Source organism: Melospiza georgiana, chromosome 4 (genome assembly GCF_028018845.1).
Source record: "Melospiza georgiana isolate bMelGeo1 chromosome 4, bMelGeo1.pri, whole genome shotgun sequence".
Taxonomy (NCBI): domain Eukaryota; kingdom Metazoa; phylum Chordata; class Aves; order Passeriformes; family Passerellidae; genus Melospiza; species Melospiza georgiana.
Genome location: NC_080433.1, coordinates 55,842,146 through 55,986,324, shown reverse-complemented (window position 1 = coordinate 55,986,324; position 144,179 = coordinate 55,842,146). Strand labels below are relative to the sequence as shown.

General features: G+C 36.8%; 1 protein-coding gene across 2 annotated transcripts; it reads right to left on the bottom strand.

The window, feature by feature from the left end:
• Positions 1 to 76,289: 76,289 nt before the first annotated feature.
• Positions 76,290 to 126,646, bottom strand: MDFIC (MyoD family inhibitor domain containing). Of its 2 annotated transcripts, none has more exons than XM_058022405.1 (5): positions 126,559 to 126,646; positions 126,007 to 126,162; positions 114,647 to 114,778; positions 92,173 to 92,448; positions 76,290 to 79,806 (listed from the first exon to the last, which is right to left on the bottom strand). In XM_058022405.1, the coding sequence occupies exons 2-5, from the start codon at positions 126,095 to 126,097 to the stop codon at positions 79,559 to 79,561; spliced, it is 747 nt and encodes a 248-aa protein (XP_057878388.1). In that variant the 5' UTR covers positions 126,098 to 126,162; positions 126,559 to 126,646; the 3' UTR covers positions 76,290 to 79,558. The 2 variants fall into 2 exon arrangements, with proteins under 2 accessions (XP_057878388.1, XP_057878389.1); XM_058022406.1 differs by lacking the exon at positions 126,559 to 126,646 and adding an exon at positions 126,382 to 126,401.
• Between the last annotated feature and the right edge of the window lie 17,533 nt (positions 126,647 to 144,179).

The window sequence follows — 144,179 nt, the reverse complement described above, 5'->3', positions numbered from 1 at the left end:
GCAAAAACAAACAAACAAACAAAAAGCCCCCAAATCAAACAAGCAATGTATGTGTGTGAGTATTTTGATTTCTCTTTAATTTATCCTGCACTGAGAAACACATATCTTTCAGTATTATTTTATTTTGAAGTCCTTATTAAAAAAAAAAGTATTGTCAACTTTGCAATAAATTATTTGAAACATATCAGAGCAAAATAGTTTAGAATTTTTTAGTTTATATCCCCTCTTTTAAACTCAAACCATTAAGTGAAAACAACATAAAACATGTGTTTAGCCTCCTGAAGTTTCCTTTTGTGCTAAGTATTTTGTTAGTAGGCTAATAAAAATTTAGAATAGCCAACATCATTCATATCTGTATTTTTGTCTTCTTTTGAGGTGATGCTGCTGGGTAGCATTTATCCTCCAAAAATAACTCATTGGAAGATATTTAGAATATTAAAAAATACAGTAAATAGTAATTATAAACACCCTACTGTTTTCATCCCTTATGAAAAATCAGATTAAGGTATTCACAGCAAAAATTAACAAGCAACCACAGTGTTGCATTCTGAAGCATGTTTAGAAAAAACAAAATTTCTTCACATACTGTACACAAAATGATGTATTAAAGACAAAAAAAAAATCATACCATCATATCTTACCATTAAACTATGATCTGCTCCCCTTTAAATCTTTTGTTATGCCAAATGTATAGGCTGAAGTGGTTTGTCTGATTTTCAAGAGCTGAATGTTACATCCTATACATGAATTAATTGTCAGGTCCATGCCATTTTTAAAGCACTGTTCAACAGGTGTTAATCTACCTGCTCATCACCCAGAAGGAAGCCTCCATTCCACAGAGGAAATTATTAGCCAGAAGCACATATTGGAAGGTCATCTCTTGACTTTTACTGAACAGCTCTGCTGACATAAAGGGTTAACAAGCAAAAATCAGTGTGATTCAAAGAGATTTGTCTTCAATAAATGAGCTACATCCTTCTCTTGTGAAAGATTTTGTAAGACAGCAATCCTATACAAATACCACTGGTTCTTTTTTATTAGCCAACAGTCTCTGTAACTAGCACAGTTTACAAAAGTAAAAGGATTTTATTGGACATCATATTTGCACAGTTATCAATAACTTCATACACAGCCCAAAAATTGAAACAGTGAAATGGGTGTGTGTAAATGGAGGAATTAAGGAGAAAAAAAAAAGAGGAAAAGTAGAGGGGAGGACAAGGGCTGTTTAAGCACCAAAAATCACAGTTCCAAGGAAAAATCTGCAGAGGTCTACATAAGCATTGACTGTGCAGTTCTTCAAAAGGGCTCTGAGATCTAAAAGACATAAATTTTGTTAATACTTCTTATATTTGGATAATATCTTCTTATTTTATCTGAACAGCAGTTGCACGTGCAATGCGTAGAGAATATACACCAGCAGCAAGAGAGTTTATATTTAACACAGTTTCCTGATATCTAATATTTTGTCAAACATTTTATAGGTTTTAGCTTAGGGATAAATTTGAAGCTGGCTTTTCCCCAGTGAAACCTGTAACAATAGAGAAATATATATTGGAGGAAAAGAGAAACTAGGATATCCAGAAAGCCTAACAGAAATCTAACATTTCATTTTATACTTAATAATTACTTTCTACAGATCCTTTTGACTGGGAAAGCTTTTATATCTCAAAGTTATACTGCTCTGCTATGATGCTGAAAATCTCCAGATTTTTCCTTGCTTCAGATTCTAAAGTATACATATGGTCTGTTTTCTGACATGAGATAGTAGTTTCAATTTCAAATAGTAACATCTCACCTGCCAATTCTTTATGTAAGATTTAATGGCTAAAAACACTTTAAGTCAACCTGTAAAACTCACTATGGAGCAGGAAACAGCTAATTTGTCCTTATACAAACAGAAACTTCATGTTTTGTTGTATAACTATGGCAACTTCTACAAATTACTCATCCAGGACTTTTGTTATGCTACGTTATGACTCAGACTTATTAGTGTTCACCTCCTTCAACTTCCAGTGCGGTATCATCTTTCTGAAATGGCTCTGAACTGCATTAAGAGGTCTGAATGTCCCTATCCAGCTGCCCATTAGAAGTTACAAACACACAAAAATCCTTTCTGGATGGGTGTGAGCACTGCCTATAAACTCCGAGTTTTAGCTCTGTGCACCCATACTGTTAGGTTGTGGTCTATGGCGTGGTGACAAGACCTATTTTATATTCAAAGTAGCGAAATTGCTATAGTATGTGACAAGGAGATAAGTACACCCACCTAGTTTGTTTCGAAGTGGAGCAGTTCTTCAGCTTGCATTAAGCCCTTGCAGATTTATCCCCGGTGGCTGGCTCTTTGCCAGGGCTTGGATTCTGTTCTGGTGTGCAGTGTGCTGAGTATTCCCAGGTGCTGGTATATTTTTATGCCTTAGTCCTTATTTACAGTTTTTCTAAGGGTTGCTTTGAAGTCTGAACAATCGCGATGCAGTGCACTACAAAGTTCTCTCCACATCCAGCAATCTTTTCATGTTGCCTTAAGTTAAGCCGTTTCTAAATGAGAAAATACAAGGATGAGCGCTAATAAATTGCAAAAGAAAAGAGCCTGTTTCTTGCATAAAATTAATAATTTCAGTGTACCAGAAGCTATGTGAGCAAGATATCACAGAACAAGATTAATAACTTAAAATAATCATTCACTCCATCTTCCTAAAACTCTTTCACAATGGCTACTAATACAGTACTACTTTCAACTTTATAGCTCCCCTTTCTACCAGCCCTACTATTATAACACTTGACAAGCTTGGCTGCCATGGTGTAATAAAGAGGGGTAAAATGGTGCATTAAAGGTCCCTGGTGCAAATCCTATTCAAAATTTTTTGGTCTGGAATAGGCAGCACAAAAAGGCAATACCGGGAATTTAAGGGTCATAAAGTAGTACAAGGCGCTCGGCTCTCCAAGTTTCAGTTAACTTTGTAAAAGCCAAAGCAACAACAGCAAAAGCTGTTCAACTTTCTTTTGGAGAGCAGGCGCTAGAGAATTGTAAGGGAGGGTGAGCAGGGAGGCGGCCGCATTATGCTGCGGCGTTAGCCAGCATCACTCAGATGTGACTCTCGGCAGCTGTCTGATGCAGAAACTGCTCAGTGCCTGGGCAAACAACATGTCATGGTAGCATGCTTCCCACCGTGAGGCAAACAGCACTCTGCGGAACAAGGAAATTCAGAATACAGCTCTGCAAAATCAATCCAATGTTTTAGGGGTTTAGTGCATTCACTCCTCAAAATTAAATTCTCATTTCTTACAGTTATTCTCACAGATTCTTTTCCTATTAAAATGTAAGTTTCTCAGTTTAGTGTATATTTATTTTTCAAAACTTTATTTGAAGAAAAAAAAATTAAAAATCTTTAGAATCATGTATTTGTGGCTCCAAAGTGCTTTAGTTTATAGAAAACATACCTTAGTCTACACAAGCTATGGGACTTTGGTCACCAGATATTAAATGTTTTTATACTTCAGCAAAATTCTGGTTCTGATAAATTTGAGAAGGCAGCTCTGGTTTACTGTCAAAGGACAGAAAAAGCTAAGGGTCTGTGCCCAGGTACAGGGTTTCCCAGTTATGGTCAAACCTGAAATCCTTAGCAGTCTTTGCCTTAGGTTTACCAGATGGGATAATTAATAACTGAACAGGGCTGTAAAAAGAAAAATTTTCTGTACAGTGTACATTTTTATATTTTGGGGGAGAAATGTACCAGTGAGTTAACCGAGGAAAAGAATACTGGTGAGAGTCAAAGCCCATTTAAGTTTCTGAAATGCTTCAGTTAACTTCTACAGTTTTCAGATGGGACATTACACAATTTCTAACAGGTTGTGATGCTGTATAAACTGAACAATACTTTCATCTGCCTCAAAAAGACATGGAGACTAAACCAGAGGAGAAATAACAGAGAAGAATATGCTCTATTTTACCATCACAGGAATACATGTATAACAGATAAACATCCTCCCTTAGACACTGGATCAAGAGCCAAGGGAGATCCTGCATACTTGAAGCCATCAACCACTTAAAACTGCTATTGTCAAAGCAATTTTTTACAGCAGACTGATTTGTATGCAGACCGTTTTAATAGCACAGAAAGAGTTTGGGACCATGTGTTAGAGTACACAAGTGATTTCCAAAAGACATTTGAAATGTAAAAATTCTGGAGGCTGCCTCCTTCCTTTCTCCCCTTCCCTGCAACATGCATACACATGCACACACGCACCATCAACTTCCACTGACATTTCTTCATTACTATGAAGAAGCTCGGGCTCTCTTGAGGGATTTTGCAAAGCACTGCTCCTCTTTTTAAGTAAGGCTACACTTACGTCTCTCAAAATGATTTCCATAAGTTTGTATTCCATCAAAACAAATGATTTCAGATCTTAAGGTGTTGAAGTAGTGTTAACAAGGTCCTCCTATGAAGATTTTAAGCTCTTTTGAATACAATTTTATTCTTTCTGGTGTCTTCTGCTTGTTAAATTTGCACAGGGCATTGGGACATTCTTTGGCATCAGAAGGTGCAGTTGGGGAATAAAATGTCCTCAAATCCACACTGCTGCACTGAAACCTTTGCTTCTTCAATCTAGGAAAAGGCTACACCCTGGGTTCAGTGTTATCAAATCATGATAACATCTGCAGGAGATGCTATCTTTCTATGAGAAGAGTAATGTTAAAATGCATTAAATTAAATTTATAGATAAAGTAAAACAAAATAATAAAATGCTAAAATGCTCCCCTCTGGTATCAAGCCCTATCAACTCCTTTAGGCTTCCACTCGGTCACCACAACCTTTAGGGTAGATAGAGTGATTTGTACTTTAAAAACTAGCATATTAAGACAGAACCCCATTTCCCTCTTAGCTGAGCACCTACACAGGGTTAATATTACACTAGATTAGGATTTTAGTGGGGATAAACAAGAACCTTTTTTTCCCTACTGTAACGCTACTAGAACCATGCAGTCCAGCTGTAAGCATCAAAAGAGGGACTCAAGAAACCTGACACTTTGCAATTCCATTTTGCTGCACTTTCAAGGTACAGTAGCAAAGGTAACAAAAGGATGTTTATTTCCTTTGTGTAACAGACAAAGGACGCTGCAGTAGCACTTACTGTTTAAGTTTCAAGATAAGGACAATACATCCACAGCAGTGACAAGAAAAAACAGAGATTCTGTGAATTGTAGGGTGGTCTGTACAAAAAAAATCAATATTGTGGTAATGTGTAGTAATTCAACATTTCTACAACAAACTACTGTTTCAACAATGGTATTAATTAAGAAAAATCTTAAAAATGTTTTGTGAATCTTTCTTATTCCACCTATAGTGACACTAAAAAATCTGGTTTATAGAAAAATAATCTTAATTATTTTTAGGTAGTACCATCGGAGGAAAGAAAAAATAGAAATGTGTTCATTTTCCCTTTATGTGGTGCTGTAAGACAGCAAAATATAGTGGGATGAATAGAAAAATGGAAATTGGGACTTGGAAGTTTTATTTCTTGCTCTTAAAATGATACACAGTTTGAACCTCAGCGACACACTAAACTCCCTGCCTCATCTTCACTGGTTGTATCAGGAGAATAAGGATGGTTTGCCAAAGTTCTGCAAAGCTTTGGGCACCAGATCTGTTGTGTTAGGCTCTCCATAGTGAGCCACAAGTCCTGCTCTTTCCTGGCTCCACAGAGCAGAGTCCCAGACTGAGCATCATCAGGCGGCATCTGCCCGGGTCTGTTGGTCCTCACATGCTTTCCTCATGGCATTTCCTTATTCCTTATTTGCTGTGCAAAGACAAGGTGTCCCAAAGCACCGTGTGGTGAACATGAAACTAGAAGTACATGTGTACCCCTGTTACTTTGCTTCTTTTTTTTTCTCTGAACTTAATGATTTTTATGCCAAATATTCTTTCAAATTTCCACCTTTTTCAGGGGTTTAAAATTCCACTTTTGCATATGGACAGAGCTTTTTTAAGTGTAGAATTTTGTAATGGAAACATACTTCTGTTTGGGGGACTAACTGTATTCCATTTAAACACATTTTCAGTCTCTCCTGAGGGAAAAATATCCTTTGTAAATAACAAGATAATTTAAGAGAGTTAAATGCAGAAGAACCTTAAATATATGGAGTACTCTCATTAAGAAGATTTAGAAAAGAGGTCTTCATGTCTAGATAACATAGTTTGAGCACTGGAGAATGTATATATATGAGTTACAAGGAATACAGATTGAAGCCGCCAAAGTTTCCTAGCATTAGGTGTTATTTCCTAAAATTAAGTTGAAATTTTGAAAGAAAGACACATGTTTTTGTGGTGGACTTAACAGTGCTAGGTTAGCAGTTGGACTTGATGTTCTTAAAGGTCTTTTCATACTTAAAGAATTCTATGAACCTGTGAATCTTCCCTCCCTTGGGCTTGACCATTTTGCAGAAAGAAAAGAGTAGCTGCAGCAGTACCATCCATATGACTACTCCAACATTCATTCACTCAACATGACTCCCTTTTTGATTTTTCTGCTGTCTCCACCACTTAATGAAGAGAGCACAATTCACAGTCTTATAAAAGATACTGAAATACTTCTACAAAAGGAACCTCAGTATCCTCCGAGTGTGCTATTGTGGTTCATTAGGAAAAATGTCATGGGATAACCACCCACTTCATGACAAATGCAATCAGTGTATCCCTGAGCCTCCATTCTCAAATATGCCCTAAATAGATCTATTTACACACAAGGCACAGGAACATCAAGCCACTGCCATGAACCAGGAAAATGATACTGAAAAAAATTACCCTGAACTTGCATGTTTTGTACTTCCCAGATCTAATATATTCTCACATCATTTTTACATGACTCAGACATATTTCTAGAGAGTGGCCTAGATGACTAAAATAGGTCTTAACTGCAATAGAAAACTAGAAAAGCTGCTAATGTTTGTGGACACACAAAAATCTGGGCTACTTACAAAAATTTCCTGAGTTAGACATGCTGGTCAGTCCTGTAAGATCATCTCAGAGAAGTGCCAAACTGTTACAAGTAAATGAAAATAGTAGCACTGTGTTATCAGATTTTGCATATATATTCTGTCTTTTCAGAACAAGTTATATTCCCGTATTAACTGGAATTGTAAATTACAAAGCTTCTTATAACATAAACTTCCTGAGCTTTCCCTCACTTACATTCACAGCTCCTCTACCACTTTTTGTCTAGGGATAATTTACATTATTTTAAATTAGATGATATTTTAGAACTGAAGACCATTTCTCATAATTAAAGTAATATTTAAATTGACACTAAATATTATGACCCACTCCCCATTTAACCTTGTATAGGCTCTGATGCTCTAAGTTTAGGTACTAAGTACTCCCCACGAGGGGAAGAAAGATATAAATGCCAATAGATTCAATTTCTGTGGTCCAGCTGGGTATTCTGACCACATTCCATGATGAAATACAGATGCTGATGGTTTCCTCTCCCTTCATCCTGACAGTGAATTGCGTCATGAAAATCTAAAGCTATGGAGAAGGAGGCTTTGGTTCACCCCAGCTGGCCCCACAGCCCAGACCCTGACCACAGCAGTTCTTGGGCTGTCATAGAGCTGACAGCCTTGGGGAGCTCCATCTTTCACTTTGTTCTCCAAATGCATCTCTAAAAAAAAGCAAAACCAAGATAAGTTTCCCTTTTTGCCAGCAGCAAATCTACTTGATAGATTCATTGGCAGGAGGAAGTCAAAAAGCCCTGCTACCATTATTTTAAAATGTACTGTAAAACATTCAAAGCTGTGTTGAACAGATGAAACCTCTTTGTAATTGGGTTGAAGAAATACTGTTGCTCAAGTGCTCAGTCCTTTAGACCACATAGCCATGCACACATTTAGTTCTTAGGCATGTGCTCCATTGCCATCCTGGATCCAGCCCTTTATTCCTCATTCAGGACAAAATTTGAAAATATATGCCCCCATGCAGGGTTATATAAAATTCAGCTCTATTTGGGAGGACTGAGGCAAGAGAAAGTCATTGCTGTCAAAAAAGCAACTAGAAAAGAACTGCCTTTGCATTATCCTGTACTGTCCACTTTGTATTTTAGACTGAAATATACTTATTTCTAAGATACTTTCAAACATATTCTTTTGGTTTCCTTTGATATGACTAGTGCAATCCAACGCAGCATTTCATATGGAATACAAATCCCTTGGTTGGGGTCTTAGTTTGGGTTTTTTACTTTATTTTCTAAAAATTAGGGAAGAAAATATGAAAAGAATAAAATGCTGATAGCCAAACCTGGTAGAAACATATGGACAGTTATGTTGTATTTTCACTTATGGCAGAAAAACAAGCAAACATGAGCAAGGCAACATAAAAAATTAACTCATTCACTCAAAAAACTGAAATAATCTTCTCAGTTGTGGAAATAATCTTCTCAGTTGTGATCAGTTGGGAACACGATTTTGTCTACTCATATATTGCATCTTAATGCTTAGAAAAAATTTCCAAATGCCTCCCTGTACTTCTGCTCAAGGTAACAGGTTTTACAAATCAACAAAAATCGTTCAGAAATGTGAGTGTAAGTTGTTCTATCTGTCCACACAGAACACCAAGAGTAATTTAAAGATAATTCATCTAGTCTTTGATCCTGGTGGAACCATGACCATAAAGCATAAGAAAGAGAAGTCCTGTGCAATTAGCTGTATGGGTACTTCTTGGAGTAGCAAACTGAACCCTGCAGATCAGAAATATCAGCAGGAACAAAGTCAGAGCAATTTGATGAGCACTTTGTAGGTACCACAGTGTAAAGATATAAAATCATGTACCATAGGAGCCAGCAGAGGGTGCTTCCATTTTAGGGCTGGAATAAGAGTGGGTCTCAGCCACAGGAGCAAAAAAAATCCTTTGCCTATCTTTCATCTGCTAAAATATTTCTCCCTAGTTCAGACACCTTTAATTTCTTTGTAAAAATGGGGGTTTGAAATATAAGGTGGTTGCAGAGTCAATCATACGCATATTTTAAAAAACACCACCTTTCCCAAATGTATGTGTGTTGTGTCATAAGGTAAAGATTGCATAGTTTGCATGTAACTTTTTTGGTTTTTAGCAGAAACAATTCCCCTCACTTAGAGCAAGGTAAGTTTTATCTAGGCTATGTTTTCATTGCAGCAGCTCCTGCTCTGAGAAGCAATATGAAGTGTCACTCACATTTTTTAAACTGCTGTTTGCCTTTGAACAGTTTTTTCAGATTTCCTCAGGATTTCTCTATAATGAATATAAGCTGTCTCTACATCACCACCAGATGACCAAATATGCTCACCAGCAAAAAAACCCCAGAGCAATAGGATTTCCAAAACAGCATATTGTCTAGTTCAAGGTGAGCTGCACAGATAAATACAATGACCTTAGACTCCCCAGTATGTGCCACTATTACCCCAGATTCCCTTCCCTAGGGAAGAACTATGTCTTTAATTAAAAACAAAAAAAAAGCAGTCAAAGTTAAAATTTGTAAAAGCAGCTTTTATTTAGCAGCCTAAGTGAAAATTTGCCTGGCAGTGCTGGCCCCGCTAGCCTGACTGCCCAGCTCAGAGCCTCACGTTGACAGGAATCACAGCCCTCAGAAGAGCAAACCACAAGTACTAGATAGGATTAAGGGCTGAGCCATGAAGCTAGCTTCAAGATTTTTTTGCTTTATTTTTATGTTTGATAGCACATTTAAATTAAATACTTGAAGGATTGAGTTTCAATAAATATGTTGCAAGAAAACGCATGGTGTAGTCCCATGGTTCTTTCACCCAGGAACATTTATCTTGAAAAGGTAGCACATTTCCTTGGACAGGAGCCATTCCTGGCAGCAGATCTCAGCACTCAGTAGGGAACCCATGTCTTTGAGTTCTGAACTAGCCCATACTGGAATTAAAACACAACACTAACAGCCAGAATCAGTTGTTCTTGGTGGGTAAATGTTTTATAACTGCATGGGGATATAAGAGCAGGGCTTCGAGTTTAATTCCTTTTTTACAAAATGCTGTGATTAACTGCATGGCTTCACTTATTGTTAAGGTAACAGATGGAAGTGCCACAGTGAAATATTTCCTTTTTATTTACAAACAATAGAAAGTCTTTCTACTGATAGGAATTAAAACATTACAGGAGCATTTGTTCCACAAGCTTAAATTCTTTCATGCTACCACATGCATTTTTCATGGAAAGTCAACATCTTTAACATTTTTGCACTGTCTGAATTTATCATCCATAACTTTTTTCTGATTCCTGTTCAAATGAATTTGCTTAAAGAATTATGTACCTACAGTATAATGAGCTAATTAACTAAAGAACAAAAGGTGCCTTCTGTTATATATGAGACATAACTAGGTCTCAGACAGAGGCAACACATTCTTTATTTTTAAAGGCAATCTGTATTGCTGATTTTGATGTCAGACACCCTGTATCATTTTGTACAGTGACACAAAAGGACTGATAAAACATTAAAATGAAAATTGGCTTTAAAAAAACCCATGCGCCACATCTTACCACCAGTATTATGAATTTTGAGAGGTTTGTAAAAGATGTGCACTTTGATCAATTGCAGGGTTTCTAAGAAAAAAATCACTTTTATGCTCTTTGACTGGCAAAAGCACTGAGCAATGGACAAAACTGACAGAGACAGAAGTTGCATAAACAAAATAAGTCAGGGATTTTATTAAATATTAATTCTATTAATTCACAGCAAAAATCTTTGTTTATTATTGTATATTAAAAATATATTTTCTTTATTCTAAATCATTTCTCCACAGACACAGTACAACTTGTCAATGCCTGTAAAGATCTTTTAGCTTGCTAGAAATGCCTCAAGCACAAAGAGCAGCAAAATATTTTTTACACTGTAGACTTAGATCTCACCACATTTAACAAAATATATTAAAATAATTATTTACAATGTGGTTAAAAGAGAATGGTAAAGAACACATTTACTTTTAACCAGCAGTAATTGTCATTGTACCATTGAAAGACTTCAAAATAATTTAAAAAATTGTGCAATGAAACTTGGCAGATTCTGTGAGCTGTTGTAAGAGCACATTACCTGTGCCCAGTGTTCACAAATCAGTATGTGAAGCAGAAGAATGCTGGAAGTGCACTTCTGCATGCACACAAAAGAAAAACTCTTATTCCAGGGTTCCTATAGGAATTACAATAAATGCATTGTCAGTATACAAGTTGTGTGGATTAGAGTTGCAGAAAATGACCATTCTAGAGTTGCAACAATGACCATTCTATCCATGGCTTTCTGGGTCCCTTACACACCCTCTGTGTGAGGCTCAGGGTTTTGGCTCCTCTGCTGTGCTATGGGTCAGCTCAGCCCAAAAAACTGTGATCAGCTGCACTGCAAAATCACAATAAGTCTTAGATGGTAACTGTTTGATTCTTCCTCTTCTAGGTGTCTCCAGAAATCAATAAAAAAGCTAAGCTTTCTACTTTAGCAACATTAATTTCTAGCCATGTATTTCTATTAAACCTAATCTCTATACTTGCAACATCCAACACCTGAATGGATCCCATGTATTCAATAGGATACCACCCTCATGGGATAGACTTTCTGCTATCCTTAATAAAAGCTCATATTTATGGTGCCTCCTGCCTATATTGTGACAGCAAAAGGCTTGAACGCCTCTTACATATAATTTCATAGTAATTCCCCTTCCTAAAGTTGTCTCGGAAAAGAGATCCAAGCATCATGCAGAGAGGTATTTGATTTTCAGGTATAAGCATATACTATAATGATTTTTTAAAAATGTAAAAAGGCAGCAATCCACCATTTTAATTTCTGATTTTACAGAATCTAAAATGGTGATTAATACATACCATTAGAACTAAGGAAGAGTTTCCTATCATCATTAATAACCACCTTCCTTCTCTGTGGACACTCATTCACTTGGGGCAATATGAGTACACACACAGAGAACCAGAAACTCCCTTCCCACTGTCATCTAAGTTTCACAAAAGTTCTTATCCAAAGGTCAGCTGCCAATCAGTATATACATATATACACACATAGGTCCTTGGTGGGAATAAATTCCAAGTGAGTTGGCTACAAGAGCATATAGGTACTATTACTTGAGGTAAAGAAGAATAAATCTTTCTTATTTGTTCTTTTGTCCTTCCTGGAGGATGGGATGTTCATATATCCTGTGTCTGTATGCCTCCACAATAAATGGTGGCATATAAAAGATAGAGATAAATTTTAATCAAAATATCTAAAAAACATTAAAATGCCTCTGCATAGCAGTCACCAACCTCTATTATACCTTGACTATCAGGTCTTCTAACAGGTCTTAAAATCAACTTAAACAGTAAAGGAGGAGGCTTTGCAGGGTAATTTCAAAGTTACGAATCCGTCTTGGAAATCACCAGCAACGTCTTCATCTTTATGAAATCATCTCTAGAAGGTTGTGTTTAGTTGAAACAACAATTATACAAGCCTCTGCTGCTGCTCCTTGTCCCTACAGAAAGAGCACAATAGAGTAACTGCTTCATGGCCTTCACTTACAAAGCTGGAACTGTTTTGAATGGAGAAGTTGTACAATCTTCAGAAGAGTGGAGAGGCTGAGAGTAACAGCTATGAACATTCCAAAGGCTGAAGAAACAAGAAAAGTGCAACTATGAGGGATCTTAGGCCATTGTTTAGGACAATTTACCTTAAAAAGTTTGATTTTCTGTCTTCAGAAGTTACAAAATTATTGGTAATTTTGCAAATAATTTCTAATTAAAAATCAGAAGCACTTTCCCTTTCTTGGTGAATCTGCAATGTAGTGAAGGCTTTTTGTAGCAGTGTTATAGTGTAGCCAGATTTTTTCAGGCAGATGTTTGAAAAAAAGTAAGAAGGTGGAGATTCAGTCCTCTTAGTTTGGGAGCACTTGTAGAGAGTAACATTTGCTCTTGGAACAAGAAAGGAGAAGCATTCAAAAAAATTTTAGAAAAATTAAAGTCTGTCAATATCTTGGCTCTTAGACCCTTATTACTCTCTCGATGATTTCTGCAGGGGACTGCTTCAAATAGTGAGAAGACATATATTCCCTTGAAAAAAATGAAAGTACAAGAAATGGTCTTTGTTGGTTTTGAATGGCCTGGTTTTTGGTAGCGGGGGGACACAGAGGTGCCTTCTGTGAGAAGCTGCTGGAAGCTTCCACCATGTCCAGCAGAGGCAATCCCTGATGGCTCTGAAGATGGACATGCTGCTGCTGGCCAAGGCTGGGCCAATGAGAGATTGTGGTAATGCCTCTGGGACAACATATTTAAGAAGGAAATCAAAACAAAGACCCACTGTTTGTTTCTAGTCAGAGAAGAGGAGGAAGTGGAACATGTGAGGGAAATGAACTGGTGACACCAAGGTCAGTGGAGAAGGAGGGACAGGAGATGCTCCAGGTGCCAGAGCCCAGATTCCTCTGCAGGCTGTGGTGAGACCATGGTAAAGCAGCTGTGCCTCTGCAGCTCAGGGGGGTCCATGGGGGATGCAGAGATGCACCCACAGCCCCTGGGGATCCATGAGGATGCAGAGATGCACCCACAGCCCATGGGGATCCATAAGGATGCAGAGATTCACAGGGGATGCAGAGATCCACCCACAGCCCATGGGGATCCACAGGGAAGGCAGAGATCCACCCACAGCCCATGGAGGAGGTGCCCATACTGGAGCAAGTGGATGCCTGGAGAAGGCTCTGATCCAGTGGGAGGCTTGGTGGGGAGAGGAGCCCTTGCTTCCATGCTGGAGCAGCCTGTCCTTGGAGGTGTGCACTCTGGGGAAGACTGACCCACACTGCAGCAGTTTTGGCAGGACTGCTGTTTGTGAGGGCGGACGGAGGCTGGAGAAGTTCATGGAGAACTGTGTCCCATGGGAGGGACCCCACGGTGTTACAGGGGAAGGACTGTTCTTCTGGGGCAGCAGAAGAAAGCCTCAGGTGATAAACTGACCAAACCCCTGTCTCCTTGCACTGTCAGTAGGATGGAAAGAGGGGCTGGGGGAAGATAAGGGGTTTTTAAGTGCCTCTTTTACTTCTCATTTTCTTCCTCTGAGTCTGTTAGTAATAAAGTCACTTTGCCACTTGAGGTTGAACCTGTTTTTCCCTTGAGGCGTTTCCTCCCAGTCCTTATCTCAACTCATGAGGCCATTGTTAATTTTTGTTCTCTCCTCTGCCCAGCTGTGGCAGGGCAGGGTGAGCGAGCGACATTCGTGGGTTACTGACATTAGGCCAGCGTCAAACCATGACATGGTTTCACTTGGTAAGCTTGCTATTCCTGCCCTAAAGAACATGCTTTCTGTGGAAATTTTTCCTGCTGCACAATCTTAAAAGAAAAACCAAAATAATATAATCATGTACATACAATACAATAGAATACATGCAATAATACCATCAATACAGTTCAAGAGTCGTAAATAACCCAATTAATAATTTTCCAGCTGTACGGACATGTCATAAAGAAAGGTTGATGCTTCTCTCACTTGATTACATTAGGAACACCTATACCAAGACATGGAACAGAAATATTCAAAGAGAATAAAATCAGAATCAGAAACTTTATTAATATGAGTTTAAAATTCTGTCATTTTTTGCATTGCCACACACTTCTGTTCAGGCCATAGGAAAGCATACATTTTTACAAGCAAAACTATCTGAAAAATTCTTCTTTCTTGAGGAAGATAAATAGCTGATAGCTTTTTATATTTATTACTGATTTCAGTATACAGATTTTCTGTTAAATTAACATAAATAAAATTACTTGAATCACAGTATAGCTTAATGAAAAACCTTTTTTATGCATGATGATATTAAAAAGCATCTCATTATGTATTGGCAGCAGATTCATATGCTTCAGCCACTGATATCATACCAATAATTTTAATAATCAGCAATGATTCTAACCCATTTAATGAATTGCTTAGTAGTAGATATAACAAAGTTTAATCCATGTAGCAACTACTTGAAAAATAAACCCAACAGTACTATAATTTGATATGACAGTCAGGACTGCATGTGTAAGATCATTAACACTTCACAGGTTATACCCTGAAGTAAATCTTACAAGAAGTTCACATAAATAAGGACAGATTTACACAATTATGTAGTTATGAATATCGCTGCATTTCTAACCATAAGTGAATTCTTCTCAATTTGCTGTTCATTTGACTTTGATATGCATAAAAACCGCAATCCAACAAAAAACAAGTCAACCCATTTTTCCTTTTTTCTTATTTGGTTTCAGGACATTTATATATCAGGTAGAGGTGTATGAACCCAGACAGTTTCATCTTGGAGAATTTTTGCTTGTGAAAGAATTCCGAAAAGTTTCGTTTGTTCCACTTAGGTTTGCATTTTTGCCTGTTGTTTTACTGAAATGCTACAAAAGACTTACAAGGAGTTAAAGAAGAGTAAAATTTGGCAAATATAAGACCCTCTCTGGAAATACAAAAAGAAAAAAAAAAGAAAAGGGAAAAGAGGAAACTGCTGAGAATAATAATAAAAAAATTTAGATAACCCCTATGGTGGTAACATCAATATTTTTGAATGTTTTTTAAAATAAAAAATGGAAAGACAAGGGAACTCTCGACTTTGTCAAAGAGCTTTTCATTGATATTTGAAACTGAACAACTCAAAAATGTTACACTAGCACACCATACTGATCTTGTAATTTACATTGTCTTGTAAAATTCCTCACCTCTGTGGAGCCACTGATGACATTGTTTGGTTTTTATCTGATAGGGAGAGAAGGGAATTGGAAAGGTATTATTTCAGGATATTATAAATAACTCTACATTAAACACATAGCCTTGAAAGATGGAGGAGGAGGAGGTTAAATTTGCAGTGATAATGACTTTGTCACACTCAGACTTTGAGAACTACTAGGTTTCTTCTCATTTTTTTTAGAAATACACATATACACACACAAATAGTATTTCATGCAACTGTTTTAATATTTGTGGTTATCACCATGCTGAACTATTTGACCCCACCATTTTATAATGCAGTTTTTCTTATGAAATATAAGAGCAACCGATTGCTCAGAACCATTATATGTGAAACTGTGAGAGACTGTATTTTTATTAATCAGAATTGAAAGTTATTTATTTTTTGCACTCCCTTTCAGAGAGCTCACATTTAGAGCACTTTGGAACAGTACACAAAGCCATTTCATTATTACTTCCAACATTTTGGAACCTTTTGTTTTACAGACAAACTTCGTGTTACTTCACTGCACAATACACTGAAGGCTAGTAATTACTGGGACATGTGGTAGGCGTTTATCACCACTAACATCACACAACCCACTCTATGATCAAGATAAAATAGGGCAAGTGGTTCAATTAAAGGCACATTCTTTGGTGCACAACAATAGAAGGCTTGTGACATGGCAAGATTAAGAAAAGACTCAAATATCTTTAAAACTACTTATTATCACCAGTTAAAATGTGCGTGTCTGACCTTTATGGTAATCAGTAATACTCCATTTGCACACTATAGAACTAAATAAGCTTTATTTTAGACACAAAGAGTTACTTGTGGTCGCCTGCAGTTAACTTAGCTGATCTCAGAGCTTGTGCTTGCAATGAATCAATGGCCATAATGATAGGCCATCATCTTTATCAACCCATTTATGGTGACAGGAAGAAAACAGGACTGTACATTTTCCTGACAAGTGGAGTAGTATTTAAATGTTGACTGCTACATACATCAGATTAACAAGGTTGCAAAGTTACTGAGAATCCCTTTCCCTGAGGTACAGATTCACCCTGTGGTGCTATAATACCATAAGGTATATCAAAGATAATTGCTTAGTTTATTATCCTGTTGTCTTTTATGTCAACCCTTAATTGTGAATTCAGAAGCCTCTTGATCTCTCTGTTCCTTATGGACCTGTTATTAACCCCAATCATTTTCATTAGGATTTATTACTATTTTTATTATTAAAGTGCAGATTTTTTAACAATTATGTTTCCAAATAACCCACAACTCCTTCATATTGCTTCAGTAAAAGAGAAATTGATGAGATATTCAGTCAGCATTGTAAATACCGGTCTCTCAAGCTCTTTTCCTTCCTCTGATAAAATTTTGCATATAAAAGTTCAGAATTTTTAACTCAGTTACTTCAATATTCAATTAAATATCTTGTAAACATACAAAGAATTTTGTGGTAAAATCAGATTATTGTAGTTCTATTTGACTTTATAGAATTATCCCAACAAGAAAGTGCAAAGGTGGCAATGTCACTGCTGTTATCTTCCCCCACAGTCCTGAAGTATGGTGGTCAAGCTTTCATATTTCTTGTGCTGCACTTCCAGAGAACAATTTAAGCAATATTCCCAAAAAATACCACATGAAACCTACAGAACCTAGAAACAGTTAAAAAACTATGGCCTGGCTAGTACAGATAAGTAGTCATTCATAATTCCTCCTAATGTATACAATATTAATCTGTATGTACCTAGAAAATCTGACTACTTCCTATACTTCAAAGTCATTGCCTTTGCTACGAGGCCTAGAAAGTGCTTCAGGATTCATTATGACATGTGGAATATATAAGCAATAAGGCATGACAGGGAGTGTGGTTATCATAAGATAATCACACCCCTGGGTCATTACAAAGCATGAGGTGCAGCCGAGCACCTCTCATTCCCCCTGGGGTGTGATTATATCATGATAAGCACACTTCATGCAGTTACCTTATTGCTTTTATAAAAAGTCTTTGTTGGGAAGAAAAACTGTATTTTTTACTTAAAGATGATAAAGTTGGCAGTTTACAGTCTTGAGCACTACTTTCTGCAAAGCTCAATGGTTTATATGTATTCATCTACTCCTTTTTAATGTGCATCTGCCAAAGCTGGTCCAAACTCATCAATCAAACGGAGTTTTCATAATTCAGTATGTGTTCGACTGATCCAGTTGGAAAAGAACAACTGCATGTCCCAGACAATCTCATGGTCATTGACTCTTCACTGGACACCTATTTCTTTTCTCAGAAATTAAAAATAAAAAGACAATGAAGTTGCTTAACTAACAGTTTAAATGATGATGTGAACATATACATTACAAGTAAGAGAGTTCAGCAAATGGAATACTTGAATCTGTAAAAGAAGAAAAAGTTTCTAACTTGTTTTTGCCCCTGGTAGATGTTATCCCACAAATTAAGGGTGACAACTTAATTTAGGGTCCTAGATAAACTACAAAATCCCACTGCTGTCATTCAGATTGTAGCCTAAGGGGTCTAATGTGATCTTTTGGATTTACAAACACCTGCCTTGGATTATGCCATATGTCTTCTGAGTGGCTCCAGGGGTGTATGCTCTGTCCAGTACTCAGCTCATTTCGTGGTTTAAGAATGCATAACTGAACACAGAAATATGAAGGTTTGCATCCATTTACAATTTATCAAGTGTGATGGCCATGTTCTGATTTTGGAGGCATTCAGTGATCTGGAAAGGGACATATGTATGGGCTGAATTTGGCCCTGGGCCATTTATGAATATAGGTAACACTTTTCACCTAACATGAGCAAGTCACAAATTCAACTGTTTAATTTAAATAGGTCATTATCACCACATCTTCCAGATTTAAGAGGCAGGGCTAGGAATACTGTCAGTATCCTGGATGAAAAGGAAAAATTCCACTAGCCCTCTATCTTCCAATATTTGGTTTGACACAGTGCTCTCACTACATAAAGATGCATAAAATTTTGCTTCTTCCAACGATTGTTTGAACTCTACCATTTTGCCTTTACATTTTAATCATATAGTGGTGCAATATTTTTTTTTCTCTGAAATGTTTATTGTTTGTATTTCAACTAGAAATTTCTTTCTTAATGCAGAATGGTATGCTAAAAGTATTATATATAAAAATATTTTATAAAAATATATGTATGTACATCTATTATATTAAAGTTATTCCCAAAAAATGTAAATTAAATCGAAATATGTATTTCTTATCCATTTCCTTAGAGGTCTATAGACTTATAACAAAGAAATAATCTAGTCTTTCAAAAAACAATGATACTTATTACAAGTTAATTTAAAAGACATAACAGAAAGTAGTTAAACAAGTATGGATGCAACAAGATAATCTTAAGCTAGTAATTTTTGTCCAGTTTTACAATTTTTTCAGATGAAGCTTTATATATAATAAATTTGAAGTGATTTTACAAACAACTTTGGAAGCAGGATGGGTTAAAGGTGAGAATTGTGTCTTCTCACTTCATTACAATTAAATGGAAGGAGTAAGATGTTGAAACAGTAAAGGAGAAGTAAACTTTAGCTGCTTTGTCCTTATATCTATTATTTTAAAAAATGCAGCTAGTAAAATTACTGTCTTATGGTTCCTAAAAGCATTTCTAGTATTTTCTACCACTAGAGGTACTAACATATAGATACTGACCTCTGTTAATACATTTGTGTTCAGAAAAGAAAATTTTGCTTCCAAACTCTTACTCCACATTTTAGATTAATTGTTCATTAATTAAATGTGAACCTGAGTATGCAAGGGATACCAACCTGAATCAGACTAATTTGGAGAAATGCTGTTTAGGAGTTTCCAGTGTATTTGAGGATACAGAAGAGGTTATGTATGCAGAGTTCATCTTAATTGTGCTAATGTCTAATTTGAGTTTTACTTGTAGATATAAGTATTTTAATATAGAACTATTGTGTATGGTACAAAGTACCTTGGTTTCACAGCTCAGTAAATTATTCATAACAGTATCATGAAGCTTGTGTTGATGAATTACAGGATAGAAAGGATGGAATGAAGAAAAAAGCAGGAGGTGGGAATTTGGGAAGAAACATGGTTTGTATTAATGAAGTACTATATAAAATAAATGCAGTACCAGTGAAATTTATTTATTAATGCACTTCTACATATTCAAGTTGTTCAAGTCCTTATCTGCAACGAGGACTTTCCATACAGGGATGAAAATCCTGATATTACACAACATAAGTGGAAGTACATGCAAGTAGCTCTCAATGGATAGGTGACTACCATCTTGGGAGAACTGGCTATTAGAATGCATTTGCCCAAAAGATTTTTCAGTACTTTTTACATAAAAGCATCACTGGATATTAGCATATTTAAACTCTGTTCATTCCCTGGACTGGTAACCATGGCTACACTTGCCCAGATTTTCCCTCCTCCTCTGCAGCTGGAGCCCAGAACAGCTGGGGGTAGGTAGGCTTGGAAGTGGCCAGCAATGGCTAGCCAGGGCAGCCTTACTCCGAGGAGTCCAGGGAAGGCTTGTCAACTAGAAATGATTTAGCATGAGCACAGGAAATATCTTACTGGACAACAGTTTGCCAAAAATTCCCTTCATTTATTGTAGCAACTGCTAGCCTGACACTTGTCAACACTACAGGCAAGAAACTCCGCTCTAGTCAGAAAGCCAGCCACCTGTCCCCAGGAAAACAGCCTCTATATTCCTAATGGCTAAAGTTTGGAACAAAATCTGAATCTGAAGAATTTATGTTCTTTCCAAGATTGGATTCTTTTCTGATGAGTGAGGTTCTGTGTTCCAGGGGTTTTTAGTTCTTTCAGGATTATCTGGATACATTTGTTAATTTGATAAATTTCCACACCCTACTGGATTTCTGTCAAACTTGTGACCTCGCGACACCGTTCCTTGGCTTAATCTGTATGTGAAGATATAATTCTGTTTACAAGATTTGGATTCACTGCCCCTCAATTTTGACCATCTTGCTTTGCAAGGCAAGAACAGACCATTACCATCTCTTTTTCTTTTATTTGAATCTAAAATGTTCTCTGTTATTCTCGTCTCTAAAGCAAAACACTAAATTGCCATTGCACAGGTTTAAGATGCCACTCTTGTTCCTTCGTGCTTTCCCCCACATCTCTCCAAGGGCAACAATGACCCCGCACAGTGCCTTGTACAAAATCATACCTTCATTTCATATCCTGACACTAGAAAGTTTTAAACTCTTTCTCCATCTTGTTAATATATGAATATTTAATTCCCTTTTTAACAACAATCATACACCAAGCAGATAAATTTCTTGAACTGCCCATAAAGTTTTCAAGGTTTCTGAAATGATAATATTTTTTGATTTTTGTTTGTCATGGTGTTTCCTATTATCTTCTTTAAATCGGTCCTCTTGAAATTCCTCACAAGTTTTACTAATGGTCTGCAAGGTTTGATTACTTGCTTTACTCTACCCCTGAGGCAATCACATCCTGATTCTATAGTTATCTTCTCTTCATTTATAATATATTTTCAAATTTAATTTATTAATAACTATATTACATAATACAGGACCACAGATTAATCCATGAACCATTGCTGGCCTTTCTTGGGGAAAAAAATTCTTCTTATTCCTTAAGTCTTGAAAGTCTTTTTTTGTAAAATAATTCTTGTCCATTATCCAACAACTACTTAGAGGCTATAATAGTCGACCTCGAGGAAGGTAAAAGCCTTTTTAAATACTGAATTTAGAATATAAAAATTTGTTCTCCTTTTGAAAAACATCTATGAATTTTGCTTTGTAAAACTTGCCCTACTAGAACCTACTTATTATCCTGCAGTGGCTTTGCTATTCTTTTCTACATTATGCCAACAAATTAGGTTCATGAAACTTTTGCTGGCCTATAATTATTTTTCTAAACACAAATATGACTTTTGATGCACTTCAAATTTTTGTCCCATAACTGCTTCCTAACAAGAAAAGAAGACAATATAAGTGCTAGCCATTTGGCCTGTTCATATTAAAACTCTCTACAGCTTTAAAAGATTCCTCCAGGTACAGGACATGGCATTTACACATATGACAGCTTCAGGTCTTCAAGGTATTAACAGGTGTTGCACTTTCTGTAAGTAGAGACAACAGGAACAAAGGTAGTTGGAATAAAATGGCTAGAATGAGAAAATACTAAGCAAAATAATAAGCAAATATAAGAATCATAAAAAAATAAACAAAGAAATAAAAAACACATAAGTAGATTCAGGTTACTGGTTCAAATGAAAAATACATGGCTAGGCCCCACTGTTGCCTACTTGGTCCCAGGGACAGAGTCCAGGTATTCTGCTTCACCAGCAGTGTATCTGAGAACAAAATATTTTTTTCTCCTCTCAGACACATAAAATATATTCAGATTAGAGTGGAATTGTAATTAGGATAAATATTTGATGTCCAAAGTGCTATCATGATAATATAGGTGGAGAAGACAGAGATTTGTACATAGGTAGTGTATTGTTGCAGTCTTACACATCTGCTGTGTTTTAAAAGATTAAACAAATAAGAAAGATGGACAGAAGCAGGCAATATGAAAGCAGCTTTACTTGAGCTGAGTTGTTAAAAGAGTCTTTCAGAAAATGGAAGCAGCAAACCAAATATTTACACCTCGGAAACGATGCAGTATTGCAATTTATTGGTAATGATGGAATTAGGCTCAGTAGAAACAAATTCCTGCTTTTTTACTGAGATCTCATCTATTTGGAACATCTGGGCTTATTATAGGGGATGATGTAGAAAACATCAAAAGGCCAGATAGGCTCCTGTAATGCTAGGGCTAATTTGATGTATCTTGCTTTAGTTTCAAAAGTGAGCACTGCTACTCTACCTCAACACTGGATCAGTCTAGCATTCCCTACATACTCAAATTTGCCACTTAAATTAATAACAGCTTCAACTAAATTTGAAGCAAAGGTTTAGTAAACAAATAAATGTTATTTTTTCCTGAATATAGATATATTATCAGAAACATATATCTGTGCTTAATCATGTCCACAATTATAAAATCTTATTAATGATTGTATGTAACACAATTACATAAGTGTTAATAGAATTAATTTTAAAGGCAAAAACCTTCAAAATAAAAGGGTATCGATTTCTCTTTTTACAGGGATTTACAGTACTCATCAACTTGTATAGTTCACATTAGCATCCAGTGACATTGCTTTGTCTGTGTATATTTCTAGCTGTCAACAGAATGTCCTGAGGCAATCGCATCCTGATTCTATAGCTATCTTCTATTCTTTTATAATACACAAGGGTCTAATTTTCCATCGGCAAAGCATGAAATCATGTAAGAATGCCACATAACCAGCATGTGCAAACAAGTAGCACTTTTTCTACACATAAAAATGCTTCATAAAATAACAAATAAATTAAATCTTCTTGTTCAAGTAAAGTGCTTGAAAACCTAGACCCTTTTTAGAAATTAGACTACTGTGCATAATTTGCCATACCACACTGTTTCTTTAAACATGTGCACCACCTTGCAGCATTATTTTCTGTGGTAAAAATCATTTCACTCGTGCTGATGCAGGAGCTTTCTTTTTCCTGGATAAATAATACAGTTGCAAATATCAGGCATATTAATTGAATTATTATAAATAATAATCAGCTAGGAAGTCAACAAAAGAAGTGCATTTGTAATTGATGATGCCAGCTTATTGTTCCAACAGTAGCAGCCTTGCCCTACTCCTTTGGAGATTTCTAAAAAGGGCTTTTAAACAGAATTCATGGGAGCAAAATGGGCACAGTGACTGCCATTTGCTACTTACAGCATATTTCTGTGGAGTTACCAGAGGAACCACTAAAGCTCGGCAGTTAAGTGATTTTAAAATGTACCAGAACATATGTGCCTATGTGGTAAGCAGACTCCAGCTCCCTGTCTGGAACTTATGCCTCGTTCTGCAACACCATCTGCCAACAGCAATGACCTCTGTATCAGCTTGCATTGGCAACACACTCAAATCACATTCAAGACATATGTCTTTCTTCTTAGAAGGACCATGTAAGCAAAGCTCAGTTCAGCCTCAATGTATTGACTACGACTGCCAAAATCATCATCTTCTTCTGTGCCTCTCATATTTCTACAACTTCAGGGGATTTTTAACACCCTTCTCTACATAATGTACAGTTTATTTAGCACATGGCTTTCAGATGTCTGGCTGCAAAGTAATTTATTGTAATTTAAGTCAAACATGTTTTGAATAAAGCAGCCAGTGTTTTTAATCTCTACTTCATCTAGCACAATGGAAGCTTTAAGGAAAAAATGGATTTTCCAGGAGGAAGAGAACCACATAGTCTCTACTCATGAAAAGAACTGACCTAGAATTTATGTATAAAACTTTCAATAAATTTGCCTTTGTCAAGTCCTCACCATTATAGCAATACCTTTGAGAAATGAGCCTGCATGTGATAAAGTCAGACAACATCCACCTGTTTTTCCAACACACTCTTTGTTTGTGGAAATATTTTCTAAACATTACAAAATAAAACAGGATTGATTTTATTTGCCTCTTAAGTGCAGGGGAAAGGAACAAGGGTGCTGGCTGCCAAGGCATAATGGACGTGACTGGAGATGAGTCACTGCAAGCAAACAGCCCTGAGCTTGCAGGGAAAGTCCTGAGCCCCTCCACAGCAGGGCAGCCCTGCCCACACTGGAACTAATGAGCTTGTGAGGCTGCTGGCCCGCACAGGTGCAAGGATTAGCTCTGAAATCAATCCTGCAGAGCAGGAGTACAGAGGCCTGGCATCTCCACAACCAAGACTATGTGCTCATTAATCAGGGACAGTTTTCAGCAAGTTTTCACTGTTGCTGGTCCACAGAGGCCGAGGAAAAAAAGACCATCTGCAACATATGAAAATCTGCCCCTGCAATGTTCCTCTCATTAAAAATGGAATTAAAGGATATAATTGTGTAGCGCACAAACACCCTTCAGAAAAGGAAACTCACCCCACAGAACTGAATTAATCTTGGATTTGAGTGTATTCACTTCAGCACTAGATCTTTTCTAGGCTATATGTGTGACTTTGTAGTCCACAGTGAGGGAGCATCTGTGTAAGCAGAAGCTGGGCAAAAGGTGAAGCCAGCCTGTGCCCCATACATGTGCTGTTGCTGTGAATCAAGACTCAGTTCAGCTGTGCCTCCAGAACTGAGGCAGAGGGATGCCTCTGTTTTGGCAATCATGCTGTCTGCATTGTAAAAAAAGCCAGAGTAGTATCCCCCTTCTTCCCACTAATACTACAGGAGCCAAAACAATGGAATGCTGAAAGGTTCAGCCACCCTGTCTGTGGGTTACCTACCTGAGATGCAGATAAATCTTCCAAGTGTGGTAAGGCATGGTGTCTGCTCCAAGCAAACTTTAACTTTCTGCAAGCCATATAAGTCTTCTCAGCAACAGCAACAAATTAAACGTTCCTTCACCCAGATCAACAGCAAGAAAATCAGAAAACTTGTGCTAGTTATACGATGGAAAAAGCAGTCAAAGACAATATAATCACCTATGCAATCCTGCCTCTACTACTTTTTTATGATTTAGCACCTGTTTCATTATCTTATGTGAGTATTTAGACTGTGTTGACAGGCTTGCATATTCAGAATATGCTCCTTTTCAGAAGCAAGGTTTTATCTATCTATCTATCTATCTATCTATCTATCTATCTATCTATCTATCTATCTATCTATCTATCTATCTATCTATCTATCTACCTGCCTGCCTGCCTACCTACCTACCTACCTACCTACCTACCTACCTACCTACCTACCTACCTACCTACCTGTATACCTACCTATCCCATTCTGCAACTAAATACATCACAATAACATACAATTTTTAGGGTTGGAAAAGACCTATAAGATCACCAAGTTCAACTGTTAACCTAAAACCTCAATCTTCACCACTAAACCATGCCTCCAAGTACCACATCTATATGTTTTTTGCAGACTTCCAGGGATGGTGATTCCACCAATCCCCTGAGGAGCTTGTTCTAATGCCTGGCCACCCTCTCAGTGAAGAAAATTGTGATCCTAAAAGCACATATTCAAATTTTACATTTCTCATTTAGCATACAATACAGATAATGACTCCACTGCCTGCAGATTTTCTGATTTACACCAGTGCTTGTGCTCCAATGGTGTCAAAGGACCAGTTGAGCTTTAGGGCAATAGGCCAAATGTATTTACTTCACATAATCTGTAGCCCATATGTTACACTGAAATTTTCCCTATTCTAAATTTTAGTATAAAATCTTTTCCATTAAAAGAAAAATATAATTTCTTTCATTTATAGTTATGAATAAACCTGCAATTGCTAACAGACTGTAAATGGATGCAATGCCTAAGGCTGGAAACAGATGGAAAACTGGGCTTGGGAAGGTGACAACACAACTTCTCTTATAAAGCTGTCCCAATGTTGACATTCAAACCTAATTATGTCTCTTTAAAACTTAGCACTATGTGTTTAGGTGAACATTCAAATGCACAAGGAAGAAAGTGGGAATTAAGCCCTCTGAAATCATAGTGGGAAGCAGAAGAGGTACAAGACTGGAAAAAAATTGTGGAAATTCTTGTGATTATGTAATGCATGATGAGGAAATAAGAAATTAATTATAAATTTTAAAAAGTTGGAAGAATGACAGGATTAGGAAATAGTAGAATGAGGACAAATGGTAGCCATAGATTTACATCTCAAAATAAGAAACTTAAAATAGTTTTGATAAGTTTTTAGTTTAAAACATTTTGTTTTAATTGTAGCTTCTTTTAAGAACATTCACTGAATCTATCCTAATTTTTTTAAATGCTGTTGGTTGGAATTGGCTATTTCTGTCATACTTTCAATAAACAGGCATCTGAAACAGTGGGGTGGAATAGACATGAAATTCTATGTGGTTTGGAGCCTTTATTCTGGCTGGCTGTGATGGGGTACCAGAGCCTGGATGCCTACTATCAGGTGAACAGGAGAACATCAGTTCCAGTGTTGTTTATCTCAAAAGAATAGAGAGCTGTGATCCCCAAGATACTCCACAAAGTGAATGAAAGCTCAGCAAAAGAGGGTTATCAGGAAGTTTGCTCTTGAGGTCAACTAAAACATGAAAGCTGGTGTGTCTTAGATTTGGTTGTGTAATACTGTGCAAATCTGTACCAAAAGCTGGGTGGAAGGTAAAGGTTGTGCACTTGCTGTGTACTTGCCTGTTGTATTGCTATCAGCCAGATCTTCCCATCTGTTCTTTCCTGCATGGGAAATTACTGGAAGAACCTTAAGAAGGATGCCTAACCACTTGGCTCACCCAGACCTTCCCAGGGCAAAGCTAGAGGCTGTGAAGGAATGCAGGTATTTCCTGCCTTGCTGCAAAGTGACTGCACATGGCCACGCACCCCTGAAACACTAAGGTACATGAGTGTTCTGTGCATGCCCTCTTCATTCACTTAACAGAGAATTTACCTCTGCTTTGCTATCTTCTTTCACCCTTTTCCTGCACTGTCATCTGCTGACACACAACTACACTTGTGATAGTCTTTGCACTTCCACAGGAGACACTGGGAGCACAAAACTAGTGTTGCTGGACCTTCTCCCTCCTCTTTTCTTCTCACAACTTTCTCTGTCTTTTTCTTTGGCTGCCAGATGCACTGTCCTGGCAGCAGGTCAGTACAGTGAGTGGCAAGGGAGGGAGATGAGGCTTTCTGCTCCATTAGTACCAAAAGTGGTCCCTGGCAGGAAGGAAAAACCATGGTAAAACTTTATTAGATCCAATTCTCCATATGTTTCTGTATCTGTATTTCAGATAGATACAGCTTGGGAGCAGAGGGGTAAAGAATGAGGAGCAAGTTTATAAACACAGTGCAAAATGCTTGACAGGAGTTAGCTGCCTCTCAGAAGAGCTCCTCAGCTGCCTCCTCAGTAAAGGCAGATTATTTGCTCACCTGAAGACAGCACATGGGGTACCAGAAAGGGAGAGGGAGTACAATGAGATTCAGAGAAGGGCTGAAAGATTATAGACTCACCTCTTCATCCCAGTACAACCTGCTCCCATCTCACCCTTTCCAGAGGCCCCATCACACACAGCTTGTGGTTTTGCAGAAGGAGAATTAACCTCTTCCCCTGTACATTTACTCAGACTCTGTCTACTCAAACCATTCACACAAAAAATTCTCAAGGATAAAATGTGCAGGCAGATGCAATTTTAAGAATTACTTAATTTCAGAGTTAGATCTGGCCAGAAAACAGATTACATGTCCCAGGAAAATGATGGCATTTAAGATATTTAAATGATTTTTAAAAACCAAAAAAAAAAAACTCAGTGAAAATTAAGGCAGAAGAAAAGAGCATTCAAATTTCCCTCTAAGTATCATTACAAGGAATATGTTGTAATATTTTGAAATAATTTGAAATAACTTTTTTTTAAATTTGTATCTATATCTTCAGAAAACCAGATTAAATTTTAAAACAAAACTGCTTGAAAATAAATAATTGCTTAATTGACAAAGAGAAAAAAGTAGCTCCACCACTTCAAAAACTTTACCTTACTCTCCCTTCCAGCCTGTATTCTTATAGGAAAATTATCTAAAATGTTTTATAACATGAAAGCATTTGTCCGTCTGTCTACAAGTCAACAGATATGTCTGTCTGTTTTTGTCTGTGTATTATGTTTTTATTTGGCCCACAACTTTTCTCAACATTTGTTTTCCTAATAAAAATGAATGTGAACTGAAATCCAAACTGGTTACTTACCACTAGTTTTGGGAGAATATTAAAAGGTTTCATTCAACTTCATGAATTATCAAGTCTCTTGAATATAACAGTTGAGGGCAATTCACAACTTCAAGCTTTTCAGGATTTTACATCAGAAAGGATATCACAATATATTTATAAACCAACAGTGATGGGTTTCACTTGCTCTGAGTAATAATGTAATCAAGAATGTTACTAAAGCCTAAGGAGAGCCTTTTCCCTAAAACCATCTCACATTCAAACTGCCTTAATGACTTTTTTATACTTGATTATTATTATTATTATTCCTGAAACAGTCTGAAATTGTATACCACCTCCTTTTCAAGATATATATCAAAAAACAGCACCACGCCACCTCCAAAGAGATTTATTAAATGCAGTGCTAAGCTGACAAGGCACCAACAATATAAGCAGATGTTCATTTCTCATCAGGCCTGCCCCATTCGAACCATTCATCCAGAGCCACTGCAGCACCAGTTTTTAAGACAGAACCTTTTAAAGATATATTATGCACTTTTCCTCAGAATGGGCTAAAACCTCGTTGCATGATTTTTTATTATATGCAAATGATCAGTATCTGATTAGGTCCTGAGGCAGCTTCACCTAGGTGTCCATGGGAATAGTAATGGGAGATGGGGAAGAATATTTCATAACTGAAGTATATTTTCCCTTGGGGGACACTACCATTTGATTTTGACATTTATTTGTCCTGTGCTGTTAAGGACAAAACTACAATTACACTTTTTTTTTCTACTGTGCAGTGGGCATAGTGTCAAAAAAATTAAATCAAAGGTAGTGTGTTCTCACAGAAAAAAAGGAAAAATAATAAGCTTTAAAACCAAGTTTAAAAAACATATTAGGTTAAGTCACACTAAGCTAGAACAGCCTAAGTGATTGAAAATATATATAATAGATATATTTTAAAAAATACAAATAGAAATAAAATTAATATGTAGCCCTGTACTTGCTTTTTCTTAATTTATTTTTAATATTATTAATATTCACATATTCAACATTTTAATTTATTAATATTTTCATTAACAGCTTTAAAAATAAGATGCATAAAAAGTAAATAGGTTGCTTGAGTTCATTTCTATTTTAATTCCTACTGTTTTCTCCACATTTAGAGAAAGTTGGTGTAAATTAATTTAATACAAGATTAAATGAATGATACACATGATGACTCTTGCATTTTGCATTTCAACTGTATACAAATCTATTTTTATTATGTACATTTTCATGCAACAAATAGTTATTCTTTATTTATTTCCACTGGAAAAAAATCACACAACGTGCAAAGAACTTTGTCCACATTTTATACAGAGTATGCCTGGAATTTACCAATATTAGAAACAATTTATAAGCTACCACTGCATGTTTTATTCCAAAGGTTCCAAAATTCATTGCACATAATTTCCACAAACTGATCTAATGTTTCCAGAAGAATTCTAGAATAAAAGTGTTAGAGAGCTAGTCAAAAAGTGACACTTCATCCTCAAATTAGTAATATGTTCTTATCTGCAAATCTCATCCAAATCTCAGTCCAAATTTAAACAGTCAAACATGTCTGAATTCCCACTGAATTTAAATGCAGTTAAACATGAAGAGTTCCTAACACATCTCTAGTACATGAAATTAACTTATATTTTATTGAACTCCATTAGTTGAAATAAATAGCAACAAACATGAAAAAAATAGATACCTCTTGGTAAAAATGTGAAAAAAAACCACATTAACAAAATTTAAGAAAATTTAAACCAGCATTTGGAGTAAAGATAGGCTGAGCTACAATCTCAACATGTCTGCAAAAAGCAGACACGGTCATTTGGATCTGAATGCAGGTACTACCTGATAGGAAAATAGGATGAGATGGAAACAAATACAATACATAAAAACCTGGAAGGTTTTTTTTTTTCCATTTCATTTAATTTGGCTTTGAATCTTTCACCCATTGCTGATTTAAACAGTGGTGTTTGATCAGCAGATCGGAGTGATGACTCCTCTACCAGAACATTTACTTTGCTCTTGCAATGGGCTTAGTTCAAATAAGAGTTGCAGACTATCACTAAATCCTGCTAAGGAAATAGTACTGTTGTATGCTTTCATTGCTTCCTTGCATTCCACACACATATTTTAAGGAGGTCACCAAAAAGAAAACAACTTATTGGTATGCAAGAATCTACCTAAGATCTGGAATATGTGTGGTTTTATGAATTGCATATACAAGAGACATTACATTCAAGCAATTTAAAGTGGTTGCTCTCTATTTCTAGAAAGGATTTGTAGTAACAACAGTCATGAAAGTTCTCTATGCCAGTTGTGTCTTTAGTCCAAAAAGAAGCCACCCCTCAAGGGCTGGAAGGCCAGGTGATCTTCTATTCACTTGGCCTCTGACATTAACACTGATGACATTGTTAATAGGAACACTAACAGATTCTAGGGAAAAGTGGTTTTTTTGCAAAAGATTTATCAGTGAAACTCCTTATGTTTTGGTTGGATGCATGTTTAAATTATTTGATAATAAATAAGAAAATTTTGAAAGGGCAAAACAAAATTCTTCTGATTAACATTAGCCTTAGTTTTGCTCTCAGCAGTGCAATAATGTGGAAAGTTTCCTTACCTGGATAGCTCCCAGTATGGCACAACATATTATGGGATAGATTGTACAATCAGCTTCAATTCTAGTATTAGGGAGAGGTAAAGAGGTAATATTGCTTGTTATACACATTTATTTTGATACTGAAAGAAAGTATTATTGTAATATATTTTTTTCCATAATATTCCACGCTTTCTACTTAAGGTTTAAAAATTTCACTGAATCTCCTAAAAAACTGAAGTCTACATACTGGTATAATTTCATATTGCAAATTTTAATAAAATCCCAACACATCTTTGCTCTTTAAAATGCAGTGATTTATAATAGTATATTTTAATGTTTAGGATTTCAATACCAATGTTTCAGTGTAATAAAACTTTTAGTGATTCCCTGGCATGTCTTGTTCAGACTTAAGTTCCTCATTTACATATCTGATGTCCCCCAAGAGACAGACAAGCTTCAAGTTAATTATCCATGTAGCTGTAAGAACTCCTGTTTCCTTGGTAAGAACTCTCTAAAAGAAAACTAACAGTTATTAAATATTACTTCGAGTTTTAAAGTGTAATCACATTGCATTTAAAGAGACACTAAAGAGATACTTAAATTTAATACTCTTTGCAGACTAAATAATATATAAACCATGCACAGCTTGCATGCGATTCACAAATAAAAGTGTGGAAAACTAGCAACAAGCCCAAACTTCAAGGACCAATATTTTGCAAAAGAAGCAAAAGGGCTCTTCAGCAGACTCACTGCTTCATAACACAGTCATTTTACATGAAAGCAAGACAGCACCTGTTGAAAGCAATGACACTTTCCTGACTGCTTCTAGTGGAGCAAGATGCCATTACCAATAGTTCAGAAAAATGTGGAGCCAATCATGCTTTTTACAGAAAATAACAAGTGAGAGAACACATAGTTCTGAAATGAAATTAAACTACAGTGAAGACACAAACATATTAATCTCTTTAATCTCACTAAACTACAATTACAGAGAGGAGCAGTGGATAAATACTGTAGCGTATACGTTGTCATTTGTGACCAAATGCATCTTTAAAAAACTGGTTTGATGTAGCATGGAAAAGAGGAACACAATAACTGGCAAGCATAAAACGGGCTTTAATTCTAACCTTTCTACACTGCTTCCAATCATGTAGTATCAAAATGCCTTCAGTAGAGTGGTAGACCATACCTAACATATGTCATCCATGGCTCATTGTCATCCTCAGCTTCAGCTGGCAGTTTACAAGTACAGATATCAGGTGAAATAATTAATCTGAGTATTTTACAATAAATGAACATGTGCATCTATTTCCCACAGTCCCGTGATGACTTGCATGAGAGGCAAATTCATTGACTGTCTCCAAATTATTACATGCATCCTATAATTAAGTTACAATAAATGAATAGAGTGTGGAGGCTCCTCTGTACACAGAAGACAACAATCTCATTCCACAAGGACCTTGGAGGTCATTCAAGAAACAATTAGATGTCCTGCTTCATATACTATAAAGAAAGAAGGTTGAAGACAGAATAGCCTTTCTTCTATTTCTTACATCTTCAGTGCTCACGCATTCAAACGAAGCCAAACAATATTAAGCCAAAGAGCAACACACATAGAATACAAATGCCTTCAAAGTTGGTGTTCTTCCCAGCAAAATGAGATGGGAAGAATCATTCCTGACATTTTTCAGAAAGGCGTTTGTTGACAAATTTCTGTTGTTTTAGTCTCTCAGCATTACTGAGTACCAAGTTAAAAACACTAACTCAAACCATAGTCATTATTCTGTTAGGTTAAGACAGAAGAGGATACACACTGATGTCAGCTATGCACACATTCAGCTCTGGGTTAAAAGCATTACCACAAGAACAGAAAGAGGTAAGACCTAACTTTTACATGTCAACCAGGAGTCTTCTATACTATGTAGAAAGCATATCTGATATTTTCTGGCAGTTTACATTTCATCAGATTTTTGATCTAATGCAATAAAGACAGTTAAAACTCAGTAATGCTCATAGACTTTGGGAATGCAAAATCTTGCAATCCTTAGGCAGACAGTGCTGCCACTGACTTCAAAGAAGACAAAAGAAAAGTTCAAATAGACAAAGTCTATTATCACCCTGGGATGATGCCTTCTGGCTGAAACACAAAACAATGTTGACAGACAACTTCAAAATAGCAATTTCCAGGTGTCCTCAGTCAAAAGGAGGGTCACTGAGTAGCAGACCTTTAAGGGTACTTGCAGGACCATATGGAACTGGTTCTGCCAGGAGCCTCTCCTGAATTGGGGAAATCTTAGCCTGTGAAGCTTACTTCTATAGGATTGAACTAAAATGAAAAAATTTACAAAAAACACCTTCTAAGACACAAATGGTTCACAACTCAGTACCCTGATATATTTCAACATCTCTTTCCTTTCTTTACAGTTTTTTCCCTCGGCCTTCCTATTTCTAGCGGAACCAAGAAATAATTACGAGGTGAGTGGAGCAAGTATCAGTAATGAGGTAGGCTTTGCAGCTTGATCTGAACAGTTGCCTAGGTGAAGTTCAAAGAGCAATGCAGACCACTAGAAGATTTGTTAGTAGAAGATTTGCCACTAGAAGATTTGTCTCAGAAATAATGGCTTGTTTAATGTCCATCTTTAGATCAGAGATACACAAAATACTAAGAAGATGGCATAGTTGTGGACTCTCAATAAAGTGAGATTTTTGGAAAAAAACCCATTAACTCCAACCACAAAAATAAATGAAGTTAATAAAGAAAAATGCTTCCAGGTTGTCTATTATTTTTCAAATGTAGGCATTAGCATTTATTTTCTTTTCATAGTCATGTCCACCAATAAATAGTCGAACTTTGCAGGACCTGAGTACTGAATTAACTAGAGAAATTGAACAATATGGAGCAAATAGAAGAGGACATTAAATGACTACTCCTGCAAAGAAGATATAATATTATATTTTCCCTTGGTCTGGATGAGGATCATGAGTGATTACACCCAACACTCCCATTATCTAGAATACAGATCCAGTGTCTAGCAAGAGAGAACCTATTCTAAAGAGTAGATGTGAAATAATCTGTTTTTTAAAGAAGATCAAGCAGCCTCCTTGCTCTGAAGATTGAAGCTGGATTTTCCCTCATCAGAACAGTGTGTAATTGCCTTTGGATTCTTGCCACTGTTTTTAGTCCATGCAGTAGTTATTTCAAATGAAGAATCTGAAGCTAAACAGAGCTCTCTATGCTATTGATCCTATGTATGACAGTTTTGATCCTGCAGTGAAATGAGTTCACTCACAGACAGAGCATATTCTTGGATCTGCAACTAAATATGAATTGCTCCTGAATAATAAGAGCTAGGTTCCATATTTGTACTCTTGCATCATTCTCAAGACCATATCTCATCACATACTTCACAGAAAAGCAAAATTAAGATTTTAATTCATTCCACAGCACAGCACTTATTATTTGCCACCACTTGAGTTTGTGTGGTAGAGAATACTCAAATTCACTTCAAATTTCATGTCCAACAAGAATTGGAACATTTTGTGTTGTATTAAAATTTACACCAGTGTTGATGGCATAAATCTCCCCACACTTCATTACAGTATGTGAGATTATTTGGACACCATAGTCAAAAGGCAAAGCATACATCCTGTCTCCTCCTTGTGGCACAGAGAGAGGCGATCAATCAAAAAGGTGCTCAGAGTCAGACAAAATGGCCGTATGGTGCTTCAGTGCTCAAATTATGTGTGTTCTTTAAAAAATTGAATGCTGGATAATGATTTTCCACACTGCTATACTACAGGTAAGTTCAAAAGCAGTCATTGTCAGTATGCTGATTGATGTAAAGCCTTCAGTCTCTGGGGGGAAGAGTATAGCACTTCCTACTGCTTGATCCATAAAGCAGCATTTACTGCAGCCCACCTTCCTGGTCTGCGCTGCATAATACATTGCCAGATTATGGGAGTTAGGGAATTAAAAGGCAAAGAAAAGAATGGATGAAAAAGCCCTGACCCCCTCCTCCACAGGTGAAACATTTGAGTCCCTGCCTCAGGGTATTGGAAGTTGACACTAATTGCCATCCAGGTACCCACTACTCACATTCACCTAAATATTTCCCACTTCTGGCTGATCAACCAATGTAAAATTTAATTGAAAAAGTTTTCATTTAACGTTTGCATCCTGTGATGACTAGCTGGGACTGGAAGCATTCACTATCAGAGCTACAGTATAAAAAGGGAGAATAGCACCGCGTGAAGGAGCCCAAGTAAAAGGGAAGAAGTGAGAAGGGGGGGAAAGGCTCTTAAGGATACACACTTCAAGTTTCTTTCACTAAGTACCAACAACTTCCTCTTCATGTGATACTTCATGTGCCAGGTACTGTGCCAGTTGTTTGATTCTGTATTTGCTACTTAGCGATCACTATCTGGATTTTTGTAGGCATTTTCTTATGGCTGTTGAACAGAAACCTGCAACACTATCCACAGATAGGAAGGGGAAAGTATTATTGATCTGTGTCTGCTTTGATGTGCTGCTTTCTGGGAGTGAAAACCAATCTGTTACAATCAGATGCTGCACAGCCTGAATTATATTGAGGTTCCCATCAATATATAGAATATATGGGAGCAAATAAACAGTAGTCACAAAAGAAAGACTTGACCAGGTTATTAACCAACTCTGGGTGTTGAAAAAAAGAAATTCATGTGGGATCCAGACAGGTCTCATTCTTAAAGACCTTTTGGGGACAAAAGTACAAGAAAGGAAACGTTTGATATTGGAGACCATGCAGAGAAGCTAAAGAAGAGGATTTGTGCTTTATGAAGCATTAAAGTTACTTCTGTAATGACAGTCTATTTGGAACAGAAATACCCCATTAAAAAAAAAAAAAAGGAATGAAAGCAACCGACATTTGGAACTTGCAAACCTTGTTGGCAGCCTTAGAGATATTTTCTATGTTAGACTTTTACCTGAAAGGGAAATTGAATACAGAGCACCAAACCCACAAATCCTTGCTCAAAATTATTTACAATCCAAGAGAAGGAACATAAGCACAATCAGTCTTCAGAATTACTCAAAGGCAATGATTAGAAACAAGGGAACAAGATCTGAAAGACAAAAGAGTAAAGAGATTGATAGTTTTGAGCAGATAACATTCTCTTTACCCCCTCAGAGTTTGCTACCATCTGCATATCAGCCTCCAGGAAGGGCAAGCAGGCGAAAGGAAATATTGGTTACAAACAGGAATGTATGCCAAAATAAGAATTGTCAGAGCAGAAGGAACAAGTGACAGAATGAAATTTATTTAGAAACAAAATATTCTTGGCAATGATTAACAGTTAAGCAACAAAGTTGAAATGCAAGACAGATTTAAAATATGTTTGGGTATGATTACACAATATTTTGCATCTTGCTTTCTTCCTTAAAAATCACCTGCAAATCAAAACAATTTTTGCAGAAGTCTAACTACAAAAACTTAAAGTGTTATCCTTGTGCAAAACAACTTCCAGCTGCCTCTGCACATTAAGATTTCTTGTAGGTATCTCACTGTAAATGCAGAGACGCTGATGCTTTGCCAAGCCAAAAGTATTCCATAACAGTGGTAAGCTGTGCCATGGAGGCTGAATTCATCAGTAAAACAGGTAAAATGGCCAAATATATGTTAAAGACAATAGCTGAATAGAAGCAGAATTACATAGGCCTAAGGACATGATGAAAATATTGGAGGGTGGAATCCAAGGAAGATTAAGGAACATCACTTGCATGCCAAGCACATGTACTAGAGGTACAAAGTAACATAAGAAACAGTCTTTCATTTTGCTTAGCTCACTCAATGCATCTTTTCTGTGTTCAACAGTAGAAAACAGAGATAACTGGAACTAAACAGGAGAGGCAACTTAGGTACTCTAAATACTTCCAATGCATTACAGTATCTGGGACAATATATCTTCTTCTGTCAGAAGACTCCTAATATTGAAGACAAGCAGATTACCTTAGAATGAATCAAATGGCACTTGACATCTACAATGAGGCACCAGAAATATTCTCAAAGAGCCAAAAAAAAAAAGAGAAAAGTTCTATTGAAATATCTAGAAGTGGAGCTCTTAAAAGAAAAGTCAAGTTCCAGAGATTGGGTTGATGCCTCTGTATACTGGTTATTTCTCCTGAAAATGTATGTGGTCATGACCTAATGACATGCATATAATGCTGCATAATAAAGACAGAGGACTGTGAAACAGGGCTTTAACTTTAATTTTTTGGAGAAGTTTATGGCAATCATCTATTCTTGGGGCTTCAAATTTTCTTTGAAAGAGTAAATAACTCAATTTCCAGCTGTGGACAGATTGTGAGCAGATAGATAATTACCCTGCCATACCTGTGTGTAGCCATCTTCCCCCATTGTTCAGTAGCATTTGAATTGTTTGCCTTATATCTCGCTGGCTTTGACTTTGTTGAGAAGAATGCAGGTGACATTTATTTCTTAACACAAACACATATTTGCAAGCTGTTTTTAGAGATGCAGCTCAAATGAGGGACCATAAGGCACACATATGGGCAGACACATTATAGCAATTTTAGTAACAACAAAGATCAGAAGGGAATTGTCACATTTGGAGAGAATGTGATTGAAAATTAGAGGATTCAGGCATGTGTCACTATTCTCTTGATGCTAAAAGAAAGCAGGAAAATAATGACCTGTAATTCCAACAGGGAGCAAAAAAGAATCAGACCTTCTACAGGCAATAGGGGTGCTTCACCCCATACTCCTCTTTTGATTTCCACAAGAAGCCATACACTGAGTAAATTCCTGGCATAGTTCTGTCAAATCTCCTATCACTGTAGCTAGCTATTAAATAGCTGGGTTCCACAAGAGAAGGGACAAATGAGTGTTACATGAAAAGGAAGTATTTTGGTACTTTGGTAGTTTCTTGACACGCTTGCTATAACCAACAAGAGCTTGATTAATCTGGATGGCAATGACTTAATGTTAAGACATTACATTAGCACTCAAAGAGCTACAAAAAGCAGGTATGCAACTGTCCTCAATCAGGAGATACAGAATGTGCTACCCTGGTACCAAAATGCCCTAGAATCAATAGACAGATTGAAATTACTTAGAAGAGAGATCAAAAAACCCAGGGTTGGCTGGAGTTGGTCAGGATTAGGTGTGTGTCTGAGCTTTGGCCCCTCAGAAAAGTCCAGGTGTGGTTCTGCCATGAGGCTTCTGCCCCAGACATGATGAATGGCTCTTTGCAAAATGTCTTAATGACCAGAGCTCTCAGAGGAGTGATATCTGTGTTCCAGCTACTCCTCAGCTTGAGGAGATTTGATTCCCCAAAATTTTATGCCCAATGATCAACTAGAGCTAACTGCAAGAATGAAAGAGGCTCATGAAAAGATTCTCTCTAACCCTTCTTTCCAGGCTGAGCCATTGTGTAGTCAAAAGAGAAAACGTCTTGAAGTCAAAAGACAATACAGAATTGAGAGTCTGTGGATAGGTGCAGATAGGTGCAGTCCACCTGCGGATAGATAGGAAGAGTTTACTCCCTAACCATTTGTAGCATTTTTTAAAATTTATTTATGAGACATACTGTGGATAAAGACAGAAAAGATAATGTCCATTCTAGTAGCTTTCAATATTCTGCAAGACGGAAGATGACATAAAGAAATGTGTATGATTAGAAAGTTAGTCAAGCTGACTATTTTTTAGTATTAAGTCATAAGCAATGATAGAAGCCAACACCTGACATATTAATGCCTAGATTTGGGGATAAATTCTTCTGAATAATTAATTTGATTGCTTTATAAATCCATAATATTTCAAAATTAAAAGGTTTGAAATTGTATAAAACTAGATAAAATTTCAGTATCTTATCTGTACTTTTTTTTATTATCACTTTCAAATGATACATTACAGGAAGGCAAAAAAATGCCTTCACTCTCAACTCTAAACAAGAATATGGAGGTAGTTAAGAATGAACAGAATAGGAAAACGGTGTGACATCTGAGACCTGGTTTTGACAGAAATATTTCAAGCATTAATTGGAGCGTTGTAAGTAAAATGTGGAAGACTTTGCACAGACTCATAGTCAGTACAGCAGTAATAATCCTTGACACACATTATTTTTGAGCCACTGCTGCCCCTATGCAATGTGTTAAAAGGAACTTCCAAACCCAACCAGAGGATGTCACAAACATTAGTGCTCCACTCCTCTGCACAGGGGGGTGAGGCAGGGCAGGCCTCGGGGAGTGCTGGAGTATGGCAGCAAGGCAGGAGAAGCCCCCAGAGCTCTGAACTCTCACACTTCTGTAACTTGGTCTGACTGGGAACCAGCAAACACTGCAGCTGCTGCTCTTTTGCATGCTGTCTGTAAGCACATGTGCCCTGAGCATTTGTCAGGGACTCGATAAAAAGGAAAAAAACACAACTAAACCCCCGTGTTTCTTCAGATTAGAAAAAACTATCTTTCTTGTATTCTTTATTAACCACAGATTTTAATTAACCAGGCTTCTTTTTAAATTTTCTTACAGTATTGTACTCCATCTCAGTTTAAAAGAAAGTGATATATATATATATATACATACATACATACACACACACACATATATGGCCTATATGGACCCCAACATTTTTCTGCATGTGTTCTCTGGTACTCAGTTTACGTGGGCAATAAAGATGATCAGATTTCCACAGTTTTTGCACCTTTCATACCCCTTCCAGATTCTTTAAAGTTCTCTAAGGGACTACTTTTAAGCATGCTATTTAAGCATCCACAGAAAATAAAAATCCACGAATCTGAATTCAAAAATACTCACTTTGGTATATAAAGCTCTTTGAAAAGTGTTTTTTACCAGAACATTTGTGATGCTATTTTGAGCAATTACAGGGATTGTGAAAATACAAATTCAAAATATGAAATATTTGTTGTATATAAAATCCCTGCATAGATGGAGCCAGGTACTGCTACCTGCTCCTTATTTAAAGTTTTCATTAACATAAACAAAGGGTAAATACTTTCCTATTGCTCCATACTCCTGTCCTTAGAGGGTCAGAGTCTGCGAGTATCCAACTGAGTTCCAGGGGGATCCATTTTCCACTGGCCCAAACTATAGCATCAGGTACTAGCACTGGAATATGCTGAATGGCTGAGCATGTCAAGGGGTGAGATTTAAGCCTGAAGCAAATCTCAATTTGCAGACTGAGTTCATCTCTAATATATGCTCAGGTTCAAATACACACTTATTTTTAAAATGGTTCCAGAGTAGATGGAACATGGTTCCAAACTAGATGAAAAAATCAAGGTTGCATTGGTTTTGCTTTGCCTGTCTCCTGAAGAACACAGTAGTGCTGGTCAATGGGTGGGCATGTGGAGAGGATCCACCATCTGTCTGATAATAGTTGAGAGGCATGGGGTCCTATAATCACAGTGTATGAAATGCTGGACTGAGGAAAGTCCTGAATATAAAACTGTGAATTAGTGGGCATTTTTTACACAATAATATTTATCTCTGGTACAGTATTTCCTGTATTTTAGTAAGAAACTAAACTACTAGCATGATAGCAAACAAAATTACATACAAGCCTCACTGCGTTGTTTTCATAAACAAGGAGGTGCTAACAAATTAAACCTTTTATGGTTCATTAGACCTGGACTGTGACGGTGTTCACAAGGGTTTTTGGATGAGGGAAGAGACGAAGATCTGACTCCAAGTTTCAGAAGGCTTGGTTTATTATTTTATGATATATATTACATTAAAACTATACTAAAAGAATAGAAGAAAAGGTTTCATCAGAAGGCTAGATAAGAATAGAAAAGAAAGAATCATACCAAAGGTTTGTGTCTCAGCTCTCTCTCCGAGCCAGCTGTGCTGTGATTGGCCATTAATTACAAACAAGCACATGAGACCAATCACAGACCCACATGTTGCATTCCTCAGCAGCAGATAATCAATGTTTACATTTTGTTCCTGAGGCCTCTCAGCTTCTCAGGAGGAAAAATCCTAAGGAAAGGATTTTTTATAAAAAGATGTCTGCGACACTGGACATCCACAAAATTTCTTCCAACAAGTGTTCTGTGGACTAAATTCTGAAGTAGTTACAGGCCCAATAGTTTTATCAATTGCTGATTCATCTGAATCAGCTGATTCATCTGAATCCGGCTGAAAATTTCTCATTCATCTGATGGTCATGACCATCATGACCAAATGTCTTGCTCTTCTACCAGTCTCACCAAAATGCAAAGGATCAGTTTCATACACGCAAAACCCCTCCTGTCTTCACAGGTCCAAACCAAGGCCAGCTCTTCTGGCCTGGCCCTTATTGTTACAGATCAGGGCCAAATTGTGGACTTAAATGCAGGTATTTATATGTTATGACAAAGCCATTCATTTCTTCTCAGAGTGAGATTTAGGCAGAAACGATTTTATTCAAAACAAATCTGATAAAAGGGAAAATTACAGGAGTGAGACATGGCTCCTCCTTCCACAAAGGATGCCTCCTCACTAGCAGAATCCTACTCTCCTTTTCCCTCCCTCAGTTTGACAATTGCAAAGTGCCAAGACATGGAAATCATCTTTCCACTGGTGACATCTGTCTCCCCAAAGAGCTCTGGAGGCCGTTATTGTGAGAGCTTTGGAGTCTGTCACATTATTAGGTGAATATCGAACAATCTGGGACTTCATTTTCTTAATGCCAGTGGCTCACATTTGACTGTCTGGTGTCCTGGTTTTGGCTGGAATAGATTTAATTTGCTTTCTAGTAGCTGGTACAGTGCTGTGTTTTGGATTTAGAATGAGAATAATGTTGATAACACACTGAAGTTCTAGTTGTTGCTAAGCAGTATTTACACTAAATCAAGGACTTATGTGTTTCTCACACCACCCCATCAGTAAGGAGACTGAGGGGCACAAGAAGCTGGGAGGGGACACAGCTGGGACAGATGACCCAAACTGGCCAAAGGGATATTTCAGACTATATAACATTGTGGTGTTCAGAGCATCTGTGTGGTGTTCAGCTACCTCTGGGTTAAAGTTCAATAAAATCACATAAAATATTAATTGAATTAATACTATATGTGATTTTATTTCCATTTTTGGTGCTAAAAGCAAGGGAAGGAAAAGTTTTAAATAAATTTATCTATTTATAGAGCTTCTAGTTTAGGAATAGCTTCTCTTTCATTTATTGTGTGGTATATATCAGTCATAATTATTCATCAGCATTGTCCATTTACGCATCTACTAAAAATATTCAGTTTTCATTGTGGAAGGCATGATGCTTTATGAACATGTTAGAAAGCTTTATCTGCCACTTGTTTTGCAAACAGAGACTTCAGAATACTCTCATTAATGAAATGTAAGTGAAAAAGATTGTTTAAAGTAATAGCTCTCTTAAGGAATGGCATTTAAAAGGAGTAGTGATAAATATCAGAAAAAAGTCAAAAGAGTTGAAGAAGTTTTAAGCATTATCCTTTTCAGCATGTCTATCAATAGGAAGCTGACAATAGTATTATTGCTATTTACATATTGGTAACACACTGGTATGAATTTGCATAACGTATTGTAGTTCTGTGCTCTAGGGACTTGCATTGTAACATATTGGTGCTTAATGAACTCTGAAAAAATTGATTTTCCACAGAGTAAATTAAGGAATGCATTATAGCTGTTAAAGCAATCTTAAGGGAAATCTGAGGCTTCCACTGCAGCACCGTGCTTAGTAAGTAATAAATTACATGTTATACTTATTTGCCTTAATTCATGCTAATTTTGTCCAATTAATGTATCACAGTAATTCAGAAGCCTGTCACAGGAGAGCTAATTATTTATTGGATTTTTGTGTTCAGCTCCCTAGGAGTCTACTAGCAAACAAACTTGCGACTGTCTTTCTGTTAGGTCCACAATGACAATCTTATGTCTTACTGGGGAAAGAAAAAGAATGTTATTCTTTTTTTTTTGTTTCAGTTATATAAATGGATCATAACTCATTTAAGTTAGTTTTTGTTTACAAATTGGTGTCACGTCATGACAGACTGGCATACTGTTAGAATGAAATCCAATGTTTTTCCTCCTCCTGTAAATGCCTAAACATGACATAATTCTTAAAGACCATGGCAGTACTTTTTGCCATCTGAAAGCTTTTTCCTAGTGGTGTGTAAAGTTAAAGAAAAAAACCATTATCACTCTTTTCACTGAAACTTGCCTTTCAAAATCCACTGGCTTGAAAAAACACTATGTGCCCATAGCACTTGATACTGTTTCAAAAAATTAGATTTTTAACTGTGGCAGAATGTTAATTCACAGCAAAAAATGAATTATTTATGATATTAATTTGTGCAATTCATACCTATAAATAATATGGCAGTTGCTAAATAATTTGCACAGTGTGATAAGATGCAGACATCACAGTTAAACAATAAGAGAGTCACCAGCTGTGAAATACCCACTATCTGCTGGCATTCTGTCATGCACAAGCGTTTACAGAAAATTATTTGTTGGGGGTGGAAAGTATTAGATCTGATACTTGGCTTTTTCTCATGGGTAGCAGGAGAATACTTGTCAGTTGATTACTGTCTTCTACCCTACGTGAAAAGAAGTGGTATTTCTTTAAATGTATAATGCAAAGTGATGTTACCAGCAGGCTACATAAAATCATGTGATGTAACCTGCCATAATATGATGCACATGACCGACTGTGTCACAAATTTAAAGAGACTTATTTTAGAAGATCTGCTGGGGAAAAAAATATTACCCCTTCTTCTTTTCAGTCAGTTGCCATTGATCTGTGTTTGCCTATAGCCAAATGAATACCTGGTAGTTAAATAAACATCCCTGAGCAATATACAAGCTTACATTATAGCTATTATGATCACTTCAAAAGCCTTTGTCAAGTACTTCATCTTTTTCTATCATTGTTCTTCAATCTTTACCTTCCTAGCAAGCACAAAATAGCTAATCAAGGAATTAATTATCCAGTCCTTGTTTCTTGGAAAACAGTTGTTTAATTCTTTATGTCATTTAGAATTTGAAATTGTTTTCTTCATTTTTGTTCTTGATTTCTCCATTCTGGAAAATATAAAGGCTGTACTTAATGTTAGGCATGTTTTAAATCCCATCAAAGTCAGAAGAGATAATGACTGAGCTCTCCTATTAACTAGAAGCTTTATTTTCCAACCTGCATTTACCATGACATTTTGGACAAGGGAACAGAGTATGTGCACACCTTTCAAGGGTGGAAGCACATGCGGCCAACCATGCCATGCAAACGTGATGCTGTTTTACAGTTGACTCAGACAAAAGGGTGAGCTATGCAAAAGAGCAGCAATCAATAAAGAAAACTCAAGAAACAGGAAGAAAAAAATCTTTTGACAATGTTAGAAAATTCTTCCTGTCAGCAAATACATCCATTTTGAAAGCCCACTTTTCTTAAAGTAGTCGTAACTTTTTTCACTTCTCAATCCTTTCTTCCTATGAGTAGTCTGCCCCATTGCCTATGTGGATAAGTGTAAATAGCCTCTACTTGTGAGCCAAAATGCACCTAGTTGACACACAACACCACCTTAAACATCACCGATATGGAACAGGTGACAGAGGGTTTGCATTGTAAAGATGTCACACTGTGGATTGACAGAATAGGAAAAAGTCTGAAATCTAAACCAAGAACTGGAATCCTTAGTTAGGACAGAAGTTTAAAGTGGCCACGCTTACTCTCTTGTTAAGCTGGTACGTTTGCTTCTGCTAGATGTAGCAGAAACTCATAAGCTAACATTTGTTTTATTTTAACTTAATATATAAACTTTTAAAGAAATCCCACAGTATCAAAATACCCTTGGAGAGGGAAGGTTGGTGACATTCATTAGATATTCATTAGAGACAGTCTCTCTCTGTAACAGAGACTTTTTGCTCCTTCCTTCTCCAGGCAACCTTCCTGTAGAGCCCAGTTGCACAAGGAAGGTAGGGAGGACCTTTCCTCCTGCTTCTTGCTGGACCTCTCCTTAAAACCCTCTCCTTTCCATGGAGGCAGCTGCTTTTCTGCTAGCTGTTTCATTGGGTTCTTTTCTGGTCATTCCTAATATGGAAAAAGAAATCCAATTTCAAACACTTTCAAACTACATTTCTTGTACCTCATAAATGTATGGGCATCTTGAGTTACACAGCAGCAAATCACACAGCAGTGCTGTCAGCTTTAACAGCCCAAGAGTTCACCTGCAGCCTCCTGTAGATCCTAATTTCTCCATCTGCAATTTTTCCAGCACGAGTGTATTTTCTCATTTCTCCTGACACAATACATGTCCCAACACACTATTTCTTTCTAATGCAAAAACAACACCTTTCTCTACACTCAGAATGTCTTTGTCTCCCTTTGTTTTCTCCCATGCCCTCCTGCCACCTCTGTGGCAAAGACCCATCAGTAAAGGGTTTTATATCTTTCTTTTCAGACAGCCTAGATTTTAGTGGTCTTTCATCACACAAAAGATTAGGAAAAGCTTCTCATGAAAGCAGAAATATTTACTTAAGATAGCATTTGCAATGCAGATTATTTTTGTATTTGGTGCCTATAGTGTTTCCTGCCACACAAAGTCTGTCCTGTTATGCCAATAGGTTCTCTTTGAGAGAGCATAAAACTTATTTAAAGAAAAAGAGAAGTTTTTACAAATTGTTAAGATTCCCAAATCAATCCTGGTCTCAGTGGTTTCAGTAAACAGTGAAGTGCTGTTTAAAATAGCTTCAACCTTCTAAGCCACAGCTGGATGCAGAGCCTGCACAAATGTCCTTTTGGCAGCTCATGTTACCATGGACAAAATCAGTGCAGGTATCACTAGAGAGAGAGAGAGAAAAAAAAAAGAAAGAAAGATGTAGAAACTCTAAGAAAACTGCAAGCTTACCTAAACTGCTTTCATTTACTCACTGAATTCAGAAACAGATTATTTAAAGACATGGACAACAATGACAGTAACACTTAAATAATGAAGCAGCACCTGGGCCTCAATTACAATCCTAAATTAAAGGAGAAGTCATATAAAAGAAAAGATAGCCTAACTCAGCATTAATTGTTGAATGGCAAAACCATGTGGGTTAGAAGGAAGCTCCAGAAGTCATCTGGTTTGACTTTCTGCTCAAAGCAAATCCAGTAAATAAGGCTGCCCTCCCAGTGAATGTTTATCACAATGGAAATCGGAGATAGCAAGTCAAGTTAGGAAGTTAGTGCTTTATTATAGAGTGAATTGTAGCAATTGTAGGGAAGACAAGAGAAATGAAACTCTAAAGAGGATATAAAAATGAGGCAAATCACGTGTACAAAGAGAAGTTGCAGGTAGCTACACATCCTACATCTTGCTTCCATGTTGCCTTATAACGCAGGTGATTGAATGAATTGTGCTAATAGACACCCATCGCAGATTTTGCTTTCCTGCTCACCAGCAGTTACTCAAGGTGAAGGATGCCTAGATTCCTCCTTAGAGGCATTTATGACCATATGCATCATCCTGAACACCATGAGCAGTTCTAGTTCCTGTCACATGGATGAAACTCTGCATTCCTGTTTCATGTCTCTCAAAACACTTATCAAAATAAATTGTAACTCTTTGTCTGTAATTTGAAAGGTGACTTTCCAATTTTGTCTGGTTTGAAAACAATTATATTTCTTTCTTTTGATGAAATCAAGCTGGTGAGCAGAAATAGCAGAAGTTCTGCTTGCTTATCAGGATCTCATATTATTGTGGATTCCCTTTTTTCCATCTTGGCATTCTGGTATATATTTAAGTGCCTCCTCAAGAGAGAGGAAAGAACACAGGCATTGATTCTATGCTGCTTGCTGCTACAACTGCAATTGCCAACTTTCTACAAAACCGTTTCTTGAAAATTATGGTTCCATATGTAAATACATGATGTGCAATAGTTATCTTCAAAACTGTAGTTCAATAAAATCACTTATGAAGAGACCCATTAGGCAAGTGATGCCCCCTGATGTGCAATTAACCCTGTAGTTTATTGGAGGGCTGCACCTCACCTGCTGCTCATACAAAACTCCTTTTTCCAGCATGTTACCGCAGTTCACTGGGTTCTTTTTCAAATGTTTTATATTGTTCTGCTGGAATTAACAGAGGGACTGGCTTGAGATCTTCAGGTGAAATGTGTGATAGAAATGCAAATAAACTACTAGCTTACTATTTGATGCAGAGACAGCTATGTAGCTCTACTTAGACATCACATTTGCTTTCCATGCCTATCAGGATGCACTCAGAGATGGATAGATGATGGTTTCATAATTCTTAAATACTTTTTTGATATCCTAAACCTATAGAGCCTTCAGACATTTTCTTCGGGAGATCTGGAATACTTTGCTACTTGAAATAAAAAGAGCTTCAATTGGCAGGGTTTTACATCCAAACATTTAAAGCATTGATTTTACTTAGTTTTTCTAAAGTAACTCCTTTAGGAAATTGAGTGCTACATTGCTAATTTTAACTTTATTCATTTTAAAGTGCTCCAGGATACTAGCACAAAGGGCACTGTAAAAATTACATTGTGCTGTATTAGGATTGAATAGGATGAGTTATAGAACTGTTTGAGACTTTGAATTTCCAGAATGTAGTTATTACAATGCTTATAATACTAAAGGCTTCTTATGCGTGCATTTTATGTTTGGGTTTTTTTAATAATCATAACTTCTAAGAAATATCAACTATACATAGTCTGTAACTAATATTTTATAATTTCTTCTATTGCAATACATCTGTACAAGAGGATTTTATAGAACAGTTATTCAGCCTTCATAAATATAATTTAAATTGTAAATATTCATGGTTTAATTACAGTGGAAATTCACTTTTTTTTTTTTTTTTTGCAATGAATCTTTACAATATTTCCAGTCTTGATTAACCTGCAATGGGATTTTTCTTGTGCAATACAATAAATATATTCACCTTGCATAAATCTGAGTACAACATTCAAAAAATCTCTCTGAATATCTCCTGGTAAGTGGCTGTGTATTCTGAATAAACAATGCAAAATGAAGCAATTTGTAATGTGTTTTGAATTTTAGAGCATTTTTCCAAAAGAGATTTGGAGGCTTATGACATACAGAAGCTTAATTAAATATACAATAAAAGTGCAACAAAAATTGTACTCCTTTTCATTTGGTGATTATACAAATTTATCCTGAATTGTTTATTGATTTCAGTAAAAACTAGTTCAGAATACTTTAACTTTTAGAAGAATAATGTAATTTCATAGATGGATCATTCCCATAAGAATTCACTGAAAAAATAGATTACAGTGTGAAAATGTAAATGATGATAGTAAAAAGAGATTCTTTTTTTTCCCTATTATTCATCCCATTATCACCTATAATTCACTGGAAGAGAGAAATATCTAACACAAGAAAGCATAGAATTACTTTAAAGGAAATGAGCTAAATTTGAAAAATACTATGAGGAGAGAGAGGAAAATAAAAAATTATCCAAACAGATAAATATTGGCTTTGGAAGAATAAATAGAACATTCTTTATTGCTCTTTCAAGACCAGTGGAAAATATTGCTTACAGACACAAGATTTTTTTTTTCCTGCTCCCTCTCAACACTGGATAATTCGTGAAGGAATAACTTAGTGTAGAAAAAACAACGAAGATGAGCTTAAGCAACGTTTTAATAGATATACCAGCAAACTTCAGCAGGTCATTGGGGAGACAGATCGATGGAATGTATGTTATCACTAACATCAAAAAGAATAGATCTATCACAGAAAAAACACCCCAAACTATTTAAAAATTTAAAGCATTATCTATAGAATTTTTATTCAGAGGCTTTTTTGAACAATTGTGTTTGCTTGCACATTTCTTTGACAATAGAGAGTTCCCACAAACCCTATTCTCATGGTCAAAATACTACATGAAGTTTTTAGGTTTCTTGTGTCATTAGTTTTGTTTTAAAATATACATGCATTAGTGATTATAAGTTGTCTTTAAAGAAAAAGAGCAATATTGCTGCCATCCAACAGGAAACAAAAAAAAAAAAACTAAACCAATGTCAGAAACTGTCAGAAAACACTTTTTTTGTTTTTATGTTCTCTATATTAAAATACATATTTACCACAATAAATCATGTACTACACAGGGTATCTTGTGTTGTCTGCCTGAGTCATATCCAAAAGAGACTGAAATCCATGGTTACTTTCTCCCTGGTGTCCACATTTCTTGGAGCATGTCTTCTTTGTATTTCCAGAGTGTGCTTCATCCTGACGCTGTAGATCCACCTTTTCCCTTCCTCCCTGGGGCCAAGGGAATTTGTGAGTTTTCACTGCCCACTTGTTCAGTGCTGCAGTACAGTAGGCCCTTTACTGATGAACTGAAAACACAGAGTTTATTCTAAAAAGACGCCTTGACTTGAATAGCACAGGAACACCAGAGACCTTCACCCTGCTCCTCAGACGTGGGCCAAGGAGACTTGGGGGGAAGAGGATTCAGTTGCAACACAAACCAGAAGCATCGCCTGGAGCCACCAGCATGTGTGTAACATTCATGTCCTGCTGGTGAGCTGGGGAGACCAGAGAATTCTTTTCCTGAGAGAAATAACAATCACAAATTTATTAGAATTTTGTGAAAGCCAGAAGGTGTAATGGAGCTACATGATGTGTTATACAGCTTTTACTGCAAAATAATCTGATTACTCTAAATTAGCCTAATGTAATAAACTATTACTTTTCCAGTGGTAAAATCTGCAGTGGGCTAGAGAAGAAGAAAACTGTTTTACACTTCTTTTACAACCTGTATAATGGCTGCTTTCTTATTTAGAAAATAGAATTTTACATACAAGTGGGAAATGTTGCTCATCCCCATAGAGAAAAATTTTCATTAAAATATTCTGGTTGTCCAATGAAAAGTCAAAACATTGTCTATCAAGCAGGAAATAAAGTTATTTTTAAAATTTCTTGCTTTTTCCATCAAATGAGTTTTGAGTAAGCACATTCAGTTTTATTTCTATGAGTTGCTTTGCTGGAACAAAATACTTGCACAAACAATCAATGTTGAAAATAAAATCTTTTTTTTTTGGCTGAATTCAGCCTTTTTCATGTCCTAATCAGGCCTCAAGTTTCATTCATCATGGTTATTTTGGATAACTCAAACAATTTTCCCGTTGTGATTGGGATAAAAAGCAGAATACTGGAACAAATTCATTGAAATGTATTTGCAGTCAAAATTAGTCAGAAAATTCACCCGATGGAAAATTTCAAATAGGAAAGAAAATGTAAGAAGTGGAAATATTTTCATATGGAAATCCTGCCATATTGTCTGCCAAGTGTTGTCCCCCAAGTCTCCCTTTCCAGAGGAGTGTTGCATGACCAGGACATTATCCATCCAGCAGCAGCCTTTCTTAGCTAATTTGACTAAAGGAAATCCCCAGATGTAATGTAGCTCAGCAATCCAGCTCTCCATTTATTAGTGGAGAGACAGGGAAGACGACCTGCTGCCCTTCTAATCACTGCACTAAAGGCACTGGAGTAGCAGCCTTCCAGCCTTCTGACACGTGGCTCTTACACTCTTTTTTGATACAAAAACCAGATCTCTTCTGCGAAAAAATAAATGGGTTTAGGTCACAAACCCAGCTGGCCATTTTAAAAAAAGCCCAAATAGTGAAATATAACTTCTCACACTGCTTTGACCCAAGACTCTCTTCACAGTTAGTGGGAGCAGCAGTCACCTCTGAGCCACAATTCCTCTAGAAGATAAATTTTACCCAAAGGTGCCTATTTTTCTCCACGGAGTCCCAAAATTGTTGAGGAAACTCCTTCAGATATAGATCTACAACACTATATGATGTTAGTCCTTGTTATGGTTTTCAGTCACATATTGGTCTAGAGGAAGGAGAGAAAATAAAGGGCAAAAAGACTTCACTTGAATTAGGAAGTTACTTTTACTATCTCTTCTAAGCTCTTTTTGCCCAGGTCTTGATGCTGTTTCACAGATCTCTTTCAGAAGACTTTTATACTATTTCCTGAAGAGTGGCAAAACAGAAATTTTCAGTCCCAAATCTCTGTATTTCCATGTGGCTCCCACAAAATTTTGGAAATCAAAGCTACACTAATATTCTGTAAAAAAAAACCAAAACCCATCTGTCATGGTTTGGGCCTGGCAGAGAGCCAGTGCCCCCATGAGAATACCTTCTCCCTGGTGTCTGCTGTGAGATGTGACCAGGAATAAGCAAAGCAGGCTCCAGCTTAAACAAAAAGAAAACTTTATTACGTAAACTACAAGAAAAGAAGGAAAAACCTATAAGGGAAGAAATTGAAAACCTTACAAAAAAAAGCACTTTCCTCCTCCCCACCACCCAAAAATTTCCCAATCCAATACATTCCCCCAAATCACCAACTGCCCAGTCTGGCACCACCCTTTAGGATATTCAAACTTCAGTACATGAAGAGGAGAGGAGTCCTTCTTGCACCATAGGCTTCCCCTGAAGCACGCTGAAACCTCGTGTGCTCCCACGTCACTCGGCACCGCCCGGAAAGTCCTTTTGCTGCTTGTGACATCTTCCTTCCATGCCCAGTGCTCTCACCACTGTGCATGGACCAGAGCTGCTTTTAGGGTTGTCTTTTAAGGATGCCCTGTCTCACTCCAAAAAGGCACAGTCTCTGCTTTGGGACATTTGTCCCCCCCATTTTTTTCCAACCCCCTGGGGCTGAGGGGTCCCCAAAATGAACCCTCCTGGTTCTGAGGCACTGCCTCCCCCTAAATGCAGTCTCTGTGTCACAGGAATAAAACTGAGTCTATGGCTACACAAGAAAAGTCCAGCCAAAAGGCCACTCCAATCATCTCTCCCCACTCAGCCAGGCTTCTCCACGTCCTTCGGGCCTAGTTCTTGGTTATCTCATCTCTTATCTCTCTTCTTATTCAGCTCTGAGGAGGATCAGCATTTTTGCAAGGTCCCAATCATGTAAGAAAAAGGGTTAAAAATTTCAGTCTCTGTCTGTCCCAGAGCTCCAGCACACCCACACTCGCTGCTGCTCCGGCTGGCACCTCCTCGCCGCATTCCTCCCCCTTTTTTCCTCCTGGACCGGCCGCTATCAAATTCAGACGCCGGCTCTCCTCTCTCTCTCTCCTGGGGGGGAAATGGCTGCCCGATGGCTGTCTCTTGGTGCTCCTCCACCCTTCCATCCTCAAGGGACTCCTCATCCCCCATCTCTGTCCAGGCCCAGGCCTACCGCATGGCTGCCCCTCCTCCGCCCAGCAGCAGCGGCTGGACGAGGGAGATATCCGTCCTCGGTCCCTGGAAGTCCCAAGAGAGCCTCCCAGGGCCGAAGCTCTGCTTTTAACCCCTGGGTGTTCCCAGAGGTGTGTCCAAAACCCCACTGGCTACACCAGGTGCCAATATCAAAATCCGAGCACCCATTGGTTTGACCACAGCATCCCAGAATTCCCACTTCTTCCTGGTCAAACCACCACACCATCTTTGTTCTGAATAGTGGTTTTGGTTCAACTTCCATATTCAGCTCAGTGAAGTAAACCATAAAATTATGTATGCACATTTTCATATATTTCTGCAATTCTAATTCATTTAACTGCATTAATATTTTTGAATTAATAGTTTCAAGAAATAATAGTTTATGCTCTGCATTTCGCATCTCAAGTGCAACATTTTAAATTTATATGGACTTCTCTGAAGTCAGTGGACTCAGTCCACTGTAAGTGACAACAAAATTTGCTCTGTGGCCATAACTTCCTTCTAGTAGAACTCCATCTGTAAATGTACTTTATGGCATATTGCACTGGAGGATAAAAATTGCTGCAGAAATCCAGTTTTAAACTTTGATTTTTTTCACTTAAACTGCTAGCTTAATGAAACAATTTAAGGATATTTTGCCAGCAAAGTATGTATAAAACAGAAGAATGAATGAAGAATAAAAAATAAAGAATAAAGAATGAATTTAAATAAAGAGTATTTAAATCCCTTAACACCCCTAAACAGCTATTCTTGCACTTATACAATTAAAATAGAAAACAATTATGATGATCTGGAGAGATCACTCAACTCATCCTCTCCTTCATAAGAGGGACTAGCATTTAGGATGTTAACCAGGATATACAATATAACTTTATTTTTGCTTATCACAACATGAAGGTAGCAAGAAAGTCATATTTTCAATATTTTTCAGCTGTTCAGTCCATGAGCCTAGATATATATAAAGGCAAATGAAATAGTAGTTACCTCAATGTTTGTATTTTCTCGTTCCAGCTGGCAATTATCTACATCTGTGCATGAGGCCTGACCTAACATCCATTGAAATCGATGTTGATTACTTTACCATTACATTTCATGAAGTCAGGAGTAATCCCCTATCCAGGCCCCCATGAGGAAAAATTACGCACAAAACTGCAAACATGCAATGTTTTGAGCAAATTTGACTACTTAAAACTTTTTTCTGGAAGTTTGATCCACAAACAAGCAGAAATCACCTTGTTAGAAGAAAATGTCTCCTGCTAAATTGAAGCATCATTTTAAAATCAGAATATTTTAATTAATAAAATCACTAATGAGGGGCATTTTCATCTCTTCTCACATATTATTGCTGAAGATGACTTCATACACCTGAATAAGTTGGAGTTTCTTCAAGCAGCTCTAATAACAGCTCTTAACAAAGCAACAAAGACACACATGAAAAATTTAGATATCTATAGAGAACCTTTAAAAAACACTAAAGCTGTGTTTTACTTCTTGTTTCTTGAACAGCAGCCTTTTACCACTCTGAGTATTTACTGTATAATGGAGATGTTAATAGTTACCCTCAGCCTGTACCTTATCTTTTAATGTAAACCTCTCAGGCAGTGCATTCACGTTTCATGTCCTTTCACAGTGCAGCTCACTTAGAGACAAAAGCAAGAGGAATTAGTTTCAGTTGAACTATTCCTTTTTAACAGATATTTTCCACCTCCTTTGCAGAAACTGCCAAAAGAAAAATCAAGGATTGATATTACCTTTTCTTTCCTCAAGATCTGTAAGGTCATGGGGATGTTTAAAACTTATTTGTTATTTGGCAAAATATCATTAAAGCATTTGCTAGTTGATGGGCTGTCAAATATGAGACAGTCCTACACCTCTAATTCTCTAATTGGACAGTCTTTTAAGATTCTATCATCAAATCTTAAATTTGTCCAGGTGGAAACTGCTTCCAAGTTTTACACTTTTCCAACCACTGCTAATGAATTTGTTTTTCTACAAGAACAATAACTGACTAATTATGTTGATCATATATTAGTCTCAGGCTGGGTATTCTAGATAAAGTGCTGAACTTTCATTTGTTTACATGTTCAAATTTAATGTTATTATAGATGTGTATGAAAAGGAAGTATTCAGTACAAATATTTTAAATATCCTACTAAAATTACAATAGTAAATTTTAGAAGCTTTTCTATTTTCATATGTATGTTGCTTATACATAATACAGAATGAAGTCTCATCCAATCAGAACTTTAACCAACTTTGAAAAGTATGCTTTTGCTCTTTATGTTACACAGAACATAACAGAAAAATATGTATTTCCTAAAGACTTTAGGAATTATCATGACCTTGTAATAGAAAATATTACTCTAAGCAGAGCTGTGCCCAGTCACTAATTCAAAGCCTCATTATGAGGGAACTTATTTCATCAAGAATTCATGATGAACCTTTTGTCCATCACTTTCCTCTGCAGAAATTGTGGAAATTATATAATAATGCTCATATCCATCTTTCTACTGTATTTGCAAACCACGCACAAAATCTCAACACAGAGGGACTGCTGGTGTTCATGGAGCCAAAAGTTCAACAATTTTTTTTGTCTCTAAATGGAGAAGTGAAGGTAAGGTTATCTCCAAAATACATCTTAGCACTAGGTAAGCACAGAGTAGAAAAACCTCTGTATCAATACTTAGAATGGGGCTGCAGCTGTTTTCATGCTAAATTCTCTAAAGCTCCAACAGAGTGACCTATCTCCAGCCCATTTTGATAACAAGATCTGGTTCCCTGGCTTAAAACCACAACAAGGTCATAAGTAACAAAATTATTTTAGTATTTCTTGTATTAAAATATACCACATAAACATGCAAAATTTTCAAAATTATTAAGCAACAGGAGGAGCAGAAATAGAATATACTGTAGCAAGTAATACAGTATGTTTCAATAATTTCTTATAAGATTTGCAACCAGATCATGCAAGATGTATTTAATCAGTGTAAATATTATCTTTTGGTATTTTCTGTATATCTTCCAAACTGGGGTGTTGTTTCTTTCTCCATCAGAGGTCTGTGCTGAGCACTATTGTCAACATTCCCACCAAGAAAAATATGACCAAAACTGGTTCATAATATCTTAGACCGACACAAGGGACACGGCTGCTTTTGGGAGACTTTACCTTAATACTGGCATTGGACATAAGCCTTGATTTAAGTTCCCAGGCAACGGATCTATTAAAGCTATATTACTAAGGTTCACACTGCCCCTGAAAGCTTTATTAAATGATTATTTCATAGCATGGAGGGAAGTGTATTGAAAATTAATATGCAGCATCAGCCAGTCATGGCTCATAGCTGAGATATGCTATTTGTATCCAAAAGTAGAAATTTCCAAATAAGACAGGGTAAGTGAAATTCCTCTCATTAACTTTACTTTTCTAATCTGACTTCTACAGCTACAGTGAGTGGGAGAAATGGCCATTTCTAGAGCTGATTCCATTTTTCTTCTGCCTTCAGAGCCCAATTTCACACTGGGTGCATTGGCCTTTGGAAGTGCCCCTCTGCTTCTGCAGACCATAGAAGGAGCCCAGCTGCCTCACTTTAATGGCTGAAGTGAAACAAGAACCACAACTTATATCAGAAAAGTAAGATTTGATGTATCCATCCAACCCATGGGATTTTGACAGACTCAAAGAAGCACCTTGAATATTTACAGATCTCAGTGCATTAGGCCATTCTTTTTGTAGAAAACAATCTGAGGCAACTAATGCTAAGTAAAATCATATCCACATGTACTTCTTCAAAAGGATTTTTTAGAAACAGCTAATTAGTTAAACTTCTACAGTGTTGCCACACTCAGAATGTACATAATTTCTTCTATAAAAACACAATTACATGTTTTATGAAAGCGATTTTTTAATGAACAGATAAGACCTCTAAATAATTTAAAGATACAATTCCAACCTAGCAAAGTTCGTCATTTTACACTATTAAACTGCTAAGAAATACATTAATTCAGATCATACAGTTCTAAAGTCATGAACAATTAGGAAAACGGGCAGGTTCTCTTGTTGACTCCCAGTTAATTTGGAAGGTAATGGCAAGGAGAGCCCAGGCAGGCAGGTCCCACCCTGCCAGCACCAGGTGGCAGTCCAGCGGTGACTGACGGGTCTCCAAGTTCTCCTGCACTCCCCAGGCCCAAAGCTTTCCTTGTTACTCTGCTTGTCTGCCTGACCCTGAAGACTCTGAAAGTCTTCCATGCTTTCCTGTATGCTAAATAACATATATTCACCCTGGGATTTAAGGGGAGAGAATAAAATTAATGTCCTTCATAAACTTGCCCACACTGCCTTACTGATGCTGAAACGACAGGGAATTACTTAAAGTGTATTTCCACAAACTGAGCTCTGAATTTTGCTGGTCAAACAGACCACACTAGTACACGCCAAAAGTTTAAACAACCTATAAAGCCATGAACAGGAAATATGAGGCATACAAGTCTTTTATCTACTAGAGCATGATGTTTTTCACAGAATATATGGCAAAGATAATTTCAAGTCTCTCTTACTCAAAATAAAAAAAAAGTAAAAAAAAAATCGGGATTACATGTACAAATAGCTTTAATTTCTAAGAAGGAACAATTCTGATAATAATTTAAGTAATTTCAATGTTTGTTGGGATGGTCATTCTCCTAAAATGCTGCAAAACTGTCCCATGAGGAAATAAACTTTGAGGTAAATACAAACAGACCTTTGCTATAGCTGTGAAATGGATTTCCCTGCACATCTCTCTGTCATATTTCACCTATCTGTTTTCAGGGATCTACAGTTTTTACTATTTTAATTACAGATTATCATTTGGTACCAACAGACTCAAATACTATTCAATAAAGTTCAAATAAATAAAAAAGAGGAAATATCTACACAAATAAAAGAAATTGAAGTAATAAATTCTAGAAAATATCCCTAGTGATGACCAAAGGAATAGCAATTTGACAAACTGCACTAGCTAATATCAATGAGCCACAGTTAAAATGGAGCGGTCCTGCCCTTCTCAAATCTTTTTTACCCTTCTATCCTGAAGTGATACAATTTCTGAGTAATAATGGCATGGTTTTATTCCACAGAGCCAGTCCTTTTGAACATTCTGAGTGGGATCTGGTAACTACAGTAAGAAAGAAAAAGAAAATTGTAATGTTTTTTAATGCAGCTAGACCTGCAAAGCCATCACAGCTGAGGAAGATGGATTCTCTTCCTTCCTGTTCATCTTCAATAGAATTCTTCAAAATGGCAATGAAAAAATGCCTAGTTGATATAGGTCATTAAAAGTGGAAGTTCCCAGGCCTGAACTGTGCTGAAGATGCAGGATTCTGTGCCTGTAAATAGGCTTGCAGGACAGGGGCCGCGTAAATGACTTGGAAGTAATACAGATTTTATCTCAAGCAAACATAGAAGGGGACACACACCATGCACTGAAAAACAGCTCACATTCCCAAAGAGTAAACACGTTTCACTTAAGAGTAATCACAGGACTTTCCCAACCAGAATCCTGCTGGCTCTGAAGCAGCCAAGGCAACTCCATATCAGGCCTCGTATGTACAGCTCCATGGCTGCTCCCCCCATCTCCATACCATCCTGTTTCCATATAATCCAGAATGCTGACTCTCCTTAGTAGCAAAGGGAGAGAACTGCTGGCAGAAGGTTTTTTCCAAAGGTATGCTGACACAGGAATTGACTTTTGCTGTCCATCTGTCCCAGCTTTGAGTTGCTTGTCATCAGTATGTACCAAAGCCTGCTTTCCTCTTGGGTCATCTTTAGCACAACTCTGAGCTTCATTTAGAGGGATGGATTTCTGTTATGAACTATTTTCTGTTATAGTTGCCTTCAAATTTTATCCAGAGTACAAACTGAGACAATGACTGTTAATATTAATATGGCAAGTAGTGCATAAAGCAGGCACCTACTGAGACTTTTTCATCAGTCAGAAATAAACATTTTTCTAACCACACATGCAACACTTGTTTTGCCATGTCTTTTATAATGTGAACTATTTGCCCGTCAACTTAAAAGGAACTTTAATTGATTTTCAGATTTCAAGCACCTTTACAAAGAACTATTTTATTTTATTGCACTGGTTTCTACTTTATTGTTTCCTTTTATGTTAGTCTGTTGAGGTTTATTTATGTGAGATATTTTCTTCTTAACCATATTATATTGAAATGCCTAGTACTAGGGAGCTTTCCATAATTCTTTTGAAATTTAGAAATAGCATGGCTCTTACATGATACTTTCATAATGTTGCCAATCCTCTGATAAGTTGTTCACATCAGATATTTAGCCCCAATACCTACTGCTTGAGAATCTGCACTGATTCTCTTCACGTTTTGCCTCTGCATTTCAAGATTTATGAATATTAAGTTGTGCTTGCCCCAAAGCAAAAGTATACTCACTAAGATATTTGCTGAGATCAGGAGTCTCTCTGCCCCATTTTTAAAACAAAGGCATTAATAAGGAAGCACTATAAAATGTACGACATTGAAAAATAAGGAAAATTCAGTAGTTTTAATAAAGTGAGAAAAAAATCCTCTAGTTCAAAGCACCCTATCTGAGCTACCCTAAATAATGCAAAAGAGTAACGATTTATGGCGCTTGTACAGGATTATTTCTGCTAAGTGTGAATATACCCTGATTTCTAAAACTGTGACCATTATTTTCAAAAACAATGGTCACATAGGGTAAAGAATATAATTATCTGTCATTTTAACCCTTAGGAACACATGGGCAGATACTATATAGAGCATCTATGTAGGTCAATTAGACCCAGTGGCAATGGTTGCATCATTACCCAGCACACACATAATTACTTTGTGTACCAAGCACAAAAGTTATGGACACATTCAGAGGGCACACACTTACATATTCCAATACTGAGACATCTTTTACAAGGACCAAAACTACTTCAGAATTTAAAATGTATACATAAACATGTGAACTTTTAAAAAATTCCTGAAATATCTTTTTTATTATATTTCTTAAATTCTATTCCAAATTCTATTCAGCCTTTGTGTCTTTGTGATTTTGTCTATTTTTATGTGTACATGAAAATAAGGGACTTATATAAAGCAAGTTAAAACTGGTCCCTGTTAAAATGAAAAAAAAAATCAGCATGAAGAATAAGAATGAAGATGTTTATAGGAGTACAAACAGGTGGAATAAACTTGCTGTGGGGAAAACATCCTATTGAGATAAATGCTGAAACAAACTAATGGAGACTTGGTTTCTAAACTGTGACTACACGATATTACTTCTGCCCCTCTGTTTGTAATTACATTCCTTTCAGTTTTATATATTAAACAGTTCCCCAGCTGCTCTTTAGAATATAATAAATTGGTTAATTCTAAGAGCAACCACATATGGTTAAGATAATTCAAGAGAGACAACTGAGTCGTGCAATTCATCTCTTTTTTCTTTTTTTTTTTACACAAATCTTTTTATTAAACTAAAAGAGAGCTCTATTGTGTTTATTACAGTCGATATTCTTACTGAAGTCAACAGTATATGGATATTCACAGCGGGTTCTGTACAAGTCATTATTGAAATATCTTATTGCAATTATTTTTCAGCAATTTCCTCCCACTGTTATTCTATATATTACAATATATTGAGAACAAAATAAGATGTGGGTATCTGCCAGTATAGCTTCTATTGGGTTGTAAATGAAGATGAGTTGGATTGTCAATTAAGAAACTCAAAGAAGTCAAGGCACCCCTTGGATTTAGAATGCTCACTCTGAAACAGAGCCCTCCCCAGCAGCATCAGGGCTGAAGCTCCAGCCACTTCAGGATAATTCTCTCACTCAGCATACAGGCAGAAAGAAGAAATTTCCCTGGCTTCAAGAAGTAGTGTTAGAGAATTTTTTTTCCCCTTAACTGGCAATTGCTATGTAGGACATTATATGGATTCCCAGATAGCATTAATGGTTCTGTTTTCTGCATGCCTCAGGCCACAGGGCTGTGATTACTTTTAATCAGTTTCAAGACTCCCCAACCTCAGCTGTGCTTTGGTTATCTTCAGACTGGATCAGTACTTTGTAGCCTACCTACCATAACACTTGAAAGTTTCCCTGAGGCTTTCGGGCTATGCAGAATGCAGCCAAAATGAAAGTTTAGGTCCCTTTCCTTCTCCTTCCTCTCCCTACAGGAACTTTTCTGGCTGCTCCCTGTTTCCCATCACTAGTCCCCAGTACAACATAGCAAGCAGAAATCCCACCCTTTTTCTATAAGGTTTTATGCACTACCATAAAACAAAACCAAAACCAAACCAAACCAAAGCAAAAACAAAATGAAAATAAAAATATTATATGTAAAATAAAATTTGCCTGGAAGTTTGCAATGCTTATTTATGTCACCCCTAAATTCCTTCTGATTACTTATGCAAATACACATAAATTCACTGCACACATATTTCGCATTAAAAAATAGTCACAAAATGATCACTTTGTGTTATCAGAAATAAACTTTACAAGTCAACAACCTGCAAAAATCAGTCTAATGAGTGTAATGGGGAGACAGTGTGTGGTACTTGTCCATAAACGGTGAAAATGATTCTGTCATTCACTCACACACACACTAGTTCCTCACTCATTAGCCTTCTTCAGTCAAACTTATGTGTAATTGACCTCTACCAATGTAACAAATATGCTTTCTGTTTCATGTGATCTCTAAGATAACAGGATGCTGAAACTGAAATGCAAGTGCTTAAAGAGGGTGAATATTATGGAAAACAGTAATTTTCATTATCATATGCTAACTATCAGCAGCATAACAAACACAATTTTTCTATCATTTTAGCAAAATCACGTCAGTGTGTTGGGGGGGGGGGAATGGGAAGATGTAGTGACAGTACTCTGTGAATATCCAATTGCTATTATTCAGAAAAAGAAGGGAAGGGTGAAGGAAATTTATTTATAAAAATCTCCAGTAAATAATATATTAATTATTGAAAGGGGCTCAGCCAAACACTCTGACAATTTATATAGGACATCATACAAGAGAGCAGCCATTCAGAAAAGCGAGGCAGATGAGATTAGGTTTGTGCAGGTTGTGTCACTGACATGCAGCCTTCCAGACAGCCAAGTGAACATGCTACCAGACAAGCAAGTGAACATATTACACAAGGACCTACGCAAACTACAAAACGATCAAAGACTGCTTCAATATCATAATGTAAAATTGTAATGGGAATGCAGACAGGATGATAAAAAGAAGCAAATCTCTTTGAAATGTGAATCAAGAGGAAAAAAAATGACAGGCTCATAACGTTTTCAGATAAGGGTTTAAGACTATGGCATTTTCTGCAGGAGCAACACAGAAAGTGAACACTAACACATACAGCTGTTAAAACAACAAAGATTAGCATATTTTTTACAAGCTGTATAACTCCACTATTAGAGAACTCTGCTAATTTCAGAAAGGAAGATATCCCAGGACAGGGGGATGGAAGGTTTAGTTAAATGGAGAGCAATGCTGCTAAATAAAGTCTAGTGGTTTTCAGCCTTCAGTACAGAAACTGTATCTCCTACAAAATAACTAGACTGGCCTTCACTGATTTCCTAGCAAGAATTCCAAAAGGAAATACAGCTAAATAGCATTGTCTTTTGGTACTTTTGTGATGACAGCCACAAACTTGAATTTAGCCAAAAGGAGAGTTTTGCAGTTGCATGGGCTGAAGTACCACCAGTATTTAAGGGCTGCCACTTGCAGCTCTGACTGTGGGAAGCCTCATGCAAGACTAGCTGCAGGAAATCATGTGTTTTTATTTAGTGTTGACTACAATACTTCTCTTTACTCATTGTTGAAATATGGGTTGCCAGAAGAACAGGTTTGTCCTTCAATTGTAAAAGTACCCAAGTTCCAGTTAGCTTCACTCCAAAATACTGGCTGACTCGCCATGCTGTGATGAAAAGAATTAGGACAGAAGACCTGTACAAAGACAAGAGACTGTCATGAGCAGCCATGAAAAAGACAGGCCTAAACACAGTGCAATAAAGGTGAAAGAACAATAAATAAATAAAGACAATTCAGATAAGAGGCACAGCCAAGTTACACTGGAAAAAGCAAACCCTAAACTACTGCTGTATCATCCATGGGAAAACATGCATTTCAAATTATGGGGATAGGAGTATTTGGGCTGCCCTAAGTACAAGTGTTATAAATGTCTGGTTTCAAAATAGCACAAATATTTCTGTAAAAATCATCAGTACAATAAAAGGATAATTGGAACAATTTGACAGTTTTTGATGGATTCTTAGTTTGGCTGCCTCCTATAGTTATTCCATAACATAAATCTTCATCTTGAGGCATAACAAAACACCAGGCAGCAGGATAAAAATACTTCTTGAAGTAGCAGTTTGGTCCTACCCAATTGGGACAGTCTAATATATAAACATAACACTATAGAAAAAGAAACAGCGAAAAGAAGTTGCAGATTCAGATTAAAATTCTAATAATTTCATGATAATTAAGAAACACTTGCTATTTACCAGAAACACTTGCTGTTAACCAGAAAACAAAGCAAACAATTTGTGATCAAGCTTATAGGGACAGACCTGCACACATATGTAGGAGGTTCTGCAAGGTCTTGTGTGGCTTCAAGCACTTTTGTGGATTCAAACACTTCAGGATGAGCATTGGTTACTTTTCAATATGAAATATTGTGATAACCTCTTAGAATATCTCTTGCTTTTCTAGTGAACACTGGTTCAAGCCCAAAGTAGCTGCAACAAGAAATCAAAGCAACATAAAAAATAAATATTTGCAAGCTTGCATAGCAGGGAAGCCAAACTGGGAGGAAGATAAGAAGCAGTAGACTTTCCCTCAGTGCCAGGTGGTAGGAGGCATGCTGCTGGCCCCATGAGGAGGCAGGCTGTCCTGTGGAGCCCACAGGAGCTCCAGTGGCCACGACTGTGGTTTGAGGCAGGGAGTAAACTCTAAAATGCTTAAATCAAGAGGAAAAAAATCAACAATTCATAGTACCAATGACTGAAAAACAGATTAAAGCCCCCACAACTGGATGCTTATTCAAAAAATAAATCTCTTTTTTTTTCCAGAGACAACGGCAATTTACTCCTGCTATGTATTGCTTTCTACTAAGAGTGGTGATTTGCCAATGTGTGCAGGGAGGGGGACAGAAAAGGTGTTCCAGTTTTTAAAATACATGTTTATGAACAAGTATGTGGCTTTGGTTCAAGTCTTTTTGTTTACTCAATCTGACCTTAATACAGTCCTAAACAAAGTAGTTTCTACAGAACAAGGAGAATCCTGCATTTAGAAGGGGTACAAGTTTTTTTGCCTTGACAGGTGAAGGGCTTTTTGGATGCTTGTGGGACCTTTTCCTCATTTTGAGCTTAAAAGAAAGACAAATGTTAATAATTCTTCATTTCTGTTGAATCCTTAGGAATGTTTTTCTGCAGCTTAGCTACTATTGTGAACGATTCCTTTACATAGTTCCACAAGCTGCTCCCATACAAGGAACAGCAGAGCAAGTTAAGAAAATGATAAGAGAGCTGCCTAGGGAAGACGGCACTGCACTTTACATTACAGAGATCAGAGGCAGCCCAGAAGCAGAATTAGGAAAAACCCCTCTGCTCACAACTTTCATCACAATGCAGAAATTCTCACAAATCTCAAATACCATCATTGTCATTTCTGAAATCAAGAAAGCTGGAGGGAAAAAATTGCAGGAGGGACCTGATAAAAGTGCAAGTTAAGAAGTCACTTTTGTGGAAGGTTTTACTGAGACATTTGACCTTAAATAACAGATACAGAGATTTTAAGTCAAGTCAAAAGACTATCTGTCCATAAATACCAACCACTTACATATCTGGTGAAGAAAGCTACTAAAAATGAAAGTTTTCTTTGCTTCTTTGGAAGGAATTCACTGAAACAACAAACCAACAAAAACACATTCAGCCCAAGCAAACAAACAGAAATTGTGTTAGGAAGAGTTCTGAGCAGCTTATCCTTCCCAATATGCTGATCATGACAGAGGAGTATGCCATGGGTGAAAGCGCTAAAGGATCTGTTCAAAACATAGAACATGACAGGAAATAATCCTGAAATTTGTACATACACAACAATATTAGCCCTATTTCATTTGCTGTCGCCTCTCATTGACTGGCAACCTCAATCCATATAAGTAGTTAGAGAGCATATTTTTGTGATATGTTTACATATCATAGCTATGTCTGTGACTGTAGGAGAGAACACCAAGAATAGAAAGCAAGTGACTGGTTTCTTAGAAACAGAAACAAAAGTTTAGAGAAATAGTGCTTTACATAGCTGACTCTAAGAAACTGGAATAAAATTTTCAAAGAAACAGACAGAAATTAGAAATCTTCATGATGATTTAGTGGACTAAATCACTTCGAAGACCTTTCAGAAAAGATGAGTCACGGAGATCCATGCTGAACTTTATCCTACTCTACATGAATTATAGATCAATAAACTAAGATACACAGAGGCTTATTAATTCACAATATTTACAACACTTCTCTGAGAAGCATGCTGTGAGTTTATCATGTTCAAGATGCATCTGGATCTGGCACTGGGTGATGCTGATCAGTAGTTTAGGGATGGATGGTTAGACTGAATGATCTCAGAGGTCTCTTTCAGCCTTGACCATTTGTATGAGTTTGAGGAAAGTTTGCTTGTCAGCACAAGAAGGAGAAAGAAGAGGCCTCAGCTAGTGCAAACATTGCTAATTAAATAAATCTTTGTGCTGATGCCTGGTATAACGCTGCAATTTGTATAGTATCTTGCATTGTCTTTTGAATGTCAGCTATTGCAATAAGCAGTTCACAGAATCACAGACTTATCTTAGATTGAAAAAGACTTTGATATCATCAGGTCCAACCTATAACTGGACACCATGTCAATTAGACCATGGCACTGAGCGTGATATCCCATCTTTCCCTAAACACTTCTAGGGAGGGTGGGCAGCCCATTCCAATGCTCAATCACCATTTCTGTGAAGGATTTCTTTCTAGTGTCCAACTTAAACGTCCCCTGGCAGAGCTTAAGACCAAGTCCTCTTGTCTTATTGCTTGTTGTCTGGCAGAAAAGGCCAATCCCCACATGGAGACAACCTCCCTTCACATGAGAATCTTTGTTTTCTTGATTTTTCTTTAAAATTATTTTTGCTACAGCTTTTTAAGGAAGTATAAATCTCTGGATTCCAAAGATTGAAAATAGAAGCTGTGTTCTCAGGCATCCAGCTACTTATCTGTCACCCCAAATCTGGATAGTTCTAGATCATACAGACACAGATCATACAGTCAGTGATCTCTATTGTTAAAGATATTCTAATATAGAGTGGCTCATAAACATTAATATATATGGATTTGTTTTTCCACATAAAATAATCTAGAAATAATTCTAAGGGTGATATTCTGACATTTTGTTTATTTGATGAAGGAAAAATAACCCCAAATCAAATATGAATTACAGTGCGGCTAAGCTGGGAATTAGAAGTTCTACAGGAAGGATGATGCAGTCCACATCTGTGTCAACTGGGAAGCACACATTAACATAAATTTTGCTCTTTCCTGGATGGCTAGACTTGTGATGCTACTACCAACCAGAGAAGTCCAACTTGCACATGCTTGCATGTGATATTCCCTTGATGCAGTCTCCACTAATCTTCTAAGTGTTGTGTGTGATTCCTTCTGTGTGCAAAAGCTACAGGGCAAACAGCAATCAATGTGTAATTTGACTTGATGCCCTTTGAGTTTCCCAGTACTCTGAAACAGGCAAAATCACTTAGAGCAGATGATTCAATTTGTCAGGCAGCACTGTGGGTAATGTGCATCGGCCTTAATTCAGCTGTAGCAGAAGAGGGTGTCTTGTCAGTCCGTCAGCATATTGGGCTGGTAATTCACAGGAGCAAGGCAGGGTAGGATGTGAGCCATAAGCAATCCAAGCAAGAATATTTAGTTAGAGAGGAACTCATGTGCATGAACAAATATTAACATATATAGTCACATAGCAATACATTTATAGACATAAATACAGTGATGGTAGCTATTGAAAGGAAAGCTCATAGACAGGTCCTTTCCCACATACCTCACCAAAGCTCATCAAAGGAACAAAGAAATTCTCCCTTTGGCTGTCTATGAACTTGGCTTCACCTGTCCCAGAACTCTGAAGAACAATTCTGAGAAGCAAAAGGTAAGAGGGAAATGCAGGTTCCTCCATTTAATATGGGTTTCAATGGTGAAGTTTTTTCCATCTATATCAGCAAAGACAGAAGGACCCCTTGCTACACTTCTGCCAGACCTTTATACACGGTGTTTGAAATCATAAACAGAACAGAAAATTATACAGAGTAACAGTAACAGTAACAGTAACAACAGAAAATTATAACAGAGCAAACAATGCATGTCTGTTTAGTATATTAATCTCAGGAAATAATAATTTATACTAATTGTATCTACATATGAACAATCAGCTCTGCTGTCTAGGATTTAAAGGCCCATTAAAGAAGACTATGTATTAATATGATACCCTCGATTCCAGGATTTACCCGAAGGTTAGAGTAATATTCATGCATGTAGGCAGACAGTAGGCCTATGCAGATGCAGATTTATAATTCCCTTTCATAAAAAATAGTTTTATAAAATATACAATATGGTGATTGAGAATATCCCAGGATCCAGTCTTAGCTCCTATTTGAAATATGCTAGAATACCTTTGGCCTCTATTGAAAATACAAAAAAATCTAACCTGAGAAAACAGTGAGATATCCTACAATTATTTAAACCATATAAGACACTGAAGAATCTTTTATCAGAGATCTAGGAATACTTACCCTTCCTAATAGACTATTGCTTGAAATGTCAGGATGCTAGAGAATTACCATTAAGCCTCCAGAGAGCATGTACTTTTCCTTATTGCCTCTTCTATTGTTTATCTGAGCTCAAATTTGGCCCAAATCATTCATACACAAGATTTCAACAAGCATATTAACCCAAGCAGTGCTGGATAGTGTTTCATACATAATTAAAAAATCAAGCATGTGAAATACAGTCACCACAGAGGATGTCACAAATAAGTGTGGCCTTCCCATTTTAGTTTCAACAAAAAGCCTCAGAAAGCCTTTACACTTTTGTGCAAATTGCCTGCCCTTTTTGCAGCAGTGTCCTCGCTGGGATGCTGATAACCTACGCAGGGCACCTACAGTCAACATGACTTTGCCTTTCACTACCCTGATTAAGGAAGTAATGTTCACTTCCAGGAATCCCCCATGGAGCAGCAGCATTCCTATGTGCCCAGCCGTAACAGCAGTAATGACTGGATTCTGAGAGAATTTGAAAACCTTCCTCAACACACTTATTTCTGTTTTTCAACCTATATTCAAAGCGATACTTTGGCATTGCTATGTAATTTTTGACAGGGTTACAGTAAATTCATCATGCTAAACTGAAATGTTTCTGGCAGATGTCTACTCTGCACCAATCAAGCTGTGTGTACAGTAAGATGTGACAGCCACAGAGATACTTCTAGTTGTAAAAATTACACATATAATACTTTATTAATGCTAACTTGGAGCACATTATGCGGTATATAATTTATTGTTTTAATTAGGGAATATTTATTTCAGAAACTTGCTTTAGGTTGTTATATGGATAAATATTTTTAAATTTACTCTTGAGTCAAAAAGTATTATTGATAAAAAGGGAATAAGCAAATCTTTTAATATCAACAGAGCTCCTTTTTCAATCCTTCAGTCTTTTCTTTTTTGGCTACTAGAAAATTATTTTTTCTACTTTTAATTAAGTAATTTCTACTTTTCTTCTTCAAGACTTCCTTGGAACAACGGATTTTGAAAGCTGTTTTGGGGGAGAGAGGGGGAAACCTTGAATCATTAAAGGGGAGTACCACAACATTTCCAAAAGTAAATGGCACAAAACAGGAGACAAAGAAGGAGGATTTGTTTTGAAAATAATTTCAAAACAGCAGGTTTTGCAACTATTAAATATTTTTGGTAAGTCTCCCTTCTGTGGATTCCCTGACAGCTTACAGGAGCTGCCCAAATTCTGCCAGTGTCCTCTCACTGGGTAAGAATAAGATCAGTTTCCTTTTGATTTTCTTTGGCTTTTTTAAATTGCTCTCACTTTTCATTTCATTTAGAGGAGACCATAAGGCTTAGAAATCCTTAGTAGGGACTAAGAAAATGGAGTAGGAGGGAGTAAATAGATAAGCACACATAGGGAGTAAGAAAATGGATAAGCACACATGCAAGCATATACATCACAGTGGATTATTAAACCCTTTCCTCTCTGGAAACCAGGAAAAGAAAAGGGCAAAATTCATTTGGTCATTGGAGAAATCCCCATGTCACATAATACAGTCTTACAAACTACTAATGATTTCCATAGGGGTCAATTTTCATTTTATCATTTGACTCCCGTAAGAATAACACAGGACCAAGATAGCCTAAGGGAAATAAATAAATAAATAAACCTAATGGTATAGTTTGTGAGCTAAATTTCTCCTGGAGTAGGGGAATGCAAAATTACAGCTGAATCAATGTAACACAGCATTTTATTAACCTCTAACTAAGGAGCAGGGAAGTGAAATATGCAGGAAAGTCTCCACACACGTCTGACCTCTCCACCTGCTCTATAATTTCCTGCATTGCAAGGTGTGGAGGGATAGTGTACAAAGAACAGTCAGTATCCACTTCCTTTTCTCAGCCCAGAGGAATTGGACCTTCTAGCTCTGTATTTTTGCTTTTTTAACATTTCAGAGTAGATCTGTAACAGTTATGATGGGCCTGCTGGCAGCTCACAACACGCAAATCCCATTGGTCCTTTGTTTAATACACTGGAAAGCATTTTGTCTTGTGAATTTTCCATAAACTTCTGTATCACAGATGAACTTTCAAGCTTTATTTCACTATGAGTGAACTATTTATCTTAACACTGCTGCTTATCTTCCTTTCACAGCCCATTTTATTAACTTTTTTTATATTAAGCAAATTCACTTTTTATCTATGATGTTTGTTTTACAGGTAATTCATCCAATTTAAGGTATTTTCTTAGGGACTTCAATTTCATTTTGCCCTTGAAATTAACATCTAATGTGTTTTACATTTTTGAAATAGAAATTAATCTTTATTTGAATTATTAGTCCAGAACTATAACCAACATGCACCATATTTGAATGTTGGTATGGCAATCATCTGTGACCATATATTATCCTGGACAACTGCTGTGATAAAGAACATACATATTTGTGTTGTGGAGATCCTGCAGTGACAAAAAACATATTTCTTTTATTTTAATATTTGACAAAAGTAAGAATTTGACAAACCTATTCACACAGGGTAATCTCTTCCTGCCACCAGATGAATCCATGAGGTAGTACTGTACCATCTCATCTAAGTTCTCTAAGATGAAAAGAAATAAAATTCTGTCCAGCTCAGCATTTCTGCATTTCTTGCACACGTTTTTGCTCTGTATGTGCTGTATATATATATATATATATATATATATATATATATATATATATATATATATATATATATAAAGGTAAGTGTAACTCTGAGAAAAGCATCAGTTGTGGACCAAGACTGCCAAGAGGTGAGTAATCAAATGCTGGGTTTGATGGTTTGTTCAGCTCATTACTATCTTCAGAGGTACATTTGGGTAAGAAACTGGACATCCATTTTTGTTTGGCTATAGAGCTTAGTTCTTTCTGTATCTCTCTGTCTGAGTATGAAAAGCTCCAAAGCACTGTAATTTGTGCCTGTGAAGATACCAGTACAGTGTGATGGAGTCACAGCTCAGTCTTCTGCTGGATAAACTTGAGTAGAATAAGCTCTGAAATTCTCTCTTGCTAAAAGTGATTCTATATCTCTAAGTAACTTCTGATGTTCTGTTTTGACTTTTCTGTTTTTCAAAACATGAAGGCCTGAAAGTGTGTTTTTCCTTAGCACACTCACTCTTCCATTGAAATATTGAAAGGTCACCATGAAAGGCTGCAGGATTTCAGCTGAAACTCATTGTTCAGTACCTTTTTCACCATGATCCTCAAGTCCTTTCAAAGTGTGTGAAATTATTCTTTTTTATATGAAGTAAATTCTGAATATTTCCTTTCTGTTTCATAGCATGGAAAAGCATTTTCTGAGAAGACATCCATCCTATGAGGTTCAGATTGGTCTAAATAAGCACCTTGTAATGATACGTATTCAATTTACTGTTCCATCAACTATTGATTAATCTACAAATTCTGCTAGAAATGTTTCCAGATCATTGATTAAAATGTTGAAGAGTTGCAGGCACAGTACCAATTTCCTCAGAACCTCTCTAAAATCGCCCTTTTAACATGTTTTCATTTGACAACTATGGTTCTGAGAGCTATCAGTTACTTGGTTTCAGTCTACATCACCTGTACATATTAAAGAATAATATTGCAAGTCAGGATGTCATATCAGTCCTAAATCAAAAGTGTTAAGAACTCAGGTATTTTATGGCTATAAAATTATTATTATAAAGCTTTTATTCTTATTAGTGAATAAGAATTGAGAAGTATTATTAAACTACACTGAAATACATTAGATCTTCTCTGTGAATAAAATTATTCTAATTACCATTTTTGAACATGAGGAGTAGTAAGGGAGCACTAACCTTTTGAAACAAAGTTTGTTTATGTTAAAATTCATTCTCACTTTTGATCTAAAAACCATATTGCAAGACTACTACAAGGTTACAGGTAAGTTCAGTAAGAAAAAACATCACTCTTCAAGTTGCTTTTTTCCTTTCATAAATATGTATTAAGCATCAAAGAAGCAATGAGACCCAACAGAACTGGACAAGAAGTTTCAGTGAGAGCACAGAGGATGCTGGATTAGTAAACCAAGTGCCCAAAAGAGTGGCAAGAAGCTGAAAGCTGAGATGGAGTGAAAATACAGAAGTAACAAATGTAGATAAGCTTTAATGATATGGTTGATTCATTTTCTCAGTTTGTTTGCTAATACAACACTTGCAGGTCTCCATCCTGGAAATTTTTTAAAGTGTTCTGCAAATCCCACAAAAATCTTTCAAGGGATTATATAGATGATCATAATGCTGATTCTTTGGACTGTTTCCTTTACAGAAGTTAAGCTGCAAATGAAATACTGTCACTTTCATGCCACAGAAATCCATGCACATTATTGACATGAATGTATCTCTTACCTCAATACACTACCCAACATTCTTATTAGCAAGACAAAGAATTCCTTCATGGGTTGCTCCTTCAGTCTTGCCATACTTTGAAATGAGAAGCACAGCTCATACAGTTTTATAATGCCTGAAATGAATGTTGCACTGAAAAACAACAGGTTGGGACTATATTATTTTGGATTAGGCAAGAGAAACTAGGCAGGAGTATACAAACTATATGAAAGGTTATGACATGAGAATGGTGATTGTTCTACACATCCACTGGGAATAGAACATGGATGCATCAGTTTTATTTGCAGAAATGAAAATAAGATTAAATGGGATGTAAGGAAAAAAGCTTCCTTTTACTGTAGCACAAGTGAGAACTACCTCTAGTGACTAAAACTCCCTTCATCAGAGGCTTCCAAGAAACGTTTTTAGACACTGTTACAGCTTAGACTGCTGAACTAGAAGTTCTGTAGAAGTTTCATCCAATCATGTAATTCTGTGTTTCTGCAAGATTTGTATGTACATTTTGAGATTAATATCTTTCAGTATTAGTCCTATGCAAGTGATTATGCAAAGTAATGCCCAGAAAAGTTGGAATTAATATTACTAAGAAATACAATAAATTTTTGTCCCTTCCAAACAATGTGTAAGGTAGGAGTTCAGTATGAAATAACCTTTTATTTCATTTACATGAACTACAAAAACACTATGGTTCTGCTTTCAGACATTATAGAAATTAATATCAGCTTTAAAAGTATGTGATACATGCAAAAATACCATTTTAACACGAAAAAAAAGAGATTTTCACCACAGATTTTGTAACAAGATTTGCATATGCAATACATGGAACAATTTAAAAATCATTTTGATGCATTATGAATTGCCTGTAAAAGAACAAGTAAGTGAGGACATTCTCAATTTTGGTAAATATTTATAGAGCCAAACAATATGAAGTATATGTAACAATCAAATTTCTAGTGAAAATGTGTGCAAGAAGGTTTATTTTGAAAGGAAAATTCCTACTCCCAGTGTCATACCCAATTAAATTCTCCAGGTAATGACCCCATTTGCATAGAGAACTGAACCCACAAGTGGGAATTTTAATGGGCACAGCACCTGAGTACATTAATTGAGAGTGACACTACTTGAACTAGTTTTGTGCTTACCCCACTGAAAATTCTACTCATATTATTTTTAATGTCAAGCTACAAGTCAAATTTCAAGATGATGGATTTGTTCTTTTTTAAGCATTGAATTTGAATAAAAGGCGGCTTTAATTCTGTTATGCATTGCATAGCTTTAACTAATATGTAGTTCTGATTCTCACCATTACTTCATTTTTTCAGTGATTGGAATTTAATTTTATTCATTAATTTGCAAATAATTAGATAGAAAATAATGCCTTCTGCAGCTAAATTGCTTCTGGATTGCTGTTTAATGTACTTTAACCAGAATATGTGTTACAGTTAAGCTGACATAATAGTTTACTAAAATGTAATTGTGTAAATATGTCTAATTACTCCTTCTGAAGAAACAAGAATGAATATAAAATTTCAGTCATGGATATCCTAATTTTCTTACACTTAACCCCATGAAAGCTTGGTAGTTGCAAAGCAGATTACTGAGGCAGAGACAGCAGTTGTCAAGAGTAGTGGGATCCTTGTAACACATTTCCTTTTATCCTTCACACGCTACTTCTAATGACCTTGAAGTTATTGTGGATTCTAAACCACTGCTGTTAGTCTACATTAAATATGTAATCAAGGTGTCTCCTCCTCACATGAAGAAACAGACAAATTTCCTAGGGAGGAAAGAAATACTGTGTTGTTTAATACATTTATTCTTTCTAGCTTGTTCTTAATTAGTCCTCAGTAACTGAAGGTAGCTCTGAATCAAAAAACTAGAGCATATATATATATATATATATACACATATACACACACAGAGATATATATATATACATATATTTCCACTCTCAAATGTGATAGTTTGAAACTAACATGCTAGTTTATTCTTGTAAGCAGAACTATTTTAAAGATTTTCAGTTTGAAAAATTTTGCAGAATCCATCTTGATAGAACTTCTGGCACTTTATTTGAGCAAGACCTAATCAATTCATTTTCATTTTCAAATATTTCAACACTATTGAGCTTCAGTTATTTAGATGCCAAGTCCAAAGTTCCAAAGACATCACTTTTACAAGTCTCTTTGACTAGAAGTTGCATATAGCAGAGAACATAGAAAATATGAAGAAACAACTTACAATGCAACATGTATCTTGATATTGTCCCAGACTTGCACAATGAAGACCCTTTCAATTCTCTTTGAACCAAAATTTAAAGGAAAACAAAACCAAACATATTACATTGCAAAAAACCTAAGGAAACAAAGGTAGGCACTGCGAATCTCATGCCTCAAAAAGTAGGATTGTAACATGAAATATATTGGAGTACAGCATATTCACAGTGTGGTCACTTTGTGCAACTTGGAGATGAGACAAATTTCTGAATCCTACATCACTGATTGAAGAGGAATTGTGTAGTGCTTGGGCACCAATTACATACCCTACTGAGATGATATAAAGAGCCCCAATTACAGTGGAGTACTTTGTCAGTTAAAATAGCATAATGCATACCAGAATAAAAATCAGTAGGGCACTATAAAATGTATAAAAGGTATTATACAGTCTTTCATCTTACATTCCATTTTTATGAGTACTGAATGGTAATGTACTAACAATTGCTATAATATGCATGCATAAAATAAGAAAACAGGATTGTACACAGTGTTTTATGAAGTGTGCTGAACTGATAGGAGAATTGGAATTGTTCAGACTGGAAAAAGGAGCTTTTGGGTGGCCTAACTGCAGTCTTCCAGTTACCTGAAGGGAGCCTAAAAGGCAAATTGAGAGAGACTATTTACAAGGTCATGTAGTCATAAGATGAGGGAGAATGGGCTTAAGGCTGAAAGAGGGGAGGTTTAGATTAGATATTGGGAAGCAATTCCCAATGTAAAGGTGATGAGGCATGAAAACAGGTTGTCCAGAGAAGTTGTGGATGCCCCACCCCTCTAAGTGTTCAAAGCCTGGCTGGATGGAGCTCTGAGCAACCTGATCCAGTTGAAGACATCCCTGCCCATGGCAAGCAGGTTAGAATTATATGATGCTTAAGGTCCCTCCCAGCTCAAGCCATTCTATGAACCTATGATTAAAAACCACAAAGACATTAAGAACATCTAATCTAATTAAACATCTGCTTGTTTTACAGAATGATAATTCAGAGAATGTTCTCTCTCCAACTATACTAGAAATAGTCCATCATATTAAAGATTTCTAAAGGTGAGAAAACCCATCCTTTTATGACACTAGCACCAAATCATTGGTAAATAGCATAAGCAAGTGTTTAAGAGTAGGCTAAAATTAGTACAAGCAACCAACTGCACGTTCAAGTGCATTGAGCACAGTCAACAAGTGCATCTTGGAAGTGAGTGCAGCTTTTACTTTTACTGAACTTCTTTCATGGTTAAAATTGAGTTAAGGTCTCCCTGCTCTCTTTCGAAGTGCTAAGAGCTGGCAAAAGATTCAGAAGGTAAGGGAAAATGCAAGAATAATGTCTGTAGGTTTCTAGAGCTACTACTGTTACCATCAACACAATGTGGAGTTTTCCAGTACGTGGTGTATGCACTCAAAGACTAAGACAATACACTAGGGAGATACTTCTCTAATGTTTAACTTAATTTTGGTGCCAAGAGTAAGATTTCAGATACATCATTCATTCTATGTTCTGTTTCCTTTTAGAAAGTTACAAGACTGAAGACAATAAAAGCATTAACATGGAGATACATCAATACAATTGGCACTGCTCCCAAGAATATACATCAAATATTGCAACCATTAAGTTAATGTGAAAAGAGCATAAATGTGTGAAGATCAGAAAATTTTCTCTTTTAGAATATTATAAAATCAGTGATCCATCTAAGTCAACATACAATTCTTAACATGAGAACTATGATTGAAATAGAGCCATTATTCAATCCAAAAGCACCTGAATGTTCCTGATCCTTCTTTACAGGTGCCATCTTTTTCTACAAATCTTATGTATTATGGATACTGGCTAGACCAACTAAAATAGGTGTCAAAGGATGCTATTTTTTCTATGCATTTGTAAGTTCTTTTACTAAAACAATTATTTTGGTGCACAGTCTCAATGCAAGACTTCATGATAGACACTCAAACACAATTTCTGCCAGTTTTATCATCTTTCCTCTGTAATGGCCAGAGAAGCAAGTTTTTTTGACCCTCTGTGGTGGTATAGATGTAGAAAAATTAGGCAAAAGACTGCAGACATGCAGTTAGTGCAGTTTTAAGGTATTATAAGGATTCTCACACTTAGCTTAAGCTGACATGAGAAAAAAATAATATGAATACTAAGAACCAATTGCACTCTTAATTCAGCTTGTTTTTAGTAAAGTGAAGACTTGCAATGGATGTATTAAAATAACTTTCATTTTGATAAAATTTAATCATTACTGTAATTTCATCTAATTTATCCAATTTCACCAAGGAATGAATTTTCCCTCTTAATGACAAACTTTTTTACTGCTGGAGGTTCATGCTAGCACAGCTTCTAGCACCTGAGTTGGCTCAGCTCCACCTGTAAGACAACTTGTACACCGGTTCACCCTCTGTGCAAGTCACCCAAGGGTTAAAGTAGAAGAAAAAACACAAAAATACATTAAATTATTCTGCAGAGGAGTAACAAGGCAAGACTAGAAAAAAGTGATATCCAAAAGTTTCAAAATAAAGATCTTTATTTCAAAATAGTGTTTGCAAGTAGCGCATCCAATTGATATAAAGTACAAACATCATGTCTTTCAAATGGGCCAGTTTGCAGAACTATAAACTGAAACACTGTACAAGTTCACAAGAACTATTATAAAATAGACAATTAAATTCTAATGTTTTCATTTTATTTAAACTCTATTTTCACATTTGACTTCTGATTCTGCTTTTTTAATTACACAAGATGCTTACAAGACTGATTATAGAGTGAAAATTACAAAACAGAACTTAAGGATGTAAATACAGAGAGGAATTCCTTAAACTACAAGCTAATTTTCTCTGCTACAAAGATATATTTTTCAAAAGTGCTAATATCTCTATGACACACAGTAGCAGACTACATTTAAATGTCAAACAAAATACATAATTTTTTATTTTCTCAATTGTCTTTAATACTTTGATACTTCTAATCATTATGAGGTTTAATAACACTATTTTCACTTCCTTGTATTTCACAAAAAAGGTGGGAAAAGACATATCTGTGTGTGTATGTCCAAGTGTGTGAGAAAAAGTACATACACATATGCATGAACAAGGTTCTCAGAATTATTGCTTTTATAATTTCAATAAATCAAAAACCCACTAAGTTCCAGTAAGTAGATACAAGGCCTTGTGCAGGACAAACTCTGTAGATAACTTTTACACAGGAAAATAACTCCCTACACTGGTATTTTTAATTTATTTTAACCATATCAACCTGTAGTAAAAGTAATTTTTAGTAAGATCTAGCATCCACTTAAAGCATGATACACAAATGTGCATTTTCCAAGCAGAGACCTGAACCTGTTCCAGCAGGGCATGGATATCGGGGCAGGACAAGAGACGGGGAGTCCTCTTCTCTGTCCCAAAAGCTCCATCAGACAAGAAACAGCCCTAATTCACCTCTGTGACCAGAAGGACATGAGGAAAAACAGTTCATGGAGCTGTCTAGCCCCAGAGAACATGTTCCCACAACCACGGTGTCAACCACACACCTGCAATGGACAAAGTACTGTCTAGACTTTTTCCAAGGTGCATTGAGTCCCAATGCTCACTGTGATGCCCCCAATTTCCCCAGAGGCATTATGCCTTACAAAGACAAAATGCCTCCAGGCAATGCCACTCAACCAAGGCACCTCTTTCCCCTTCCCAATGTGGTTCAGCCTTTTAGGAGTCATAATTGAGCCCCATGAGCCTGATTCTGAGCACTGGGAATTTATCAATTTAACTATATTATTCCTTATTAGCCTGCCTATTACCATAATATTTTTGTGCTCTCTAACTGGAATTTAACCAACAAAAAATTCTGACATGAATGGAAATGCACTTAGTTTATGGAATACAGATCAGAATCTGGCCCATTATATGAAAGAAAAAAAACCCATAATAAGAATAATACTTGTAGTAACTATCAAAAAAACAGATTAGGAAACCCTCTGAGGGTGAATCTGCATTGCATCAGAATACACCACAATATTGCATATGCTAAGGCAAAATGTAACACTTCCCAGCTCCCTAGCAGAGTTAAGGATTTGGCTTCAGTGATAACTCGCAGTAGTAGGCACTACTAGTCAGTGTTCACAAGAAGAAGCTTTGGTTAATATCAGACCTTTTGTCGACTTAGCTTCACACTCCTGTGATCTTTAGCTTGTCACATTTGCATAAACTGAATTCACCATAGTAGAAAGAGACATTTTTGGCCAATTCCCTCAACACACATGCTATTGGCTATTGATGACTCCTGTAACAAGAACTGAATTTAGGAGATCTACAAATCTATGCTCTACAAATGGAATACTTGGTGTGTAAACAGGAAAGATTGTGAGATCAAGATGTGTGGGTGGTTTACAAAGAACAGTTTGTGAGCTACAGACATGGAGGGTAGAAATTAGAAAAATGGTAAAGAAAATGGGTAGACTAATTCCCTAAATCTGGCAATGCCACAAACCTCTTTATGTGTTCCACAATTACAAATACAAAAGAGAGATATTTCTTGGAAAACCTTAATTGCGCAACAGTGAATATACAGTTATGTCCAACAGATCCTAACTGCATTTTTCAAATACTTTAAATACCAGTCCTTTTATTTTTAAAGCATATAATATATTTTTAAATGATCTTTTTTTTACACAGTTATTTAAAAATAACATTTAAAATGTATCTGAGAATAAACATTTTTCACTTGCTTTTGCATGTAAGAATATGAAAGAATTCCTTAATAAAGTCAATTTAAATTTGTTTTTATGCCTTGTTTAAGTTCTACTACCCTCTGTAGATCTTTCTTACACCATAAAGAAATACATAGTAAGTTATGTAACACTGGCTCCAAAGCCACAAACAGCCATGACCAGGCCACTTTATGCACTGGTTTAGATACTTGATTCTTATTCTTCTAATAATTTTCCTCTTATAGCCAATTTTTGAAGTATCGTTAGTCTATTAGTTGGTTACTCTGAGGATGTGCTTCATGTCTACACAGATTTCCAAAGTCTCTTTTAACAGAAAGCATTTCAAGTAATAATAGTACTGAACTAAAATGATAAGGTGTATATTCTGTCTTGATTGATGACAAAGAAATCCTGGTACTCTTCTAGCCCAGGGCAAAACTTATTTTTGACTTTAGATTGTCAGGTAATCTCAGCAATGGAAAATACCAGGAACTGCTCTCTAATCAATGAGATATTCAAAACAAAAGACATATTGCCGACATGACCATTGTAGCAAAACCAGTGGAAGATTTCTGATGCTGGCTTTTGAATTAAGTTTAAAACAACAGAGCAAAGTTGCTTTCAACCCAAAGAGAGACAAATAGAGATATCTTGATTTTCAGAATGCCTGTAAAGGCATGTTATGCATGGACGCATTTGAGTGTTTAAACATTAAAGTAGGTAAAGGCAAATACTTAAGGTTTGCCTTGCAGTCTCTTCTCTGACCAAAACCTATCACTCGATTCAAATGGGAATTTTGCCTTCGTATGGCCTGCAATATCAGGCCTATAATTCACTTTCAATAAACTCTTCCATTTGCAAAGCCAAAAGGAAGCTGGAATGTAGCTTTAGTTTCACATACAAAACTATACAATTTGTGTTAGAATACAGATTTGAGGATTGCTTTTTAAAAAAATATTTATATAAAGGGAATGAACAGTGCAAGTGTGAAAACCTTACCTTGTCTTTCCTCAAATTTATTAAAGAGAAGCTCTCCAGTTTTATAGAGAATAAAATAGAAAGGGATAAATATTTCACGATGGGAAGCAGATCCCACAGCATTCCATGCAGATCTCCAAGCAGTCGGAAGATTCACAACAGGCGTCCATGATGCCACAGTCCATGTCACAGGGGCAGTTGCAGTCGTCCCCCACCTCGTCCCCGCAGCAACAGCAGCACGCTTCCGACGAGCAGATGCCACAGGACGCTTGTCCCAGAACAATGTTGCAGAGCGTGAGAAATTCACAGAACAAGCAAGCCAGGATACAGTGAACACAGCAATCTTCATATGTAATAGTTCAGTAGCGTGTCGGGAGCAAACAAAACAATAAAAAAAAAAAAAAAGGCAAAGAAGAAAAGAGAAAATCATTAATATGTCATTCTAAATCCAGATACATCACAATGTCAAGTAAGCAGCTGAATGAAAATGGTTTGGAGTAGACATAATCTAAAAAAACCCTCTTCCCATCTTCATGGTCACTTCTGCAGCTCAACTCATCTCCAACTCTGTGTGAGTTTCCTGTCACCACTTCACTTCATACAAATCCCAAGTACCAAACTGCTCAGAGCTGCTCAGATCAATCTCCTTAGTCATTTATTATGTAAAATATCCATATCTATTATCTTCATTTATACATTCTTACACAAACTGATAAAAATAATTTTAAAAGCAACTAATGAGGGAAACTACCTAAAATAATTTCCAGCCCTTCCCAGTTCATCTCACCTTTCTGAAACTATTTTGTTTGCTCAATACATGTGAAGGAAAATGAAGGAATTGCCTAAACATTGTTGAGTTTTTTACTGTTCTTTGCACACACTAAAACCAGCTTAACTGCATGCTATATGCATTTCTTACTTTCAACAATATATAAAATATTCAGTCAAAATACAGATTCTTCCCTTCCTTTAATTTTAGATTAATCTACTTAGTACATTAAAAGAATTGCTAATTCAATCTTCAAGAGTTCTTAACTATACCTGAACATCAATAACCAGCTTTTAGAAGTACTACTAAATTACATAGATAATTAAGGTGTCCCACAAACTATCTGCAAAAAATATGGCACCCAAAGAGTAAATATATGGAATAACTTTAAACAATAATACATCCATGAGACATGACAGGAAAACAAGGACTGGAACTAAACATGTGCCAGTGAAAAGGAGACTGCAGGATTGTGGGATATACTCTATTTACATGATGTGTATAAATTCATATGTATAAACATATTTAATTTGTCAGAGGCAGTGAATAGTCATTCAGAAACAAAACATTGAAAATACAAGATGTGTTCAGGATGGAGAAATAAATTTCCTTCCTAGCCTCAGCTTTTGTTCTTTTTACTGCCTGCAAACTTTGAACTCTTTAGCCACAGCCGGGTGAAGACTGGAAAAATGTTCTGGGGGAAATATCCTGCAGAACCTCACCCTATCTCTTGCCTCTTGTAGGACAGTCGAGTCCTACAAGTCCCTACAAGTGTCCCCTATGAGAGTCTGTTAGGAACAGCAGGATATTGAGCTATATGGACAGTTTGTCTAAGCACCTACAGACATTCCATTCTATAGAGGTTAAGTTCTCACAGTTCGCAGGCTGAAGACTGCTGTCATAGGGGAAAATTTGCAATTACTTGCAACAGCAATACTATTATCAGGCCTTCTAACCAAATTTATAAATGTTAAAAATTGTGCAGTAGCCATGACAGGTATGTTGATTGATTGCAAATACCTCTAACATTGCAGAAACTCTGACTGCATGATACTGCAGTGATGACTTACACGAGCAAGCATGAATACCTACAGCAATGCAGCAACAGAGGCTCAGACCAGCCAAATCTGTCCCAAAAAGCACAGGAACTACTTGAACCCTTAGCCCATTCCTACTTACTACATTACTTAGATGCAAACTTAACTTGGACATTTCTGTGCTGCAATGTGGCCACAGTCATAATGTACTACTAAACCCTTATGCCTGAAAGGAAAAGGATGGAAATTTCAGAAAAAGCAAGATGGAAGCAAGATTGAAATTTCAGAAAAATCCCCAAAACTCTAACCTTAAAATCTCCCCACTACTGTGCAGGAAACAAAACTGAGAGGAAACCACAGGTACATTTAACGTGCTTTAAAGAAAATTGTTTCTTGTATTAAAAAGCTTTTATTCCCAAAGACATAATGTCACTAAATAAATGACCTTCATAGAAAAAACAGAAGATATGTGAAAAAAAGCTGGAGAGTATCAGTTCACTGAAAAGGACCAAAGCCAGACTGATAGCGATTAATTAGCTGGTTGTCATGGAGATGGTGTTAAATATGCTCAGGTAGAATCTCCTTTCATATTTTCTTTTAATATGAAGGAAAAAGATAAAGAAGCCAAGAGTTCTATCTAAGAAACCTTTATATTTGAGGAACTAAGGTTTTAGTATATCACATCTTTAAAATACAGCTTGAAGAAGCTAATACAACAACAAATGTCATTCTAGAAATTTTTTTTAGTACACCATAATGAAACTTTGTGTGTATACATATTGTAAATAAGATGTTCAAAAAAAATCTTGCCTGCTTCATGCAAGGATATGTAAAATTGCAGGGAGAGGAATACACATTTACAGACATTATAATACTAGTGATGGGCAAGGAACAGAGTTCAAGGTTATAAAACAGAGACTCTACTCAGAAAGCATTTTCTGGACCCACAAAAGAACTTTTCCCTCCTAGGCTAAAATATCCACCAAATCAAGACTTACAAGAAGAGGCCACATTGATTTAACTGTACATATTTCAAAGGTAAAAGCTATGAAAAATGGTCCAAGACACAGTAAAAAATTTTGGACATTAGTATTATTATGGAAACTCTACAGAGGGTCTTTATTTCCATCTCTTCTTCAATGACTGAAACACTAAAAGGATTTATTTACCTACTCTTTATTTTATTTCCTTCTCCCCAGATGGCAAACCTAATATTTGATTCAAATAATCTTTATATAACAATTTTACTTAACCTGCACAAACAATTGAGAGAAAGCAGAGATCCCCTTTAGTGCTCTCTTCATTCTTGCAATGACTCATTTGCACAATGAACATAAACTTTGATCTACATTTCAAGGACAAACCTGAAATAATCATGCTTTTATGTTCTTCATGTTATTGACTTTTAATAGCTATCCAGGTAGCAATTATTTAACACATGACAAAGCATGCTGCTACCTAGTCCTACCTAACTTGGTGAATTCAGAATCATGACTCCAAAGGGCTGTAATACAGTTGGATAAAATGGGTGGAAGAATAATTTCTTCCATGTTTGACCCCTATTTCTTGTCTTCTAATGTACAGATACAATTATAGGAAAAAGATACACTGTATTTTTGTAGTAATAACAAACCACCACGCCACATAAAACTCATCCTTCTCTAGTATCAACATTCCTACAGCAACCTGACAGTTCCACAGAAAACATTACACAGCTAAAACTGACTGCTGGTGTGATCAGTGGAATACAGCCATGAAGGTGCTATACAAAGCTCACTTCAAAAGAGATGACCACAGGTTTTTCATTACCATGCTGGAGACCACTACAATATATTTCATTGCTTGCACAAGACACTCCAGTAATTTTTTCCTGCTTATAAGACCAAGGAGACTATTGAAAATTACATATTAGTCTAAACCTTAAAATTTACTAAGAATTAAGAATAACATTAGATTAATATTAATTAGATGTTAAGATTAACATTAAGAATAAAGACTATTCTTAACTTCCACTCTTTAACCTCACCCCATCAAAATCTGATTTTTTTTTTTCAGGTGACTGAGGAGTGGATCACTTTAATCCAACTAGAACTAAATATATTTTATGTATTTGTAAACTTGGTGATTTTAATGTCCGATAATGTGTTTTCTGGAAACTTTGAGTATATTCTAGTCTTTTCTAAAAAGGAAATTATACAGCAATACCAGTTATGATACTGGTGCCAGCTTAAAATTTCTTTAAGCTCTTTTTTGTTTATTTGTTTGTTTGAGAATTAGAATCTTCTTTTCCCATTAGATATAGTAACACAATCAAGAGTTAGGGGCACATCTTTATTGTGGACAGAATTCCATTAGTCTTGACATTCATGATGCACTGCTGTTGATAGTAAGTTAACTCTGAAGTTTCTGAGGTTTAAGCTTTCATTAAAGTGATTTCTCTTTCTGTGGAAGCATTTAAGTTTCATCACATCACACAGGCAAATCATTAATGAAGATAAACTTTTTCTTAGGACTTCCACACTACACCCACACCAGTCTCAAATTTCCATTGCTTTTTAATTCTTATATTACACTTTTCTTTAATTGAGAAATGCTGCACTAGAGACTGTCACCACATAACAGTGAGGATGTGGGGTGTGAACACTGTCTAGAGGCATACCTTAAAAAAAAAAAAAAATTCCAAACCACTATATCTACCCTAGTTCTTTTACCAATTGCTTCTGATTTCATTAAAACACTCTATCACATTTGTTGACTAGATCCAAGCTCCCATAAACTATTCTAAATGGCATAACTTACAACAGTCTTGATCTGTAGACAGTGCTAGTACATTTTATTAGACCAACTCATGTTTGGGGAAGAAAGGTGAACTTTCAGATACTCAAGCTTATCTGCAATTATTCTTTCATTTTGTATGGAATGAAAATTAGACCTGAAGCTAAAAGGGGCATCTCATCTGACACTTTTTAAAACCAACGCAAGTGAAGGTGTTCCCTTAATCCTTCGGCACATCCCCAAAAGGCACAAATTTCTTAGGGAACTTCATTAAAACTGTTAAACAATGCCAAGGCAAACAGAACCCAACCAGCATGTTCAAGTTTTTGCTGCTTTATATCATACACACACACATTCAACCATGTGCTGATTTAACCATAAAGTGGATACAGTACATGTAACATCTACTTTAACTGGGTTTTAAATATTACCACAAACAAAATCCAGACAAGAAATAGGCCTAAGATCCCTTCAAACTGTTTACACACTGTTATAAAAGCCCAGAAGTCTGCATTACCCCAGTTATAACAGCTACACTCATTTAAGGAAAAGAAACAATATAAAAATAAAACTATTTTAATGTTTGTCTATGTCTTTAAACACTGGCACGCGCACACCACTTTTTCCTTCTAAAACTTCTGCATGCAGATATTACTATGGTATCCAATTTCTTTCAAATACTGAAACATACATTTATTTTATTTAAATTTTCCTTGTATAACCTCCTTTTCATTGCTATGAAAAGGTGCAGCTGTACTTAAAAAACAGATTTTGAAGAGAACTATCAACTATCAAAACCGTTCAGGAAATGCAGAAGATGAACTGAAAAATGCACAGAGAAATGCACGTGCAGGCTGCTATGTGCTGCTTTTGTAATGTTTGACACTAACCTGTCACAAACTGACTCAAAAAGCTTTCATACCAAGCAGGCAGGTCACATATGATAAAAGTTTTTCATGTCTACAGTGATAAATAAACTCACTTAAAGGATGGCGACCTTGGTCAGCTTCTTACTAACTATATTCACCAAGTTCAGACCACTCAAAACAAATCTCCAGGCACTCTGCTGTCTCACAGAGAGAATCAAAAAGGGCAAACCCACAATCAAAGTGACAGCTGAGGTCTTCAGCAGGGGTTTGCTGCAGAGGGCCCCCGCAGAGCCCTGAACAGAAGCCCCAGCAGGCGCTACAGGCGCCCCGCAGTCCGGCGGCGCGGGACGAGCGCACAGCCCCAGCCAGGAACCACCCCGCACACGGCTCCTAAAGCCCTGCAGAGGCAGGGAGGGAGCAGAACTCCTGAGCAGCGGCACACGCGCTGTCACACCTCCCACCACTCCTGCAATGGGGCTCATTGGCGGCCTTTGCAACCCACTGTCTATCTTCAGAGAAAAATCACTGCACCCAGGAAAATGTCCACAGGAAAACAAGCAAAGGTTGAAAGAACAAACTGACATGTTGTATGGAGTATGGTTACTTCTAGATGAAAGACTGACATTTATTAAGATAGGGAAAAACATACTTAAAAAGCCTAGTATACGTGACATTTCACCATTTAAAATAAAAACCTATTATCTCTATTGAACAAGAAAATTCAAATGTTGCCTGAGCAGGCAAAACACACTGAACACATGGAAACTTTCATCAAAGCTTATATTTTAAGCCCTCAATACAGATACAACCTCAGGAGTAATTTCAAACATACAGATATACTAAGAAATCTGCTCATTTCCAATACCTAAGACTTAGAATATGAAGCCTTCATTGCCACTGCTCACCATTGCAAATACTGAGACAAGTTAGGTCTAGCTAGACTATGTCCTTAGATGCTAGCTAGACTATGTCCTTATAAAATAGATGCTGTTGAAAGACCCTCTTTCTGTTACAGGCCCTGTTCTCCACTCAATCCTGTTAAAAAATAGGTAAATTACCTTTCAAGACTTCTGTGCAAAAAAATGATGTAAACCTTACTTAAAATACATCACTCTTCAAAATGCATTCTTAAAAAACACATATTTGACCATATGATAATGTTATTTGCCCACTGTCTGTGGGGCAGTGTTCTGATACAACCTTACAACCTTGTTTAACAAAGACCCCTGTTTAGCACTTCATGCTCACACACAAATCCACTTTGAACCAATTTCTAAAACATAACAAAATTTCAGCTGAAGTAGAGAGATTGCAGGATACTAACAAGTAGCTGCCTAAATACCACTTAATGCTATGGGATGGCTTTCAGAAGCGTATGTACGTTTAAAAAAAAGCCAGCTTGAGAGATGGCCAATAGATACTTCTGCAATGTTAGGCTATTGATGCACACTTTTACTGAATTTCAGTAAATAATACCAATCAAATGACTGAACAGTATATAAAAGAAAATTTAGTGCTGCTGTGGTGTCCCTCAAGAAGAAAAAAACTCAACACAATCCTATTGCAAATCATGCTCACTAAAGGAAAATTTCCTGGAAACCATTTTTCCTATATAAAGTTATAGAAACCAAAGTAAAACACTCCTACTTCAAACAGAAGTCTGCTAGCATGCTAAGACAACTACACATTACTTTCCATGTATATGCACCTACTGGCTCTTAAGACCCTGGCTTAACACAAAGGCTGTTTGTTGGATTTGCTTAACCCTCAGTTAAGCCATCAGTACCACTTGGGATATTACAATAAATTAATGTGGTCAGCAGCATGAGTTAAATAGTGTCCCCAACCCCATGCTTTGATTCAAAATCTAGAACAGATGAAGTTGCATTATACTAAAAAGAAGGGGGAGGAGGAGACGGATGTCTCGTTCAAATGTTCCCTGAAATGTTGAATTTTAAACACTGGATTTAAAAAAAAAAATACACACTTTCTTTCAGTGAAATAGTTCATCACATCTCTAAGCTCAGCAGCACAAGAAATACAGTCTATTAAGTTGAGGAAGGTTCCTTCAGGCTCTGCTTCTGGGAAAGCATTAATGGTAACTTCAGTGTGGTGGCAAGTCTGCACTGGCTGTCCTTCCCCAGAGTCTCACCCCCATGCTGCAGGCTTTCCTTATCTAGCTCACTTCTGCATCTAGCCTTATTACACTTCCTAAACACCTCTCCTGAAAGAAACCAATTGCAAAGAAGATGCCTTCTATTGCCTTTCTGATTTAGAGAGCCTGGGAAGGAAAGAACGGAGATCTCACTGTCCATACAGGAGGCAGGCTCATGATCTGTTCATTCAGCATAGTTTAACAATCTACTGTTTCCAAATGAATACAGCAATTGTGTATGCTCAAAGCCTTTTGAGTGAAGTACCACATTAAACTCAATCATCGAGTCATTGGAGTTGTGGGAATTTCTCTGCCAAACACAGTAACTTCTGAGGTCACAACAACTTGACCAGAAGTGAGAGCTTCAGTCAAAAACAAATAAAAATCTGTATTCCCTCTCTCCATCCTTAACTTTTCATAAATTATTGCTCTGATTCAAAAATGTATAACATCAAGCTTCATAAGGACTTGGTAGGAAAACTTGGTTTGGGTTTTAGAAAATAATAAGCACCTAACTCCCTTACTCCCTTAATTAGATTCCTCTTCCTTCCTTCCCCTGCCCAACTTTCCTTTCCTCCTCCAACTGCATGCCATTATTACTTCCCTTCCACCACTCTGATACACATATGTGTGTATTCAGTTACTCATCTGTCCTCATTTCCTGACATCTAGATCTACTGTTCTCCTGCCTCATTGCTGCCTCCTTTAGACCTCCTCTCTTCTGTAAGTTTCTCTGGAAAGTTCTGCATCTGGATCTGCATCAGGGCTCTGGATACTCTGCATCTGAACACAGCAACTAGACTGTCTTCCTTTTTACTCCTTTACAATAGCTTTTTTATGTTTCCAAGGTGTTTTTCTCCACTGTTCATAATAAACGGGTGCAAAATAGTTACAATTCTCTTTGCTAATGGCCTACCAACCAGAATTTTGGAAGTACAGTGACACCTCTGGCATCAATAATTCAAAATATTATTAAAATTTCTTTGAGCTAAAAATTTTTTTATTCCCAATATTCACTGAAACCTATCCAGTCCCTTTGAAAAATCTTTAGAACTGAAACAGTGTTTAAAAACTGCTTTTTAGGAGTGACACTCCAACTATTTCATAATTCCTTTGGTTTTTTGTAGTGTAAGTTATGGAGCTGAGTAAGATTTCTTCAGGGACAATATGGATTAATAATAGATGTGGAGGAAAAGCACAACTGATGACTGCACTCACAACCTCCTAAGTCTCACTGGATGTGAAAGTGTTTCTAACCAGCATATTCTGGAATGCTGACATGGCCACATATACTACAGACTCATTTAAAAAGAAGTTTTTAAAGCTTTTATACTACTGCTACAAAAATATCTGTTACATTTTAAGCATTCCCTACACTCAGGTCTAAAAGCTCACAAGATATGACCCACAGCACAAGTGGAGTTTTCAGCTGGAACAATTAATAAAAGAGTTCTTAACTGCGGTGGGTGAATTTTTGAGGGGTGGCAGACTGGGAGGTTTCATAGCTTGTGTTAGGAATGCCTAGTACTTTGGAGACCAACAGGAGCAGCACCAACCTTCACAGGCAGATGTGCTAGCCAGGGTAAAGTAATACTGAACTTCATTTAGCTTTCTGGTATATATACTGAAACCTGCAGTGAAGCAGCATGCTACATTTCAAATAAGCACGAGCCCAAATATGCTCCTGTGCAGGATGGGGGGCAAGCCCATCAGGTTTCTTCATTTTATCCTGCTTGAAGCCCTTCCAGGCTTTCTGTTCTGTCAACAGATACAATATTCTAGAACAAAGTACTAGATCAGGGCAAACTTTGCATTACAACCAAGTATGGTGCTCCGGAAATATTCACTTCTTGTCTTTTAAGAAGAATCAAGAAGAATGCAGCTTTTGGGAAGGATAAAAATGAAAAATATTTTGTCTTTCCTATAGTTTAAACTCAGCTTGACAGACAAAATTTTTGCTTCTCTTCCTTCTGAGGACATTATCTATTCCTTTTCTCTGGCCACCTTCCTTAATTTAATTTCATTAGGCTCCTGACTGACAACAGATCAAAACACTCAAGGAGGAAGACAAGGCAGATGAAGTAAAAATACAGGGTGTGTATTTTCAGGTTTAAAAAACCAAACAAGGCTAGCAATTAAAGAATAAAATCCAAGGTACTACATAAGGAATAACACTAAGCCGGTGAGTTAATTTAGGTGATTTATTACTCACAGTACAAAAGAAATATAGTTTGTCTCTTTCTCCATAAGACCATTTAAAGAACTGCCTAGAAGTTATATTAGTGCACTATACACGATATGTGCCTGAATACAAACACACACCTTCAAGTAAATTCAAACCCAGCAACTCTTCAGCAGTTACCAGTGGCGTATGAGGTTAACATGGTACAGATTAAAGCAAGGCCAAGTAGTTCAGCAATGTCACAAATAGTTTTCAATAGCTTTGTATCTTTTCTATCTTCCTGGAAGCTGTGTCAATAGCCTCTACAGAAATTCAGTGAATCAGAAGAGGCAACTGCTCAGAAAAATGCCTCTTTGCCCAAAAATTATACAAAGAAGCTGCAGAAGTTAGGTTCAAATTAAACTGTGTATACCATTTTGAAAGAATGTCTATGTAATCCTCAGTCACTGAAATTAATAAGATACTCTACTGGCTTAGTATGATTAGATTTATTTATCAAGCATATCCATATATATACACATATATTCCTGATTTAAATGCAATTACAGTCCTTTAAACAAGTAACTGGGCTAATTATATCAGGTTTTTGTAATGAAGTAGTCATAAGGGGTTAACATGACATGTAGTAATAACACAATTATTTTTAAGCTATCAATAAATCATTTTTCCTTTAAATAGTCAACTCTTCTTTGTGTTAATCTAAATATTTCAATTGACTGTTGCCAGACTTTCTGATTGTCCATCTTCTAAAAAATTGGGATGATAGAACAAATGAAGTGTATATTAATACTTCCTGAGAGGTAACAGCTTGATAAGAATACTACTTATAATTTATCGTTCTGTCATGTGGCCCCATAGGGTACCTTACTGAAAAACTGAAGAAGCTGTCAGAAAGCTCGTATATGTGTGCATGCAGATGTGTTTACACAAATATAAAACACGCCTGCCAGAGAACTGTAAAGCAAAATAAATTTCAAAACCAGAAAATCCCTTTTAAAAACAAATATTCCCTTATGGGCATATTCCAATACACCAGACATTAATCACTGCACGATAAAACCCGGGCTTTGGTCAGACTGAGTAACAGAAAAGTTAGAGCTGCAGACATTTGCAGAATGGGACAAGCTACTCAGAGCATATATCCAAGTTCTTACATTCAAAAGGACATTACAATGCCAGATGTACAGTGTTGACTTTATTTAACCTTAGCTCTTAGGTGACTTGTGAAATTGCATGTGACAATAAGGACTATCCTGTATTTCTCTGCTTTGAAAGAATGCAAGTTATACAATGTGACAACACTATTTAATGATCTATATTCTAATCAGATATGCCTTTAAGGATAACAAAATTTCTACTGCATAAAAAAATATTGTGTGATGGCAACTAACACAATAGTGTTGGATATTAAAATCAGACATTAGAATCTAAAGTTAAATCTAAGACATTAATAATTTTCTCCTCAATCACTTTTTAATTTGACATCATGATATTCAGTTATTAAATGGAAAAAAACCCCAACAACTGTGTTTGTTACAGGATAATTTTAGAAGAATAAAGGAAATGTTTGCCATAATTAATTGTATAGGGGAATGAACAGGATAGGCACTGCCTCTGAAACAACAGTTTGGCTTTTTTTCCTTTGGAGATTGGATTTCTTAAATTCAGAGGCCTGCACTTTGTTTCAGTCACATGAACAGATGAATGACAGATAGACTCTATCTATCTAGGATTCTTAAGATACAGTCTTTTCAAAGTGCACTAAGGAGAATGATAAAAGGATATTTCACGTAACAGAAAAGGATACAGAGGAAGTATGAAGTTGTGATTTTGGAAAGAAATGTTAGAGGACTAAAAATGCAACAGAAAAGTAACAGTAGATTCTTGAAAACAGACATGAAAATAAACAATAGCTAGGGGGACCAGCCCGTGGAAGGGTCTGACTGAAGCTGTTGTTGATATTACTACACAGATCCACTAAGTCTGACTAAAGTAGTTGAAGCCAAAAGGAGTCACTCCACTGATGTCAGGCTTCATTCAGGGCACTACATGTGGTCCTTCTGATCCCTCATCCTTTCATCTAGGCTGAGAATCTTCCCCACTTCACTGAACAGTACCATCTCCTATTTCTCTATGAATCTGTGTCTGTCCCCTCCCTCTAGAGTTGTTTTTTCTTAACCAGTCACATCTGTGCCTGCCTCAAACCAATAAAATTTCTAGCTCTTGTTAAGGGCAGTAGCAAAGTCCATTGAGTATATTAGTACTAATGGGAAGGCAGTGGATTGAGAAGCTCAGGAACTCTGGAACCTTAAGTGGAAAATCAAGAAGTGAGAGCATAGAGAGACAGCTAAAACATGAGAGAAATTATTTACTTTTGCTTATTTAAGTTATTCAGGAGTATGAAGCTTTTTCGTGTGCATTATCTACATCCCAAATATAGCATAAGGCACTGAAGCACAGGTCACTGTTTTATTATCTAGTGTTTAGACCTCACAGCTAGTCAGGATATCAGCTAACAGAACATTTCAAAAGCAAAGTCTACCCTCGCGGAGCCTGCCATTACTGGATTTAAATATTTACTATGACTTGAATTAGTAGTACTTTAATGGGTTTTTTTCTGATGTACGTGTGACAATGTTGACAGGAATTTCTATCAGTTCAGGATACTAAGTACAGAGACTAAAACATTATCAGATCATGTTGACCAAATGTCAAAAGCAAGAACTCTCCCATTCCTTCCCTTTCCTTCAAATACTTAATATTTTCCTTTGGGAAAGAAGCATGTCTTTTATCTCAATAAGTTCTGTTTGCTTCTGGAGCATGAGTCACACTCTTCAATTATTTTCAGTTGATTGTATAATTTTTACTGAGGTTTGGTTGGTCTTTATTCAGTTTGGTTTTTTAGTAAGAATATCAGCTTACCTTCTGGTGAGGTACCTGGCTTTTGAGAAAACACAGAGCTTATTTTACTCTTCTTACTGCTGTTGCTGTTGACAGACAAGGTGGACTGAATTTTTCTGTGCATTTTTTCTGAAACAGGAGACGAAAGCTTTCTGTTGTCTGCAGGCATATGCTTGACCCCGTTGTGAATTCCACTTCCATTACTCAAACCCACATGGCCATTTTGGATTTTGCCACTTTCTTCCTCACTCCTTTCCAGTGCTGAAGCATTTGGCTGAGGCAAACGTTGAGGTTGTGCTTAAAGAACAAGAAAGAAAGGGTTCATTTAAATTGCAAATTGATAACTGACCACTTTAGGCTAGACTGGAAATGCAACTTTCGTTGCTCTTATTGATCTAAAAACAGACTGACAAGTTAACATTCCCCATCAAGACAATAAAGCAAAAAATATCTCTAGATTAAAAATAATTATTAGTTATTCAAAAAGCATGTCACATCTTCATGAGACGATTATCCATTTGACAATCCAAGGAAAGGCTTGCAAAGCTCTATGAACTACACAGAGAGAATAATGCAAGTAACTTGAAGGGAAAAAGTCAAGATTGGGAAGGAATGTAGCAAAACTGATATAAATTTGTATTGATGTAATCAAATTAATAGCGTGTGAAATACACCCAAATGAGAGTAAAAGTGTAAGAGTAAAGATACAGACCCCAGTAATGGGCTAAGATGCAGGCTGCCAGCATTCAGAAAACAACCTGAGTGACGTGGTAGGGGTCCCCTGACACTCAGCCACCCAGCATATTATAGAAGAACAGGAATATCCAGGTAACTAACAAGTTTGAGCTTAAATCATAGAGCACATGGATTACAGAGAGGTACAAAACCAACCAAGATCTGGTTCTGTGGAAGAGGTAACCAGAAAGAACATGCATTCAAACACCACAGAGCTGTGGCAAGCCAGAATCCCCCCCGCCTCTGCATTTTTCAGCTCAGAATCACAAGTTAAGAAATGGCTGTAACGGGCCAGTTCGGAATTTAATGAAAACATTTAAATGGTCAAAGGAATAAAAAGAAAAAGCCTGCTAAGGCAAGAATCTGCAGTGACCTGGCTAAGTCTCCAAGAGTACATGCTATAAACTTATCCTAGTGAGTAAGTATGAAACTCAGCCATTTTGTGTTGAGCTAATGTATCATAAAGGAGAATATTTGTAACATGGAAAGGGATTTCCAATGTATTCTTTAGTCTGTAACTAAAGAAAATATGCATAACTTTTTAATGTAAAGCTTAGTAATAAAGAAAAGTGGTTTCAATGTAACAATTCTTATTTAGAAAAAATCATACAGGTTTCATGGGGGAAAACTAATTAAACTGTAAACACAGTAACACAACAAGATTTCACAATCAAAAAGTATCAGCCCAATCATCTCTCCTAATCAAAACACTGCATCATGCTTGGAAATAAAGAGGTTTCCAGACAGTCCAATCTTCACCTATTTAAAAATGTTATGTCAAAGAAGAAGTCCAGATTCTATTAGATACCCAAGGGACGAAGAATTAGTGCCAGCAGTAAGGAAAAACAGTGCTGCAGTTCATTGTCTTTTGAGATGATTCATATCCATTTTCTGATGATTTCACAATATCAAGGTAAAAATATATATAGATAATTATAGGTAGCTTGTTCTTAAAGAAACTACTCCACCGATCACTTCAGGTACAAGTTAACAAATTTTCCAATAAATACTACTGGGACAAATAGACCAAGATGGTCTCTAAAAGGACTCAGTTCTAAATTTGCCTAACAAACCCCCAATGCTTTCCTTTTATCCAGAACACTAACACTGCTCTCATATTGCTTTCTCCACAATCATCAACTTTTCCAGATTAAACTTCACACAAATCTTAAACTTTATGTTCTGGTCATGCTCACAGATTACAGAGGATTCTTTTTCATAATAGTTTAAATATGAACTGGTTCATGCTTTTCTTGCCACTTGATATTTTAGTCAATGCCACTAACGTTTTCAGAAGATAGCCTTGACTGCCCACATTTATCTAGGTCAGAGTAACCCTTCTTGAACCTACTTGACCAAAGTGATAATTTTCTGTTGCAGGAAAGAAAGAGAGGGCTGGGGGAAACAGTCATGTTTTAGACTCCCCGAAGATTTTACAGGGAATAAAGATCAAAGATCATTCCTTTCCATTACCAATAGTAACTGCTCAGAAACCTCCAAGCCAACAAAACAGGAGCACACTATCTGAGACCTGAAGAAGTAACTGGTACCCAAAGGCTTTTTTATTGACAACTCTGAAACTGCTTCTTCAATTTTGCATTAGTGTTTGTAAAATCTATGAGCAGAAGCATAAGAAAGGCACTTTCTTCCCTTTGGAATTCAATTTGGGCTACCGATGCCTTGAGAGGCTACCTAGAACAGAGACTAGACAGTGTTAAAGGAGTAAAGTAGGTGTTTATTAAAAGGCCTTCAAAGGATACACTTTGGGCAGTACCAGAGCCTGGCTGAGACTACACCCAAGATGGACCCTGGGTCACAGTTTTTCACACTTTTAGAGGTTTTGCTCCATTTACATATTGGGGTTAATTGTCCAATTACAGCTTCACGTTATGCAGTTCCATCCTCCCAGATTGCTCCTCAATTCCCTGTTGTTTACACTTTTTGGGCCTGAAGTTGCAATGGCTCTTTGGTTCTCAGGCTGGAAAAGGATTGTTTTGTCTGACTAGACTGTGAAGAGAACTTGCTGACACTTTATATGAGGTTCACAGTTATACACTAATGCAGTACGGAATCTGAAAAAAATGAAAGCTAAAACTTAATGCATCACTATATATTTGGTTAACATTTCCAAACTCTCATAAACATCCCAAACCAAATTTTTGTGGAATTTTCTCCTATTTGAATAAATATTATTAACAGTATACTACCAGGAACCCTTTGTGTAGATTCTCTTTCCATATATGTGCAAAATAGTCATAAATCTTTGCCAATACCAGAAATGAAAATTTACTCTGTAAAATTCAGTGTTTACATCTACAGCACCCCATAGTTTTATCTTCATTATCCAACTTAAATGCAAATTTTGTAATTAAGGAACAGTGTTTTTCACATTTCATGTAATGTTTCCTCACCCTGCATTGCTTATGATTCCCTGCTGTGGAGTAGTGCAGCTGTACCAATGAACTAGAATTGCTGGAGAGCAGTTAACCTTCCTCAATAAACACAAGCAATAGACTTTTCTAAAAATTCTCTATGTCTGAATGTCAGTTTATAAAACTGACATCTATGACCTTTATCTAAGCCACTTAAATTGGTGGTGGCAGCTTACAAATTGTTTATATATTTTGGGGGCTTTGCTACAATATGGGAACGTGACAAAATATCCAAAATTCATTCTTTAAAATTAGGTGTGTTTCTGTCAAACTGTGAATAAATGGAAAGACTTGGAAATCTGAACAGTTACAGGTTTTTGATTTGATTATTATTTTTACTAATGGTTTAGGGACTTTTCTATGGGTTTTTTATTATTTTAATTTTTTATTAAGTAATCCTGTTCCCAAAGTACCCTTACTTGCATCTTTTAGCATTAACATACAACTTTTTAGCTGACTGGCTTTACAGTATTCACGTGTGATACGCAGGTCAAATCAAAATGGAATAAAACCCCAAATGGATTAGTTATCTCAATTTAAATTTATTTTAACTTTATTGATAATTTTGCACTAGGGAGACTTGAATCTTATGGTTAAAACACACTTGAAACCAATTAGGAACCATATGACCGCATTCTAGCATAAAGAACAAAAGCAATTGACAGTTCCAAGATTAAACCACAACTACTCAGTTTAGAACAGAAATATTTTTACCTTATTTTTTAAAGGTTGTGTATATCTTAAAAAAAAAAAAAAAAAAAAAAAAAGGTGTAATATGGAGAACGACACAATGCTTCTTAAAACACAGTGATACCCAGGGACTCTCACTCTCTCTTTAATGATCCACTGCTCTCATTCAGCTGTCTTTCTTTTTTCAAATCTTTACATATGTGACAGCTCTCAAAAGTAGACCATAGACCATCTGGCATTTTCCGAGGTGTAACTTGTGCAAATTCAGCTCTACTGGGAACACAATGCTATCTTCTGCCTGCGTTATAAAAGATACAATAGAATGTAGAACTTATGAGTTGTTTTGAATTATTCATTTTTTGCCTGTATATTCAAGAAATTTTACAAACTCTGCATTTTGTACTACATAATCACATGCGTTAAAGGTACAAAGAAACTTTTTGACACCTCTTTTCTACAGAAAGATGGCATTTTGTTTGATATGTGAACATTCAGCGCCTGTTATATCATTCTAAACAGGCCGTGTGCTGCTACAAAAGATCCCATTTTACACTCTATGTATGAGCAAAAATGTTATTCTTGATATTCACTAACTAATGCAACACACATCAAAATTTCAAATGTGTGTTGGATGAACATTCAGCATCATCAAATCAGGATGGTACTGGTCACTTACTATATGTTAAAGATTTAAGAAAAAAATCATTCCTCAGACAACACAGAAAAATTGTCATTTCAAACATCTACAATGAGTATTTTCAAAATGTCCTAAGAAATACCATGCTTTTCAGGTTAATATGTTTTTAATCTTTAGCAAAACCAGTAGATTTAAGTCAATATTTTATACAGTGCTAACACTAGTGGATTTTCAATAAGAATGATAAATATTAGATTAATGATTCAATAGACTGAATCTTTTTTGATAGAAAACTAGCAGATAATACAGGTAGTAATAACTGCACATGAATCTGCTGCCTTGGAAAAGCAATAAAAAGGCCCTATATTGCTGTAGCATATAATCTATTAGCGTGTTTCACACCTCCTTTTCGTTGGTTTCCTTGCAAAGTGGGCCTTAATACAGTGACTTCTGCTGTTATTTAACTGACTTTGCACAATAATTTAATTGTAAGGTTATTATCTGGTGAATTCAAGTAGTAAACATTTATTATGGTTTTTGATGGTTTTGAAGTAACTATGCACATTCTCCTTCAGACTGTAAAACTCTTAGCACACTTTAAATGAATATTCACAAAGATATGCACCTTGACTGCACACTGATTTACACCTTACAAAGTCCCAGCTGTTCTTAAAAGAAAAATTCTGATGCATGCATTTAAGAGGAAAATGTATGTCAACAGAGGGAAACTCTCAACCAAAAGAGGACCAAAAGAAGACAGTCTAAGCTATCATTAGGGATTTTATACAAAACACAAAAACAAACATACACTGAATGCAGACTCCTCTGAGTCAAAGTGAATCAAAACAAAACATCAGGCGGGAGAGAAGAACTGAGACAGTTAATTAGTAGCCTAATCACATCAAAAGCCATTCCAAAGCAGCTGATACAGACATCTGTGGAGTTTTGCTAGTCTGGCCAATGAAAGTGATGGAAAAAAAACTTTCCAGTTTACAGCCTGAGTTATCTGACTACATACCCAGAGAGGGAAGAACAATTTTTTTCCTTATGTATAACACAACAGTTTATGATGACAAATCAGGCCGCAGTAACAGTATTTTTGCAGGTGGATGTGGGAAGAATAAAATGCACAACTCCTGGTTGTAAAACTGTAATTGTATTTTCAAACACTGAGAAAAAACATCATATTGTTTCACTGTATTCTTAACCTTTCTCTCTTCCCCAAAAGGTTGCAGCTACAATAGGAAGATGAGTTTTTTTGGAAATACAGAGGTCCTGATTGGTTCCACTAACACTGAAAGTCAAGATCTACACATTAACTTGAGCTGGAGGAACTGTTTGATCTCAGTGGACACTGCTCCTACTCCCTTTGCATGGATCACATGGAACACACCATATGTAAGGGAGGTAAGAATCAGGCCTCTAGTTTTTATCAGTGCTTCTTTGCATCACTGATTTAAGCGTAAGGGGGAAAATAAAGCAGATGACAGTCAAGAATTGCACAGTAAAACCAGGGGCTGCCTGAATTATAGAGTAAAATTAAGGTGATTCTAAATTACTTCTGGAGAAAGTGGAGAAAACATAAATTCTTTAGATATAAAAGGCAACATTTCCCACAGACTAGCAAAAAAATCTTAACTTTTCAAGAAAATTATATATTGTATGTGTTATAGGCTCAATAAGCATAAAATGTTACTGAAACTGGGAGAACTCAAGTATCTCAATCCTTCTCCATCCCCACTTTCTAACTAAATCCTGACTAGTCTCTAATATGATCTTCAAACTACATCAATAGCTTTCTCTGTCTAGCTATCCAGAATATTAACATTCAGATTACAAGACGTACCTCTGAGTCAACCTGTGAAGTGGCTTTTGTCAGCAATTATTTTTGAATATTTTCTGGGACATAAATAGCATATACTGCAGCTACCATATCACAGAAGGCATACATTAACTAAATAACAAGGTACCATCAAGGCACCACCTATCTTTTAAAATCATTTTTTTACACTGAATTTTTTATGCCATGCTGACTTTACAAGGAAAACAAAGTATCAACTAACAGCATCAACCACCTTTTTAGAATTCCTTCTTGTAAGACGTGAGGACATCTTCAAAATGAATACAATATATTATTATGAAACAGGATGTCCTTTGTAATGAAAATACTGTAGTAAAATTGCTGGTACGAGTTTTACAGGACCCACACTGAGAGCACTTTGTTAGAATACATCTGAGAGCACATCCAGGGAACACCTGATATAACAGAAACAAGGCTGGCAGGGGACAAAGGGAAAAGACATTTTATCCTGTCAGCTTTCACTTGGTGAAAGGTGGACAAGAATGGCAAACGTGTGCATGTGTGTCTATGGGTTGAGAAGCAACACAAGTGCACAAGACAGTGCCCAAAGTACTCTTATATCTGTGCAAAGACACCTGCAGTGCCTTCCTCTGGAAGCACTGCAGGACTTTACACACTGTTTGAAGGGGTGCAGGAATTGTATAAAGATGTCTTTGACATACCCAGAGAGATGCGGTTAGCACAGGGAAGCATGAAAAGGGCTCGTAGCCAGGGTTTACAAAGTTGAAAAGCAGTCCAACTGGCAATATGGGGTGACTTTCTCTATTTACAAATCCTACATCCTTCCTGATGTGATTCTGCAAAATGAACAAATGCCCACTGATTTTCTTTAATGACTGCAACAGCAAATTTTAAATATTTGCTAAACTGAGTAAAACCCCTAACATTTTTAGTTACCTATCTTGTAACAATTATCTCAGAATCAAAACACCCTTTGGCTTCTAATTACCATTAGATGCTCAGTAAATTATTCTTCTTTATCAAACACATCTTGCCATCATTAGCAATGTTTTTTCTGAGACTGGAAATATTGTCATCTATGATAAACTTTGCAATGATCTGGAAATTTTTGGTAGATCGCAATATAATTAGAAATAAAGAGAATTCATATACTGCACTGATTGTTAAACTACACCTACATAAAGTTGAATACAGTTCTTACTGTAGCATAGTTTGTTGTTTCTTGAGAACAAACAACAGGAACTCGCCACAAAATACCAAGAGCCAAACACAAACCAGGGCATTATAGGTAACAGACACCCATACACCTGGGGAATAAATCCCTACATAATGTTTCATTCAAGAGTGGGAAATTTTACCACAAACTTTCCACTTGCAACATTTCTGTATCCATTTTTCTTCTCAAGCATTCTGCTAGGACTGGAAAAGAATTGTACACTGTATTTGCTCTTATGTTTCATAGCGTTACAAATATGTACTGCAGTGGTAATAGTTGCACAGACATGTGGAATAGCATGTTTACTCCTGGTCACCAATCCAACACTCCTAGGGCATATTTATGGAGTTTAATAGATTCATTAGTTACTACTGCAGCTAGTTTCTTGTTCGGTTGTTTGTTGTTGCAGCTAGTTTGTGGGTTAGTTTGGGGGTTTTTTATAATTTAAGATTTTTTTCTTATTTAAGGTGAGATCTTTAGTTATTTCATCCTGTGTTTTCCACAGAGGTAATTTATTAAGAGGCATCTTCATCTACTTGGGGTTTTTTTTTTGTTTGATTGGTTGTTGTTACATTTTCCTTCATAAAACACAGTGGCTTGTAAAACACTGGATCTCAGAAGTGAATAATCAGTGCACTAAGAATCAGAGAATTAGCTTTTTGCTAATTCTTAATGTAATAAAATAGATCTATTTCTTCAACACAAATAATCAGCAATTTCCTAAATGTGAAGACGGGCCCTGAAATGACAAAGGGCACTAGGAGTGCAATACAATCCATCTCACTGAGGAACAGAATGCTTTGTTTCTGGAGCTCTAACTTTAAAAGAAAGTTTATCAACCACTAAAGGTAATCCAAGCTGGTGGCATGCCATTACAGCAGTTATGCTATTTGTATCTGCTACAACATAACAATAGTACCACTGCATAAAGACACACTGATGTCCCATGGAATTTGACACATTAAGTCTCAAATATTTGAAATAGTTTTGATGCCCCTCACCATTGTGTTACTTGCTCCCAAATAAAGTAAAAAACATCAAAGAGAAGCTACAAACAACAGGATATGGCTTGCTGGGTTTTGCCTGATAAGCGGCACAGCAGGATGCGCCAGTCAGGAGAGATAACCTCAGTGTCATTAACAGCCATAACCTGAGCAAGTGCACAAACAGGTCCTCTTGCCTCCAGCACCTCCTGCTCCCTTCCTCAAAACCCCTGCAACCACTGACAAACTAGACTCTGTTTTACCACAGGAAAAAATGTGGGATGGTGAGGCAGCAGCTTCTCAGACAAGCCCATACAGCATTCACCTCTGAGTATGAAGATATTTCTGAGGTCAGGTTTATTTTCCACTGACCGTATATATCAAGTGTGCACATGTCAAGATTACAGTGGTCAGCTAAACTCATACAAAAAAATGCATATAAAGTGGCTGTACTTGGTTTTAAAAAGAACCCAAAAGGAAATACTTGGAATGAGCAATTCCCTTAATGTTCACTGCTCCTTTGATTTCTAATCCTCAGCTCACGTAAGTGACAGAATTTCAGAAGATTCTAGAAAGTGTTCCACCTCAGGTGTGATCACTTGCTCTCAGTGCACCACCTTTTGTAATCTCTATAATTTTAGTACCCAGTGCTACTATTAACAAAACTAATTGCAGAAATCAAAAAGGAGTGAAAACATAGTAACAGCAACAGAGAGGATTATATGAAAAGATGGCAGGAAAACACAGAACATGAGTACAAATATAGTAATATATAAATTGATAACCGAGTTTTTGATTCCATTGCTCCATTTATTTTCGCTATGCTATTCTTTCTTGCAATACATAGCTGATGCTAAGTTTGGCATTGGCTGATACAAAGTACCAGAAAACCAAAGAAAAAAAGAAAAAAAAAAAAATAGCACAGCTGCAAGAAAAATGTAACAAGGGACTAAAATGGACAACAATGCCAAATAGCAGCCAAAACTTGGGATTTTGCATTATTAAAACAATAGTAGAACAAAAGCATCAAAAGAAAAAAGAGCCTATAGGAACTACCCAGAAGAAGAGAACTCTGGAAGGGAAGGAGACAAAGCGAAATAATACATAGTGAGCTGAGCCACTTTACTTTTCTGTGAGAGCAGAAAAGAGTATGGAAGAAGAAACAAAAAAAATTCACAAGTAAAATCCCAGCAAATCTGAAGCATTTGCTACAGATTTTACAAGTAAGAAAATAATTAAATGATAACTCATTAGTTGATAAGCAGTGAAATATAACAAAGATGAACATTTCATACTTGTACAGAGATCAGGTGCTGAAGCAATAGCTCCCTTCTGCTCAAGGTCAGAGAGGATCCTGTAGCCCAGGCCAAAAATCAGCCACACTCAGCACTAGCAGCACAATGGAAAATGGAAATTCTGTGTCAGAAAGCAGGGTGAGGACTTGAGGTCCACAACAATAACTCTTCATGACCCATCTTTTCATAACTGCAGACTTCATAGTTAACAGAGTGATTGCCAGTAGGAGAAAAAAGATGTGGAAAAATGGTTGAGACAGCAGCAAACGTCCGTCTGTTTCCTGATCCTGAAAAAGCAAAGTGTGAGGAGAAAGAGAAGCAGCATCTATCTGCACAGACAACACACTGAAGAGCTTTAGTCTCATTTATGGATGTTCTTCAGCTGCAAGAATTCCCTTACGGCAAGCAGGGTCCATCAGATGGGTACAGGATACCCCTCACCAAATCACCAGGTTTCTAAGTCCATGGGCTGGATGAGTGGGGCTTCCCCATCCCAAAGCACTCCAGGGACCCCAGGTCACCAAAGGATTTTGAATCACACACAAAGTCCAGGCACAGCTCCTGTCACCAAGGCTGTCTCAAGGGCGGCTGTATGCCACTAATGCACCAGCTTGGCATCAGGATGACCCAGAAATGAGAGTTCTTTTTCCACCTTTGAACTCTTTGGTGTACCTTGAAGTCACAAGGCACCATCTAACCCAAAATATTTTTGTGAAAGCTCTACATGTAAGATTCTTGAGAATATACTTTGAAAAGTGCTCTTTTTAGAGTCCCTGAAAAACCTATATTCTCTTTTTTTCTTCCCTAGATTCAAATCTACAAGCAACCATGGACTAAAAGGCTGAATCTCTGTATAAGAGCTGTCTTTTCCCTTCCCCACCCCACCCCACCCGACAGGCAGTTTAACTTTGACTCAAAAACAGTTGTTTCATATGCCAAGGGAAAAGGCAACGGAGTCTTTCTGAACATAAACCTTTTTCCACTGAGAGCTTTGTGTGTCAAAGTCAACACTGAATGCACTGAATATCAATCATCGTCACCAATACTAAGGAAAAAAGGCAAATATTTTTTACTTAACTGCTTATTTATCACATTCTACCAAAATGATCTAGCAAGACCTCTTTCTGACTTGGCTGGAAAAACCCACACATCCTGGCCAAGTTTTCATAATGACCTCGATTACATGAATTCAATATAGCAATAAAAACAAAAAACCAAATGAGCTTTTGCCAGCTGCTCACGGGTCCATCCCTTAGAGCAGAGCAAAAGTCAGACTGCTGACCATGCCTGCTGTAAACCAAACTTCCTGTAAAAACGATGCACTTGGTTTCCTGAAAGGAAGCAAAACATAAGCTGCTCAAACAATACATAAGAAAGCTCTGATATCTCAGCCACACAGTTACAAATCTGTCCTGTTAGAAAAATACAGTGCCACATCAGTAACCAACAGCAACAAGTGCAAAAATTCAGAGAAACAAATGCATTACCTCAATAGGACAGCATCAGATTAGTTGAAAAAATTGAAAAATTGTTTTAATGGGATGTAATTACCTGTAAAACATTTTTCTTTCATTCCACCACCGAGCTAAAATTCTGATTCTCCACTCTGTTCATGAAACAAGATATAATTCCCTATGAAATTGTTGCACCCAAACGATATTAACAGCAAAATACTACTTTTTATCTCTAACATGCAGATAGGGATTATTCTCATTCCAGCATGTTTAAAAGCATTCAACAGTACCTATGGAATTATTTTCATTCTCTATTAAAAACAGTTCTTTCAACTTACAAAACGATGCAATTTGACCCACTGAAGTTTATTTGGTTCATCTTTGGGTTTAAAATATTTTTAAGTAGCATTTAAATTTGAATTAGCTCCATGCTTGGAATCAGTGCTTTTTGCAACACAGTTGTTTTGTTTGGTTTTAAAACCTTTTGTTTTGTCTTAGAAGACATACTTCTCTTTATTCACAGAAAAAAAAAATCCTTCTGCACTAATCACAATTACTTTTTTTTAATGGAGTGCAGATACAGAAATTAAATCCATGCTGGGTCAGTATTATTTGCAATACTGAAAAATGTCCATTGATGCATTTTAAAAATATTTTATTACAAGTTTTTACAGTAAGCTGAAGGATTTCAAGAAAAGAAACATCATTTTAAGTGAAAGCATTAGAATTTAGCTAGTTTTTTTGTCCTTTACAGTTTAAGAGCTTTGAAAAAGTCACAGCTGAGACAGCAAGCTTGTCTTACCCACAAAGATCCAACGCACAGCACAGCAACCACATCAAACACAACCCACCTTCCCTTGCTGCTGACACAAGCCTTCAGCCACAAAAGCATTCCCAGCAGCATCAGCAGCATCAGCACCTGCTCAGGCTGGTGAGAGGTGAGCCAAAGTGCCCCTGTACTGTGCAGCTCTTCCCTGCCTGGCAAACACGGCAGCCTCACTTGCACTTCTTGGCCCCAAACAAAAACACTTAGGGAACCACTCCAACAACTGCTACGGGGGCAGAACTACACTGTTCTTAACACCACCACAGCCACTCTTCTGGAGAGTCCTGGCAATCTGCCATTCTATCTGCCATTTGGAATTCATTCCAGCACCCTTTTCTTTCATGTCCTTGAGTATAACTGGCTACATTTTACTGTGCCATAACATTTTCTGAGGCTGCTAGAACTAACAAATTATTATGGAATATTTTCCTACTACCTTTTATTTAATTAGCATTATGATGATTCAGCCAAAATCCCCTGTTTCTCTACAGTGCAGTACAAAGAGAGAAGCCAACCTACTCAAAAATTACCAATGTTTTATTTTTAAATACATGCTTTTTATTGGCTTCCCCAGTTTTCAGTCTTTAACTTTCTGCTTTTGTCAGTAACTACAAACGAAGATCAGGTTAATTTTTTTTTTATTTTATGAAAAATTAAATCTCATATTATCAGATGGCTCTAGAAGCTGAATTCGTAGTGAGTTGTAAAATTTAACAGCTGGGGGCTTTGCATGAATTGCACAGTATCTTTACAAAATTCACTGTTAGCTCTCCAATAGTCAGATTACTCATGCTAATACAAAAAAGTCATTGCTGCTTAAAAACCAGCTTAAATGTTGATGTTAACACATAGATGCTGAAACAGGCTTTTGTACTGAAGCACTTTAAAATACTTTCAGTCAACCTATAAGCACAACCTCACTGTCATTGCTTACAGGTTTGCCATTGTATTTGAGAAAGAAGTGGGGAAACAAAGGACTGTTCAAGCAACCAAATAGACAAACAAACAAAAATAGGAAAAAGGGGTACTAGAGAAAATTATGCAAACAGAAAAGAGAAAAATGGCTTGGCATCAGAATTATTAGAGGGATGGGCCAGTCCTTTCTTTATTCTTTTACTTTATAAAGGCAAATAAGGGAAAGAGGATACAGAATAATTTATTAAAAATGGGAAGAAACCTTCAGCATTCCTCCAACTTTGATTCCACCATATCACTGATAGGCACCCTTTACTTTCTTCCAAAATTACCCGAAATTCTAAGGAGTTTTTTTAAAAATCAATAGTTTGAAGTGCCATTCCATTATAGCCATCATGAAATGCACTTCTATCCCCAAGTTTTGAAAGTAAAATATATTTTCTATGGAAACCTTCCCTGTGCTTTCAAGCAAGTCTTCTCTCCTTTTACATAAGGACCTGCTCCAAAAAAATTCAACAAAATATAAATAATGAGACCTGAACTTCTTGCCCTATTCCAGCTATCACAGCAGAATTCCTGGTGTGGATGCTGATTTAATAACAAACAAAAGCTTTTGCCAAGTTATTTTCTCTTGTTCAAGGAGGGAGCATAGCCCAGCAAATGGGATCTCTCTGTTCTTCTGAAAATGCTAGAGTAGCAGATGTTCTATAATAACACAAACAGTCAAAACCAAATAGTGATTTACTTAAAACTGAGTCTGTCAACTAAACTGTAAGAAAAAGATTCCTCAGACATAACACCATGCTACAAATGGGAATCAGAAAATCAAGTGGACCAAGAAGTATATCAAGTATATCAAGTAACAGTCAAAGGAGTGGAACAAGAAGAGGAGTGGATAAAAACCAGATACCTTTTACCAGAATTCCTCTTTTAGAAAGTGTTCTGAGTTGTTTTTTTCCTTTCCATGTTTCCAAAGTTAAACACTGTCTTATTTGTTGTAAATACAAAACTCACACTAGTTGCAAATTTCCAGGATTTGATCCAGCACAGGACAGCTTCAGAAGGGCTGTGCAGAAGACTCTGAGGGAGCACGGAGACCTTACAGCTGCTCCAGCTGCCTTAATGTACTCTGTCACTTACTATGTACAGTCCCACCCAATCATCTATCTACTGCTGGATACAAATATTTACCAATACTGATTTTACATTATAAATATGACAGTGACTCATCACTAAAAAGTCATCACACAGTAAAAAGAATATATATATATATATATTGAAGTAGGGAAATAATTCACAAAGTCATACTTACAAAGTGAGCTGCAAAATACTAAATGAGATTGTGTAATTTGATAAAGTCACCTATAAGAAAACTACATGTATGCTATCCAAGGTTACTCTGTATCTTGCCTCACCATCTAAATATTTTTCTGCATCACCTCTGTGAAAAACTGAGGTTGATCCCTCAGAAAAGTTTTTCCAGGCAGGTTAATCCCAAATCATCTCACCAAAACTTATTTTCTTTCATTTTGAAATTCAAGCACAAAGAGTACTGTTCACTGATCTCCTGCATTCCTGAATTGTACAGTCCTAAAGGATGCTCCATTCTGGTTTGACACTGCTTTTACAGCCAGTTCTGGTCAGCACAATAATCCTTCATTGCTTTTCTGTCAAAATGTGAATTTTATTTCAACTTGCAATTTATGGAATACAGTCAAAATATGCACCTGTCCTACTGAAGAAAGGAGACTGGGAAAGGTAGATGCCTTCTAACTGGCGAAGAGGTTTTATTTTTGAAGATGTACTTCCGAGTTACCTGTACCTGAAGACAGGCTTGCCCCTGATCTGCCAAAGAATGGCGATAGTTTATGCTGTCTCTCAGTAGCAAAAACTTGCCCTGAAGGTCAAATGTGACTCATAGGCCATTTTTTAATAGGTTTGCCTAACTCTTTGCTCTACTTGACTTGTCTCAAAAGTAAACTTCTTGACATTTTATGCAAACATTATACAACCTTAAGTTTGAGTTATAAATCAATAAAACTCACTTAAATGTGAGGAACCTTCACAACAGGAAAAAGTCTCTTAGCTGAAATTCTGCTGTAATTAACATTAGCATTGCTAAATTTTCTCCAAACAAGTATCATAATATTTATAGTCCAAAGAGAAAACATGATAATTGAGATACTGCATTGAATTTGAGGGAAGAAAGTTTACAACTAAAATTTGAGCCTCTAAAAATCATGGGTCCGATGATTCAAAACTCAGAATTTGAAAAGTTCTTCTGATAGAATGTATGAGTTTGCATTTTATAATCAAACTTCAAGAGCAGTATCCACACAAGAACCTTTCTCACACACCAGAACACTCCAGTTTATTCAAAAAGAGTTAAGGCTCAGGTATCAAATAATCAACCATTCTCTTAAATCAAGCCTCAATATATGTGGAAGCCTACTTTGCCAGTAAAATGATTTTAAAAAATTGGTATTACAAATAGCCGGAATGAGCACAGCTGTTTGACATTTTAATGTTTGTCAAAAGGTTCCTTGGGTTTGGATTATGAAAAAAATTTTAAGGGAAAATAGAAAGCCACACCACAACAAGACACCAATAGGTCATAGGCTCCTGTTTCTCCTTGTCTTTTATAAAAACACCTTCAAAGAAAGGTATTTGCGGGTTCTTTTGCACTACGGGTCTCATATTATCAGAATGCATAAGAAGTAAGCAGTATTCAGATCTCCCTTTCCTCCATGTAGCTGTATAAAGAAGAAAATGTTTAACTGTGATTACTTAGCTGAGGCTTATCCTGTCACCATGAGTCCCTCTCCCCCTCTTTCACTTTTTTATCAGTAAATAAAAAAATAAAAAATATTTAAAACTATTTTGACCCTTCAATTTTGAAGAATTTATTTCATTATTATGATGTAAACACAATATACAATATACTGCCTTTGAGCTTTAAAAACCTACACCATGCTTTTCACACCAATGACAGCAAATACAAAATTAAATCTAAAACAAGAAAAAAAGAACTTTGCCATGGTTTAAATTCATGACATTTTTGCCAGCAGATAGGTTCCTCAAAGTATGTCTTCGATAATGACACTTCCTTACACTTTGTAATTTAGTGTTTTCTTTGCTAAATATGGCTAACTAAATACTGTTAGTACTGAAAACAGAAGAGTAAAACCACACTGACTCATTGGCTTGGTAGTATAATATTTCACATAGAATGCAGTCAAGAGTTTTCTTATTCCTCCTCTTTAAGAACCAAGCATATTCTACTTTTTTCCCTATAAGAGGAAATAATCAGAAAAAGAAGATAACTATTCTTTCCCATATAGGCATAACAGCATGATTAATTCTAAGACAGTACCAATACAACACAGGAAAATATTCTGAAATAAAGATACAATTTACTTCAGGCCCAAACACAGCAAGCACACGCTACTCGAAGAATTTCACCTTTGTCTGTTACTGGTGATTATTGCCATCCAAACTTCCTCAGCCTCAGACCATAAATTCAGATAATATTTTGAGGATCACAAGTAAAATAAAACAGAAACTAAAAGGCTCAAAGTAATTCTGGCTATTAGTGATATGCAGAATACATACACCTATCTTATGGTGATCTGGAACAGTTTGACTACTGTTCTGTAAATGGATCAACAACAGCAAGAAGTTTATTTCTTGACAGGGAGTGACAACAAAGTATACAAATTCCTCATCTATCTCAGACCATCATTAGCTGCATTGCCTTTCAGCATGCAATGTAGAGTTGAAGGGAAGAGGATATACAGAAAACAAATACACCTGGCAGCAGCTTGGTGTACAAGGGACTACTACAGCAACACTCATGTCATTCTGTAAGCACAGAAACACACGGGATCAGTTAGGTTGGAAAGGACTTCTGAGATCATTGAGTCCAACTTATGAGAGAACACCACAATGTCAACAAGATCATGGTACTAAGTGCCATGTCCAGTCTTTCCTTAAATATGCCCAGGGATGGTAACTTCACTGCCTCCCTGGGCAGTCCATTCCAACATCTGATCTTCCTTACTGTGAAGAAATTCTTCCTGATGACCAACCTAACCCTCCCCTGGTGCAGCTTGAGACTGTGTTTGCTTGTCCTGGGAGAAGAGACCAACTCCCACCTGGCCACAACCTCCTTTCAGGCAGGTGTAGAGAGTGATAAGGTCTCCCCTGAGCCTCCATTTTTCCAGGCTAACACCAAAGACCCAGTCAGACTCTGAAGAGTGTAACTATAACAGTACAGCCACCTGTGAAAATCCCTCTCCACCCAGGAGAGGGTAAAGTGAAGATCAAAGGGAAAGGCTTTGATTGTAAAACTCACCAGGCCCCTAAACAGGCCTGAGAAGGTTTTTGAAGACTTTTGGAGCAGCTGTAGTGAAAGAACTGCCAGGTCAGGGGAGAAACAGAAGCAACACAGGCTAGTTCTGTGCCAGGGAGAGGATTAGAAAATCTCTAGGAGAGGAGTTCTCAGGGAGGACCTCTTTACATCTACTATCCAGATTTGTCATAGATTAACCTTTTTTTAAAGAAGGTTCTAAATATCAAATACTGTGCTGCTGTATAAATATTGAACTGATTAAACTTTGTTCATTCATAGGTTAACAGATTTTTTATACCTGGGTCTATTTGGAACATTGTACATAAATCACTTCTTTAACTAATAGAATACACCTTTCAAACCCAGTAATATATTTTGAATAATTTCCATTAATCTATTCTGCACAATTTCTGTAGTCACACACTGCTATGCTGGAAGAAGACTGTATTTGTCATACTTTCTAGCTTTGAAAAGAACCATTTAAGTTAACTCAAGCACTTTGCACTATTTTATAGACAGAATAAACAGGATCATTTGAAATCACAGTAATTGTAAGATGACTGTGCATCATAAAACAACCAAGAAATTATATCTGGATTAATATCAAACAAAACAGACTTCTAACAGCAGATTAGCTACTTCTTGTTGGAAAAAAAAAAAACAAACAAACCAACAGACTCAAACACAAACAGCATAACAAACTATAGCAATCACTCACTTAGCCAGACAAAGGAAAGGAATGTCCAAAGCTTAAAATTAAATAAATAATCGTGTAAAGTGAAAATGTCAACATAGAATACAGAAAACAAAAAGAAAAATATTTAGGTTTTTACTTCAGAAGCATATAGTAAATAAAATAGTGGCCAGAAGACCATGTAAAATTGATCCCCACAGAGCTGAAAGAAGCATCCCTTTCTCTGAAGAACAACTCTTATCAGGAGGGTGTTCCATGGAGGAGAAAGAGACAATTGAAGCTAGAAAATGATGGATAGCAATGACCTTTCTATCTGTAAAACATGGGCATATTTTAGGTATTTAATCTTCAGAATTGGATTATTATTAATCAATTATTCATGACAATTTGAATCTATGGTAGATGTTTTTTGTTTTCTTAAATATCACATAGCTAAGCTTCTGCTGGAGAAATGGAAAGGAGATTAAATCCTCACAAGCAAATAGTGTTCAAGACTGGCATTTTATTCCCTCCTAAACATTCCCTTCCCTGCATAGCAACACACATTGAAGATAACCTAGTGGCCTCTGCAAAAATCCTGCCTAAGTATTCTAAAATCCATCTTTATAGCCTTTTTTTCTCCAAGAGGGAAAAAAATCCCATACCTCTTCCAGAGAACAAAGAAGAGCATTGTGGTTACACAGAGCAGCAAAAACTGCTATGGCTTCATTCCTATAGCCACAGGTTACCCTGCTGCATGTTTAACATTCACTCCTCCTCACTTGCCAAGAGTGAGTGATAACAGAAGCAGAACCACTTCATTATGGGCCACCAGACCATACAATGAAAATAAGCAGAAGGTGTTTGCAGATATTTTAAATGCACTGGCAAAAAAGATAGCAGATGGACTTATTCTAAAGCTCTTTCGTAAAGCAGAACTCCTACAGTCAGAAATAATATAAAAAATACGTATGTGCCTGTGAAGAGAAGGGAACAGGTATCAACATTTTCCAGAAGAATAACTGTGCTGAAAAATATGTGTCTTCCCAGCTGGGGGAACCACTATGGAAAGACTCTACTCAGGTCCTAAAATTCAAGGATATGGATAGCAGTTGCCATCTTATGATGACTAAAGCCAATTTAACACACATAAAGCCACCAAGGATTTGGCAGTTTTTCCTGTTCTCAAATACTCTGTTAAAAAGTACACCTTATTCCTAGTCTAACTGAACTTCCTGACATTATATTTAGTTCTCCCTTTGTCTTGCTATAGTTGAAGAACTGTCTTAACAAATTTCTGTTTGTTGTGGCATGCTTCTTAGGGACTAGGCAAAGTCCCTCTTTATTCCCTTTGTTAACACCAAGCAGATTGAATTCCAGGAGGTTTTCCACAACATGGCACGTTTTCAACTACTCCAGTCATTCCTGAGATATTTGTGGTTCTCCCCTGACCCTTCTCCAACCGAACAATCTTCCAGTAACAGTTATGCAAGTGTATTAACAATTACCACAGAAAGGTAACACAACTGCTTCCTTCTTATGCAGCCCTTCATTGTTTATATGTCAGTACACAGTAATCTTTTGATTCTCAAACTCTCTTCAAAAACAATAAATTCTTTGGTTGAGGCTTCCCGTAAGATTAACTATTTACCCAGGATATTCTGAACATTTTCATTAATGGGGAGAAGGGATGCTCCAAAGGAGACAGGGAAAAGGCTAATCTGGGGGAAATCTCTGGAGGCTCAAAAAGGGAGCTTGAAAAAAAGAGTAAAAGGGCAAAGCAAGGTGAATGTAAAACATCTTACTGTGGAAAACGGGGGCAGTGTTTTAGTTTATTAATGTTGCCTGGTAAACTGAGTTCACAAGTGCAAATGAGAAATCATACATAATGAAGTCATTACGGGGGCTCTGACACTGGACTTCGTTGTTAGTGTGCCAGTAAATCTGACTGATTAATCTAATTCCATTTAACAGCAGGATAAAACAGCTGCAAACAAGGAAAACCTTGGAAATTAAATGCTGGAAACATTTATAAAGTAAAAGCTAATGCTAAGACAAATGGAGTATGTATCAACTGTGGGGATGGAAAACAATCTGTATGGGAAAAAAAGAAACTGAATCATTAGAATAGTGTGGAACAGTTGTGAAGTATGCGCTGTCTAAAACATTTTTTAGAAAGAGTTTTAAAATATACTGTAATAATCAAAACACTGTTTATTTCTAACCTCAAACTTCTTTCAATATACAACAGTCTGTGAACTTTAGTTTGGTGGGGTAATAGATCTGGTTGAATCAAGACCATTTTGAGCTACAATACTTATTTTTTACATGGAATACCCAAGTAACTGTTTGTGATAAGAAAGCTTATGTTTATTTCACTTGTTCTAGTTTTCAAACTTGGCTACTAGGTATATTGAGTTGTAAAACTTCTGCAAACTACAAAATGTATAACTGGTCAAGCACTGTTCCTCAATTTTTAAAAGGAGAACAAACTTCCCTACTCATAAGCCTCACACCCCCCAAAAAAAACCCAAAAAGAAACTGCTTTGATTTCATCATTTTTGTTTCTTCCATGTAGAAAACTTTAAACTAAAGGTTATCTGAAGCAAGGAGAGGTTTGCATCACAGCATCTAATCAAATACGACTCATAATAAAGCCTCTACTACACACTTATTAAGACTAAGTGTTTTAGAAACTTACAGCTTTCAGCTAAACTTGCTTTCCACAAAGTCAGAGTACTACTCTGACTCAAAGTCAGAGTAAAGCTACTCATGACTCCAGGATGAGGACAGTCATGCACACTGAAATACATTTTATCCTATCTTCCCCCTTTTCCTTTTTTTCTTTTTGAAATTCAGCAGCGACTAACCCTTCCATCACATAGATATAACTACATATAATCATCAAGTCACTTCACCAGAGGTTTCCACTATCTGCTGCAAATTCTACTATATGTTGGAAAAAAAGTATCATTTCCTCACACTCCCCAGGGCAGCCACTGCAGTATGTCTTGGTGGTGAACAGATTAGAGGATGCACAGAATCACCCTACAGTCCTCAAGGATTTGGGAATAAGGAAACTTCTAGGAAGAGGTGATGAGAAGGAGGCTATTCCAAAAGCAGAAGATGCCATATACACCCTTCCATATCCTCAACATAAGCACAAAACAATTGCTTGGCAAGGGACAGTTAGATCTAAAACAATAACCTTTTGGAATGAAGCAAATCTTAAGTAAACTCTCAAGCTGTGCAGGACAATTCTACCTGTTTATAGCCGTTTAAAAATTATTTTAAATCATCAGATTTAAATATAATTATTTTAAATCGTCAGATTTAAATATCTGATATGGTAAATTCAAGTTTCCTGTAAAGGATTGAGATAACTATTCAATATATTAGAGGTGTAAGCATATACTGGGATTAATTATTTAGGAGGAAAAAAAAGGATTAACTAAGATTTGAAAATAATTTCAAATACTAACACAAAGTTCCAGAGAAGATAAATGTATAGATGAGACTAAAAACCAACTAAGCAAAATAACAAAACAATTGAAAAAACAACCTAAAAAGAAACAGATAATTGCAGCAAAAAAACACAAGTTTTGATAATAGTAGGTTTAGAAATATTTACCCCACTGTCAGCAGTACAATGTGCATTGTAAAGAGAGACTAACACTGAAATATGGGATCAGACAACCTCAGGAGAGCTGAAGCACCACTCTGCATTTAGTCCATTTTGTTTCTGAATACACCCAATAATTAGAGAATAGTTCCTTATGCTGCCCCTCCCTTAAACAACTAATGTTCAAGCATTCACAAAATTTTAGAGCATTACAGAGTATTACCTCTGGCAATTGACAGAAATATTTTTGCCTTAAGAGGGTACAATGGATAGCATATGATCTTCAGTCCAAGACAGGAAAATTGGAATGATCTTGCATACCTTTTTATGTTTTAAAGCATACAGGACATACACTAGGAATGTGAAGCTGAAAAAACTACTTTAAAAACTCCACAGTTCCATAGCATGGGTATACTATTTCAGGACTCAAAACCCTTGAAAAAACTTACACCTGCCCAGTACTCAGTGCATCTGGAAGCATAGTTTACTCTGCTGCTTATATATATGCATTACCTGGGAAATTGAGGGTGATGACACCTAGCACAGCTGCATACATGCAGTACTTACTATTGCACTATTAATGAGAAGAATGTAACACTAAGGCTTTAAAGGCTTAGATGCTACAGAGGTCTATACCATTCTGTACCACTCAAATCACACCTTTCTTTATACTTGTTGCTTATGCATGCTGACAGGAGTCAATCTGGGAAATAAATTCAGTAGATGTGCATTAGAGTTGCAACACAATTGCATTTGACACACATTTAACAGAGTCAACAGGCAGCATCCCATTACACTGTGAAAGCAGGCCTCAGCGGCAGCAATTTGTTCTGGAAATACTTACTTCTGATGAGGTCACCATCAGTGCGATTTCCCCAGATGGACTGCTCTTGTGTCTCTGCTTGTATACTCTGATTACTGGAAGGCTGGCTTATGTCTTTATCTTCTTCCACAGCAGTCTCTTGGTCAGTTTTTCCTAAGTCAAAAGAAATTTCAAAATATTATTTTCTACAGTTTTTTTCTCTATGTGAGCAAAATTAATTTTGAAAATTAAAAGTAAGATGGCATACATTATAACTTGTCTTAGCATCGCCATTTGTTTCCTTAGAATTATGTTCCAATAAAGTTGATTTTCCATTTGTTTTCTAGCCTAGATCAATATAATTTCTCATTAAGAAAGACTTTTAGTCATATTGTATCCAATTGTGCAAAATAATACTCAGCAACTCAGCAGCTTCTGTAACAAATTATATTTGGGGGGGGGGGGGGTGAGGTGTTTTCTTATTTAGTTACCTTCCACAAAGTTTTCATATAAAAATTTTAATAGCTTTGTCACACAAAAACCCATTATTTTTTACCCACATACATGTGGGTCTAGCACGTAAAATCTATAGTAATTTCACAAAATTTTGTTCTCTATTTTTTATAATTAAACACATAATCAAAGACAAATGCAGTTGAAACTTCAAAAGTGATGAGTACAAAAATTCAGAAAATTATTAAACCACAATTATCTATTTTTTGTTGAAAATACTTTTTAAAAGCCACTGCTGATTAAAAGTAAACATTTAGCCAAAAATTTTAAAAAAAAGTATTTCTTCTCTCCAAGCATTTATAAGATGCAGGGAAAATTCCATAGTAAGGTTATTTGAAGGATTCTTCAGCTTATTTCACAATGTAACAGATGTTGTTTTGATGATGTTGCCAGTTATCACAAGGAGACCAGAATTTCCTCAAACCAAGGCAAGTGACAGTTTTCATCTTCACTGTCAATGCTTTAATAATCAAATCCGCACAGACAAATCTTTCTGTTCTTGATTGTTCCAGGTTTTTCCTACTGGCATTCAAGGAAATATTTCTAAATCTGGATTTACTTTGTTCATTATTCACAGCAACAGATAATCAGTTTATATTACTCACTCAAGGGATATGTAAAACAATAAATATATTCATAATATGTATTTTTTTCAGTATGTGTACATCATTTAATATTTACAATAAACCTAGATGAGCAACTACTGAAAAGTCTGTTAACTCTATTTATTTGTTTCAAACAAATACATTTATAAAACCTGTATTACACTTTCATATACTGTATCCTCTAATAAAGCAATTATTCCAGTCCTGAGACACAGAAAAATCACTTTTTGCTACTGTGACATAGTAAAGGTTAGTTTCTTATGTAACCCACAGCACTTTGATTTTAAATCCTAACTTTCTGCCTTTGTTATCCACCCTATTAAACTGAGGCACTGGACATCACTCAAAATTATATATGCCATCTTGCGTGTATAGTAGCATATGCCTTCAAGCACTGCTGCTCCCCTTCTATCAATTTCCACCTCTGAAACGTCTGACCTAGCTAATTCCGTGCTACTTTGCTCTCAGTCCTCCCTCCCACCAACAACTTGTCAGTATTTGCTCAAGCCCATCCTGAGAGGAACTGTTTCACTGGGATTGGTGTAGTTATTGAAATGAATGGGAAGACATTGACTTGAATGAGTTTTGCCCCTTGTCCTGATGACTTAATCTTACCTAGATATTCATCCTATTAACATTAAGAAAACAACAAAAAATCAAAACAACTACAAAAAGCCCAAACCAATCAAACAAACAAAAACCCTAAACCAAAACAACAACAATGCAAAATACAGAGTTTTTCAACCCCTTTGACAGACATCAGATACAAGTTATTTCTGCCTGGTATCTATCAAATACAAAGTGACTGTATTGAAAATTTAGCTGTATGATGTGACTGTATGATGATTTAACCTGTGCAGTTAAGTATTAGGTGCAAATATGTTTCAAAAGTGTTTGAAAAGTGTTCTGGAATAGACTGAATAAAAATAAGTAGTGTCTTGACAGAGCTAGTGTAAAAGCACTCTGCTTTCAACAAACACTAATCTTAAATGAGCTATTTTATGAGATTTTGCTCTTAAATTACTTGACTACATTGATGGCACCAAAATTACAATATGTACGCAGCAGTGCTAGTATAGACCCAGAGAGTAGCTGTATACAATGCTCTCATATAGGATATGACTTTGCAGAACCCTATTATTTCATGTAGTAAACAATGAATGGCTATAAGGAAACAATAATGTTAATATTATGGGGCCCTTAGTGCTATAGATTACATTTTTATCTAAGAAATCTGAAGGAGTGCAGAATACAATCAGTCATCATTATTCATATGAATTTATTTTTCATCCCTCTTCTTGTTTTCAGTTCAGTATTTTTTCTCTTTTCTCCTTCTCATTGTCTAGGCTGTATGTGTATTTTTCATGTGCACTTTTATTGTCCTAGCTGGATATAGTAAATGGCCTGTCAAGACCATGTAAACAATAGTAGAAGTTAACAAGAAAAAAGAAGCACCATTAAAAAGTTAAACAGAAACAATGTTGCAATTGAGCAGCAAACAATTTTGCTAGAAAGTTCAAAACAATTAACATTAATTTGATCTACTGAATTCACATGAAGACTTCCCTGTAAATGCACATAACAGAAACCTACACCATTAAACACCTGTTTGGTATCTTACTTGGCACTCCAGAATTCGCCACTGGAGCAGCTCATCCTGATAGATGCTGCTCTGTGGTGTGCCCAGCTCACCCTGGGCAGCAGCAGCTAAGGACCACGCAGCCTCTCCTCCCTTGCCCAGCCCCCAGCAGGACAAGGGGAGAGAACAGAAAGACCCAAGGGAAGAAACTTGTGTCTCAAGATACAGTTTAATAAGTGAAGAAAAGAGGAAGGAAAAGTAAAACAGGAGATGCAGAGGCAATCATTCACCATCTCCCACAAGTAGACCAATGCCCAAACTAGACTCTAAGCGATGGCTACCTACCCTGAAACATCCTCTCCTGTTTTTATTGCTGAGCATGACATTCTATGGAGTTGAATAGCCCTCTTGTCAACCTGGGCCAGCTGCCTGGATCGTGTCCCCTCCCAGGCCTATCTGCAGTCTAGTCACTGGAGAGAAAAGGGGGAAAAGAGAAAACCTTGACTGATGCTCAGCAATAGCCAACCCACCGGTGTGCTATCAACCTTGCTTGAGTCACTGATCCCAAACACAGCACCACAGGGGTTACTATGAAGAAAATTAACCCCATCACACCCAGACTTAGTTCAATAGGGCTTTAGAAATAATAGACCTTATGATCTCTTTTAGATATTTGAGCATTTTTTCATAAATCGCTTCTGGTGAATCACACTACTGAAAACAGGCGCACACTGGTGTCTTGATTCAGTTGCTTTTTCTTGAATATGTACCATGTCTCAGTTTTTGTACAAAGGAATTTATTACTTATTCCCTTATAATAAAACAGTTGAAAATGGGATCATATTTTCTTTTTTTAAATATTAGAGGTGCCACTACAACATACCAATTACAACAAATCACACATGAAGACAGCCTCAAGACTATTCCTGTCTTTTGTCGATTCCATTACTTTTATGTTAGGTACCTAAGAATTTTCATAACAGTAATTAATGAAGAATCAACTCAAAGACCTTACTTTGACAGAAATACTAATGACTGGATCTGGTCATAGAAAAGCATGACTTTTTTTTCCACTACATCTTCAAGTAAGTTTGTAACACTTTTCTGTTTCAATCAAGCTTACCCTTAAGAATTCTTTCTGTAAGACTTCCTTAGTATTTTAGCTTCTGCTTCCTTTAGCACACCCTTCCACTCTCATGCGGCTAACCTCCAATACTGACAGCCAAGAAAAAAAAGAGATGCTCTTCTTAACAGTTCAAATAATGGAAAGAAAAGACTCATTATGTTCTGAGTCTGGCAGAGCTGAAGTATAAATCCAATCTCTCTTCAAAACCACAGTAAGTTACTCTAGGTCATGTCACAAAAGCAACACAGACTTCTTACCTACCACAGTTCAGCCCCAAACCAGCAACTTGTGTGGCTCTGTACTTCCCCTAAACTAACAGCAGTGCCAGGGCTGAAAAGCTTCTAGTCAAAAGCCCCAGAGAGTGACACCCACACGGAACACCCTGTGATTTATTCTGAAGGTAAGCATGGGCAGAAACTCTGCTTGCCCAGGGACTAATGCAAGTTGAAGATTTAAATAGTAAGAGATATGACATGCTCGCAAAGTATAGAGTTGAGATGGCTAAAAGCCAAATCATACCTATGATACAGACAACTGGTAAGCCACTTAATGCAAAAAAATAAAATTCTCATCACATCTCAAAGTTACTGCTTCATTAAATAAGCGAATAAACTGAATTACTGTTTTTTCTCTCTGGAATTACTTAAATACATATAAATCATTTCTATAGTACATACATTCATTTTACTATAATTTTGTTATATTTATTTTTAAATTACACAGAAATACACATATTCCATAGAATAGAAATCTGTTTTCACCTTTAAGACTATTGTAATATTGATGGTTAACTTTTGTTCTAGTTTGGAGAATGCCTCTGGTTACACATGCTCCTTTGCAACATGACAAATACATTCTGCAAGACTCCACCAACTGAATAATGTCAGCAGTCTGGATTAGCAACAACACTACTATTACAACAGCCCTATCAAAAAGTAAACTTAACAAATAGTCAGCTGTCAAGAAAGACCCATGTATATTAGGCAAAACAGGTATATAGGGCAATCTCCCCAGATTACTTCCAATTCTGCCTTTCGAAAGTTATTGGAACATATGTCAAACTGATTCCTGAAAAATTCCTAGACCATCCCCGTGAATAATCTCTCTTTTCAAAGCTACATTTGTGTATCTTTCTCTGCATTGTAAATTAGATTAAGTGAGGATGAAATTTATACACAAAACTGATAGAACAAGATAGGTAATGGATGTGTATTTGCAAGATAGAGCTCAAAGAGCTCAAGTCTGGCAAACAACCAACTTTTCTTCTCTAAGGGTTTGTCTATTGATACATTCACATAGCAGCTGCCCCCAAGAGCCACACCACATCTTCTTGTTCAGAAATGGGTCTCTGTGATTTAACACATGTGCTATCATGTATCATGAAGCATAAACATACACAAAACAAAAATGGAAACGAGTGTCCCCATTAAGTGCATGTCCTCAGAGTTTGACTGGCAGCTGATTTCTGTTCATTAGATGACACATAACCTTAAATACTGACTCAGCCATCTCTTCCAAGAATGTGAATCATTAGAGTGCATGACCAGCAAAATGACAAACTGGACTTGAGAAACAGGTTTAGAGTTTGTCTATAAAATTTAGGAGCTTGCATATAAAATGAATTTAATGAATACTGCTGCAACAACCAAAGCGTTTGCCACTATGACATTCATTTTCTGTTCACCAGCAAGGTGGTGGACTGCTCCAAATAGCATGTAAAGAAAAAAACAACTGTTGGGAGAAGTTTCTGGAAACCTGAATGCATCATTCTCATCAAGGAGAGAGAAATAAGCAAAATGGACTGGCACAGTGATCACTGATCTCCAAAAATGCAATCACAAATGGTGGTCCAACAGTTTTGTTCCGTGGGGGCGAAGGAAAGATTTGGAAGCAAATTTACTTAGGCACCTAAAAGTTACTAACAAAGTTACTTAGGCACCTAAAGCTGACCTAGTTGTTGTGATGAACCATCAGAAGGCCTGAGTGTTTCCTACAACAAGTAGATGCAGATTTAAAAATAAATGAGCCAGGTTCGAATTATCCCAAATGAAATTTTGTCCTTCAAAGGAAAGAGCAATTACAAAAGAAAATCAATTGCCACAAAACATAAACACAAACACATAAGTAGATCTGTGAGAAATAAAAAAAGGAAATGTAACAATGTTCCCAAAAGGAAATGTAACAATCAGTTCTCTGTCTACAGTTGTTGGGAGGGATTGAAGAGCATGTGGCAAACACTGCATTTTGAACACTTCCTTTGTTCATTAATAACCTTGCTGGCAAGGAACCACTAAGGATGCTACTTCCTACTGAAAGTTCCACTGTTCACAACAATAGCCCAAAAAACCCTGATAAAATCACATTTCACAGTGTAATCATTAACAGTAACGTCTACCATCTACTTCATGAAATGCCTAAAACTTTTAGGCATCTTATATAACAAATAAATTCAACAGTTGGTGTAAAAGAATACCTATTCCAGCATTTACCTGAAACAATCTCATTTCATTAATGACATCTTACTAATACTGATAATCCATGACTTATGGAGTTGGAAGCCTCCAATTAGATGTTTGTTTTAAAACTTAAAAAGAAAAAACTTACTCACATTAATTTAATTTCAGTGGTTTTCACTTAAGTATCTTGTTGTAACTTTCAATGGCTCCAGAAGTGCCACAGAAAAAAATAGCTTCTCAAAAATTAGAGCAATTTAACTGAGCAATTTTTTTGAAAACTCTTACACAGGATTTTCCAGGTGCAAGCTATGGAATAACTATGAAAGCACTAGAAGTTTGACAGCCATGAACAAATTTGAGTCACGATAAATTAAAAATGGACAGCAATGTGCAAATAGGTATTCTGCATTATTTCAAGTGTTAAAAAGGTCAGATATATAAGTGAAGCCTTTTCACAAATAATCATACTAATTATACAGTCAGTTATGCACGTGTGTCATTCATCCAAAGAAGTTTCACATGTATACAAAACCAGTTTCATGGAAGTGCTAAGCAATACTTGCCAGCTATGGCTGTACTAGCAATGGCCAATAAAACTGGGCCTGTACAGTGAAAGAGTTAACTTTAAGAATATTCCATGTAATACCCCCATGTTCCAGGGGCTTTCTACTTTGAACTAGTTCTCAGATATAATCTTAAAGATTCAAGGCTTACTAGTGGCTGGAGTGTATTAGGCACATTCCTGCAGCTTTCACATTATTTTGAGCAAAAGGAATCCCATCCAGGTCACTCCCTAGGATCACTCCACAATGCAAATCAAAGTAGAGGTGAACAGATTTACTTCAAAACTGCATGGCTGATCCAAATAAAAAAAAGTAGGATAACACACTCATTGCTGAATGTTACTTACTAGGGAAAAAAAAAAAAAAAGAAAAAAAAAAAAGAAAAGCAAAGAAGTGTTTAAAGCAAAGAGAAATCTAACTTCTGAGAGCCCAGAGCTGAATTTAAGGAGAATTACTGTGATATAAAATAAACCTGTGATGTAAGATGGAACAAAAATATTTCAAACTTGATACAAGGCCTTTACAGTCAACTCTATGAAATACAAGTCTATCACACCCATGAGGGCATGAATCACTTGACTGGAACAGTATGCACGTGAAACTGAAAGCAGACATATGCTTTCATGACAAACTAGAGTCAGACATCTATTTACCAAAGTTTTAGATATTTTAGTCAGCAATATTAAATAAATGCCTCAGTACTGGCACATAGCAATGAAACAAATCAATACAGATTCTCCCAGCTCTTGTCAGATAGCAAGAGGGAGTGAAATTATAGAGGAAATAGTTGGTAAGTTTGAGCAATCTGAGTACACTGGTTAACCGTTAAAATAAAAATATATTACTCATAACACTGAGGCATTGCTGGTAAAGTGGAATAATTGTTGTGATAGCAATCACTGTTGCCTCAAGAACGTCCAAACATCCCCTGCATTAAGTCTTTTGTCACCCAATCTCATCTAGCCATCAGATTCCTTTCGTGTTCCTCATCATGAAAACAGTTAAGCACTGAAAACATGAAGATTAGAATCACATTCTTGAAGAGGAGTACTTTGTACATATTCTGAATGGAAGTATTAGTTGCTGCATATGGTTTCTTGAGATACCAAATCAGAGCTGCATCTCCATCCAGCAACAGTGAGATGATTTGCACCAGAGAGAACAGTCACTTATAGAATCTAATTCTTTATATTTCTACTCAATTTCTCCATCCTCCCCACCCCATTAAAATAAAAAGTTCTAGTGAATTCCCATCATCTAAAGGTTTACTATAGTGAAATTATCAGTCTCAAGTTTGTAATAAGTTGTTAGTTATTGGTTTTATTTTCTTTTTTAATTGAGAAAGCTAAATATTATTCCTTTGTTATTCTAGCTTATAGTTACCGAAAAGCAAAGACAAAAGCATTCCAAATAATCTATAGATGATAGCCCTGAATTTCTCTCTTGTTTATTTCTCTCATGGTTTATTCAAATGCAGAGGATTAAAAAAAAAAATCATACCCATAGTCCAGGCAATAATCACACCGTAATTTTGAATATATGAAACATTTTCCTTAACACATGGAGTCCAATGGTCATGAATTGCAACATTCCTTCCTCAGGGACATTATTTTGATACCTATGAGTTGAGAAATACCTGATCACAATCAAATTGAAGTGGTCTGAGCAGAGACATGGCACTATTCACTGACTACATCACACAAGTAGATGCAATCATAATTTGGTTCCAAGGTCCATGAGTAAGGGAAGAAAGAAGGCTTCACTAGGATCTTGAACAAGGGTGCACAAGCACAGCTACGCTTTTGGAAGGATGTGGCAGAAATTAACATGTTTGCAGAAATTACATTAAACCTTCCACCCTGCAGTGACTCTCTTAGAGCAGCAGACCACACTGACATAGATAATGTTTTAAGGACTGAAGCTGAATTTTGACATTGCCACAAAAGAAGATGCCATGATTTCATTTGCTCCCTCTCACAGCCCACTAATTGTGGATGGGTGGCATTCAGAGTCTCACTAATATTTATGCATTTATTGAAAAATGAACTAACAAGGAAGAACAGTGACACGGGATATGTTGAGAGAGCATAATGGTTAAACTATCACAGAAAAATTCTTTTAAATTGTGAAAGCCAGAGCATACCACATCTGTAGGCCAAATTGCACCTCAACCCAGTTTTCACCATGTCCACAACTGATGAATATTCCTGCATACTGCCTAAGCTTTATTAAGTTTGCCTGGTCCTTAATTATGTTGTGGGATAGCTATTTTTGAATATTCAAAATTCAACTGAAGTTTCTTTTCCTTTCTTCACCATCTTAATGTATATGATAGCAAGCAAAAGGAACCCTTTGTACATCTGGATTTCTTGATGATACCTCACAGAACTACACAAGAGGAAAAGTTTGTTCCCAGGACAAGGTGTCTATATCAGTTAAACATATATAAAGCTCATTAAAGTATGCTGTTACAAATGAGAAATTCCTTCTCATTAGAATGCACTTAATACTTTATTATACATACAAGATAAGCCATCTTTTCCTGAATAGGGAATCTTTAATTCTAAGTCAACCCAGATTTCAGATATCTCACTGTAAATATATGAAGTCATTTATAGGTCAATAATATGAATTTCAATCAAAGCTTTTAAAATTATCACCAAATTCTAGAGAAGTCAGTGTAATTTTGGATGTCCTGGGGACAGAATAGAAGGACAGGGGCTGTTGAAAGTCCCAGACATACTATCTTAGTTTTTCAGCCCTGGAATATCTGAATTACCTTACTCTGTAACCACACACCACAAAGCTGACAACAGAAATGCTGGAATATTGACTGGAAATGTTATGAACTCACCTTTTCCTCTTTCCACCCCCACTTCCCCAACAAACTTAGACTAGAAAAAAGCAACAAATATCCACATTAAAAATCCATATTATCCTTAAATATAAGTTCATTAGAATAAAAATAATGTATTTGAATGCAGAATTCTGCTTTGTCTTTATGTGAATCCTACATAAGCTTTAAAATTGAGCATGTGCCTCGATAGGTGTGGCCAGTGAACAAACCATAATCATAATGCTTATTTGTACCTTACTGAACCCTCAGAAAGCTGGCAGGTTTAATTGTGTCATTTAGATTTTCTGCACATTACTTGTCAGGGACAGATCAGTATTTGCTCCCTTACTTTTCATTTTAAAAAGCATGTATTTACAATCCTACATAGGACTTTCACTTCATAGTAAACACTATGTTTGAAGTGGTACTGTGAGAGTGAGACCACTTCCATGCTAGTTAGTTCACTGACTTACCACTTCAGTAACTTTGATGTATGGCCTACATGCAGAATTTAACCAGTGTGGTTGGTTGACCACATGGCAAATAAAAACAACACACTGAAAATAAACATATATCACAGGTACTGATGCTTCTGGCAAAAATGTGATTCTAGCAGTTCAGTTCTGCATGCTTGATCTTCTGCAATTAATCTCTTTTATTATTATTTTTTACTGTTTAGAAGTTATGAGTCATTCTCTAGAACAAAAAAAATCCCCAAAACCCATCCAACAATAAGATAAGTATAAGCCAACTTGCAAAGCCCCCTTGCCAAAACATTTTTCACTTAGCTACAGATACTTTCTGGTTTCTGAAACAAGTCTTCAGCTCTGATTACACATAGCTATTGATTTTCTTAGTTACAAAAACAAGACTGCACTTTTAATCCACAGTTGCACAACTGTATTACCAGGCTGTGCTCCAGTTAACCAGTTATGAATAAAGTTACAGTTCATGAACAAGATTATTTGTCTGTTTTTCAGAGACTTTTTAAACTCCTGTCAGAATTCTGGAAAATTGTAGCTGTAAATAAATAAACAAAGAAAAGTCTCATCTTCACAGACCAGGACTTGACAGGCAAGCATACTTCCCAATTTTGAGGATAACCTAAAATATACTTTGTCAAACTTCTCTACATGAAGGTGATCAGAGTATCAGTGTAATTTGTTCAAAAGCAAATAAGACATAAATAATTTAAGATGAACATACTTTTAAATAACCTTTTGAACAGCTGATATGAAACAAGTTATATTCTCAGAGACTGATTTTAGCTGCAGCATCACAGAGTAATCTAAGAAAAACACAGCAAAGGGACTTCCAACCTGAACAAGGCTCTCACTATTGGATCTAACTTCCATAATTTACTTCAAGACCTGGAAGGGCAGCTTTACAGGAAAGAATTTATAAACACAAACACAAAGGTGAGAAAAACAAAAGCGATATTTAAGGAGCAACATCTGCCTCTGAATGACTGCAGTTTTTCAAGTACTGAAAATCAGGGCTGAGAGCAGCAATTTTTTTCCTTACTTTTTTTTTTTTTTTTTTTGTTAATTTTTTCATGGGAATTTTGGGTTAAAACACTAAAATGGTGAAGCGAAAGTGCTCCAGAGATACACTACAGAAGGGAGGGGCAAAAAAAGAGGGGTTAAAACCCACTAGTCAAATCAGTAAATGTATCATTCAAATACAACGCGCAACAATTACAGAGAAACTTTAAAGCAACTTACCTCGAGGGAGAGAGATCAAAGAGCTGTTTTCAGTCGGAGCTTGCTCTGGCCCTCCAGGCCCCGGAGGAAGAGGTTCTCTCACTTGGGACATCTGCCAGCTCTCTCGCCAAGTAACAGAGAGCCTGCACCCCTCTCCAACAAAACTAACACGCGACCCTGAAGGAACAAGCAAATGAAAGGACTCGTTAATGTATTTTACGCAGAAAACTCACGGCTCGGGGCGAGGGACCGAAGAGGGACAGTAGGGAAGCGGCGGGAACTTTCCGGCGCGGCGGCGGGCGCGCCCCCCGCCCCCTGCAGCGAGCACCCGCGGGGCCGGGGGCGGGAGCGGCCCTGAAGGTGCCCGGGGGGGCCCGGCGGCCGCGGCGCGCCTACCTCCGCATTTCCTCCGCTCCGCTCCGCCCGGCCCTGCGCCGCGCCCCGGCCGCGGGAGCTCCGCGCCGCTCCCGCCCCGCCGCCGCCCGGCCCGGCCCGGCAGCCGCCTCCTCCGCGCCGCCCGCCCCGCGGCCGCGGGCCTTCCCCCGTGAGGGGCGCGCACAGCCTGGCACTCACTCCCGCTGTCCCACCGCCGCCGCAGTCACTCCTTCTCCATCATTTCCGGACAATGAAGCAGCCCGCTCCGGCTGGCGGCGGCTGCGGCTCGGGGCGGCGGTTGTGCAGCTCCCGCCGCCCGCCAGCGACGGGCCCGGGGGCTGGGCTGGGCTGAGCGGGGCCGGCCGGCCGCGGGGCGCCGCGCTGGCTCCGGCCGGGCCCCCAGCCATGGAAATTCCCCCAGGAGACCGTAACCCGTCAGACAGAAGTAGGCAAGAAGGGAAAAAAAGCCCCAGGAGAACGTGAAAGGGAGGCTTTCGAGGCCGGGCAGGGTGTGCAGCTCGGCGCTGGCAGCGGCGCTGGTTCCCGGGCTGGCCGCCGTGCCGCGGATCGCCCGCCACCGGCTGCGCCTCGGAGCGCGGAGCGGCACGTGCGGCACCGCGGGCCCCGCAGCCTCCGGCGGGCCCTGCTGCGCGTACCGCCCTTCTGCCCCTGCCCCGACCGGCACCGTGCACATATATCCACTGAAGGGGCTTCACAGCGGGCACACACCGCCCTTCTGCCCCTGCCCCGACCGGCATCGTGCGCATATATCCACTGAAGGGGCTTCACAGCGGGCACACACCGCCCTTCTGCCCCTGCCCCGACCGGCACCGTGCACATATATCCACTGAAGGGGCTTCACAGCCGGCGCACACAAGTACTCAACACGAGGAATAGAACAAGCAGTTTTCAAAAGTAGAACCCTTAAGTGCAAACTACTTCATCTGCTACCGGCTGCCAAGTAGTATTACCGGGATTTTCTCCATATGGGAAATAACACTTCTTTCCCATGCCACAGTGTGATGTGATCATCAGTGTTATGCCCTGTTCTTGCCCACAGCCTAGGGTACTGCGATTATTGCTCACACATGTGCTGGTGTCTATACATGCTTTGCCTTGCTTATGGGAACACAGTATGTCACCTTTTTCAATGAAGTGTGTCCAGGTTTAAAATGTATTTTCCTTAGATTTACAAGCAGATTCTCTTATTATGGTTTAGTAAATATGCTATGTTTACTGTTATGTCTCATGCCAGTGAGATATCTAAATATATTTTTTAAGAAACAAAAGTAGGAATATAAAATATACAAGTTAAAGACCGTCAGCATCCAAACATGAGAGACTATATCTGATAGATATTTATTTTGATATCACACATGTTAAGCAATATGCTCAGTTTTTAAACGTTAACTTCTTAAAGTTTAGCCTTTCCCTGACATGCTTGCAAAACAACCGGGATGAAGTGTAAATACCTAACTAGGAGCCAGTTCTATATGAACTCCACACCCTTCAGAGCTAACTCTTATTTCAGAAGTCATCAGTAATTTTGCACCACTCTACAGCTTTATTTTTGTCATTGTTGGTGCAGAAGAGAAGTGTGATGAAAGGTGCACATGCTTTCCTCTGAAAAATACTATAATTTTTTAGTATTTCAGTAACCTAAGGTGTTTTTTGGTGCAGCATAGTTTTTCTTTAAACATTTATATAACGAATGGGGGAGAAAAAAGATGTCTTATGTAGAAAAGAAGCTGTGTGAAAAAAATTAATTTGGGGCCAACAAAGCTATTATTTTACTGTGTAATAATAATGTTGGTCTCTATATCTACACTTTTCATCTATGCAAACATTGCATAACTTTCCACATTCCCCTCCTTGCTGTCCTGGGAGCAGAGTGATCAAAACATAAGGTAGAATGACTTACCTCAAACTCCCAAGTGAGTCAGTAGGAGAAGAAAGGTTATGACTCACTCTCAACATACAAGCTTGTGTTTTTCTCTCTGAAACTGGAAACATCGAGGAGAGCTGTGGGACGAGCAATAATTTAGCCAACCACACCCTGCTTCCAAAATATTTCATTGGATAATAAATGCCTATGGAGAGCTGATACCACCCAGGGTTGGTATTTCGGTGGGTTTTTTTAACCTTATCTGTGAAACCCACATGGTAAACTCCCATGACATTCAGTTTATCTTCTTTAAAAAGGTGATGGGTAGAGGTCACCCTGACAAGGTTCAGTTGTAGAGTTTAAAGCTCTAACTAAGTGAATTTACAGGATCTTCAGCAGACAGTATAACAGATGCAGTCGGGGGCAGTCCTAAACAAAATCAGATTAAGAAAAGGTAAGATAATTCAATACACAAAAAGCACAATGCACTGAAATTGTACATTAAAAATATTATGCAATAGGCAGCACATTGCATACCAAAGGCTGTGATTTTAAGAAGATGGGTCCAGATGTGGTTCCTGTTAATGAGATACCACAGATAGGCAAAGCTCATTGGTACTTCCTGTTCAGCGTACTTATAACAAATGCACAGCAAATCTCAAATATTTGTTGGATTACTTTCCTGTAAAATACATATCATTCTAAAATATTGCTGACAATTCTCAGGAAGTGGGCAGTTCAGATCCTAACACCATCAGCCTTTCAAGTAGGCTACAAATCTGAGGTATACTGTATCTTACTATAGCAACCAAGTTACTGGCTGTTGCACAAATGTATTCTGATATAGTCTTCCATTACTAAACAATAAAATTCAGGTCTTGTAGGCAATTGATGGCAAATCTTGGGATTGATGTAAAGAGTAATTCAAAAGCCTTGTAAATAGAAAATAAATAGTTTGTAGGCAAGCTAACATTTCATGAAAGGAAAAAAAAAAAAAAAACACCACCAAAAAAACCACCCTGACCAAAACAAACAAACAAACAAAAAAAAACAAACAAAAACCAAAACACCAGAAAAACAAAAAAAAAAACCCCACAAAATCACACCTGGCAAAAAAACACCCCACACTACTATCACCATGGAAAACACCCTCCAAGTATCTTCCCCTATTATAAAGATTCTTTAAAATACACTTCTGTTAAAAGTGCAATAAATGTACAATATAATCCCATGTTTTCAGGATGGTTAACAAAATTGTTAATCAACTGTTCCTAGACTGAGCTCCAACACAATCCATACAAAAGATATTACCTGCAGTCAAAATAGACTCGTCCCTGAACAGAATAAAGTGTTCCAGAAAGATGCAAGTTGTTTATTTAAAGTAAGCCCACAACATTCCAAAATTAACAGCTGCAGAGGTTGTTTACTCACATTATTAAAAATTCAAGCTATATTTTGAGCTTGAATTTTCCAAGGCAAACTTTTAGTGTTTGTGGGTTTTTGGATTTTAAATAGTTTGTGTTGGAGGAAGTAGCGGGTGGCAGAGATGCCCGTCTCAGAAATGCTGTAGGAAAATTGTGCATAACTCTTCCAATAAAAAATGTGGTCAATAACAATTACTTAGGGATCAATGAAGGTCTAGGTACTCAAATTTTCCCTCCATCCTAACACTACCCTTTCCTTCCCCAAGGCTGTTCTTTAACTGATGCTCATTTCCTTCTGTCAGGAGGAACTGAAGATATTTTCCTTCCCTTTTCACACCCTTAAATAGTTCTGAATAATGGGCAATAATATTATTGAATCTTTTTGTGATTGATTGCTTGTACCTCAGTACTTGTGAGTTCAAGTTATTCTTCTGCTATGCCTGAGAACATGATTTTCAACATTGTAATATGTAATTTTAACATGTGTGTATTATTCTAAACTTCACCAGTTTTTTCAGTATTAGGATCATGGCAGGATCTCTGTCCTAAATATTTTATAGTGCAGCAGTGCTGAAATGGAAAGACAGTTATACTTACAAGGGCTAAATAAAAAAACTTGGAATTAAAACCAAATTATATTGTAAAATAACATAATTACAATTGAAGCTTATAAATTTTTCAAAATAATTTTTTAAATATAGATTAAAAGCAGAAATACCCACAATATATGCATAAAAGGACAGTAAAAGACAATTTGAAGATCACTATTGTGCTTGGCTTGGAGTACTTTTGGTTCCTGGAGTTCGTGACCTAGCTTTTGTATTACCCTTCTGCAAAGCATCCTTTAAAAAGCCGTGTAAATTGTCAGGTGCCAGGGCAAAGCTGGTTGCAGCTGTGTTGTAGATGAGGATTTGTACTTCATAAAGCATGAAGTGCTGTGGGATTGATGGTGCCTTAGACACCAGCTGGTCCTAGCAGGGCAACTGCCCCCTTTTAGGCCAAGGAAATCCACTCCAAAGAGCACTAACAGAAACAAATAAACAGTCGGATGTCTGAAATGAAACTAGAGACATGCAGATTTAACTCCTTCTGTAACCAGAACTGAAATAAAGATATGCATTATCTTTTAGAGGAGCATCTTGTTCCAGTAAGGTTGTACCTGGGGGCAAGATGTTTTCCTGTGATAAAGAATCCTTATCCAAGTTTGATGTTTTTCTGCCATGGGATGGACTCTATAGTGGGGAGAAAGGGAGTATGAGGTTTAATGATTTCTGCCAGCTCAAGGTATTTTTCTCCATTTTGTTTTTCTGTTTAGACTAAGTATAAGAAATATAGTAGTATAAGAAATAGTTTCTGTAAAATATTGTCTAACACAGGTGGTAAAGATTTCATTAAAATTGAATTATTAAGTCAAGCAAAGAAGATTCACCGAGATTAATTTTTTTCTGATGTAACTCTAATGAAGTTCAAGGAGTTGCATGAAGATGAATTCAGCTCAAGCTTTGTCCTGCTTAGGGCAAAGCACATCACATGGCCTGGCTGAGGGTAGTTTCAGCTGTTCCCTAGCAAGCTCAAGCAAGTAGCTCACTCAGGCAGGTAATAGATCTCATGAAAAATAACAGATCATATATTGAGGCATGGAAAATGACAGTTCATCACAACAAAATGTCAACTAGTAATTCATTACATCCCTACAAATAAGTCAGGAAGTGTTCAGTATACAATTACAGCTGTGCTGGATTGCAACAGTTAATTAATTTGCATATATTCCTTCAGTTATTCAGCTTTTCTCTTTGCAGTTAATATTGTACCTTCATTAATAAAAAACTTATTTAGGACATCAGAAGAAATAAAATTGAGCAAAAACTAATTTTTCAAACTCTGTACCAATTTTTAAGGCATGGAAGATTATTTGGAACTTGTAGTGACATTAAAGATCATCTCAGTAAAGGCAAGTGATGGGCAACAGCATCTTTTGAGTTAACTGGGTAGGAATTTTAAGAGAATATTGATTAAAAAGTGTAGCTAGCTTAACACAGAATATTGTAATATGAGTTATATAGAGACTTAGTGAATTTATAATCACTTAATGAATTTGCCTGCAATATTTAGTCCTCATAATCCTAGAGGCTGTATTTATAGCATATAACAACAAAAAAAATTTAACCAAATATTTCTGATGCTTTTCCGGTTAACAAGGCTCCTTATGCTTTTGCACCCTGAGAAGCATCTGGATCTGGCATTATTCTTTATTAGTATTTCATGCACATTCCTTACAATTGTGAGTATTCATGAAATTTACATTACCTTTTCTCAGCAGTATCAAACTAATCACCAATATCAAATGATGTTTTTAAAAATACCTTATCTATAATTCTACAAAACCAAAAATATTTCTATGTGAAAAGAGTATCTAATCAATCTGTTCCCAAAAATTTTAAATCTGAAAATACTGAACCAAGAATGTTTTACAAATAGAATAAATAATGCAGTGGAACAGAAGACTATATGTTATATTGCTGTGTGAGGTCATGGTAACACATCCTAAAATCTATAAAAATTTAGTTAATTCTGTACATCTTTAATATGAGCTGATAATACAGAGTACAGATGCTCCTTTTGAGCTGCAAGAGACTACACTATGAATGAGTATTAAAAATACTGTGCATTCTGTTTTATATTTTCATAATATAGAATTCTCTTACTTCCATATTGTGTATTATTCCTCATACATATTCAGAGCATATATTGTAACAGTTCCTTTGGAATCACTAACATGTAAGCTGTGAATGTGTATTAACAGCCAAATGCATTTGCATATTATGAGCCCATAATACTGAATGCACAGCCAAATTGTTGATAAAAAGTCATTGCTATACATAGAAACAGAATTTGTTTTCTTGTGCTTCTCACTCACAACTGTGCTATCTTGCAGTTATTTCTCACCCCTATGTTGACAACTGAAAAAAAAAGAAAAAAATTGCCAGTACAACAACAATTGGGAATTATAGTTTTCTTGAAGTAAAATATTTTGGAAGGGTTTTTGTTCTGTAACATGATCTTTTAATTGCCTGAATAGATATGCTCCTGGTGTTTAATTTGGGTACCCATATAGATGACTGGAGCAAACCCTTAGCATCAAGTGCTTATTTAGATAGTATACATGTAAAATGCAGATGATAGGAATAAAGAAATATAAATATTATTCTCATTAGTTCCACTAGTATTTTAACTGTCATGATTTTGTTTATTTCTTTATTTGCCTAAAATAATGGGGGGGGGGGGGGGTTGTTGCCTGTCAGGAACATGCAGTTCTCTACATTGAACAGAACTAAATTTACAGAATAATATTACACAATAACACAATTACAAAACTTCATTTGTATCAAAAAGTTATTGTCTGTCTACATTGACAGGTGACCATTCTGGCAACCCATGCAAGGGTGGAAAAAGACACCATTTTACTTTTTGAAAACAGGGAATGGAGGAAAATAGTCCTCTGCCTCAGTTTCTTAATTAGAAAAATGAAAGTTATACAAATATTAGGTCCAGGTCGAGTCTAATTCTGTGACTGTGCTGCTAGGATGGGGATTTTCCCCAGGAAGGTAAAGAAAAGCTAAGGACCAATTGCCTTTAGCCCAGTTTCCTTTCTCGTTCTATAGAGTTGCTGAAATAACTGGAAGGACACAAAAGGAAATTGCCTATACCATTTCAAGGACTATATAGTTGTCATACTGACCATTAGTTTTAGAATAATTTCAGTTGTATTATTTTAATAAGCAATACTGAAAGCTACTTTATATTTCTAATATCACAACAGAGATACTAACTCCAAAAAGTATTCTGTTATAGTTTCTACCAATTAATGGCAATTCTAAACCACCTACTGTGCAAGAACCAAATATTTACACAAGGTCTCATAATACCTCAGCTAAAATACTGATAAAAACAGAAAATGCAAATGAGGTTTAAGGTGACTCCCATATAGCTGGTAGTTTTGGATCCATCTAGGAGATGCAGTCCTGCCTGGTGAATGGTGGCACAGTGATACTGTTCACTACTATGTGTAATGTCTGCTGCATATCATTGAGAGAGAAAGAATGTATGTCTGTATGTGGACATAAAATCACTGGAATTTTTGTGGTTTGCCTTTAAAAGAAGTTATTACATTTTAGTTTACTGTAGGAGCCTATTACAGTGTAAAATTCCTTTATTTCTCTTTTACTTTTTCTGTGGTTTGTTTAAAACATTTTAAAGTATTAATGAAAAAGCTGTATAAGTCTTAAAGTTAGAGTGTAATTTTATTTCATATTGTTTTATATTTATAAGACGTATAAACAGGCTCCTGTAAACTTATAAAATAAGTTATTTTGAGGTCAGAGGTGTGGGCTTGTTTTCCTTTTATTGTTGTAAATAAAATAAGATTGTTTGTACTTGGTTATTTTATACTTCTAACATACTAGCTGCTCTCTCAGAGAATGTTCCAAGATATAAACGCCAGCAGACTAAATTACCTTAATAGCCAGTGATAACCTAAGCAAGTGTGTTAAGAATTAAAAAAAAAATAATTTCTTTGCTACAATGGGAAAAATATGGAAGTCAATCTTCAGAAACATAGAATTTATCAGCCGTTTAATTTTCTTGTTATATGTATATAAAACTGTAGTTGGAAAATACAAAACATGAAGCTAAGCAGAAACACTAAAAATGCTAGTTTTCTGCCATTTAATACCAGCAAATAACTCTTCTATGGCATCCAAAGCTTCTCATGCCTTATCACATACTAAATTCTCCTCCTGTATGAGATTTCTGATTGAATGAGAACTAATAAATAGCACCAAGGTGTCATGACACAGGAAAGCTTCTTAAAATAAAGCAGAAGATATTTTGTCTTTTTCTCAATGTAAGTGGTTGATCTTGAGAACAGTAGAGTGACTTAGGCCTCACACTGACCAAAAAAAAATCAGATTCTTGACCCATGGATACAGCAATTTGAAAACTGCTGCAATAGTTTCCTCTACAGTTTTCAGGGAAATACACAATCTGGGAATTTGGTAAAACAAAGTGAAGAAAATACACGACAGATTTCTATACATACTCTGTAATGTTTGTGTGTCTGTCTAGACCCCTGTAGTTAACTACACTCACAGTGTGCATGCACTAAGGATATGCTACACTAGACCACAAGATTATACATTTATCCTCATTTGTGAAGGTGGATGCCTAGAACTCATGAATGGAAAAAGATACGTTATAAAGTATTTAATCCTAATCAATATTTATTAAAAGAGACAAAGTAACAGTAGCATAAACCTATGGTACTTTGCTAAAAAATCCAGCAAGCTGGACTTCTTATCATGCAATAATTAATGAAGTTTTATGATTTATTTTAACCCTGAAGTGGGTTTTTTAAAACTCTAATTATATTAATGCACTAAAAGAAATACAAATGTCACTTAGTTTCATTAAGCATGACAGGTAACAGTTTCAAAGACAAATACTGAAACTTGTGAAAATTGCAAGTTCAGGTTGAAATGACAATATGGTATCAATGGGATGGAATTGTTCTTCTCACTGCATTAATCAGTACTAAAATTTATTTTTTAATGTGTGAAGGATGTTTAGTTTCATTAATTTATGACTAGGTTCTTTCTACTTATGTCTTTCTATCTTTGGATTTCTGTCCTTCATTTTAAAATATTTTGTCTGTTTATAAATCCACAGCCAATCTCATAAAATATTACTGTTGAGAAAGAATCAGTTTTCTGCATGCCATATGCAGTTTGTGATATTGATCATGCATCTAAGTCAATTAAACAAGACGTAACTGTTAAAACTGGAAAAGCACTATTGTCACCTGCACTATACACTGTGCAAAATCAGAAGATTTACATTTGTTCAGTTTATGATATCTCACTTGTCTTTGCAAACCACAGGCCATACCTGCAATCCCCTAGCATAACCTAGATTTTTAATTTCCACTTGTGAATCCATGAACTACTGAACCAAGTCAGCATCATATTTAGTTTAGCAGAGCCTGTGTCATAGGTCACAGATCTGATACTCTTGAGCTGGAACTGAGAGGATCCTGCCATAAAATATTTTCATTACAGCTTTGTGGTTCAAAACACAAACACACACATGCTCCATGCTGCTGTCCATAGATGGGATTTCCTTATGTTGCACTTTGTGACAGCCCATGTAGTGAAATTTTACTTTGGGTACTTTGGGATAAGTGAGAAGTTAAAGACTTTAATTTCCAATGCACTTACTGAGCAGTGGTAAGGTGTGTGTACAGGAGACTTTTATGGACAGCTATCAGAAAGAATGCTTACAGCACCTGAACAGAATAGAATAAACAAATATTTTAACTATTTTCTCTAAGTGTGGGTAAATAACGTATAGATGATAATTGATACATAAATTTAAAAATCAGAAATGACAGGAATTAAACCATTTAATCAATGTCTTCTACAATACTATAAAGTCAATACATGAAGGGTTTCTAGAGCAAACTATTAGTTCTGTGTTGGGATACAAAGGCCTTTCCAAGTGAAAATATAGTTAGTACCAAATATCAGACAGTACTGAAACTTACCCCTGTCAACAGGTCTAAGCTTGCTAGGGGCAAGAAATAATCTAAAGATTTGCATGTTGATTGTAAATGACTGTGAACCTGTTGGTAGCTTTCTCTGCTAACAGCACATATTTCTGCTCTCTGCAGGCTGTGTAAGCTCTAGGTTATGGACTTGCAATTTTTATTGCTCTTTAGATCTCCTGTACATCTGGCTCATTATTTCCATAACCTGCCAAAATTCACACATATTGTGGGTATTGTCTCTTAAACTTATTAATCCAGTTTGATTAAGAGACAGTGTTCATAGTGGAGGAGTACACGAAGCAATTTATGGCTTTTGAGAGTGCATAAATGCTGAAATGGAGCTGAGGCATTTGATAATCACAAGAGATATTTGATGTTGGAATATTCCAGCCACATGACTATTTTCCCATCAGCCAGTAAGAGAAGCACATTTAAAAAACAACATTAAAAAGACAGATATTTCTGGGTAATTGAAGGTCTGAAAGCAGGTGAGAGCCCCAGCTCGTCTCCCATGAAGGGCAGGCATAGGTAAAGTTTGTATAGAATTTGGAAGGAGAATGTTCCTCTCCCTAAGAGCAGGGCTAAGGGTGAATAATTGCCTGAGGGAGTTACCTGCATAGAAACTGAGGGCTGAGACAGGTGTGAGCATATGTGATTTGAGGAAGGATTTATGACTCAGTTTCATATTGCCACTGTGAGAGGGTAACAATTATCATCTGCCAGACTGGCCTGTTAGCACATGCTGGAAACAAGTCCAGCGTGGTGGCAATTCTCTGGTCTCATGGGAACAAGCCTCTTTCATTTATGTCCCCAAAAGTATAGATGAAGCAAGGATTGACACCTAGGAAGAGGCCATTACAGAATTAGAAGGGAGGTTCTGGTGGAAAAATCTCCTAAGAGCTTGGAGAGGAAGTTGAAGTTGAGTTTGGAGGATGTTTTTTTTTTTTTAAATGTTGTGAGTTATAAGTAAAAGGCCAACGCAAGGATATTACTTCATATTTATTTAGACAGTGAATACCAAGAAACTCAAATCATTCCCACACAGTAGCCTGCTATATACAAACCAGCCATGTTTGGTTAATGTGGGGGTTTTACAAAGAAATTATTACTGGTACTCAGGTTAAAAGGAGACAATGTCTTCTGCAGCTGAACAACTAAACACCAGAACATTAGTTTGTAATCTGGTGATTTCTAGAACTGGGGAAACTAATCTAATGACAATTCTGATCATCATTCTCCTTCTTCCTCTGAACTCATATGTAGCTGTCTAAAGTTATATAAAATTCAACCCTTTTAATTTAATGGAAATGAGGAAGGAAAGTGGAAGATGCTGAAGAGGTGTGTGGGCAGATTTGGAGAGTCTCTCTAAGCAGGAAGCAGGTAACTTTGATCCACTGGCAAGCTGGCACTTCCTGGAGTGTTAGTCAGAAAAGAAATAGAGCATGTTTATCTTTTTCACTGACCATTATGTAAAAAAAAAAAAAAGAATAGAAAGCCTTGTTTACTCCAACAGTTTTCTGTCTTCATCTTTCTTCTTCACTTCATATCCACAAATGATTCACAGAAACAATAGGGAGGAAATCTGAATTGGTGAACATACGTAATGGTACTTAATGGGGTTTTTTAAAAAGCATACTGGAAAGGACAGGAGATGGACTACGACTGCACAGTAAAATACATGATTATTTATTATAAAAATTCTGAGTCCCAGCTGCATTTCTTTAAACATAGTTTCTTCTGCTTTTTTTTTTTTTAACACAGGAAACCTCAACTCTTCTAAAATCTACCACAAACTTTCGCTGCATCTATAAGCACAACACTTAATCTTTGCACATCTCCTTTAATTACATATGAAATAAGAATGGCAGTATATTCTTCCTAGGAAGGTTAAATTTGCCTGGGATACTGGGATGACAGGATCCAATAAATTCCAAGTAGTTATTATTTGTTAAGACTCTCAAGGCAAAAATTTGCAAAATCAGTGAACACACCTGTAAATAATCTTCACCAGGACAATGACGGGGGTCTCCATTAGGAGGCACCATTACCAGATTTTTAGTCTTGCCTATCAGCCTTCCAGTTTGGCCATTCTCTCCTGTGGTATTATTGACAGAGAGGGCTTCACCCACTTTCGCTTTCCTCAGGCCGTCAGAAAGGATGTGATGACAAAATCAGAGCTTCCACCAAGGTAGCAGGGTAGTTATCTCTGAAAGCACACTCGGCCACGGTTTCAGAACAATCCCACAACATGATTTAGAAGTTGACGGGGCTCTTGTTAAAGACATAACAAATCAGCTTGTTCATTCTTGGGATGATAATGCCATTTCAGTGAAGTACAACTGAGTTCCTTTTACGTTTTCTGTGAGCAGCAAAAAACTCCATAACAATACTGTTGAGGCTTCTGAAATGAATGCCTCTTGAAGCAATAAATCTGTTAAAGAAAAAAAAATAGTTTCTGGGCACCTGGGCTCTGTGTTTAAGGATTTGAACTTTCCTAATGCCTAAAATCTGGTGAAAAAGTCCAGAAAGGACACCCAATTAGAAGGATATTGACTCATCCTGACAAAGAGGTGGGGGAAGGGAGAAAGGGAGAAGGAGGGAAGAGATCAAGGCTCACAACAAAAGGCCTATTCATTTATAACAGCTTGGCTGTGGAACCATTCCAGCATGCTTAAAAATACTTTATCCATTAGTTGGGAGCTCTTTTCTAAATGACGACTTGCTGCCCACATTTGACCACAACCAGCTCCCTTTTCACACTGAACATAGTAAGGTTCACGTTGTCAAAAGCAGCTTGCCACCTCTTCTGGACGTTGTAAGGAGGTGAGGCAGAGTAAAGCAAAAGTGCTCTGTGAGAAACAAAAATCCCTGACCTGAGCATATAGCAAGGGGAAGGACAATGACACTCAGTTCCTCCCAGACTATTTTAAAAAAAGAGAACAAGCGAATACAGCATTTAACTAGAGTCCTCCTTGCACAGAAAACAAGGAAGAGCATTTTAGGGCAATCAAGTTATTAAAAGTAAAATAATTTATTGCCTCAGTATATGAGCTCAGCAATAGTCCTTTGCAATTTTATGTGAGGCTCTTTATACTAAGCTCTGATCACACACGTGAATAAAATCATCAAACATATTTCACCAATGTTCCTACATATTAGCCAATAGATATACATTTTTAATTACAAATACTAAATACTTGTTGAACATCAGGATTTTTTAAATCAAATTATTCTCTCCTAGGAGCACTTCCTCCTCAGTTATAAAGCAGTATAGCTGGAACTATTAATATTTTATGCTGGGGACTGTGGGTACAACTTCATACAAAAGCTTTTCTTTATCTGAAATGTGACTGTTGCTGTAAAATTTGCACTCGTATCTTTTCACAGTATTTTGTTGCATATGATTTCAGAGTGTAGTTTGAGGAAAATGAATGTCTGGTTTAATGTGTGTTTATTTCTCTTGACACATATGTTGTGTCCTTATGTTAGTTTGCATTGAGACTCTGGAGAAGATTCTGGGAGAATACTGTGCAGTTGATCTTCTCATCAAAGTATCAGCTTTTCTAAACGTGTCATTCAGCTACAGCAAAAAGTACTCTATATTACAATATATGCTATCTGATTCACCTTCTTACAAGGATCATCTTTGTAACCTTCTCTCATGTGGATATTCCTAATAACACCAGCTTTATGTAAATGCAAAAAGACTACATCTGTATCTACAGTATCTGTTTAAAGTAAAAATATGGGAAAAAATACTTAGGCTCTTATTATCAAGTATTCAATAATTTATATTTGGAGTTTAGATTTTAGATATAGAACAACAAGGTTTGTGAGAATTCCTTGTTTTCTTTTCTTAGTTTAGTTGATTACTTTCAAGCTAGCATGCAGAAGCAGTGGTTAAAGTTGACATTGTAAATAAATATTCGTATGTGTCCACTTAGTTACTCCAGAACATGATTTTAGTGTAAAGAAGAAGAGTGTACAATAGATGTCTTTTTAGTTTTCTAAGACAAGATAGTTTTTAACCTAGGTTTGCAGGTACCTTGAAATATTTATGAGCAATACAGTATGGATTCTAAAATATATTTCCTTTAATGAATACTGGCATGTTGTAACCCAGCTCTGCAGAAGACCTAAGAAAAATGGCAGGGCAAGATCAAACATTTGTTTACATCTCACTTCCAGCAAAGTATTTTACTTTGGCTGGCCTTTAAGTGAATGTAAAATTACATAATGCAGTAAACCACAAGCCAGATAGAAAAGAGAGACCACAGGTCACACTATCCAAAATGAAGAAACCAAGTCTGGTTATAGTTTTATCATGAGAAGTGCTATCCACGTTTTATGTGCAGTGCTGGGCTTGTAAATGTTTCTAATTTAATGGGGCAATGTATCCAGACTTTAATAGCTCATTTCATTTTCTAGACTGCATCAAAGAGCAAGATGACCTCTATGCAATAGCAGGAATGAAAAGATTTCCTGAATTCTGAGCCCAGATGCAAGGCAATTTCAGAAGCCTTCCTGTCACTGCCTGTCTCCTGTCTTCTCATGAGTTGGCTGGTTGGGGTTTTTTATTTAAGAGCAACATTTACCTACTGCATAGGAATGCTCTGAAGATTAATTCATTTGCATGCAATGTGAAATATGAAATGCGCTAGCAAACAGGTTTCAGTTGTGGAAGTTAGGGTGCTGCTATCAAGCTGTGCAGGAGAAACTCTCTGGTGGAGTCTGTTGGCTTTAAGGTCCTTGCTCTGTCACTTCTCAGAAAACACTAGGGCAGAAGGAAGGGGTCTCAGGGACAGTGTCCTCTGTCTAATCCACAGTGGGAAATGCCCTGTGGCCCTCAGCCAGAGGGCATTTCTGCAGCCTGCTTCCATGTCCGTATGGCAGGTGAGGTGTTGAGCCTTGCATTAAAGTTCTCATTCCCACTTGGGCTTCTCTGTCAAAAGTACTTTTAGCTGAGGTTGAATCTTAATGTATATTCACAGATGTTAACCAGACAAATTGGACCCTCAAGCAAAACAGAGAATGATCAGCTTGTCTGTATAGGTGTAGCTCATATATCATGTTCCACTTTCTTATTGAATTCTAATTCATGGGGCTAATAGACTCCTTAAAACAAAGAAACACTAAGAAATCCCTGACTCATCAAACATAAGCGGTCTTAAGCCAGATCTTAGTACCAAAAGAAGCTGATTATTAATAACAACATTACAATGAATACCGAAAACTAAAATGTCATTATTCTTTTTGTCGACAGTAACAACATCCTGTTCTCCATCCATAACATGAAACTTGAGGTGCATTTGCATATCTTAATCAATTAAATTAACTTTTCTAGAAATAAAACTATACCAAATACAACATGAAGCAGAACTGAGCATTTATTAATCCTGTTTATAGGAATAAATAAGGAAATCAATGGTTCTTTTAATGAAATATGTAAAATAAGGAGAGAACATAATAGAACACTCACCCCTGAATCAGGTAAGACCAAGTTCAAAGTACCTCATTACCTTGTCTCTAATATTAGCCTGGAGAAGGTGCCTCTGCAAAAATAATTATATTCCACAGAATAATAGAATGTTAAGAGGTTGAAATGGACCTTAAAGATCATCTATTCCCAAACCCCACTGCCATGCACAGGGACACCTCCCACTAGTCCAGATTACTCAAGGCTTTATCCAAGCTGGCTTTGAACATTGCCAGGCCTGGGACACACACTGCCCTCCCTGGGCAGCCTCTTCCAGTGTCTCACCACCCTCATGGAAAATAATTTCTTCCTAATATCTAACCTTAGTTAGAGGACTGGGCAATCATCAACCACATGAATTTCAACAAAGAAAAGTGATGGATTCTGCACCTGGGATAGGGCAACCCTGGATGTATGGACAATCTGGGGAATGAAATACTGGAAAGCAGCATTGTGGAAAGGGTCCTGATTGATGGCCAGTGGAATTTGAGTCAGCAGTGCCCTGGCAGCCAGGAGGATCCTGTGTCCTGGGGTGCATCAGACACAGCATCACCAGCCAGGCAAGGGAGGAGATTCCCTAGCTCTGCTCTGCTCTGGGGCAGCCTCACCTTGAATATTTTGTGCACTTTGGGGCACCACAATATTAGAAAGATATAAAGCTATGAGAGAGCATCCAAAGGAGGAACATATGTATGGTGAAGGGCCTTGAGGGGAAGCCGTGTGAGGAGAGGCTGAGGTCACTTGGTCTGTTCAGCCTGGAGGAGACTGAGGAGAGATCTCATTGCAGTTACAGCTTCCTCATGAGGGGAAGAGGAGGGGCAGACACTGATCTCTTCTCTGTGGAGCCCAAGGGAATGGCCTGAAGATGTGTCAGGGGGGATTTAGGCTGGATATTAGAAAAAGTTTCTCCACACAGAGAGTGATTGGGCACTTACCCAGGGAAATGGTCACAGCACCAAGCCTGATGGAGTTCAAGATATATTTGGGCAAAACTCTCAGGTACTTGGTGTGGCTCTTGGTCTCCTGTGCTGGGCTGAGACTTGGACTCAAAAATTCTTTTGGGTTTCTTCCCACTCTGTTTATTCTGTGATTCTGTGACTTGTACCCATCATTCCTTGCTCTATCACTAGAGTTCCTGATCAAGTGTCTTTCTCCAGCTTCCCTGTAAGCCACCTCCAGGTGCTGGAAGGTTGTTATGAAAGGTCTCCATCCAAAATTCTCTTCTCCAGTCTGAACAGTCCCAGCTTTCTCAGCCTGTCTTCTGACGGAAAGGACACCAGTCCTCTTATCAGCTTCATGGCCCTCCTGTGGACTTGTTCCAACAGTTCCATGTTCTAAGGTTGGGGACACCAGAACTGTATGTAGTACTCCAGGTGGAGTCTCACAAGAGCAGAGTAGAGCACGAGAGTCACCTCTGATCTACCAGCCATGCTGCTTTTGAAGCTGCCCAGGATATGGTTGGTTTTCTGCGCTGCAACTACACACTGCCGACTCATGTTGATTTTTTTCATCAACCATCTGCCCCAAGTATTCTCAGCAGGCTGTGGAAAAAGTTATTAAGTTATATATCCTAAGTCTACTCTACCAGGCCACTCATACTGTCAGTTTATAAGTAGCTAAACTCAGTAGTTGCTATTATTCAGTAGCTTTTTTGAATAGCTCATTCTTCCAAGTTTTCAAGCTTATATCAACTTCTAACACCACAAGTGTCCTGTAATAACTTCATTACATGAAGAGGATTTTTGTTGTTTCAAACTTGCCTTATTCAAATTTCATCTGATAGCTGCTTTTTCTCTCTAGAAAAGACAGAATGCAATCATACCCTTTTTAGCTCCTTCACAATCTTGATGCTTTTATAAACTATTGTTACATTAATGTCTTTTTTTTTCTAGTCTGAAGAGTAGGAAGATGTTTAATTTACAATCATATAGAAACTGTTTCATACTTGTAATCATCCTTGTTGTCTTCTCTGTATCTTTCTGATTGGAGAGAGCGGAGAGAAAACTGAACAGAAAGTATATACAGTGTTCAAGACAAGCTCACGCTGTGAAATTACAGAGAGGTGTAACAATATTTTCTGTTTTGAGATGACTGTTTCTTAGAGCTGCTTCTCTAAAGTTATCTGCTTTTTGTAACTTGAAGATATAATTCCAGAGTGAAGGTTGTGTATGTTAAATTATATATATATATATATATATATATATATATATATATATATATATAGCTAGAGCTGAAGTTATTTTTCCCACAAAAATCTCATTTAACATTTATTTCCATTTCATTTCACTTTTTTTTTATTAACAAGCATTATGTTCTTCAACTCTTCTCAGCTGGTCCTCATTCTTCTTGTCCTGAATAAATTTCTAATATAGCAAACTTTATTATCTCTCTTTCCACCCATCTTTCTACTTCGTTTTCCACTATGTTTAAGAG

Bases quoted from the DNA above. Each gene is read 5' to 3' on its own strand.
- MDFIC (XM_058022405.1), bottom strand. From the start codon at position 126,097: ATGTCCCAAGTGAGAGAACCTCTTCCTCCGGGGCCTGGAGGGCCAGAG. The intron at 114,779-126,006 runs GTAAGTTGCTTT...CTTTTGACTTAG, and splicing joins TTTGATCTCTCTCCCTCGAG to GAAAAACTGACCAAGAGACT. The intron at 79,807-92,172 runs GTAAGCTGATAT...TTACATATGAAG, and splicing joins GCCAGGTACCTCACCAGAAG to ATTGCTGTGTTCACTGTATC.